General features: G+C 38.1%; 5 protein-coding genes and 1 pseudogene across 14 annotated transcripts; 2 read left to right on the top strand and 4 right to left on the bottom strand.

The window, feature by feature from the left end:
• Positions 1 to 11993: 11993 nt before the first annotated feature.
• GOLPH3L (golgi phosphoprotein 3 like) lies at positions 11994 to 61365 on the bottom strand. Of its 4 annotated transcripts, XM_055584401.1 has the most exons (6): positions 61028 to 61209; positions 60458 to 60594; positions 58786 to 58980; positions 33664 to 33795; positions 32194 to 32308; positions 11994 to 14417 (listed from the first exon to the last, which is right to left on the bottom strand). In XM_055584401.1, the coding sequence occupies exons 3-6, from the start codon at positions 58966 to 58968 to the stop codon at positions 13990 to 13992; spliced, it is 858 nt and encodes a 285-aa protein (XP_055440376.1). In that variant the 5' UTR covers positions 58969 to 58980; positions 60458 to 60594; positions 61028 to 61209; the 3' UTR covers positions 11994 to 13989. The 4 variants fall into 4 exon arrangements, with proteins under 4 accessions (XP_055440376.1, XP_055440377.1, XP_055440374.1 ...); XM_055584402.1 differs by lacking the exons at positions 60458 to 60594; positions 61028 to 61209 and adding an exon at positions 61231 to 61365; XM_055584399.1 differs by lacking the exon at positions 60458 to 60594.
• Positions 23087 to 23582, bottom strand: LOC129654776 (ubiquitin-40S ribosomal protein S27a-like; annotated as a pseudogene).
• On the top strand, positions 38861 to 52892 carry LOC129655812 (enhancer of rudimentary homolog). Its single transcript, XM_055586664.1, has 2 exons — positions 38861 to 38900; positions 52525 to 52892. Exons 1-2 carry the CDS (start codon positions 38861 to 38863, stop codon positions 52890 to 52892), a joined length of 408 nt encoding a protein of 135 aa, XP_055442639.1.
• Positions 61366 to 62051: 686 nt separating the features above from the next.
• HORMAD1 (HORMA domain containing 1) lies at positions 62052 to 82197 on the bottom strand. Of its 5 annotated transcripts, XM_055584391.1 has the most exons (16): positions 82043 to 82179; positions 80107 to 80164; positions 79548 to 79616; positions 79284 to 79428; positions 77612 to 77675; positions 77174 to 77210; positions 75369 to 75389; positions 75084 to 75110; positions 72224 to 72291; positions 71586 to 71737; positions 70167 to 70426; positions 68689 to 68755; positions 68527 to 68600; positions 67716 to 67799; positions 63853 to 63921; positions 62052 to 62717 (listed from the first exon to the last, which is right to left on the bottom strand). In XM_055584391.1, the coding sequence occupies exons 2-16, from the start codon at positions 80137 to 80139 to the stop codon at positions 62637 to 62639; spliced, it is 1251 nt and encodes a 416-aa protein (XP_055440366.1). In that variant the 5' UTR covers positions 80140 to 80164; positions 82043 to 82179; the 3' UTR covers positions 62052 to 62636. The 5 variants fall into 5 exon arrangements, with proteins under 5 accessions (XP_055440366.1, XP_055440369.1, XP_055440367.1 ...); XM_055584394.1 differs by lacking the exon at positions 63853 to 63921 and having other exon boundaries at positions 82043 to 82197; XM_055584392.1 differs by lacking the exon at positions 75369 to 75389 and having other exon boundaries at positions 82043 to 82197.
• CTSS (cathepsin S) lies at positions 80140 to 121779 on the bottom strand. Of its 3 annotated transcripts, XM_055584397.1 has the most exons (9): positions 121651 to 121779; positions 119822 to 119916; positions 118755 to 118881; positions 115538 to 115660; positions 114552 to 114701; positions 112594 to 112821; positions 111181 to 111346; positions 109804 to 109906; positions 96723 to 97581 (listed from the first exon to the last, which is right to left on the bottom strand). In XM_055584397.1, exons 3-9 carry the CDS (start codon positions 118878 to 118880, stop codon positions 97482 to 97484), a joined length of 996 nt encoding a protein of 331 aa, XP_055440372.1. In that variant the 5' UTR covers position 118881; positions 119822 to 119916; positions 121651 to 121779; the 3' UTR covers positions 96723 to 97481. The 3 variants fall into 3 exon arrangements, with proteins under 3 accessions (XP_055440373.1, XP_055440372.1, XP_055440371.1); XM_055584398.1 differs by lacking the exons at positions 96723 to 97581; positions 121651 to 121779 and adding an exon at positions 80140 to 80164 and having other exon boundaries at positions 119822 to 119974; XM_055584396.1 differs by lacking the exon at positions 121651 to 121779 and having other exon boundaries at positions 119822 to 119973.
• Positions 80911 to 81937, top strand: LOC129655811 (60S ribosomal protein L36-like). The gene is made up of 2 exons (XM_055586663.1): positions 80911 to 80971; positions 81525 to 81937. The coding sequence occupies exons 1-2, from the start codon at positions 80911 to 80913 to the stop codon at positions 81896 to 81898; spliced, it is 435 nt and encodes a 144-aa protein (XP_055442638.1). The 3' UTR covers positions 81899 to 81937.
• Positions 121780 to 124327: the final 2548 nt, after the last annotated feature.

The following is a 124327-nucleotide window of genomic DNA, read 5'->3' as shown; positions in this document are numbered from 1 at the left end:
ATCCTCAATATTAAAAGAGACTCATCTTCCTAGAGTGTTAGTTAAAAAACGTCATTTTTATATTAAAACAGTCTAATACACTGAAAATTTGATATTAAATTTTAATTTTCCAGGGAACCTATTGTGACAGATAGCTTTAGGGCTATCTGTTCATTTTTCTGTATAATTAGGTACATTTCTAGTGGGGAAATCTGAGAATCTTAGAATACACAGATTATTATACAAGGCAAAATCTGGTCATCTTGAAATTAAAGTGTTAATAAAGTGATAAAGGGATTCAAAGGAAAGTTCATATTCAGCAAATGGCAACCCACTCCAGTATTCTTGCCTGGAGAATCCCATGGACAGAGGAGCCTGGCAGGTTACATACAATTGGACAGGACTGAGCGACTAAGCACCCCTCCCCAAATCCGCCCCCCCCCCCTCCAAATCCGCCCCCCCCTCCCCCGCCATCCCCGCTGCTCCGCAAGAAAAGAAGACTTAATAATGGATGTGTGTATTTGAAATCAGCTTTAATTTTGCCAGGTAAAGGTGATGGAAGGGTATTCTAGCTGATGGGGTCAGTATGAAAGCTAGAAAAATAGAACTGAGTTGAGAACATGGACGACTTGAGTGTCAGGATAAGAAACTAGTGGATAATTTAGTTATCTAGGAGAGACATTTAAGGGTTTTAGGCCAGAGAGTGGCAGACCAGAATTGTTCTTAAAGAAGATTAGTCTAGTAGTAATGAATAAAAAGTCATTTAGAATTCCAAACAGAAAGATACTAGAGGGGGACAATCTAGCTGGGAGTCCTCTGCAATACTCTGGTTGGGAAGTAATAAGGATTTACTCTACAAACGAGGTAGTTTAGAATAGAAAACAGTGATTCTAATTGAGAAAGTCTGTGGCAATGGAATCTACTAGATTAGCAGCAAACTGAATATAGGGAATGGGCAGGCCATGTGCCTCAAGGTGACTATTTGTAGAAACAAATTCAAGGAAAGGAATCAATTTGGAAATGAAATTGGAAGTAGATAGAAAATAAGGTGTTCAATTTTGAAAACACTGACTTTTTCAAAGCCAGTGAGCCATTTGGTGGAGATATCCAGGCAATTAAGTCTTCAGTTCAGTTCAGTTCAGTCGCACAGTTGTGTCCGACTCTTTGTGACCCCATGAATCGCAGCACGCCAGTCCTCCCTGTCCATCACCAACTCCCAGAGTTCACTCAGACTCACGTCCATCGAGTCAGTGATGCCATCCAGCCATCTCATCCTCTGTCGTCCCCTTCTCCTCCTGCCCCCAATCCCTCCCAGCATCAGAGTCTTTTCCAATGAGTCAACTCTTCGCATGAGGTGGCCAAAGTACTGGAGTTTCAGCTTTAGCGTCATTCCCTCCAAAGAAATCCCAGGGCTGATCTCCTTCAGAATGGACTGGTTGGATCTCCTTGCAGTCCAAGGGACTCTCAAGAGTCTTCTCCAATACCACAGTTCAAAAGCATCAATTCTTTGGTGCTCAGCCTTCTTCACAGTCCAACTCTCACATCCATACATGACCACAGGAAAAACCATAGCCTTGACTAAACAGACCTTTGTTGGCAAAGTAATGTCTCTGCTTTTCAATGTGCTATCTAGGTTGGTCATAACTTTTCTTCCAAGGAGTAAGCGTCTTTTAATTTCATGGCTGCAATCAATATCTGCAGTGATTTTGGAGCCCAGAAAAATAAAGTCTGACACTGTTTCCACTGTTTCCCCATCTATTTCCCATGAAATGGTGGGACCGGATGCCATGATCTTCGTTTTCTGAATGTTGAGCTTTAAGCCAACTTTTTCACTCTCCTCTTTCACTTTCATCAAGAGGCTTTTGAGTTCCTCTTCACTTTCTGCCATAAGAGTGGTGTCATCTGCATATCTGAGGTTATTGATATTTCTCCCCGCAATCTTGATTCCAGCTTGTGCTTCTTCCAGTCCAGCATTTCTCATGATGTACTCTGCATATAAGTTAAATAAGCAGGGTGACAATATACAGCCTTGACGTACTCCTTTTCCTATTTGGAACCAGTCTGTTGTTCCATGTCCAGTTCTAACTGTTGTTTCCTGACCTGCATACAGATTTCTCAAGAGGCAGGTCAGGTGGTCTGGTATTCCCATCTCTTTCGGAATTTTCCACAGTTTATTGTGATCCACACAAAGGCTTTGGCATAGTCAATAAGGCAGAAATAGATGTTTTTCTGGAACTCTCTTGCTTTTTCCATGATCCAGCGGATGTTGGCAATTTGATCTCTGGTTCCTCTGCCTTTTCTAAAACCAGCTCGAACATCAGGAAATTCATGGTTCACGTAGTGCTGAAGCCTGGCTTGGAGAATTTTGAGCATTACTTTACTAGCATGTGAGATGAGTGCAATTGTGCGGTAGTTTGAACATTCTTTGGCATGGCCTTTCTTTGGGATTGGAATGAAAACTGACCTTTTCCAGTCCTGTGGCCACTGCTGAGTTTTCCAAATGTGCTGGCATATTGAGTGCAGCACTTTCACAGCATCATCTTTCAGGATTTGGAATAGCTCAACTGGAATTCCATCACCTCCACTAGCTTTGTTCGTAGTGATGCTTTCTAAGGCCCACTTGACTTCACATTCCAGGATGTCTGCCTCTAGGGGAGTGATCACACCATCGTGATTATCTGGGTTGTGAAGATCTTTTTTGTACAGTTCTTCTGTGTATTCTTGCCATCTCTTCTTAATATCTTCTACTTCTGTTAGGTCCATACCATTTCTGTCCTTTATCGAGCCCATCTTTGCATGAAATGTCCCCTTGGTATCTCTAATTTTCTTGAAAAGATCTCTAGTCTTTCCCATTCTGTTGTTTTCCTCTATTTCTTTGCATTGATCGCTGAGGAAGGCTTTCTTATCTCTTCTTGCTATTCTTTGGAACTCTGCATTCAGATGCTTATATCTTTCCTTTTCTCCTTTGCTTTTCGCTTCTCTTCTTTTCACAGCTATTTGTAAGACCTCCCCAGACAGCCATTTTGCTTTTTTGCATTTCTTTTCCATGGGGATGGTCTTGATCCCTGTCTCCTGTACAATGTCACGGACCTCATTCCATAGTTCATCAGACACTCTATCTATCAGATCTAGGCCCTTAAAGCTATTTCTCACTTCCACTGTATAATCATAAGGGATTTGATTTAGGTCATACCTGAATGGTCTAGTGGTTTTCCCTACTTTCTTCAATTTCAGTCTGAATTTGGCAATAAGGAGTTCATGGTCTGAGTCACAGTCAGCTCCTGGTCTTGTTTTTGTTGACTGTATAGAGCTTCTCCATCTTTGGCTGCAAAGAATATAATCAATCTGATTTCGGTGTTGACCATCTGGTGATGTCAATGTGTGGAGTCTTCTCTTGTGTTGTTGGAAGAGGGTGTTTGCTATGACCAGTGCATTTTCTTGGCAAACTCCATACCTGAAATTTTAGCATTATAACATATAGATCTGGAGTTTGGGATAAATGTAGAAGCCAAATATGAATAAAATTTGGACTTCTTCACATAAATATGGGTTTCCCAGGTGGTGCTAGTGGTAAAGAACCGACCTGCCAATGCAGGAGATGTAAGAGATGCAGGTTTGAGTCTTGGGTTGGGAAGATCCCCTGGAGAAGGGCATGGCAACGCACTTTAGTATTCTTGCCTGGAGAATCCCATGGACAGAGAAGCCTGGTGGGGTACAGTCCATGGGCTCACAAAGAATTGGTCATGACTGAAGCGACTTATCATACATGCACAAAAATATAAGTGAAGTTGTGGGATAAGATGGGATCATCGAAAAAAATAGAAAAGAGGCCCCAGAACAGAAACTGAGGAAAAGTTGGCAAGGGCCACAGATACAAATGATCAGAGTGGTAAGGAGGAGAACCAAGAGAATCCCTTGAACAGTATGAAAAGAGAGAAGGCACAGAGAAGTTAAAGTCGGAGGGGATGGAAGCTACCACATCCGACTCTTTGCGACTCTTTGTAGCGGACAGGCTTCTCTGCCCATGGGATTCTCCAGGCAAGAATACTAGAGTGGGTTGCCATGCCCTCCTCCAGGGGATCTCCCCCACCCAGGGATCAAACTCATGTCTCATTGGCAGGCAGGTTCTTTACCACTAGCACCACCTGGGAAGCCCAAGGGAACTTTATAAAAATACAGCCCTCAGCCGTCTTTCACCCCAATTGAATCAGCATCTCTGCACTTTAATCTCGAAGTCCGTATTTAAAAAAAAAAAGAAAAAACGACTTAAGGAGAGGCTGCAAATAAGGCTGATTTGGAACCCCTGTGGAATGGCAAGACATGAGGGAGGCTGTTCTGGTTGCTGGGGCCCCCGAAAGACTAGCAAGTCATGCTGAAGTGTTGAGGTTTCATGAACATAAAAATGGAATGTCTGATTTAAGCAGGGAAATGCTATTGTTAGATTTGGTATTCAGAAAGAGGTAACTGTGGAGATTGAACTGAAGTGGAGAGGAAGACTCGAGGGTTGTGGTAATCCAGGCAAGACTTGAGAGGCCTGATCAAAGGCAGGGCCATGTGAATGGAGAGGAGCTGTAGAGACAAATGATATTGGATGTGGGAAGTGAAGGTGAGGAGAGAACTAAGGATGAATTCCAAATTCCTGAGTAAAGGATAGTGCCATTTACAGAGAAGCAAATACAGGGAGAAGAGCACATTGGAGGGGGGAAGTGAGGAGAGAAGAGAACCCGAATTACTTGTTTATTCCTAGTCTTTTGGTCTTTTTTCTTATTTATGTCTGAATTTTTCAAGGGAAGATCTAACTCTTTTCAGAGTATGAGAGATGAGATATACTGGAATAACACTGTAAAATTTGTCAGTGCTTAAGCAAGATTGTATCGTAGAATGGCCATTAGAGAAAGTGAAACGACAGAAATATCTGGGTTTAATACATATGCCAACAGTATGCTCCAATGGACCAGACTCAGAATACCAGGGAATTAACTAAGCTCAATCCTTTCTTGGGTTGGCTGCCCAAGAAACCCAACTGTGATACTCTTCCCAGGCCTGCCTGCTCCTTTGCCCTGAGATGTTTGAGCAGAGATCTGAATAAGGTGGGGAGTAAGCTAAGCAGCTACCCCGGGGGAGAACTGGTCCAGGCACAGAGGGAACAAGCAGATGCAAAGCTCCCGAAGCAGGAATGTATTTATAGTGTATCTGAGAAACAGCAAGACGGTCAGGGTAGCTAGAGCTAGAGTAAAAGAGGAGATGTAGGCAAGGCAATGGCACCCCACTCCAGTACTCTTGCCTGGAGAATCCCATGGACGGAGGAGCCTGGTAGGCTGCAGTCCATGGGGTCCCAAAGAGTCGGACACGACTGAGAGACTTCACTTTCACTTTTCACCTTCATGCATTGGAGAAGGAAATGGCAACCCATTCCAGTGTTCTTGCCTGGAGAATCCCAGGGACGGGAGAGCCTGGTGGGCTGCCGTCTATGGGATTGCACAGAGTCGGACACGACTGAAGTGACTTAGCAGCAGCAGCAGCAGCAGGCAAGGAGCAGATTGCTTTTGGTGCTTTGGATTTTGTGTGATGGGCAGCCGTTAGATGGTGCTGAGCAGGGGCGGAACACACGTTGATACAAGTATTAAATGGATCACTCTGGCTGCTCTGTGGGGAACAGGAGTGGAGTGGAAGCGGCAGCAGGATACCAATTAGGCTTTTATAACAGTTGCAGAGGAAAGATGGCAGTGGTTTGGACTAGGAGGTAGTAACTACAGAGAAGGTTGAAAATAGCTGGACATGGAATTTTGAAGGTACAACCAACAGAATTTGCTGTTATGAGAATACAGGATAACTTCAAAGCTTTTGGCCTGAGCAACTAGGTGCATGATGGCACCATTTAGTAATATGGGGACATCCGAAAGTAGGAGGTTTAAGAGAAGGAATAGAGATTTTGTTTTGGACACATTATACTCTCTAAAGACATCAACTAAGATGTGATATTTCTTTTTTTTCTAAAAGAGTTTGGTTCTTTAAAAAATATCCACTTTTATTTATCTTTTGACACAGTGGTGAGGAAAACACAATTTTATTTTATTTTTTGGCCGCACTGTGCAGCATGCAGAACTTACCCAACCAGGGGTAGAACCCATGTTCCCTGCAGTGGAAGCACAGAGTCTTAACCACAGGAGCACCAGGGAAGTCCTAAAATGTGGTATTTCTATACAGTGGAATATTATTTGGCAATGAAAATAAATGAAGCACTGATACATACTACAACATGGGGGGGTGGGGAGTGTCTCGCTCAGTCGTGTCCGACTCTCATGCGACCCCACGGACTCTAGCCCTCCAGGCTCCTCTGTCCATGGGATTCTCCAGGCAAGAATACTGGAGTGGGTTGCCATTTCCTTCTCCAACTACAACATGGATGAACCTTAAAAACATTATGCAAAGTGAAAGCAGCAGTCATAAAAGACACATATTATGTGTTTCCACTTACTGGCAAATCTGTAGAGACTGAAAGTACATTAGTGTTTACCTAGGACTGGCGGAAATAGGGAATAACTGCTAATGGGTATGGGCAATGATGTGTTCTAAAGTTGTTGTGATAGCACAATGCTGTGAATATACTAAAAACCCATCAAACTACTCACTTTAAATGGGCATATTGTATGGTATGTACATTTTATCAAAAAAATGTTATGTAGTTATCAAAATATGTGGTTATCAAAACATTATGAAAATATTTTAGTAAAAATTTAACCTGCTAAAAATAAAAGGAAAATTAAGTGGTCAAGGGTGCTAATCTTTCTCTTTTAACCACAGGAAACCTGGCTATTCAGACTGTCTATGTCAACACACCATAACCAATGTAGGACAGTTTGCTAATTGCAGGTGAATAGCTCCCCCCGCCCCCCACAAATAGCTTCTTGATTGCTGGGTTCCTATAAGTCATTCTTGGTGTGTGTGTGAAGGATTGGATTATGTTTAACTTTCATGTACCCTGCCACCAGTTTTCCAAAGTATAGAAAATCTGATCTTTGAGAATCTGATACAAGCTGTGTTTCTCTCTCTCCAAAGTGCATGTATGCACAAGTGCATGCCTGCAAAAATATTGTACGTATTTTCAGGTATAGAGACCCTCTGAAGCCTGCAAAGAAGTCCAGTTTCTGTTAATTAAAACATTGTCACAAGAATTAACAGTGGCCTTCATTTATTCAATGCGGGAGACCCGGGTTCGATCCCTGGGTGGGGAAGATCCTCTGCAGAACAAAATGGCAACCCACTCCAGTACTCTTGCCTGGAAAATCCCATGAACGGAGGAGCCTGGTAGACTACAGTCCATGGGGTCGCAGAGAGTCGGACACGACTGAGCGACTTCACTTTTCATTTATTCAGATTTGCGTTCAACCCAATCATGTGCCCCAGATTTATGACTTGACAATATAAGAGCTCTGTAGTATGGCTGGTGGGAGCATAAATTAGTACAACCATACTTTGGAAAACTGTTGGCCCTATGTACTAAAGCTAAATGTAATTCAAACCCTATGGCCCAGCAATTCCACTCCTAGGTGATATATCCAGCTGAAGTGAATCCTCATATTCACCAAAACATGTGTTCATAGCAGCTCTATTTATAATCACTCCAGATCCCCTGAAGGAGGGCATGGCAACCTATTCCAGTATTTTTGCCTGGAGAATCTCCATGGACAGGGGAGCCTGGTGGGCTACAGTCCATGGGGTCACAAAGAGTCAGACATGACTAAGTGACTAAGCACAGCATAGAACAACCCAAAATATTCAAAGTAAAATAGATAACAGTCACAAAAAATACATACTGTATGATTTCATTTATATAATGTTCAAAGGCAAAACCAGTCTATTGTATTAAAAGGATCATGGTTACCTTTAGAGAGGGATATAGTGATTGGGAGAGGGTATGAAGGGGGCTTTTTGGGAGATGATAATGTTTTGTTTTTTGACTGGGGTGCTGGTTACATGAGAATGCTCACTATTGATTATTGAGTTGTATATTTTTATTTATCTTGATTTATGTACTTTTCTCTTGTTAATTTCATAAAACATTTAAAAAGGTATCTAATGTGAAGAGTAAGATGGAGTCTAGAAGCAAAAGGCTGAATTGTCATCTAATTTTTAACACAGGATCATGTTAAAATGAAAAGTATTTGTTCAGGCTTTTAAATATTCATAATGTTTAGAATATGATCAACTACTGTTACCTTCTCTAGTCTTCCCCTCTTTGATCATGAACATCTCTTCCTCCCTGCTCTCAAAGGGAAAGAAATTCAATCAATATAAATTAATTTATCTAAGAGTTTAGATAACTAAAATTTCTAGCCTCACCTAGCAGTTCAAAAAACCTGGGGTGACACAGCCGGGAGGGGAACTTTTAAAAAAAAATATTATTAAGGCTAACCCACAAGTATTTTGAGATATTATATTAATATCATGGCTTTAAATGTCCAGAAATCTTTGAGGAAGTACTCATCTCTTGATTGGAAGTGGGATCTCAACATCTCTGAAATGTGAGAAAAACGTTGGCTTTGAATTTCCCCCCATCAAATCAGGAGAATGATATACACCTACTGCTGCTGCTGATGCTAAGTCACTTCAGTCATGTCTGACTCTGTGCGACCCCATAGACGGCAGCCCACCGGGCTCCCGCGTCCCTGGGATTCTCCAGGCAAGAACACTGGAGTGGGTTGCCATTTCCTTCTCCAATGCAGGAAAGTGAAAAGTGAAAGTGAAGTTGCTCAGTCGTGTCCGACTTGTAGCGACCCCATGGACTGTGGCCCACCAGGCTCCTCCGTCCATGGGATTTTCCAGGCAAGAGTACTGGAGTGGGGTGCCATTGCCTTCTCCGATACATCTACTAGGCTTGATTATGTGGCAGATGTATGGGGATTTGGTCAAGAAGCCCTTCTCAAGGGGGAGAAGCCTCTTGATTCCTAGCTGAGTTTCTAAATTAAGTTTAGATAAAATACTCTTTTATACTTGGGGAAGTTCATGTAGGTTGAGAAAAACAAAGTGGTGGGCAGATTATTGAAATTCAGGGGAAAAAATCTACACAAAAGCATGTCTATTTGAAGAGTTCTTATGGAGTACTTGCTCCCCACCTTCCACGCTAGTGGAATCTACTTTTTTACAATCTGAAACGTAAAGAAAAACTAATGGCAGTGAATTGGGCTGCTACAAAAAGATTTCTGCCAGGAAGTGACCCTTGGTTTTCTGACTTGCATTCTGTGAGAATTTTATTGCTTTCTGGGAGGGATGGCTCCCTTTCTCACATCAGTAAGAAGTCATGTCTCTTTCCAAATTATATACACACCTGGAACTCACTGAGGATAAAAGGAAGACAGACCAAGGCCTTGAGAAGAACTGGGGATGCAAAACAAAGATTCATGCCCACATGTAATAGGTAATAGAAAAATATAAAAAAATCCATTCTACCTAATTTATTTCATCATTAAAGCAATGATTATTTTAAAATTAATATTTTTATTCTTTAAGGGAGTAAAACGTTTTTAGAAATTATATGAATATATATGTATTTTAGCTGTATGGAAAATGGGAGGAACAAATTTTAAAAAATCTTTCAATTAAAATTTTTCATAGTTTTGTTAAAATTTGATATCAGAAAACACTCATGCAAGAAGAGAGTAGAGTGAAATATTTGAAGTGTTGTAAAACAAAAACAAAAAATAAAACCACCCATGAATCTGGAATTCTATAACCAGTAAAATCCTTCTGAAGTGAAAGAAGAAGACTTTCTCAGACAAAAACTGGGGAATTTATGTCCAGCACACTTGACCTGTAAGAAGTGTTAAGCTATTAAGGGAGAAGAATGATGTATCAGAAATTTTTACATAAGAAATCATCAGAGAAGAAATAAATGAAGGTAAACAAAAATATTTTGCTAGTTTCAAAAACTTTTCTTTAGTCTACAATTTGAATATAATCTCTTAGAATGATATCTTTTGGAAATATATATGAGAAGCACACAATTCATGAAATTCTAGCATGTAACAAATTGTTTTGTACATTTTTAAAAAGTTCCTTTATTTTTGGCTGTGCAGGGTCTTTGCACAGGTTTTTCTCCAGTTGCGGTGCATGGGCTTCTCACTGCAGTGGCTTCTCTTGTTGCAGAGCATGGGTTCTAGGGTGTGTGGGCTTCCGCAGTTGCAGTTCCCAGGTTCGAGAGCATAGTTGTGGCCCATGGGCTTAGTTTCTCCTTGGCATGTGGGATCTTCTGGACCAGGAACTGAACCCATGTCTCCTGCATTGGCAGGTGGATCTTTACCACTGAGCCACCAGGGAAGCCCTATTTTGTACATTTTGTGTTTTGTTTTTTATATTTTGTTTTCCTAGCCCAGAATAGCCTCAGCTCTTCCTTCTCAACCTGAGAAGATTCAAGACTGAGTTTAAATGGAGGAAGGAGAGAGTAGTGGTTTAAAGCATGTGTTTGAATTCAACCTCTGCATGGTGTCCTTAGGCAAGCCTCATTACCTCTGAATTTTCTTTAAAAATAACCTTCTATGGTTTTTTAGAATTCTGAGGAATAAATGAGAAAATATATGAAGTGGTTAACATAGTACAAGTACTCAGTACATGAAAGCCACTAGAGTAAATAAATATAACTCCTGTAAGTTTTTCCTGATGTTCCCAGGAAGAATGCTACTCCTTTGTGCTTCTAAAAATTAAGTTTTTACTTCTACTTGAGCATTTTTCAGAGTGCCTCATTTGCCCACTTACACGTGAGTGGGTGGGAGCTGAGACTGTGTCCCTTGTAACACCTGTGCACTACAGCTAGTCAAGTCTGAGCTGCAATGAAAACCCAGCACAGCCAAACAAACTAAAAATAAAGTGTTCTCAAACTTTAACATGTAAGTTTTTAGAGACTATGTTTTAAATGCAGCTTCCTAAGCCCTCAACCCCAGTGACTGATTTACTAGGAACCCCTATTTTGGCAAAGTACTTACACCCACAAAAGTTACTTTGATGCACCATATTTTGATAAACATTGTTATACTTTGTTTTTATACTTTCTCTGAAATAAAAATAGCAAGGAAGTAGACAATTCTAGTAAATATATTTCATGTTGTCCCTTATGCTGTGTGCCAAGTTGCTTCAGTCATGTCTGATTCTTTGTGACCCTGTGGACTGCAGCCCGCCAGGCTTCTCTGTCCATAGCATTCTCTAGGCAAGAATACTAGATTGGATTGCCATGCCCTCCTGCAGGAGATCTTCCCAACTTAGGGATCGAACCTGAGTCTCTTATGTCTCCTGCATTGGCAGGTGGGTTCTTTAACCACTGGCACCACCTGGGAAGCCCCCCTTATGCTGTAGACATTACAAGGTCAATTATCTTTCTTTTCACATGTTGTAAACTCTGTTATAGTTAGGTTTGTTACCTACACTTGGAACTTAAGACTTTCAGCTCTTCAGTAACTTCAGGTGTCACTTGCAAGTAGTTATTAATAGACTAGAATATACTCATTCTCTTCCTGGTAATAATGATGTAATTGGGTAACTTATTTTGCTTGAGATGGAGACACTATTCTTCAGACTTTACATTAGCTGGTGTTCGGGTTAGATTTAATGTGTCCTGCCCTCCAGAATGTGTGTGTATATATATACGTAAAACTAATATTTGTGTATTCCTAATTTTCCACAAGGGAGTCCAGGTGGCTCAGTGGTAAAGAATCTGCCTGCCAATGCAGGAGACACAGGTTCAATCCCTGGATCAGGAAGATCTCCTGGAAGAAGAAATGGGAACCCACTCTAGTATCCTTGCCTGGGAAATTCCATGAACAGAGGAGCTTGTGGGCTACAGTCCATGAGCTCACAAAGAGTCAGACATGACTTAGCAACTGAGCATGCATACACAGTTTTCCACACAGAATGAAACAGAGGCTGGTATCCTAGGGTAAGTGGGGAGTGTTACTGGCCTTGTATGAAAAGTTATTTCAAGTTAAAATAACTTTAGTTGTAAAACTGCACAGAGACACCAGGGAGCCAATAATTGATCTTTATTACACAGAAATGCGAAGGCCATATGCATTAAATTGTGTTTTGCAGTGAACATTATGCAGATTCAAACTGAAGACATCCTCATCTTAATGAGATACAATATAAAAATAAACACTGACCAAGAGTTGCCAGAAGGAACTCAATTTCCACTCTCCCAATCAAGCTGAAACTCTCCACAAGAAAACCTGGTTTAAGTTCATGCCAAACTGTTCAAATGGAAAGAAAAACTAAGTCGGGTAGACACATCCATGGACTGGTTTTTATAGTTTTAGGGAGCCAGACTGAAGCTCTTCTCAGCTTCACATTTTTTAGGAATTTGTTTCATTTAAACTTTTTATCTTTAGTCACCTAAGTGATAACCTAAAGTGAAAAAAAGTTAAGTGAGTTGGGGAATTTTGTGGGGCTAGACAATTTTAGAGGAGGGAAAGTTACAATCATTCATTTAATTACTTCTGATCAGGAAAATTTGATATCAGGTCTGGGTCATCTGTATTAGCCCTTTGATAGACTGTTTCTCTGTAGTGGTCAAGAGGCAAGATCCATTCAAGTATCAGCATTAAATGCTTGACATTAACACAGTTTGGTGCCTGTCCTCTTTATATTCCCAAATGCTGGACTCATATAGGATGCTTTTAACATCAAATTGCCCTTCTGAATACGATTTTTCTCAATAAGCTTCTCTTTGCATTTACTACTGACTTAAAAAATGTTTTAAAGAATGAGTTAGACAAAGGATTGTGTTGAGACAAGACTAATGACTAGGAGGGCATCTGTGGATTAAATATAGATAAAACTACTTCCAGGACCTTTAAACATACACAGAATAGGTGGCACTAGAGGTAAAGAACCTGCCTGCCAATGCAGGAGACTAAGAGACGCGGGTTCCATTCCTGGGTCGGAAAGATCCCCTGGAGGAGGGCATGGCAACCCACTCCAGTATTCTTGCCTGGAGAATCCCATGGACAGAGGAACCTGGCAGGCTACAGCCCATAGGGTCACAAAGAATTGGACACGATTGAAGTGACTGAGCACGCACACCCATCAATTTATGTAGGAAGACAAAACAGGGAACAAGATCTAGAGTTTACATATATTGTCTGGACTCAGGATGGTGCTATTCAGCAATTGAAATTTACAACTCCCTAAATTCAATCAGAGTAGAGACATTTAAAGTAGCCTGGAGGAATCCAGATAGTCATGTGCTAAAGAGTGGAAATTCTGATGCCACTTTCCTTCTTTGCAAATTGTATTGGTGACTGCATAAAAGAGGTGGTTAAAAGATGCATTTTTTTTTAAATTTAGATTTCTGTTCTAATGAATGATGGAGTAGGACAATGCTGAGAGAGAGTAGAGAATATATTTATGGTTCTAGGACTGTGAGAACCAGGTAATCACATTTGGAATAGTCTCATTAATTTAGAAAAGGAAAGATGAGAAAATCAGTAGTGGAACATACATTTATATCTCAGAGACCATCTGCTCCAAAAATCAGTTTTATTTCCACTGCCCCTTATTCAAAGAGATGGTTACTTCAATAAGCTACATTACTTAGCAGAGCCTGAGAGAGAGGCTGAAAACATATATTTAAGACAGAAAACAAACTTTAAAAAATGAGATAAATGGTTTGCTCTACATCTCATTCACATTCTATGGCTAGAGAAATCCAAATCCCACTGAAACTTCCTGATAATCCAAAAGCACACTGGATGGAAGTGAGCCAAGAAATGAGAGAAAATGTTTACCGGGTGAGTGCTGGTTCACCCAATTTATTCACCTCTGGAGTGGAAGTATAGGGAGATATAAAGCCTGCTTATAAGAGACAAGGTCTATGGAGAAGCCCTGAAGTTGCTTTCCCCAAATAACAAATTTGATTCAAGAGGGAAAAAAAAATGATGGAAAACATCTCATCACACAAAACTCGGTGATGGTGTTTCTGATAGTCACTGGCCAGCAATGGAAAAGGAGAAACCCAACAGCTGGCTACGATTTATTGAAGGCTGCAAGCACAGCCCAGATCATCTCCGTGGCACTGTGCTTTGTCCCCTCTACCTCAGGGTCCAGTTCTACTAGGTCCTTGGCTCGATTCATTGCCATATCATACTTGTCATCTGTCAGAGAGGAGAAGACATTCTCGAGCACGTCGGAGGAGTGGGCTAGCACCAGCAGCGCTAGTGTTCGCTTGTCCATACGCTGAGGGTCATTCACCCACCGCTCTAGGACGCTATCTTGAAGTTTTTTCACTAGTCGTTGCTTCTCTGTTGTATTGGTCACTGGGTGAGTAGTCATGTCAAATAGGAGGAAATTCTGCTTCTCAGTGGTTAGAATACCCTTCTCTACTAGGTTCTTTGCAATTCTCTCTCTTACATTTCTCAGCTGGTACTGTAATTTGAAAGGGTTCCAGGTCTCACCTATGGGAAAAATAAATAGAATGCTTGAACAAGACTATAAACCAACTAGATTTCAGAAGACATCTATAGAATATTCTACCCTATAACAGTAGAATGCACATATTTCTCAAGTGCATATGAAACATTTTCCATGATACACCATATGTTAGGCCATAAAACAAGCTTTAATAAATTTAAAAGAATTGAAAACATACAAAGTATGCTATTCAGTCACAGTGGAATTTTAAATTGATAACAGAAAGACATTTGGGAAATTAAAAAGATATGTGGAAATTTAAAGACACACTCTGAAATAACCAATGAGTCAAAGAAGAAATCATAAGAAAAAATTAAAAAGTACTTTTGAGTTGAATGAACATATCAAAACTTATGGGATGCAGCTTAAAGCAGTGTAAAGAGGGAAATTTATGATCCAAATGCCATATTAGAAAAGTGAAAGTCACTCAGTCCTGTCCAACTCTTTGCAACCCCATGGACTGTAGCCTGCCAGGTTCCTTTGTCCATGGAATTCTCCAGGCAAGAATACTGGAGTGGGAAGCTATTCCCTTCTCTAGGGGATCTTCCCAACCCAAGTCTTCCGCAATGCAGGTAGATACTTTACCATCTGAACCACCAGGGAAGTCCTGTATTAGAAAAGGAGATGTCAAATCAATAACCTAAACTTCTAACTTTAAAAAACTAGAAAAAGAAGAAAATACTAAACCAAAGCAAGCAGGATACAGGAAACAATAGAGAGGAAATAGAGAAAATGAAAACAATAGAGAAAATTAATAAAATAAAACTCTGGTTCAGTGAAAAGATGAAAAAAACTGACAAACCCCGAGTGATCAAGGAAAAGAGAAGACTCAAAATTACTAAAATTAGGAATGAAAGAGGAGACATTACTACTAAACTTACAAAAATTAAAAGGGTTATAAGGAATACTATGGAAAACAGTATGACAACAATTTAGACACCCTAGAAGAATGGACAAATTCCTTGAAACACAATTACCTAAACTGACTCAACAAGAAAGAAGTAATTTCAATAGAATTATAATAATATCCTGGTGGCTCAGACAGTTAAGAATCTGCCTTCAATGCAGGAGACTGGGTTCTGTCTCTGGGTTGGGAAGATCCCCTGGGGAGAAGGGAATGGCACCCCCTCCCCCAAATGCCCCAGTATTCTTGCCTAGAGAATTCCATGGACAGAGGAGCTTGGTGGGCTACAGTCCAAGGGGTCGCAAAGAGTCAAACATGCCTGAGCAACTAATACACACACACAATAACAAGTAAAAGGCTTCCTAGGTGGTGCTAGTGGTAAAGAACCAACCTGCCAATGCAGATATAAGAGACGCAAATTTGATCCCTGGGTTGGGAAGATCCCCTGGAGGAGGGCGTGGTAACCCACTCTAGCATTCTCTCCTGGAGAATCCTATGGACAGAGCCTGGTGGGCTACAGTCCACTGGATTGCAAAGAATCGGACATGACTGGAGCAACTTAGCACACATAACAAGTAAACAGACTGAATAGTAACTTTAAAACTTCCCACAAAGAAAAGTGGGGTCCAGACGGCTTTTCTGGTAATTCTACCAAACATTAATGGAGAATTAATGCCAATTCTTCACAAACACTTTAAAAAAAAAAAAAAAGAAGAGGAGGCAGAGGAGGGAACACTTCCTTAGTCTAAACAGTAAGTATTCCTCTGATACTAAAATGAGACAAAACTTCACAAGAAAATATAGACCAGTATCTCTTATGTATATAGGTACAAAAATACTGAACAAAATATGTACAAACAAATCTAGCAATATAATAAAGACACAGGAAACTCTCTGACAGTCCAGTGTGCACTTTCACTGCCAAGGGCATAGGTTCAATCCCTGGTCAGGGAACTAATATCCTACAAGCAGCATGGCTCAGCTGAAGGAAAAAAACAAACAACCCCATCCCTAAACTACGTAATACAATAAAGGGGGACTTAAAACAGAAATGTAAGTTTGATTTAAAATACAAAAATCAATAAAATGAAAAGCAAAAACCAACTGATCATCTCCATAGACAAAAGCATTTGATAAAATCCAACACTCTTAACGTCATAAACACACTCCATAAGCTAGGAATAGACAGAAACTTTCTGAACTTGATAGAGGAATTTATGGAAACCTCACAGCTAGCATATTACTTAATAGGGAAAGACTGAATGTTGTCATCTTAGATCAAGGATAAGACAAGGAAGTCCATTCTCATCATTCCTATTCAGCACCATACTGAAAGTTCTAGGCAGGGTAATTAGGTAAGAAAAATAAAAGCCATCTGGATTAGATAAACTTTTTGTTTTCAACTGAAATTTTTATTTCAATTTTAATTACAGCAAAATTATAAGTAACAAAAGAAAAAAATTAGGTGAAATGCATCAAAATAAAAAACTTATACTTCAAAGGATACCATTAAGAAACTGAAAAAACAACCCATAGAATTGGAGAAAAATTTTGCAAATCATGTATCTGAAAAGATTTGTATTTAGAACATATTTTAAAAGTACAACTCAATAGTAGAAAGCAAACCCAATTTAAAAATGGGCAAAGGATTTGAACAGACAATTCTCCAAAGAAAATATACAAATGGCCAATAAACACATATAAAGATGCTCAACATCATTAGTCATTAGGGGAATGCAAATAAAAATCACAATGTGATACCACTATGTATCACTGCTGCTGCTAAGTCACTTTAGTCGTGTCTGACTCTGTGTAACCCCACAGACAGCAGCCCACCAGGCTTCCCCGTCCCTGGGATTCCCCAGGCAAGAACACTGGAGTGGGTTGCCATTTCCTTCTCCAATGCATGAAAGTGAAAAGTGAAAGTGAAGTTGCTCAGTCGTGTCCGACCCTAAGCGACCCCATGGACTACAGCCTACCAGGCTCCTCCGTCCATGGGATTTTCCAGGCAAGAGTACTGGAGTGGGGTGCCATTGCCTTCTCCGATGTATCACTAGGATAGCTAAAATAAAATTACAAAGACAGAGAATAGCAAGTGTTGATGAGGATGTGAAGGAACTGAAACTCTCACACACTGGTGGTAAGAATGTAAAACAGTCTGTATTGAAAAACAGTTCCTATTCCTGTCCTCAAGAAATTTACAATCTAGTATGGGGTGAAAGTGGGGACACAAAAATAGTATTTGAAGTAATCCCTAGTGACAAACTGGATATACTTGACCAGTTGAGTTCAGTTCAGTTGCTCAGTCGTGTCCGACTCTTTGCGACCCCATGGACTGCAGCACCCCAGGCTTCTCTATCCATCACCAACTCCCAGAGCTTACTCAAACTCATGTCCATCAAGTTGGTGATGCCATCCAACCATCTCATCCTCTGTTGTCCCCTTCCCACCTTCAATCTTTCCCAGCATCAGGGTCTTTTCAAATGAACCAGTTCTTCGCATCAGGTGGCCAAAGTATTGGAGTTTCAGCTTCAGCATCAGTCTTTCCAATGAATATTCAGGACGTATTTCCTTTACGATGGACTGGTTGGATCTCCTGGCAGTCCAAGGGACTCTCAAGAGTCTTCTCCAACACCACAGTTCAAAAGCATCAATTTTTCGGCACTCAACTTTCTTTATAGTCCAACTCTCACATCCATACATGACTACTGGAAAAACCATAGCTCTGATGAGATAAACCTTTTTTGGCAAAGTAATGTCTCTGCTTTTTAATATGCTGTCTAGGCTGGTCATAACTTTTCTTCCAAGGAGCAAGGGTCTTTTCATTTCATGGCTGCAGTCACCACCTGCAGTGATTTTAGAGCCCCCAAAAATAAAGTCTGTCACTATTTCCATTTGTTCCGCATCTATTTGCCATGAAGTAATGGGACCGGATGCCATGATCTTAGTTTTCTGAATGTTGAGCTTTAAGTCAACTTTTTGACTCCTCTTTCACTTTCATCAAGAGGCTCTTCAGTCCTTCGCTTTCTGCCACAAGGGTGGTGTCATCTGCATATCTGAGGTTACTGATATTTCTCCCGGCAATCTTGATTCCAGCTTGTGCCTCATCCAGCCCAGGATGTCTCATGATGTACTCTGCATATAAGTTAAATAAGTAGGGTGACAATATACAGCCTTGACGTAGTCCTTTCCTAGTTTGGAACCAGTCTGTTGTTGTATGTCCAGTTCTAACTGTTGCTTCTTGATCTGCATACAGATTTCTCAGGAAGCAGATGGGTCTGTTATTCCCATCTCTTTAAGAATTTTCCAGTTTGTTGTGATCCACACAGTCAAAGGCCTTGGCATAGTCAAAAAGCAGAAATAGATGTTTTTCTGGAATTCTCTTGCTTTTTCAATGATCCAATGGATGTTAGCAATTTGATCTTTGGTTCCTCTATCTTTTCCAAATCCAGCTTGAACATCTGGAACTTCACGGTTCATGTACTGTTGAAGCCTGGCTTGGAGAATTTTGAGCATTACTTTGCTAGAATGTGAAATGACTGCAACTGCGCAGGAGTTTGAACATTCTTTGGCACTGCCATTCTTTGGCATTGCCTTTCTTTGGAATTGGAATGAAAACTGACCTTTTCCAGTCCTGTGGCCACTGCTGAGTTTTCCAAAATTGAGCAAAGCACTTTAAAAGCATTGTCTTTTAGGATTTGAAATAGCTCAACCAGAATTCCGTCACCTTCACTAGCTTTGTTTGTAGTGATGCTTCCTAAGGCCCACTTGACTTCACATTCCAGGATGTCTGGCTCTAGGTGAGTGATCACACCATAGTCGTTATCTGGGTCATGAAGATCTTTTTTGTATAGTTCTTCTGTGTATTCTTGCCACCTCTTCTTAATATCTTCTGCTTCTGTTAGGTACATACCATTTCCGTCCTTTATTATGCTCATCTTTGCATGAAGTATTCCCTTGGTATCTCTGATTTTCTTGAAGAGATCTCTAGTCTTTCCCATTCTGTTGTTTTCCTCTATTTCTTTGCATTGATCACTGAGGAAGGCTTTCTTATCTCTCCTTGCTCTTCTTTGGAACTCTGCATTCAAATAGGTATATCTTTCCTTTTCTCCTTTGCCTTTCATGTCTTTTCAGCTATTTGTAAGGCCTCCTTGGACAACTATTGTGCCTTTTTGCATTTCTTTTTCTTGGGGATGGTCTTGATCACTGCCTCCTATACAATGTCACAAACCGTCCATAGTTCTTCAGGCACTCTATCAGATCTAATTCCTTGAATCTATTTGTCACTTCCACTGTATAATCGTAACAGATTTGATTTAGGTCATACCTGAATGGTTTAGTGGTTTTTCCTACTTTCTTCAATTTAAGTCTGAATTTGGCAATGAGGCATTCATGATTTGGGCCACAGTCAGCTCCCGGTCTTATTTTTGCTGGCTGTATAGAGTTTCTCCATCTTTGACTGCAAAGAATATAATCAATCTGATTTTGGTGTTGACCATCTGGTGATGTCTGTTTGTAGAGTCTTCTCTTGTTTTTTTGGAAGAAGGTGTTTGCTATGACCAGTGTGTTCTCTTGGCAAAACTCTGTTAGCCTCTGAACTGCTTTGTTTTGTACTTCAAGGCCAAACTTGCCTGACACTCCAGGTATCTCCTGACTGCCTACTTTTGCATTTCAGTTCCCTATAATGAAAAGGACATCTCTTTTGGGTGTTAGTTCTAGAAGGTCTTGTAGGTCTTCATAGAACCGTTCAGCTTCTTCAGCATTACTGGTTGGGGCATAGACTTGGATTATTGTGATATTGAATGGTTTGCCTTGGAAACAAACAGAGATCATTCTGTCATTTTTGAGATTGCATCCAAGTACTGCATTTCAGACTCTTTTGTTGACTTTGATGGCTACTCCATTTCTTCTAAGGGATTCTTGCCCACAGTAGTAGATATAATGGTCATCTGAGTTAAATTCACCCATTCCAGTCCATTTTAGTTCACTGATTCCTAAAATGTCGATGTTCACTCTTGCCATCTCCTGTTTGACCACTTCCAATTTGCCTTGATTCATGGACCTAACATTCCAGGTTCCTATGCAACATTGCTCTTTACAGCATAGGACTTTACTTTCATTACCAGTCACATCCACAACTGGGCGTTGTTTTTGCTTTGACTTCATCTCTTCATTCTTTCTGGAGTTATTTCTCCACTGATCTCCAGTAGCATACTGGGCACCTACTGACCTGGGGAGTTCATCTTTCAGTGTCCTATCTTTTTGCCTTATCATACTGTTCATGGGGTTCTCAAGGCAAGAATACTGAAGTGGTTTGCCATTCCCTTCTCCAGTGGACCATGTTTAGTCAGAACTCTCCACCATGACCCGTCCGTCTTGGATGGCCCTACATGGCATTGGCTCATAGTTTCATTGAGTTAGACAAGGCTGGGGTCCATGTGATTATAGCTGATAAGGTTCTTTAGAATGTTAATTATTGAGAGAGTGTATCTGGGATAATGGCAGCAAGTATTAGAAATTCATCTCTCCACCTAGACAATAATTATACTAGTAGCATCTATCTGAAACAATTATTTTTGGAACTCTTGAGTTTCCACGAACACTTGTTGGTTCCAGGGGAAGCTAGGCTGGCAAACTGTGGTCAATATCAATTTCAGTCAATTTCAGCCTTCAGTGCAGCAGTGACTACTTAGCCCCCAGTCCCATGAAAGCTAGCTGTGGGAACAGAAATCTGTAGTTCTGGTGTAGCCTGCTGGAATCAGGATGGGCAATAAGGACCCTGTCTTTGAAATCTCAGGACCAGTGTTCTGGTTATGGATTGTAGCTTCTGATGGCTGACATACAGCTAAAGGCTGCCACTGCTCCAATCCCCGCCAGTTGAAGCAGCTTCCAGGGGATTTAAAAAAGAAACTTTTTTTACATTCAGACACAACTGCATGTACACAGTATTTAAGAAAGCAACTGTGCTTGCTTAAGAAAACATGTAATCTCTGAAGTACAACCTTGGAAAAGACCTGAGATCTGAAGCTTTCACCTCAGTTGGATCTGCAACACAGAGAAACCATAATATAATCAACAAAATAACAACAAACAACTCAGCAAAACCTGGGGGATGGGGAAAGTCTGATTTCCAGAGTTACTGTATTATAAGATTTCAATATCCAGCTTTCAACAACAAAAAAATTACAAGGCACATAGAAAAAGGTATGTTCCACTAAAAGGGACAAGAGAAAAAGAACATTTGTACTTGAGGAAGCCCAGATGTCAAGTTTACTAGACAAATACTTGAAAACAGCTGTTTTAAAGATGTTTCTTTATGATGCTTTCTTTAGCAAATAGCTAAAGGAAGACATGGACAAAGACAGGAAAATGATGAAGAAAATTAGAATACCAATAAAGAGATAGAAATTACAAAAAGGAACCAAAAAGAAAATCTGGAGCTTCAATACAACAGCTAAAATGAAGAATATACTATATGGGTTCAAAAACAGATTTAAGCAGGCAGAAGAATTAGCAAATTTGAAGATAATACAATTGAAGTAATAAAGTTTAGGGAAAAACAACAAAAAAAGTGAATGAAGCCTAAGGAACCTCTGAGCCACCACCAAATGGACTAATATTTTCATTGTAGGAATCCCAGAGGAGAAGAGAGAGAAAGGGCAGAAAAATATTTGAAAAAATAATAGCTGAAAATGGTCTAAATTTCATGAAAGACATGAATCTACAAATCTAAGATACTTAATGAGCTCAATGTTGACTAAAACATCCAAGATAGATTATAATCTAACTATTGAAAGCCAAAGATAAACAATCTTTTAAACCCAATTTTAAATTGAAGTATAGTTAATTACAATGTTATGTTAGTTTTAGATGTGTGGTATTGAGTTACACACACATATATTTGGGCTTCCCTGGTGGCTCAGATGATAAAGAATACACCTGCAGTGCAGGAGACCTGGGTTCGATCCCAGGTTGGGAGGATCCCCTGGAGAAGGGATGGCTACCCAACTCCAGTATTCTTGCCTGGAGAATTCCATGGACAGAGCAGCCTGGCAGGCTACAGTCCATGGGGTTGCAAAGAGTCAGACAAGACTGAGTAATTTTCATACACACATGCACACACACAGACACACACACACACACATATATTTTAGATTCTTTTCCATTCTAGGTTATTATAATTTACTGACTATATAGTTCCCTGTGCTATATAGTAGGTCCCTATTGTCTACCTATTTTATATATGCTGTGCTTAGTCACTCAGTCATGTCCAACTCTTTGTGACCCCATGGACTGTAGCCTGCCAGGCTACTCCTCTCCATGGGCATTCTCCAGGCAAGAATACTGGAGTGGGTTGCCATGCCCTCCTCCAGGCGATCTTCCCAACCCAGGGATCAAACCCAGGTCTCCCATACTGTAGGCAGATTCTTTACTGTCTGAGCTATCAGGGAAACCCATGAATACTGGAGTGGGTAGCCTATCCCTCTCCTCCAGGAGATCTTCCTGACCCAGGAATGGAACCGGGGCCTCCTGCATTGCAGGTGGATTCTTTATCAGCTAACTGTTAGTCCCATCTCCTAATTTATCTACCCCCCTCACCGACTTCTGCTATCCACTGTGGTAACCATAAGTTTGTTTTTTATTTCTATGAGTGTATTTCTGTTTTATAAATAGTTCATTTATATAATTTTTAAAGATTCCACATATAAGTGATATCATATGGTATCTGTCTTTTGTTGTTGTTGTTAGCTCATATCTTTATTAACCAATATACAATTACTTGTCTTCTGGTTTGTTGAAATAATAGGTCAGACAACATTTGCCACAGTAATGTCTGTCGAAGTGACTGGCCATAAAAACTCCAGCACCACACTCCCGGGAGTGAGGGACACTCCCGGCAAAGGCGACTGATTTTGCCATTCTCATCTGCCTTATAGTATTTCAGTACAGCCTATTTAACCTTCTTTCTCTTATGCTTGTTCTTCTTGGAAGTGGTGTAAGACTTCTTCCTTTTCTTAGCGCCATGAAGTCTCCACACTAGATGAAGAGTGGACTCCTTTTGAATGTTGTAGTCAGACAAAGTATGTCCATCTTCTAGTTGCTTGCCAGTGAAGATCAGTCTTTGCTGGTCAGGAGGAATTCCTTCCTTATTCTGGATCTTGGCCTTTACATTTTCTATTGTATCCGAGGGCTCGACCTCGAGAGTGATGATCCTCCCTATCAGAGTCTTCACGAAAATCTGCATCTTGGCAGCGGTTCCACCGCAGATGGTGGATCCGAAAATGGTATTTGTCTTTTTCTGTCTGAGTTACTTCACTTAATATGATAATCTCTAGGTCCATCCATATTGATGCCAATGGCATTCTTTCATTCTTTTTCATTATCAAGTAATATTCATATATATATATATGGATATATATACACATATATATATATAATCTTTATCCATTCAGCTGTTGACAGACATTTAGGTTGCTTCCATGTCTTGACTATTGTAAATAGTGCTGCTATGAACACTGGGTTGCATGTATCTTTTTGAATTAGAATTTTCTCAGATACATATGCCTAGGAGTGTGATTGACAGATTGTACGTAACTCTATTTTTAGTTTTTTAAGGAAACTCTATACTGTTCTCCATATTGGCTGCACCAATTTACATTCCTACCAAATGTAGGAAGATTTTTTTTGTTCCACACCCTCTCCAGCATTAATTTAGTTTACAAAGATAAAGAATCTTAAAAGCAGGAAGAGAGAAGTGAGTTGTCATACACAAAGTATCTTCAATAAGATTATCACCATACTTCTCATCAGAAACTTTGGAGGCTAGAGGACAGTGGGTTGACATACTCAAAGGGCTCAAAGAAAAAAATCTGTCACCTAAGAATTCTATATCCAGAAAAAGTGTCCTTGAAAATGAAATTAAGACTTTCCCAGGTAAATAAGGAGAAGGTAATGGCACCCCACTCCAGTACTCTTGCCTGGAAAATCCCATGGACAGAGGAGCCTGGTGGGCTGCAGTCCATGGGGTTGCTAGGAGTCGGACATGACTGAGCAACTTCACTTTCACTTTTCATTTTCATGCATTGGAGAAGGAAATGGCAACCCACTCCAGTGTTCTTCAGGGATGGGGGAGCCTGGTGGGCTGCCATCTATGAGGTCGCACAGGGTCAGACACGACTGAAGTGACTTAGTAGCAGGTAAATAAAAATTGAGGAAGGTTGTCACCACTAGACTTGCCCTGTAAGAAATGATAAAAAGTACTGCAGGTTGAAATGAAGGGAAGTAACCTGAAGCAGTAATGAAGAAATAAAGACACCCGATAAAAGTTAAATACATGGACAACTATAAAAGTTAATTTTGGTTTGTAACTCTATTTTTTATTTTCTATATACTTTAAAAGACAGATGCATTAAAGAACAATTATTAACCTATGTTATTGGTCACACAATTTATAAAGGTATAATCTGTGACATCAAAACAGAGAGTGGAATGGAGCTGTATAGGAACAGAATTTTTGTGTTATTGAAGTTAAGTTGGTATTCAAATTAGGTTGTCATAACTTTAAGATATAAAATGTAATCCCCATGGTGCAACAAAGAAAATGTCTATAGAATATACACTAAAGAAAATGAGAAGGGAATCAAAATGTTTCACTATAAAAAAATCAACCAAACATAAAAGGAGATAGTAATGCAGGAAATGAAGGACAAAAATCTATAGGCCATATAGAAAACAAATAGCAAAATAGTAGAAGTGTCTCCTTATCAGTAATTATTTATTTATTCTTGATTGCACTGGGTCTTCGTTGCTGTGCACGAGCTTTCTCTAGCTGTGGCGAGCAGGGGCTTATGCTCTAGTTGTGGTGGGAGGACTTCTCCTGTTGCAGAGCACTGGCTCCAGGGTATGCAGGCTTCAGGAGTTGTGGCACATGGGCTTAGCTGCCCCATGGCATGTAGGATCTTCCCAGGCCAGGGATCGAACCAGTGTCCCTTGCATTGCAAGGCAGATTTTTTAACCACTAGACCACCAGGGAAGCCCCAGTAATTACTTTAAATGTAAACATATTAAACTGTTTAATCATAAGAAAAAATTGGCAGGATGGGTTAAAAAACAAGATTAACTATATGCTGTTTATGAGAGACTCACTTTAGATCAAAGGACACAGACAGGTTGAAAGTGAATGGATGGAAAAAGATATTCCACTCAAATAGTAACCAAAAAAGAGAAGGGATGTCTATACTAATTTTGGACAAAATACACTTTAAATCATATAAGACAGAAGAGACACAGAGACATTATATATTAATAAAAGGTTCAGTACCACAAGAAGATAAAACAATTATAAATATTTACACTCCTAATAACAGACTCAAAATACATGAAACCAAATGGACAGAACAGACAGAAGTAAACAGTTTTGTATCACCCTACTTGCAGAATACATGTTCTTCTCAGATTTATATGGCACATTCTCCAGGACACCATATGTTAGGCCATAAAATAAATCTCAATATATTTCAAAAGATAGATATCATACAAAGTATCTTCTCTGACCATAGTGGGATGAAATTAGACATCAATAAAAGAAGGAAAATGAAAATTTGCCTATATGTGTAAATTAAACAAGCTGCAAGGAGATTCAACCAGTTCATCCTAAAGGAGACCAGCCCTGGGTGTTGTTCACTGGAAGGACTGATGCTGAGGCTGAAACTCCAATACTTTGGCCACCTCATGCAAAGAGTTGACTCATTGGAAAAGAACCTGATGCTGGGAGGGATTGGAGGCAGGAGGAGATGGGGACGACAGAGGATGAGATGGCTGAATTTAAAAAGTCTAAAATCAATCTCCTAACTTTGTACTTTAATGGACTAGAAAAAGGAGAGCAAAATAAACCCTAAGTTAATAGAAGGAAGGAAACAGATTAGAGAAGAGAGATACAAAAAGAGAGATCAGAAAAACAACCAACAAAATTAAAGAAACTAAAAGTTGTTTCTTTGAAACGATCAAAATTCACAAACATTTAGCTAGACTTCCAAAGGAAAAAAGATAGAAACAACTAAAAATCATAAATGAGAGTGAAGGTGTTAACAATTGACCTTGCAGGGATTAAAAAAAGGATTATAAAATAACACTATGAATAATGTTAAACCAACAAATTAGACAACCTAGAAAAAATGGACAAACTCCTTGAAAAGTTCAAATTCTTTAAACTGACAAAGAAACAGAAAATTTCAGCAAATAAAAAGATGAAATCAGTAATCAAAAATCAAAACATCCCAACAAAGAAAAGTCCGGGGCCAGATGACTTCATCAGTGAATTCTACCTTACATTTAAACTAGAACTAACACCAGTCCTTCTCAAAGTCTTCCAAAAATCTAAAGAAGGAACACGTTAACTCATTCTGCAAGGCAAGATTATCCTCATACTAAAGCCAAATAAAAACATCACAAGAAAAGAAAGTTACAGACCAATACGTCTTATGAATGTAGATTCAAAATCCTTAGTAAAATATTAGCAAACTTAATCCAACAGCATGATAAAAGGATTATTCACTACGATCAAGTAAAATTTATCCCAGGAATGTAACAGAAACTCAAATAGACTAAGGATCTAAATAGATGTTTTTCAAAAGAAGGCATACAAATGGCCAAAAGACACATGAAAATGTGCTCAACGTCAGTAATCATCAAGGAATTCCAAATCAAAACTATAGTGAGATATCACTTCACACTTGTTAGGATGGTTATTATTAAAAAGATAAAAAATAACAAGTGTTCAGGGAATTCTGCTCAATGTTATGCGGCAGCCTGGATGGAAGGGGAGACTAGGGGAGAATAGATACATGTATATGTTTGGCTGAGTCCTGCTGGCCACCTGAAACTATTACATTATTAATCAGCTATACTCCAATATATAATAAAAAGTATTTAAAAAAGATAGGGACTTCCGAGGTGGTCCAGTAGCTAAGACTCCACCCTCCCAATGCAGGGGACCCAAGTTCGATTCCTGGTTGGGGAACTAGATGCCTCATGCCACAGTTAAGATCCTGCATGCTACAACTAAGACCCAGTGCAGCCAAATTAGTAAATAAATAAAAATAAATATCTAAATATTTTAAAAATTAAAAAAAAACACAAATGATGGCAAGGACATAGAGAAAAGTGAACCCTCATGCACTGTTGGTGAGAATGTAAATTGGTGCAGTCACTATAGAAAACAGTATAGAAGTTTCTCAAAAAATTAAAATGATAACTATCATATAATTTAGTAATTCTACTTCTGAGAATTTTTCCAAAGGAAATGAAAACACTAACTTGAAAAGATCCATGTACCCCACGTTCACTGCAGCATTATGTACAATAGCTGAGACATGGGAGCAATTGAAATATCAATTATGGATGAACAGGTAAGGAAAATGTGGTACACACACATGAACATACACATACACACACACACATATACATACATTGGAATACTAATCAGCCATAAAAAGAGGAAATCTTGCCATTCATAACAACATGGATGGGCCTTGAGGGCATTATGCTAAGTGAAATAAGTCAGACAGAGAAAGACAAATACTGTATGATCTCACTTGTATCTGGAATCTAAAACAAAACCAAAAAATTCCAAAATTTTAGATACACAGAACAGACTGGTAGTTGCTAAGGGTGGGAAGGGGAAGAATGTCACAATGTATGAAGATCAAAAGACACAAAATTTCAGTTATAAAATAAATAAATCCTGAGGATGTAATATATAGCATGGTAACTATAGTTACTAACATTGTATATTATATATTTGAAAGTTGCTAAGAAAACAGACTTTCAAATGGGCTTCCCAGGTGGCAGTAGTGGTAAAGAACCTGCCGCCAATGCAGGAGACATAAGCAATGCGGGTTTGATCCTTGGGTGGGGAGGATCCCCTGGAGCAGGGCATGGCAATCCACTCCAGTATTCTTGCCTGGAAAATCCCATTGACAGAGGAAACTGGTGGGCTACATACAGTCCATAGGGTCGCACAGAGTTGGACACAACTGAAGCGACAAAGCACTCAAAGCACTTAAGAAAACAGATCTTAAAAGTTCTCATCACAAGAAAAAAAAGCTATGTGTGATGATGGATGCTAACTACACTTATTGTGGTAATTATTTCACAATATACATAAATACTAAATCAACATGATGTACCCCTGAAACTAATATAACATTTATCCCAATTATATTTAAATAAAAATCAAACAATGTATCAATAATACATCATTTAATATAATTAAAAAAAAACCCCATATGACCATGTCACTTGATTCAGAAATGCAACTTAGAAACGAACAAAATTCTGTAAAGCAATTATCCTTCAATTAAAAAAAAAAAGAAAAGTAATGACAAAAACGAACACCCTTTCATTATAAAAACTTCTAGGAAACTAGGAATAAAAGAAAAATTCCTTAATATGATAAAGAGTATTCATGAAAGCCTTACAGTTAATATCATAATCAATGGTTAAAAGACTGAAAAATCCCCCAAAAGTCAAGGAACAAGAAAGGCAAGGAAGCCTGCTTTCACCACTGCTATCCAACAATTTAAGGAAGTTCTATCCAGAGCTAGTAGATAAGAAAGAAAAATGAAAGGCATGTAAGTTGGGAAGGAAAACCTAAAATCATCTCTGTCTGCAGATGACATGATCCTATACATAGAAAATCTCCCCACATACACAAAATGCAACTAGAGCTAATAGACTCGACTAAGTTGCTGGGTACAAGATGAAAACACAAAAATCAGTTGTTTCTGTATATCAGAAATGAATAATCTGAAAATGAAATTAGGAAAGCAATCCCATTTATAACATTGTGTAAGAAAATTAAATATTTAAGAATAAGTCTAACCAGGGAGGTGAAAGATTTGTACACTGAAAACTATAAAACTGATGAAAGAAAATTAAAGAAGACCTAAATAATGGAAAGACAGCCTAGGTCTATTTTAATGGACAGGAAGATTTAACACTGTTAAAATGGCAATAACCAGCCAAAAAGATCTACAGGTTTAACCCAATACCTATAAAATTCTAACAGCCTTTTCCACAGCAGTGGAAAAGCTGACCCTCAAATTCATATAGAATTGCACAAGACCCAGAACAGCCAAAACAACTTTGAAAAGGAAGGATAAAATTAGTGGATTCATACTTTTCCAACTTCAGAACTTACTACAAAGCTACAGTAAGTAAAACAGTATGGACATACATACAGGTTAATACAACAGAATAGAGAGTCCAGAAATAAACCTTTGCAGATATGGTCAGCTGATTTTCAACAAGACTTCCAAGGCCATTCAAGGGGGAAAGAATAGTATTTTTAACAAATGGTTCTGGGAAACCGCATATCCACATGCAAAAGAATTAAGTTGAACCTTTATATCATATTCGAAAATTAAGTAAAAATGGATCAAAGAACCAATTTAAGAACTAAAACTGTAAAACTCCTAGAAGAAAGCATTGGGAAAATCTTTATGACATTAGATTTGGCAAAGATTTCAGTGATATGACACCAAAAGTCAGGCAACAAGTAAACTGGACTTCATCAAAATTAACAACTTTTGTGCATCAAGAGTTACTCTTAATAAAGTGAATAGATAACTTATAGAATGAAAGAAAATATTTACAAATCATATATTTGATAAGGGATTACCATTGGGACTATAGAAAGAGCTTCTAAAACTCAACAACAACAACAGAAGCCAATTCAAATATGGGCAAAGGACCTGAATAGACATTTCTCCAAAGAAGATACACAAATCATCCATGAAAAGATGCTCAACATCATTAATCATTAGGGAAATGAAAATCAAAACCACAATGAGATACCGTTTGTATCTACTAGAATGGCTATAATTAAAAACAAAACAAGTGCTAATGAGGATGTAGAGAAACTGGAACCTTACCATGGCTGTAAGAATGTCAAAGTCTGCAGCCTCTGTAGAAAACAGTTTGGTGGTTTCTCAAACTATTGAACTATCACATGACCCAATAATTCTACTCCAAGATATACATCCAAAAGAATGGAAAGCAATGACTTTATCAGATATATGCACAACAAGGTTCACAGCAGCATTACCCACAATAGCCAACAGATGGAAACACCCAAGTGTTCATTAACAGATGAAATTAACAAAATGTGGTAGGTATATCACATACAACAGTATATTACTCAACCATAAAAATGAATGAGATTTTTGATGTAAGCTTAAGATGAATGAACCTTGAAAAAATGCTTAGCTTTCAAGTAAGTCAGGCATGGAAGGACAAATACTGTATGATTCCACCTATATGAGTTACTTAGATCAGGTAAATTCATAGAGACAGAAGGTCATTAAGAAATTGCCAGGGAATGAAGAGAGGGAGGAAGAGGGATATTGGGATGATGAGAAAGCTTTGAGTGTAAAGAGAAGTAATAGTTATATAACACTGTGTTTTTAATGTCACTGAATTGTACACTTATGATTAAGATAATAAATATGTGTATTTCACCATAATAAAGTTAACTATATACCCCTGAAATGAAAACATGTCCACGTAAAAACTTGTCTATGAATGTTCTCGTTAGTCAAAAAGAGGAAATAATTCAAATGTCCACCAACTGATAAATAAATAACTAAAGTAGTATAACCATCCAATGAAATATTATTTGGAAATAAAGAGTCAAATTAAAACTGGGGAAATTTGTGACTTCACTGGCTGTCCAATGGTTAAGACTCCGTGCTTCCACTGCAAGCAGCAAGGTTTGATCCCTGGTTGGGGAAATAAGATTCCACATGCCACGTGGTGCAGCCAAAAAGAACAAAAAAACAAAACAAAAAACCTAGGCAAATTCTAACAAGATTGGTGAATCATATCAATTTCAGTACCCTGATTATCATATACTAAAATTTTGAGAAATTTTACCAGTGGGGGATTCTAGACAAAGCATATAAAGGTATCTCTCTGTATTAATTCTTACAACTGCATGTCAATATATTGGGTTGGCCAAAATGTTCCTTCGAGTTTTTCTGTAAGATGTTATGGAAGAAACAGAACGAACTTTTTGACCAACTCAATACAAATGTCTCAATAAAAACTTCAATTTAAAAAAAACTGCTCCAGAAGATGACACTGGCTATGACCTCAAAGTGCCCTGTGGAAGATTCTCCTATAATTTTATGCCGTAGGCTTAGTTATTCACATTAAAGTTTTTGAACTTGCCTTTGAGGAAAAAAGGAATGAAGTGCTGATACATGCCACAACATGGATGAACCTTGAAAATATTATCCTTGGAAGTCAGTCACAAAAAACCATAAGTTGTATGGTTTCGTTTATATGAAATATCCAGAATAGGCAAATCTACAGAGATAGAACGTAGATTAGTGGTTGTCGGAGCTGGGCAGGAGGGCTGGGAAACGTGGGGAAAACTGCTAGTGAGCATAGGGTTTATTTTGGGGATGATGAAAATGTTCAAAACTTAGGTTGTGATGATGGTTGCACAACTGTGTGAATACACTAAAATCCATTTAATTGTATACTTTTACTGGGTCAACTGTATGATGACCCTGTATGTGAATTACACAACAACTGTATGTAAATTATACATCAACACAGATGTTAAAAAAATTTCTTGTGAGCTTATGAGGTATACAGAGGTAAGGTGAAGCTTTGGAAAACTTTATGTATTGATTAATCATGCCTTTTTGGTCCCTCATTAGTACAGTTTAACAGTGAAATATATATATCTTACTCAGCACCCTGAATTTCTATACTTCTTCTTCCAACCTTAAGAGTAGGGTAAAGATTATAAAATGTGGGATTTTTAAAATCATTCTGCATCATCTTACCGGTGAGTAGCTCTATCCATGTTTGGACAGTTTCTGTGGGTTCAGTTGCTTTGATGTGTTTGAGAGTTTCATCCAGTAAAACATCACCTGTTGGGCTGTCTGACTTTAGCAGTACCTTTCAGAAAAGAAGAAACAAGAGACTCTGGTTCATCTACTTCATTCAAATTAAAATCAGCGAATATGCTATACATATGAAGTGAAGTGAAGTGAAGTCACTCAGTCGTGTCCGACTCTTTGCGACCCCATGGACTGTAGCCATGGGATTTTCCAGGCGAGAATACTGGAGTGGGTTGCCATTTCCTTCTCCAGGGGATCTTCCCGACCCATGGACCGAACCCGGGTCTCTGGCATTGTAGGCAGACACTTTACCATCTGAGCTACTGGTTAAATGTCATAGGAAAAGCAAAGCAGCATAACATATTATCTCTGTTTCCTCAAGAAATTTAAAATCTGGTATGGATAGATAAAAATAACACTTGAACTGGGCCCCAGTGGCAAACGATATAAATGATAATGGAGAAAAAAGATTCAATAATAACTCTTTGAGCCTGGAAAACCAACTTGTGAAACAATTAGTAAAGATAGGAAACTCGGATAAGGTTGATGAAGCTTGGTTTTAACTGACATGGGATAGCCAAGTTGAAATGTCTGGATAATAGTTAACTATGTTCCTGGAGGTGGAAAAAGAAGACAGGTCTAGAAATTTGAAAATTAATATCATAAGGGTGATAGATGAAGCTGTAAAGGTAAATGATATCTCTAAAAGGATACAAAGTGATATAAATTGAGATATAGATACTAAGGAATGGAGAAGTAAAGGAAATAGGGTACCGCTAGAGAAGCAAGAGGATGTACTATAACAAAGGTCAAGAAGAGAGGAAATTTCAAATAGGAGGCAGTCAAAAGTGTCAAATACCACATACAGGTTAAAAGAGAAAAATAAATTGAAGACTGAAAATTAGCTGATGACACCTAAGAAGGTAGTTTCACTAGAGTGCTAAGTAGACAGTGAAGTTGTGAGTGGAAAAAACAAGTAATAAGAAAATGGAGAGAGTGGTATAACTCATGCTAGGGAGTACTTGCAAAATAATTGGAAGGAGGGAAACAGAATGGTTATCTGAGGCTGACCAGAGTTAAGACCGCATCTGACTCACATGTTTACCTCCTCATTATATAATACTCTGTTTCATAATATTACAGCTATAGATAAATACGGAAAAATAATCAACACCATCCTAGATCTGACTTTTCTGCATAAAAAGGGAAGACAAAACCATGAACTTCTTATAACTCTTTAGACCATGGATACTTAGATTTCTCTCTCTGCTGCAGGATAATTAAACCTGTTAGACAATGGAACAACTGAATAAGTGGTATTTTTATTGTCTCACGTCTCAAATCTTGCTATTCTTCCAAAATGGACTTGGTATCTGCCCTTTCATAAGAGGATATTCATGGAGGATGCTCTACCTTTCTGTCTAGTAGTCGCTTCTTACGCATGGTTGGGGGTTCTAGATAGATTCGACCTCGCATGGCCAGCTCTATCAGGATGCCGCCTCGCAGGCCAGATGATATGCAGTCATTCCAGAAAGATGTGTAACCCTAGGAAAGGGGAAAAGAGAAAAGAAAGAACGTTCTGAAAGGGATATGGACTTGCAGCAAGCACCCAAAGAATGTTCCATTTTGTTCTGTGATTCATTTCACATCACATTACATGAACTCAAGGAAAAATAGAGAATAAATGAAAAAAAGTCTCTTTAACTTCCTTAATCCACTCCCTCCCCCAAAAGTATGACTTTCTAACTTCAAACTCTTTGTGAATTCCTATGGTTGGGCTGTTAAGTTAATAACTGCTGCTGCTGCTGCTGCTAAGTCGCTTCAGTCGTGTCTGACTCTCTGCAACCCCATAGACGGCAGCCCACCAGGCTCCCCTGTCCCTGGGATTCTCAAGGCAAGAACACTGGAGTGGGTTGCCATTTCCTTCTCCAATGCATGAGAGTGAAAAATGAAAGTGAAGTTGCTCAGTCGTGTCCGACTCTTAGCGACCCCATGGACTGTAGCCCACCAGGCTCCTCCATCCATGGGATTTTCCAGGCAAGAGTACTGGAGTGGGGTGCCATTGCCTTCTCCAAAGTTAATAACTGGCATGCCAAATTTCAATTTTTGAGAAGAATTTTGGTTTCTTTGTTTCCATGACATTCTAAATTTCACAGTGGGATACAAATAAGTTAAGTAGAAAGATGTATACTGTTTGAGCTTTTTTACCTCCAAGGTATTAGTTGCAGGCTATTTTGATGGATGGTGTAGTAGAAACCCAGCTCTGCCATTGACTAATTAAGTGCCTTGGTATGTTACTTAACCTTTCTCAAGTGCAATGTCCTCATCTGTAAAACAAGGGCACTAACGTCTACATAAGTTTATTTTGAAGAATAAGTAAGATATATATTATCAATATAAGAAACCATTTAGTATAATACCTGGTATATTGTAGGCACTTACATGTTAGTTTCCCTTCCTGAGGAACTACAGGGAATACAAAGATATACAATTAATAGCCACTATCTTAAGGATCTGAAAATGTAGCTGGAAAGACCTGCAAACTTGAGGGAAGCTTTCTGTGACAATATAAAATTTAAATAAAGGCTCAACTGAAAACTGGAGTAGAAGAAACAGGTATAAATTACCATAGAAAGCCTGGTTTAGATGATACTTTTTCAAAGTATAAATTACTTTTGGGCTATAGTAGTCAGGAACTCTTATGGGACTTGAGCTGGGATTTGAAGAATAGGTTGGATTTAGCAGAGAGTGAGGGTTTTCCAGATGAAGGAAGTCATTCAAATTCTACCTATTCTTCACAAGGGCATTTTAAGCAAAAGCATTAAGGAAGGAGACCTCAAATATGTTTAGAGGTTTAACTCAAGGATTTAAAGAGAACTCATGAGATCAAGTTGGTCGGGCTAGGCTGTAGAAAGCCTTGAAGCTCTGAACTTTTTACTGAAAGGCAATATTGAATTCTGAAGGTTCTAAGCAAGGAGTTGTGATTAACACAAGGAAGACCTAACAGTTATGAACTGTGTAACACTTTTTAGCTATCTTTGGGTGTAGCTTTCCCTCTCACTGGAGAGAGGCTGGGTGTGATGTTGGCAGATTCTAGCATGGCTTTAAAGCATGAACAAGACTAAGTCACTATTCGTAACAGTAATGTCTAATATATACTGAACACCTAACTATGTTGTAGATTTGTGCTAAGCTTCTTTGCATGCATTATATGATTACATCTTCACAACAATCCTGTAAGGGAGGTTCTACTATTATCCACATGTTAAAGATGAGGAAACTAAGGCTTATGGAGGTTATGTAACAGGACAGAGGTCACAAAGCTAAGTGGCAAAGCCTTGAAAAACAGCTTTTAAAAATTCCAGGGACTTCCTGGTGGTCCAGTGGTTAAGACTGCATGCTTCCAAGGCAGGAGGTGTGGATTCAATCATTGGTAGGAAACTAAGATCCTGCATGCCAAATGGTGTGGCCCAAAAACATCCAGTTTTCCTCTTTATTAATTTAGAAGTTATACATTCACTTTTCTTTAGGAAGTTATCTTTGCAATTTTAACATGCATGATAATTTAAAATTAATATACTAATTTATTTTCAAAACAAATCAATATATTAATCTCTCCTAATTGGCCAATATTATATCTTTTACTTCACAAGTTAGACATCATTATTTTATTCAGGTAGCACTTGTTTAGATTTACTCAGATGCTTACCAAATTCTTTGCTCACCATTCCTTCTTGCATCTCAGATCTCCTTTCTGGTACCATTTTCCTTCTTCCTAAAGTAGAATTTCCTTAAGTAAAAGTCTGTTGAAGGCAAATTCTATTTTGTTGATCTGAAATGTCTTCATTTTACCATTATTTTAAAAATATTGTTTTTCTGGACATAAAATTCTAGATGGATAGTTTTCTTTTTATCATATTGAAGATGTTATGCCCTCCTCTTCTAGCTTCCATTGTTGCAGTGAGAAATCTATCATTCTTATTGCTTGTGGTAGGTGGCTTGTCTTTTTTCTTTGGTCCTTTACGATTTTCTCTTTTGGTGTTTTTCTGTTTGACTACAACATAAGTGTGTGTGAATTTATGTATCCTGTTTGGTATACACTTCCTGTATCTGTAGGCTCATTTATTACTTCTCAAAAAATGTCAACTCTTATTTCTAAGAATTTTGGCTTTCCTCTATTCCCTTAATTCTTTCAATTTTTCTTATTCTAACCTCCATGCCTTTTAACCTCTCCTATATATTTTCCATTTCCATTGCCTCTATATTGCTTTTTAAAGAGTTAGTTCATATCTGACTTCCAATTTATTCTCCAACTATACTTAATATGTTAAACTAACCCCAAGAAAGTGTTAGTCACTCAGTCATGTCCAACTCTTTGCAACCCCATGGACTATAGCCCTCCAGGCTCTTCTCTCCATGGAATTCTCCAGGCAAGAATATTGGAGTGGGTAGCTATTTCCTTCTCCAGGGGATCTTCCCGACCCAGGGATCGAACTTGGTCTCCTGCACTGCAGGCAGATTCTTTATCATCAGAGCCACTGCTTTACATCTCTTAAAGTTCCATTTATTTTTCACATTTACCTGGTCATTTGTGATCATTTCTTCTTTTGTGATTCCTTTTGTGTTCATTTTATGATTCTTTTATTTCTTTAAAAATATCATAGACATTTCACATTGTTTGATCATTTTAATATCTAAGGTCCTTGAATGAACCAGTGTTACTTCTGCTGATTCTTTCTCATGGGTGTATTTTTCTTTGTATGTTTGATGACATTTGATTAAGAGGCCCATATTTAATTTTTTGTAAATCTTTGAGATTTTGGAGGCCTAAACTGAGGATGTATTCCTTTACTTTTTTTTTTGACCACAATATGTGGCACATGGGATCTTCCCTGATAAGGGATCAGATCTATGTCCCCTGCATTGGGAGCTTGCAGTCTCAGCTACTGAATCACCAGTGAAGTAGGTGAGGATGTCTTCCTTTAGAGAAGATCTACATTTGCTTTTGCTGTGAGTAAGGCATGGTGGGACTAGGAGACTGCCAAGAATACAGTTTTGGCGGGGTGTGGGGGGAGCACACTATATGACTTGTGAGATCTTAGTTCCCTGACCAGGGATTAAACCTGGGTCCCTGGAAATGGAAATACCAAGTTCTAACCACTGGACTACCAGGGGATTCCTCCAACAATACATAAAAAAAAATAAGTCTTACCACTATACTGCAGAACTAGAGGTCTTCTAATTCCATTTTTCTCATAACCTTCAAGCTCAAATAAATTATATAACTCCCTTCCCCTCTGCTCCTCCCAGTCAAATCCAAAGTTCTTAGTGAAAGTAGTAGTGAAAGTGTTAGTCACTTAGTTTTGTCCAACTTTTTTTGGCTCCATGGACAGTAGCCCACCAAGCTCCTCTGTTCATGAAATCCTCCAGCAAGAATACTGGAGTGGGTTGCCATTCCCCCTTCCAGGGAATCTTCCCTACCCAGGGATTGAACCTGGGTCTCCCTTATTGCACTTGAACCAGGAGGCTGCTTAAACTTGTTTCTCTCTGGCTTATTTTCCCTAGAACACTATTCTCCAGCTTTCTGGAACAATTTTAAGTACTCTTAATGCACCTTTTTTGCCTACTGGCCTTTGCACACACAGTTCTGTCTAGAAGAAACAAAACTCCTCTTTACTTAGCTCTTCCTTGTTCTTAAGGATTGAGTACAAGGGTCACATCTTCCACATAACCTTCTCCAACATTATCTTTTCCTCCACTCTACCCTCTAGGTTAGGTTCCTCACCTGGGTGTGTGTGTGTGGGTCTACTTCTCCCCTATCATTTATTATTTCATATTGCAATCAACTGCTTGTCCTCAGTAGAATATAAATTTATTATATATTCTATATAAGGAGAGAATATATGACAGTATTTCTCAATAAATGTTTCTGGAAAGCACAAATTTATGATTTAACTTGGTAAAAGCTCAGCCTGGACTATAAGCATTCCTAGATTTATCCAAATTTCCTGGGGGTCTGATCTTAGACTCAAAGGTTGGATTAGTTCTCTTGACCGCCTGCCTCATGGCTACTTCAAGAGTAATCCTTATAACTCCTCTTTAAGGAGGGAGTAAGCCTACCCACCACCCCCTACTCCGGAGTAATACTTGGCTTTATAGAAGTTAGCTGTCTAGTTAAGGTTAAACTGTAACTTTACTTTAGAATACATAATTTACTTAGGTATAACTTTTAATCCTGTTGACTATGAATCTCAACAGGTGTACAAACATTTCAACCAGTAATATAGCAATTAAAGGAAAGTTTTCCTTGTTTTCATTTCTACCTGACCATATAACTTCTGTTTCAGTAACAGTGATGTCAGACTGTCAACAGAATTATAAATGAGAAGTACTGCAAATAAAGAAACAATGGCCAGGATGTACAAACTGTGTTTTTCAATATCACCCTTTCCCAACATAGTATCTCACACTATATAAAACTCTTCAAATCATTTTTTAACTTTTTATTGAATCATGTCATAATAGTAAAAAGTATAAGAATATATACATGAAGACTCTGAAGTCCATTTTCCTCTAAATTTATCTAGCTGTCTTGGTATCTTCTCAAGCCATGTATAATGAAGATTCCGTGTTAAAGGGTCAGCGCTTTAGTATGCAGGATGATCTAGCATGTGCATACTGAAGTTCACCATTCAATCATTACATTTAATTACCAAAGGCTATGTACGTGAGGGAAAAGAAAAAGAGAAAAATTTTAGAATCTACCGAGAAACCAAAATTGCACACTGCTTCATGATCGACAGAAAATAGTGGAGGACTGGCAGAATGAGATCTTTGAATAGTAGACTTTGTCTTGATTATAAATGTAATATATAATTGTCATAAAAAGAAGAGATATTTTAGAAATGTATAATTTGGAAAGAAGAAGTCTCATAATCTTATCACTTCCACGTAACAGTTTAGTGGATATTTTCTAGACTTCATATGTGTAATGTATTGTATTATACGTTTGCTAATATTACATACAGAAATATGATTATACTGAGTGGCAACTTTCCACTTAGGCATTATTTTGGATATCTTTCCACATCACTAAACACACAGCTACCTCAATCATTTTAGATACACTATAGTTTATCTATTCAAGTCCTTATTGATGTATGTTTGGGTTGCTTACAGTTTTTTGCCATTATAAAAAAATGCTGTAAAGAAATATTCATTTGTGTGCTTCTGTTGAATAAATTCTTAGAAGAAATTTTTGAGTCAAAGGTTATACATATTGAAACTTTTGATAATGCTATTTTATTCTTGTAAAAGTATGGGCAATAAGATTTCAATAAATTCTGAGAGTCAACACCTTTGCACTGAATTTCCACTTAGTCAAGTGTTCGTTATTCAAACCTCTTAAACACACACCTTAAAACAACTCTGAAGGTTAAAGATTTTAAAGTTGCCTGCTTGGGATAAAAAGAGGAAAGAAACCAAAGAAGCATAAAGCATCATTAAAAGGAGCTTTTAAAAATGTTAGAAAATCCTTACATTAAAGTTGAATGATAAACAGGCAAATATATAATTTCATATTCAAGATTATCACAGTTATGTAAAATACTGTCTACTTTAAAAAGTGGTTTTCTAATTTTTCCAAATTAAAAAAATATTTTATTAGGAAAAAAATCTCATAAAAAAATCTTTCTCTCCCCCCAATCTGAAGATTCAACATTAAAATTGCTTCACTTTCCATTACAGAAGGAATTTTGCTGTGTCTTCCTGAAGCCTTTCCTATATGCCCAATTCCAAAGCCCAATGTCTGCAAGATGATCTTCAGGATTATCAAAAATTATACAAGAAAAAGTTTTATAAGCAAAATGAGTTTTATTTCATTTTTTTCCCTCTAAAAATTACTTTAAGAAGAGTTAATCTACTACTTTCCTTTAAAGTACTCTACTAGGGACTTCCCTGGTGGTCCAGTGCTTAAGATTTCGCCTTCCAATACAGGGGGTGCAGGTTTAATCCCCAGTCAGGGAGCTAAGATCCCACATGCCTCATGGCCAAAATCCAAAAACAGAAAATAGAAGTGATATTGTAACAAATTCAATAAAGACTTAAAAAAAGTACTCTATTAAATGAATGGCTCCAAGATCTAATCTATTTTCCTCTTTTATAAATTAATGTGATTCACTCTAATCCCAATTAATATTTCTATGTCCACAGAGCCAAAAGAGACATTTTAGAAAAGAGATTAAGCATTACTAAAAGCTCACTTTGCTTAATCATAATGGGGAATAAGGAACTGTGACCTGGATGTTATTCTAATTTTTTAACATGATTTCAGCATGATTGGGAAGAATGGATTATAAACCTAGACAAATGGATAAAATTTCTCAATAAACTACATGAAGACTATATCCTTTTAGGATTATTCAGAACATTGGGTGGGAAGATGCAAAGCTGCTCATAATAATCAGTTTATTAGTTTTCTCAGGGTTGCCAATTGAGGTTTTGTGTGTGTGTGTGTGTGTGTGTGTATGAAAGCCAGGAATCCTAACCACTAGGCCACCCAGGGAACTCCTTTTTTTAAAAAAATAAAAGCCACTATTAAAAGTTCAGAAAATAAAAACATAACACAGTGGTTACGCTAGTGGTAAAGAATCCAGCTTCCAATGCAGGAGAAGCAAGAGGCATGGGTTTGATCCCTGATTTGGGAAGATTCTCTGGAGTAGAAAAGGCAGCACCCTTCAGTATTCTTGCCTGAGAAATCCCATGAACAGAGGAGTCTGGTGGGCTTCAGTCTATGGGGCCACAAAGAGTCAGACACAACTGAGCGACTAAGTACAGTCCCTTGTCAGTGGAAAAAGAAATCCAAAATAAAAGAAAACTGGTTATCTTTGAATATTCCTATCTTAGCTTTACACCTCATTCTGACCAGGAAAAATGTCCTTAATTTTTATTCTAAACAATTTAAAAATGATTGTAGCACCAGAAACAGTAACTAACTTATATGCCTTTCTTTTCCCATAATCTGTTACTGAGCAGTATACATATATTTTAGAAAATACGGAAAGAAAAAAGAATCATATAAAATAAAATAAAAATTGTTCATAAATTCTATCATCTTACTATTTGCATATATATATGTATGAAACCAGATTTTTCTTTATATATACACTACACATATCTCTTTTAATACCCACCAATTTTCCCATCTGCTTCTTCTCTCACCAGTTTTGGGGCTTTCCTCCATTGAACATTTGTGTAAATTATGGAACAGAATGTACACACTATAGAAAAGAAAGTGAAGTCACTCAGTTGTGTCCAACTCTTCGTGACCCTATGGACTGTTGCCTGCCAGGATCCTCTGTCCATGGGGATTCTCCAGACAAGAATCACACACTATAAATTTTCATAAAATACTGAGGCACAGAGGTAGAAGAAACTCTGAGAGAATTTCGTAACTTTTCATAACAAGGAATCAATAGAATATAGCCTAAAATGAGACCATGATTTAAGAAAACATGATCTCAACACCCTTTTTTAAAAACATTTTTGGGAAATTCGCTGTTGTTCCAGTGGTTAGGACTTGGCGTTCACTGCCAAGGGCCTGGATTTGATCCCTGGTTGGGGAACCTTTAAGATCCCACAAGCTGTGTGGCCAAAAATAAACAAACAAAAACTGCAATACTATCACACCTAAAAAACTAACAATTCCTAAATACTATAAACTATTCTGTAAGCCTCCAAATTTTATTAATTGTTTAACACATTTTTTAGGATAATTGGTTTGTTTGAATTAGGAGCCAAACAAAGTCTACACATAGTCTTACGTTTTCCACAAGCTCTTTTTTAACCTTATTTGGGTCTTTTAGTAAATGACATTTATGAAAAGTGACGAAGAAAAGCAATGTTCAGGTTAACCTCAATTTCCTCTTTATGTCAATTTCAAGTAACGTGACATCACATTTTTAAAAAATGGAGTAAATCATACTCAGTTCAGTTCAGTCGCTCAGTCGTGTCTGACTCTTTGCGACCCCATGAATCGCAGCACGCCAGGCCTCCCTGTCCATCACCATCTCCAGGAGTTCACTCAGACTCATGTCCATCAAGTCGGTGATGCCATCCAGCCATCTCATCCTCTGTCGTCCCCTTCTCCTCTTGCCCCCAATCCCTCCCAGCATCAGAGTCTTTTCCAATGAGTCAACTCTTCACATGAGGTGGCCAAAGTATTGGAGTTTCAGCTTTAGCATCATTCCCTCCAAAGAAATCCCAGGGCTGATCTCCTTTAGAATGGACTGGTTGGATCTCCTTGCAGTCCAAGGGACTCTCAAGAGTCTTCTCCAACACCACAGTTCAAAAGCATCAATTCTTCAGCGCTCAGCCTTCTTCACAGTCCAACTTTCACATCCATACTTGACCAATGGAAAAACCATAGCCTTGACTAGACAGACCTTTGTTGGCAAAGTAATGTCTCTGCTTTTGAATATGCTATCTAGGTTGGTCATAACTTTTCTTCCAAGGAGTAAGCATCTTTTAATTTCATGGCTGCAGTCACCATCTGCAGTGATTTTGGAGCCCCAAAATATAAAGTCTGACACTGTTTCCCCATCTATTTCCCATGAAGTGGTGGGACTGGATGCCACGATCTTTGTTTTCTGAATGTTGAGCTTTAAGCCAACTTTTTCACTCTCCGCTTTCACTTTCATCAAGAGGCTTTTTCGTTCCTCTTCACTTTCTGCCATAAGGGTGGTATCATCTGCATATCTGAGGTTATTGATATTTCTCCCGGCAATCTTGGCTCCAGTTTGTGCTTCTTCCAGCCCAGCATTTCTCATGATGTACTCTGCATATAAGTTAAATAAGTAGGGTGACAATATACAGCCTTGACGTACTCCTTTTCCTATTTGGAACCAGTCTGTTGTTCCATGTCCAGTTCTAACTGTTGCTTCCTGACCTGCATACAGGTTTCTCAAGAGGCAGGTCAGGTGGTCTAGTATTCCCATCTCTTTCAGAATTTTCCACACTTTATTGTGATCATACTACATGTGCTATTTTTAAAGTAAAATGTAATAAATACAATTTTACTGAAATTTAACACAAAGAGAAGGAATTACTGAACTTCAATCATTTTCTTATTTTCCTAACAGACTTATTTCTATGGTTAAGAAAACAGATTATTGAGAATTTGAGTTTTGTTGTTCAAATGTTTCAATTTTAGACAATATCTAATTGACTTCTTACTATAAAAGATAAAGTTAATATCTCTCCTATACTGTCTCCCATCTTTAACAACTTTTAAATTATAAATTTATATGGATACTATTCTTTTACTGATATATAACTTTACATTAGTTTCAGGTATACAACATAATGATGCTATGCTGCTGCTGCTAAGTCACTTCGGTGGCATCCGACTCTGTGCGACCCCATAGACAGCAGCCCACCAGGCTCCTCTGTCCATGGGATTTTCCAGGCAAGAGTACTGGAGTGGGGTGCCATTGCCTTCTCCGAATGATGCTATACACACACACACACACACACACACTGTGAAAGGATCCTGGCAATAAATCTTAACATCAAACATAGTTAATTACAATTTTTTTCTTGTGACGAGAACTTTTAAGATCTACTCTCTCAGCAACTTTAATATATACAATACACTATTATTAACTATAGTTATCATCGTGAAGATTATATCTCCAGGACTTTAACTGGAATTTTGTACCTTTCTGATTGCCCATAAGACCATTAGAAAATGAAGTAACTAAAGACATTGAGAGGTATGATAAATGCAAGGGAATTTAGAGAATCGCAAGGTCACTTTTTGATTTGTAATGGGCTTTGAAAGGAAATGCAGAATTTAACATGTTATGGGGATAATAACATGGCTCATGCCAGTCAGAATGGCTGTGATCCAAAAGTCTACAAGCAATAAATGCTGGAGAGGGTGTGGAGAAAAGGGAACCCTCTTACACTGTTGGTGGGGATGCCAACTAGTACAGCCACTATGGAGAACAGTGTGGAGATTCCTTAAAAAACTGGAAATAGAACTGCCTTATGATCCAGCAATCCCACTGCTGGGCATACACACTGAGGAAACCAGAAGGGAAAGAGACATGTGTACCCCAATGTTCATCGCAGCACTGTTTATAATAGCCAGGACATGGAAGCAACCTAGATGCCCATCAGCTGATGAATGGATAAGAAAGGATCACTAATTACAGTTAATTCCAGTTAATTTCAAATTTTAGTTTAGCATAGGCTACCCATCTCCCATCCCCTAATCCCATGGCAGGCAGCCATGCATGTGGCTTATATGCTCCTACTAGGAGCTAGGGTAGGCAATATGGACTCTGCCATCCAAATAATAGGGAACTGCATTCTGATCATGGAAGTGCAGACACAGAGACCATTGTTGTAACCTCCCTAGTTTGCTGCAAGCCCTTCACCTTCTGGCTGAAGTGACTGCCAGGTGATTTAAAGGGTTGATGTCTTTTTTTTTCTTCCTCTTCATTTTCTCTTGTCTCCTTTTTGGAGTCAGATACCAAAGACTAGGACATTCAAAAGCAACTACATACACAGGGGAAATTAGAAGATTATTGTAAATGACCAGGGAAAGGCACAGGCTCGGAAAAGACTTGAAAAGACCTTAATTTTACACCTTAGGCTAATTCTCAGCACAGAGATAGCCCACAGTAATTTAAAAAAAAAAAAAGAATTACACCATACACAAAAATCAACTAAAAATGAATTAAAGACTTAAGCATAACTCCTGAAAAACAGTAAAACTACAAGAAGAAAACACAGAGGGTAAGCTCTCTCTCCAGGTTTTTTGGACTTGATGCCAAAAGTACAAGCAACAAAAGCAAAAAAATAAAAAAGGGGACTACATCAAATTAAAAAGCTTCGGCACAGCAAAGGAAACCATAAATAAAATGAAAAAGCAACATATGGAATGGGAGAAAATGTTTACAAACCATATATCCAATAAGTGATTAACATCCACAGCATACAAGGAGCTCATATAACTCAATAGCAAAAAACCATATTGTGCAATTTAAAAATGGGCAAAGAACCTGAACAGACATTTTCCAAAGAAAATACACAAGTGGCCCACAGGCACATGAAAAGGTGCTCAACATCACTAATCATAAGGGAAATACAAATCAAAACTACAATGAGGGACCTTCCTGGTTGGTTCAGTGGCTGGGATGCCACGCTCCCAATGCAGGGGATCGGGGTTCGATCCCTAGTCAAGGAGCTAGATCCCACAAGCCACAACTAAGAGTTGGCATACAGAAACTAAGGATCACATGTGTTGCAACTAAGACCTGATGCAGCCAAATAATTAAAAAAAACCACAATGAGATAACAATTCATACCTGTTAGAATGGCTATTATTTAAAAGATGAGATAACAAATGCTAGCAAGAATGTGGGGAAAAGGGAATTTCTGTATACTGTTGGTGGGAATGTAAACTGGTATAGCAACTATGGAAAACAGTGTGGAGGTTTCTCAAGAAATTAGAAACAGGATTACCATATGATCCAGCAATTCCACCTCTGTGTATATATACAGAGGAAACAAAAACCACTATTGTATATATAGTTATATTCCACCTCTGTGTATATATTCAGAGGAAACAAAACCACTATTGCAAAAAGATATCTGTATTAAACTGCAGCATTTTTCACAATAGCCAAAGTATGGAAACAATCTAAGTGTCCATCAATGGGTAAATGGATCAAGGAAAAAAATACTCCTCAGTCTTAAAAAAAGACAGAAATCCAGTCACTTATGACAACATGAATGAATCTGGAGGGAATTATGCCCCAGAGATATTTCACCTGGAGGTGAAATAAGCCAGAGAGAGAGATAAACACCGCATGCTATCACTGACATGTAAAATTAAAAACAAACAAACTGAGCTCCTAGAAACACAGAGTAGAAAAGTGGTTGCCAGGGATTGGGAAGTAGGGGGAAACAGGGAGAGATTAGTAAAAGGGTGCAACCTTTCAGTTACATAATGAATAAGGTTCTGATGTATACCACGGTGACTATATTGATAACATTATATTGCTATCTACTTTTTCTTAAAGTACACCTGATTTACAATTTTGTGTTAGTTTCAGATATATAACAAAGTGATTTGGTTAGATAGATATAGATATTTCCTTTTTTCTGATTCTTTTCCATTATAGGTTATTACAAGATACTAAATATAGTTTCCTGTGCTATACAGTAAATTCTTATTTATTTTATATATGGTGATGTGTATCTGATGTCACAGTCATTCTGAAAGAGATGGGAATACCAGACCACCTGACCTGCCTCTTGAGAAATTTGTATGCAGGTCAGGAAGCAACAGTTAGAACTGGACATGGAACAACAGACTGGTTCCAAATAGGAAAAGGAGTACGTCAAGGCTGTATATTGTCACCCTGTTTATTTAACTTCTAGGCAGAGTACATCATGAGAAACGCTGGACTGGAAGAAACACAAGCTGGAATCAAGACTGCCGGGAGAAATATCAATAACCTCAGATATGCAGATGACACCACCCTTATAGCAGAAAGTGAAGAGGAACTAAAGAGCCTCTTGATGAAAGTGAAAGCGGAGAGTGAAAAAGTTGGCTTAAAGCTCAACATTCAGAAAACGAAGATCATGGCATCTGGTCCCATCACTTCATGGGAAACAGATGGGGTAACAGTGGAAACAGTGTCAGACTTTATTTTTCTGGGCTCCAAAATCACTGCAGATGGTGACTGCAGCCATGAAATTAAAAGATGCTTACTCCTTGGAAGGAAAGTTATGACCAACCTAGATAGCATATTGAAAAGCAGAGACATTACTTTGCCAACAAAGGTCCGTCTAGTCAAGGCTATGGTTTTTCCAGTGGTCATGTATGGATGTGAGAGTTGGACTGTGAAGAAGGCTGAGCGCCAAAGAATTGATGCTTTTGAACTGTGGTGTTGGAGAAGACTCTTGAGAGTCCCTTGGACTGCAAGGAGATCCAACCAGTCCATTCTGAAGGAGATCAGCCCTGGGATTTCTTTGGAAGGAATGATGCTAAAGCTGAAACTCCAATACTTTGGCCACCTCATGTGAAGAGTTGACTCATTGGAAAAGACTCTGATGCTGGGAGGGATTGGGGGCAAGAGGAGAAGGGGATGACAGAGGATGAGATGGCTGGATGGCATCACTGACTCGATGGACGTGAGTCTCGGTGAACTCCGGGAGTTGGTGTTGGACAGGGAGGCCTGGCGTGCTGCGATTCATGGGGTCGCAAAGAGTCGGACACGACTGAGCGACTGATCTGATCTGATCTGATGTCACTCTACTGTATAACCAAAATTTGCTAAGAGAATAAATGTTCTCTCGTACACACACACAAAGGTAAATATACATCAGGTGATGGGTGTGTTAATTAATGTGATGGGGTAACTTATTGCAATGTATACATATACAAAAATCATCATGTTGTATACTTTATTTCACAATTTTTTCAGTTATACCTAAATAAATCTGAAAAAACAAAACCCAGCAAATCTGATTTCCAGTTACCTATCATTACACTCAAATGTCCAATTTTCAGTCAAAAAATCATAAGACATACAAAGGAACAGTTCAGTATCACTCAAAGGAAAAAAAAAAAAAAAGAAACTGTTCCAGAAAGACCAGATGACAGACCTAGTAAACAATACTTTAAAACCAAAGATTCTCAAATAACTAAAAGAAGATGTGTAGAAAGTCAGGAAAATAATGTATTAAGAAAATGGAAATATCAGTAAAAAGACAGGAAAACCTAAAAATAAATCAAAAAGGAATTCTAGAACTAAAAGTATAATTACTGAAATAAAAATTTACTAGAGGGATTCAAAGGAAGATTTGAGCAGGCAGAAAGAATTAACACACCTGGAGATAGGACAAATGGAAATTATTGAGTCTGAAGAACAGAAAGAAAAAAGATTGAAGAATAATTAACATATCCCAGGGAATTGTGGGATATCAACAAAAGTGAACCAACATACACACTTTGGGTATACAAGAAGAAGAAAGCAAAAGGGGCAGAGAGATTATTTGAAGAAATAATGGTCTAAAATTTCCCAAGTTTGATAAAAAGGTATGCATATAAACATCCAGAAGCTCAATGAACTCCAAATAGAATGAACTCAAACATATGCACACTGAGGCACATTAAAATCAAATGGTTGAAAGTCAAAGACAAAGAGAGAATCTTGAATGCAACAGAAGAGAAGCCACTTGTCCCATACAAGAGAGCCTCAATAAGATTATCAACAGATTTCTCATCAGAAACTTCAGAGACCAGAAGGCAATGGGCTAATATACTCAAAATTCTATAAGGCGGGGGGGGGGGGGGAAACACCTGTCAACCAAGAATTCTCTATCCAGCAAAATTATCTTTCAGAAATGAAGGAGAAATTAAGAAATTTCCAGAGAAACAAAAGCTCAGGGAGTCCCTTACCACTAGGTCTGCCCTGTAAGAAATACTAAAGGGTACCCTACAGGTAGAAATGAAAGGACGCTGGACAGTAACTCAAAGCAGTATGAAGAAATAAAGATGTCAGTGAACACATGGACAATTACAAAAGCTAGTATTATAGTAAAAATGATCTGCAATTCCACTTTTTGTTTTCTACATGATTTAAGAGACTAATACACTTTAAAACATTAGTCTAAAAGTGAGTATTGGTGTAACTTTGGTTTGTTATTCTATATTCTGTTTTGTACATAATTTAAGAGACTAATGCAGCGTAATTAGTTTGAGGGCATAAAGTATATAAAGATGTACTTTTGTAACATCAATAACTAAAAGGGGTGGGGTGGAGCTGTACAGAAGCAGTTTCTGTGTGTTATTTAAGTTGGTATAAATTCAACTTAAAATGTTATAACATTAGCATGTTAAATGTAATCCCCATGGTAACAACAAAGAAAACAGTTACAGGATATACAGAAAAGGAAATGAGAATTGAAACATGTCAGTATATATATGCTCAATTTGAACATAATTGTTCCAGTTTAACTTTGACTCCCATAAAGAGAGGATAATATTTGCTGTGCAGGATCAAGAAAGAGAAAGTGCAAACTTTTTTGAAAACTCTATTGCTATACTAATAAAATATGAAGAGGGAGACAAAAGAGATGAAATGGCTCACATCAAGTTTATAGAAGCAGTGGTCAGAGCCAAAAGTCCAAATTTAAGTGGATGGCTTTTGTCTTAACGTCAATACCAGAAATGTTAAAACAGCATGCATTTGGGTACTGGGGAACATATACAGAGGAGGCTCTCAATGAAACAGCTTAAATTATATTTTCCTACTGTTAAAATAGGACTTTGGTCTCCCAGTTTATTACCTTTTGAACCAACAGTAAATAATCCTTTGGGATCACTTGACTAGATATTAAAAAAAAAAAAAAAAGAGCAAAACAAAAGTTCTTTTTTTTGGGTAACAGCCCATGTTAAAACCATAAAAGCTGACAAACGAGTCTTTCTGATACACTTGCCCTATTCACAATGGCAATACTAGTGACAAGAGATTTATTGTTCATTTTGTGCAATCAGGAAACTAAAAGACCAGGTTGTGACCTAAATTATAAATTACACTTTTAATCTTTTGATTGTAATAAAATGTTTTTGGACTGAGCAACTTTCAAAGAGTAGCAATTTTCTCTACCTATAGCCATTCATCCACAATTGTGTACTAACTTATTGCAGCTGATTTTGTTTTTAACTTACAGATTGTTCACTGAGATTTTTTTTTAACCAGCTTTAAAAAAATTGGCACTTCTAATCTCCCATTGCTAATAAATTATAATGAGTAAATTACAATTGATGAAGGATCATTAGTAAGTTTGAAAAGATAAGCATTAACATATTTTATATTTATAAGTGAAAGTTTTATTCATTTATCATTTTTTCATAGGTATGAATGGTGACATTGTTTGAAAGAACATAATTGGTAAAAGTACAAGAATATTGTTAGCAGCACTATTCATAATGGACTCCTGAGTGTCCATTTACTAGTAGAATGGCCATATATTCATATAATCAAATACTACACTGTAATGAACTGAATTAAATTATATTCAACAATATGGATGGATTTCGAACATACTGAGCAAAAGAATTCATGACAGTATAACCCCAAAACATAAAGTTTAAGAAACAAGCAAGACTGAAATATATTGTTTAGGGATTTATACACGTTAAAACTATAGGGAGGCAGGGCAGCATGTGATTAGGGAAGGGCACAAGATGATGCTTCTAGGATGCTGACAATGTTCTATTGCTGGTGGTTACATGAGTGTTTGTTTTGGGGGCCTGCCCTGGTGGTTCAGTGGCCAAGACACTATGCTCCTGATATAGGGAATGCAGGTTCAATCCCTGGTCAGGGAACTAGATCCCATGTCTCAACCAAGGGTTCACATGCCGCAACTAAAGACTCCACAGGTTGCAATTAAGACAGCCACATGAGTGTTTAAAACTACTTGTTAAATTTTACATATGTGTTTTAAACACTTTTTTGGATAGGTTGTATTTTATAATTTTTGAAAAGTTAAACAAGAAAACACACAACTGGATGTCCAGCTCTGGTACTTCTTTAAAACATCTAAGTTCATTTAAAGGAAATGGGATGCATTTAAATATCTGTGGTTATTCCAGTTATGGATCACTGAAATTATTACAAACATGCAACTGATGTTCTTTTTTCCTAGAAACTGTCTCTCTTCACTAACTCTTGCTCATCTTCAGAATTCAGATTAAGACTTACCACCTCCCATAAGTCTTCCCCAGTATCTTTTCTCTTTCCCTCTCCCACCTATTATTTTCCATACCTATCCAAGTTAGGTATCTTTCTTCTCTGTTCCCTCAGTGCTCAGAACATAGTATGCATATATCTCACTGTAGCGCAACAGTCTGCTGACTTTTCTGACCCCTCTCCTAACTTCTCCAGCCACTCTCAGGTCATAGACTATAAATAATCTCAAAATCTGGGACTATTGTTTTTGTTTTCTTCTAATATTCAGCATGTGACATATACGAGATATTCAATAGATTTTTGGTGACTAAACGAATGAATGAAAATATATTTCCAGGGGACTTTCTTGGTGGTTCAGTGGTTCAGTGCAAGGCAAGGGATACCAGTTTGACCCCTGACCAGGAAGATTCCACATGCCCCAGGGCAACTAAGCCTGTGCATCACAACTACTGAAGCCTGCGTGCCTAGAGGCCTTGTTCAGCAAGGAGAGAAGCCACCACAATAAGACTGCACACTGCAACTAGAGAGTAACCCCTTCCTCCCACCTTCAGCTCTCTGTAACCAGAGAAAGCCCGCGTGCAGCAACAAAGACATAGCACAACCAAGAAGAAATAAATAAAAATTTAAAAAAGAAAACACATTTTCATAATACCAGTGAACAATACTGTCAATTTTTACTCCAGTGAGATGAGAAATATGGTGAAAAGCTTCTTTGTTACACTGCATAGTTGTTGTTGTTCAGTCACTGAGTCACGTCTGACTCTGCAACACCATGGGCTGCAGCACGCCAGGTCTCCCTGTCCCTCACCATCTCCCGGAGTTTGCCCAAGTTCATGTCCACCGAATCAGTGATGCCATCCAACCATCTCATCCTGTCGCCCTCTTCTCCCTCTGCCTTCAGTACTTCCCAGCATCAGGATCTTTTCCAATGAGTCCACTCTTTGCATCAGGTAGCCAAATTATTGAAGCTTCAGCATCAGTTCTTCCAATGAGTATTCAGGGTTGATTTCCTTTAGGACCAACTGGTTTGAACTCCTTGCAGTCCAAGTGGCTCTCAAGAGTCTTCTCTGGCACCACAGTTTGAAAACATCAATTCTTTGGTGCTCTGCCTTCTTTATGGTTCAACTGTCACATCTATACATGACTACCGGAAAGACCATATAGCCTTTACTATATGGATCTTTGTGGGCAAGGTGATGTCTTTGCTTTATAATACACTGTCTAGATTTGTCATAGCTTTCCTTCCAAGAAGCAATTGTCTTCTAATTTCATGGCTGCTATCACCATTGCAGTTGATTTTAGAGTGCATATAAGTAATCAATAAATGGCATTAAGATAGAGTTTTGCAAGGAAGGGAAGAGGGTTAAAAAACACTATCCAAATTTAAAAGATTATCACCAAAAGTCAAAAGCATTAGTAGGTTTATGCTTCTTATAGGTGACTTAGTTATAAAGATTTTCATAAAGGAGAAATTTAAAATATACTAGCAATTTAATTAAAGCATTAGGTGTGGCAGCGGAGTTGGCATCGGCTACAGCGGGAGACTTTGGAGCAATATCTCACACCATCTTGCTGGTACAGCCTACCAAGAGGCCAGAAGGCAGAACTTACGCTGACTATGAATCTGTGAATGAGTGTATGGAAGGTGTTTGTAAAATGTATGAAGAACATCTGAAGAGAATGAATCCCAACAGCCCCTCTATCACATATGATATCAGTCAGTTGTTTGATTTTATTGATGACCTGGCAGGCCTCAGCTGCCTTGTTTACCGAGCTGATACCCAGATATACCAGCCTTATAACAAAGATTGGATTAAAGAGAAGATCTACATGCTCCTTCATCAACAGGCCCAACAGGCTGGGAAATAGTTGAGTTTGGAAGCATTAGGGGAATGGGAGTGGGCTTGGAACACAGGTGTGCAGTGTGCTGTACTAGAAATTTCGTATTATAGTTATCCTGTTTCCATTTTGGTATACCCTAGCCAGAATTGAATGTATTAGATAAAATGTGATGATCTTGTTCAATCTGAAAACCCCTTTCCCCCCCCTTTTTTTACTTAAACATTTTTATGATGATTTAGATGGAAGTTGGTTTTTGTCAGTTAACTTTGGTTCCAGTCCCTCAAACTGTTCATACCTGTTTTATAACATCCACTGTACTAATCCTCCTTCAAATTGGGGTGGAGAGTGGAGGCACAGTTTAGTTACGTCCTCAAGATAAAATCTTGGTGAAAAACAAATAAATGTTCTTTAGTTATATTAAAAAAAAAAAAATTAAAGCACTAGCTGTCCATGAGTCAATATTAGTATCTATAAAAAAACTTTTAACAAAGGCGATAATGACAAACAGGATCTTGATTTCAACAGGAAATAAACCTATTTTATTGTGGTCACGCTGGTACTCAAGTTTAATTTTCTCAGTTAAGCTGAGTGTTATTGAACCGAGGAAATATCTAATTTTAAATGTATTTGAAAGGTCAGACTCTTCAACATGTATTTAAATTTCCTGATTATTTCACAAGACAATGAAGCTTAATATTTTAAACCAGTCTATGGCAGCTACTCCTCAGAAGAATTTTGAGAAAGTATGACAGTAATATTTCACAAGCAACTTGACTATAAGACCTACTATAATTTCTTTCTAGGCCTACAATTCTTTTTTTTTTTTTTTTTTTTGAGTTTGGAATTAATTTTATTCTGTTTTCTGTATAACTTTAAGTACATAAAGGTTTATTTCCACAGGCCTCAGGAAATGGGTAGAAATCACAGGACAATCTCTCTTCCCACCAAAAAAAAGTTGCATATTTTGGTAAAGTGTCCTAGAGGAAAAACTGAAAGTTGCATTAGCAAGGCTGTGCAAGATTTTTACACAAGACCTAAAAACAGCCTGCAGTGGAGATTTTAGTCCTTTGTTCAGGTGCCCAGACAGAAGCCAAAAGTTGTGAGTATGACAGGGCCATGGAAGCAGTGAAGATGGACGACGGGCACCTAGAATGGAAGGAGAAAGGGAGCCAGATTTCTGGGAATGGTGCAGTTTTCTTTTTTTTTTTTCACTCTTTTAAAGTCATCTCTGTATGAAGGTGCTGGGCAGGGGCCCAAGAGAGAAAGGGTCCGAGACTCCTTTAGCTGGCCTGGGTGCAGGGCACCACCACAGCAGCTAACACAGGACAACCTATGGTCAGGTTTGGCCAGGTGCGGGATGGAATGCAGAAGAAAAGGAATGCTCGTAGGAAATCATTTTGCTAGGAATGCTAGATGGCCACGCTTCAGCCTTCGGTCCCATGCAACCCTTGCCGCACTTGTCAATAGTGATAATTAGTTTAAGTTAGAAGAACTAACTAACTAGGATCAGCTTCTGTTACCTTCACACTCGTTGTTAGAAAAAGGTTAACTTGTGTGAACATTCTGACCTGTTAATTCCTGGGACTGCTATAGTCTTCCCAAAAGACTATTTGTTGGTCAAATAACCCCAAAGGCTGAAAGCTAAAACACACCTGTCCTGGTCTGCAGTTGCTTAAGAATGGACGGTGTGGTTGAGCCGATATGAAAGAGCTGCACCTTCCTGCGGAAGATCAACTGACCTGCTATCCCACCCCAAATCTCAGCCTGAGGTACATTTCAGTGAAGGCAGGTACTGTGCTTCTCAAAGCAGAGAAGCAGTTTAAGAGCAGAAAGGTAGAGGAAATCTAAAAAAGAACCATCTTGATACAGATTTATCCCATGGTGTGAGGGAGAGGACAAGGAACCCAGTGGCACTTCACTTATCCAGCAATTTCTGTCACTGTGGTGACCAACTTCTACAATTCTTGAAATATTAGTCTCATTATGTTATTTTCTTACAGTTTTTTAAAATATAATCTAAAAAAGTTATAGCATTAGGTTCTACACAGAAAATTTAATGGAAATCTTCAGCAAAAGTTAACTTTGGGATGCAAAGGTTAACATTTAAGAATTTTTTTTTGACATATCACAAACAAATCATGTAAAAACATGAAATTACACATATACCAAAACATATACTCAAAACACATACCAAAGAAAATAGAGCAAAAATATTCTCCAACTGAACACAAAAATGAAATGGATGTTGCTGTTTTCATTAGGTTGATTCCCTTTTACTTAAAGGAAAGAGTGTACAAGTCTTGCCTGGCACTCAAAATCATTTCTACTCTGATCTGAATCTAATTTGTAGATTTTGAGAAAACAATGAGATTACTGTTTTCTAAGAATACCACCTGCTTTAGTCATGCTGTTTTGGGTTGTTGTTTTAGCAGCTAAGTTGTGTCTGACTCTTTCGCAACCCCACATACTGTAGCCCCACAGGCTCCTCTGTCCATAGAACTTTCCTGGCAAGAATACTGGAGTAGGTTGCCATTTCCTTCTCCAGGGGATCTTCCCGTCTCAGAGATTGAATCCATGTCTTCTGCATTGCAGGCAGATTCTTTACCACAGAGTCACCAGGGAAGTACATATTTAAGTCATACTGGTACTCAATTATCTCCCAAATTCATCAAGCTCAAGATACCATTGGTAACTCACCCAGAAATTGATGAGTTCCATTCTCTCCATTTATGTAAATCTATGGGCTTCCCCGCAGAGAAGGCAATAGCACCCCACTCCAGTACTCTTGCCTGGAAAATCCCATGGATGGAGGAGCCTGGTAGGCTGCCGTCTATGGGGTCGCACAGAGGAGGACACGACTGAAGCGACTTAGCAGCAGCAGCAGCAGCAGCATGGGCTTCCCGGATAGCTCAGTAGATAATCTGCCTGCAATGCAGGAGACATAGGAGTCTGGGTTTGATCCCTGGGTTGGGAAGATCCCCTAGAGAAGGAAATGGCACTATTTTTGCTTAAAAAATCCCATGGACAGAGGAACCTGGCAGGTTACAGTCCAATGGGTCTCCAAGAGTCAGACAACTAAGCGTACAAACATAACACCCATTCTTAAAGGTCCAGCTAGTTTCACTGCCTTTTGTTCTTCCCCAAATTATTCCAACCTATGATGATCCTTCCTCTCTCCAACTTCCTCTACACTTACTGTTCTAACATGGAAAAACTTGGTTTTTTAAAATTGTTGTTTACTTTAAAAATCTTTTGAATTGTGAAATATAATGCACACAGAACAGAGTACATAAAAGTGAAATGCTCAATGATTTATCCCTAGGTGAATATCTATGAATTTTTCTCCAAGTAGAGAAACAGAAAACTGTTAGAAAAGCCCCTTCATGCTCTTGTCTAATCACTAACACTCCCTCCTCCTCTACTTCTCACAAAAAGATAACCACTACCCTAACAAATATGGTAATCCCCTTTTCTGTATAATTTTACCACCTAAATATGCAACCCCAAGCACCATAGCTTAGTTTTTTGAAACTTACATACATATAATCATACAATATGTATTCTTTTGTGTCTGGCTTCCTTTACTGAACATTATATGAAAATCATACATGTTTTCATTTTCATTCTTTATATAAAATATATTTATACTCATTTAAGTAAATGAATGATTCGTTTTTATCCATTCTGTTGTTGTTGGAGCTTTGGATAACTTCATTTTTAAAAGGATATAGATCTTGTTTCCCCAGCTAGAATGCACGTTTCTTGAGGACAGGGACAATGTATTATTTTATATTTACCTTACTATCTGTATAATGCTATGCCATGCTTAATTGCTCAGCCGTGTCTGACTCTCTGCAACCCTGTGGACTGTAGCCCGCCAGGTTCCTCTGTCCATGGGATTTTCCAGGCAAAAATACTGGAGTGGGTTGCCATTTCCTGCTGTAGAGGATCTTCCCAACCCAGGGATCAAATCGCACCTCCTACACTGGCAGGCAGATTCTTTACCACTAGCACCACCTGGGGAGCCCTGTATAATGCTAAGCACATTAAATGTTGATTAAATAAATCAACAAGTGGTTTGAGAGAGAAGAAAATAAGTTGAGCTGGAAATCAATGTAATATTTTTAGAGCTAGTTATGCTACTGGCATTTTGGAACAGTTATTACAACTTTAATAAACCAGAAAGTTTGACTTCTCCTATTTTTGTATGCCTGAGGATTTATCATTTCTCATTCTTTTTGAGTCAACTGAAAGCTAAAAATTTATCAACTATCCCCCCAAATAAAATTAGAACAATTCAAAAGGTGGATATTATCTTCCCATCTTTGTACAGTGTTTTACCAGTATATCGAACACCTACTATGATCATCTCTCTAAACAATCTTCTTTATTTTTTTATCCTATTTCCTTAAGTTTATATTAACTATTATAAACTCAGAAACACAAGTTTCTGTGTCCAAAAGACAAGTCCAAAGTAAGTTTCACTACAGAACTGAAGCAAAAATTCTAGTATCTAGATTCAGCAGGAAATTAATCATTCCTATTCAAAACTAAACCAAACAAAACAGCTTTTTATATCTAATATGTTCTTCTTTTATAGTCAGTGAATGTTTCTGAGGCACTATGTAAACATCTCAAAATTTTTATACCACCTAATCTTCAGACCTACTCTGACTTTGTCTTAGAGAGTCAGTTTTGCTTTTTCATTTAACTTTTATAAAACTAGAGCCTCACCAACCTTCTCAGCAAACAGGAAAATATACTTCCAGGCAAGATTTTCTGGTATATTTGTGTCTTGGCCAAGTACATAGGGGCATGTCTCTAGTATTAGTTTTAACAATACACAGGCTATAATGTCTATAATGTCTTGTAATCTTGTTCAAGTTGGTAATTTGACATGACAAAAAACAGAAGAGGGAAAACAGTGATAGAGAAAAAAAATAAAATAGCATAATACAAAGTAAAACAAGGGTATTCTCAAGTTGAGGAGTCAGTGTAGTAAAGAAGAGATATTACTCGATGTATGTAGCCAACTCATTTCTAAGGACAATTATCAAAGCCACATTTAGTATTTTTTTAATATAAAGTAACATTTAAATTTGATGTTTTCAAAACTGAGGGCAATAATAAATATGCCTTTTTTGTATTTACCAAAGTCTTCTTGAAAAGGAAGTAGATTGTTTAAAATATTACTTACATATCTTTATAACCTCTTCATAAGGGAGGAAAGTGAAGGGAAAACACAATAAATAGTTAAATCACAAATGAAGGATAATGTATACTACTAGTAGAAAAGTGAAAAAAATATTTGATTATATCACAAGACTTGCTATCTCAAAACTAATCTCAATATAAAATAAATGTTCTATTAATAAGGGAAAAATTAGAAAAAAAGAGAAAGCTGCAATTTTAAAATATTTTCTAAAATAATCCTCATCAATTGTTGATCTTTAACTTCTAAAGATCCACAGAATGGAAGTTATTCTTGGTATTATAAGTATTATAAGAAACCTACCCACTATTTATTTTTGTAAGCAGCTAACCACACATGTTCCTTGTCTTTTCATTTAAAAGACTTTTCTCCCTAAAGCTCAAGAAGACTTCAATGTGTGTGGGTCCTCTTTCTTAGTTTAGTAAGAGGTCATTTCACCATCAATCTCACTTCGGAAACTACAAACACTTTACACTGTGTTGTATTTTAAAATTTTGGAGTAATTCTGTAATTACACTTCAAGTGATTATACTTCTGGATTTTACCTTCCAAGAATCAGCCATCCTCCCAGACTTCCCCAGGCCCCAGATGGCTGAAGCACAATTCTAAGGCCAGTCTAGCATTAATGAAAATATTTTATCAGATACTTCTTAAAAACATTCCAATACTTCAGTCTTTGAGACAACCAAGCAAACAGAACTACATTACCTCTTTATCTTTTAGTCCCAGGAGCAATACTTCTTCCATAAGGGTGAGGCGGATATCCTTAGAGTCTCCAATGTCCTCATTGTCTTGATTTCGGTCTTGAGTCACGTTTTCCTCACTTTCTACCTTCTTTTCAGAATTCTTCCCTACTTCAGTACGACGGGCCCGGTGAGTTAAGGTGGTCATTCTCACCTGTTTCTGGAGAGGGTGATGAAAAAATATATGTATGCTTGTGTAAATAAACATCTAGATATTAATGCATACATACCAAAAATGTAAGAAATATTAACAAACTTAAATGAGAAAGGAAGGAAGGAGTAACGACCAGAAAAAATTAGGTATATAACACAGTATCTTTTCCAAAGTATAACAAGTTGAACTGCACTGGAAGCACTGACAAGAAATCAAATCAGTAATTCTAAAGACCAGGAGAAATGATATTGTTTTTTAAGCCTGCTGATTTCTTGTGCATAACCTATAACCTAGGAGAGAATTTCCATTATTGTGATTCCTTTCACAAAATGGATTCTCCACAAGTTAAATAATAGGGAACAGCAAAAAAATGTGAGCATCTGGCTCCAAAGAGCATACAGTAATTTATATATAATTTCTAAAAATATTCAATGATGCATTATAAAACACAAAAATTAGTAAAAAAATAAATAAATAAATAAGAAAAACTAAATAGAAATACATGTTCTAATACTTCCTTCCCAAACTCAAATGACTCATTTCATGCAACCACTTTGGAGATCATCAGTCTAGAGAATAACACTCAGAATATCATGTATAGCATTTCCATATAGCTAAAAACTTTCATCTCTATTCCTAATCATCTTGCAAATACATAAACAGGTGACAACAAAAAGTACTGGCAAGAGAATGTTAAAGGTTAGCAAATTCTTTTTCAATTACAAAAAAAATCAGCCTTTTTATATCATGCACTACAGGTTATTTTTTTCCTTGCCTTTTCATACTGTTCATGGAGTTCATTTGGCCACCTGATGCGAAGAGCTGACTCACTGGAAAAGACCCTGATGGTGGGAAAGATTGAGGGCAAGAGGAGAAGGGGCCACAGAGAATGAGATGGTTGGATGGCATCACCGACTCAACAGACATGAGTTTGAGCAAACTCCGGGAGATGGTGAAGGGCAGGGAATTGTGGTGTGATGCAGTTCATGGGATCACAAAGAGCCCAAAGAGTTGGACACGACTGAGTGACTGACAACAGCCGTTTTAAAAATCTACAGTCAAGAAAAATTCCACTATTATGTGATAAAGTTTAAAGTTAGCATACTTTACATCAACCTAAATGCCAGTTCTTAAGGTAAAGTATAGTAAGTATTTTAAACCAGCAATTATTGAAAAGAATAGCTTTTTCAAGGTCAAAAGAGCACATTCAAGAGCCTTTGTGACTGGATCTCATTCTATCTTCTAGCAATATTTCCCATTACTCCAAAGGTACTGTTAAGGCATTTCACAAACAGGTCATGCCTTCCTTTGTAGAGGATGGAGTCTCTCCCCCTTCCCTTCCTCTCTAAATTCTACTCATTCTTTGAAGTCTTACTGAGGACCCACTGTAAAGCCTTCAGGGAATCTGCTTTTCCATTACCCCGTGTCCCATGGCTAGGTCTCTCTCTCAGCTGTACTTTCAAACAACTTTATTTATACTTACTTCCTTAAAAGTATTTGTTATAGTCTTTCTTTTGGTATGGCTGCCTCTAAACCGTAAACTTCTTGAGGGCAGGGATATTGTCTTCTTCGGTTTTTATATTCTCCATAGCAACTAGCACAAATGTCTTTACGTTGTAACTGCTCGACAAATATACACTGATTAAAATGAATACTCAGAAATGCATGAGAATATTTAAAACATAAATAGACTTACAAAAGATTCTTTGTTCAAGGCTGTATTTCAAATAATTCGCATAAGAATGAAGAGAGAGAACCGTGAAATAAATGCTTATGGGCACTAACCCTATCTGGCACTGTGAATAGGGCTTATTTTCTAATCCAATCCAAGAAACTTAGTATCTTCAGGGCAAAAAAAAAAAAAAAAAAAAAGGAGTGGGGATTTTCTTCGAAGAATTAATCATCTCTGGACATTTACTAGTTAAACAGCTTATTAAAAAACAAACAAAAAAACCGATGGCCCCAAAATTAAATATAAACCTCCTTCTCTCCATAAAGTAAAATATTTGGAGGGATTTTTTTGGACGTTAGATGTATTCCCCCCGTTGCTTACCTGACGTTACTCCTGGGTTACAGCCAAACGCAGGTTGCAGCTTGCGCTCTATTTTATGGGGACATTTGTCCCCACCCCCACCCCCTACCCCCGTCCTGCTAGGTGAAAAACTTCTCAGCCACGCAGAGAGAACAAACTTCCTGATGATTCGATGCAGAGAAGGAATAACACATCAGCTTCCTCAGGATCACTAGGCAACCTACCTTGGTGTTTCTTCATTGGACCAATCAGGAACCTCCAAGGTTGAGTTCAGCCAATTAGAGCTTGCGAGGGGAGGCTCTCCCCCCAGCTATTGTGTTGCGCTCCAGACAAACACGACCAAAAGGAGGCAGGTTTGGGTTTAACCTGACAGCTGGTCAATCCAATGAAAGAACCTTGGTAGCGAGAGGAAAGAGGGCTGCGATCCCCACCCCCATTAAACCGGCCAATCAAAGCGTTTAGTGAGCTATCACCAGCTTCCGATCTACAAAGCTTTTTGTTGGGCAATCTCAGTGTAGCAGGTGTGTTCTGTAGCAGTGTATACTGGGACAATTAGGTGAGATGAGTTGGGATCCAATAAAGCTAAGAATACATAAACATTTTAAAATTGGTTGTTTTCGACAATTAGCTATCCCTAACTTTCCTGTCCCAGAAAAACCTGATCTGGGTCAGTCTGTGGAGGTTTATTTGGTTTACATTAAACAGGATAGGCACATTTCTACCACAGCATTCATACTAACATTTTCCATTACTGTTTCTTACTGGCAAGTTCATGGATAATGTATATTTTTTTAGAATATGGCTGCTGAAAATGCAAGAGGCAAACAGACCAAGTTTTAAGCCTTCCTTTTCTAGAGCACAGGAAATACTAAAGTCTAGAACCAGGTCCCAGGTTTCTCACTGAAGGCACAATATCTTTCACATTACCACCCAAAAGTTCTAGGAAGTGTGCTCAACTCTTGAAAGAAATATCTACCAAAATGATTTCAAAATTAGTGCCTAAACATTTTCTATTTAAATAAAAATTAGAAGCCATAAAAGAGTCTAGACGCTGAACAATATTTTATTTATGCTGCCCCAAATGCTAGATTTTAAAATCATTTTGTCTTGTAAAAATTATTAAAAAAGGTAAAACACCAATTTTAAATTGTACATTATATATTATCATGTTAATACACTGTACCAAAGTACTGAAGGCATTTGTTTTAATAAGACTATTAACAAATACAGCCAGTTAAACTGTAGTTTTAACAGGTAAAAAGTGAATTTCTAGAAAAGTTTAATGCAAAAATAAACATTATTTACTTCAAAAAATGGCTTTTAGGGGGCCTTAAAAAATTAATGTGTTGAAAGGAAGTGTCTGCCAAAATGGGAGATACATTGAAAGGATAATTAATAGAATTATGACACTGGTACTTCTGTTTTTATACAAAAGTTCTCTTGAATTTGTCTCAGATAAGATTAAGGATCACAATATGATAGTCAGTTAAGGATTCATTTCAGTGTGCTGACTGCTTAAGACCATATATAAGTTTTCAGAGGTAGGACAAACACACCTTAAAATAGCAATATAGTGACCTTTAGTTTAAATGTTGTGAAGAACTCTGCAAACATGCAGGAAAAAAATGTTTTATATACGCTCCTTCGGTTCACTAAACTTTCTTCTTTTTGGCACTGACTCCTGACTAGAAGAATCAAAGGGATGAAGGACCTGTCAAGAGAAAACAATTACTAAGAATACTTCCCAGTTTAAATATCTTTAATTTTAGAGGTTTTTTTATGTCTGAGTTTCCTTCTTCCCTTTCTTCCTTCCTTCATCCATTCCTTCCTTTTCTTACTTTTAAAATTTTGTTATTTATATCTCCTGATGGCTGCTGAATACAGTCTTGCAAAGTATAAGGTTTTCATTAGGGATGTTGGAGTACTTAGAAGATTTGATATTATGTCCTCAAAATAGTAGAACTTCCCTGGTAGCTCAGTTGGTAAAAAATCTGTCCCCAGTGCAGGCAACTGCCTTCAATGCAAGAGATCTGGGTTTGATCCCTGGGTTGGGAAGATCCCCTGGAGAGGAAATGGCAACCCACTCCAGTATTCTTGCCTGAGAAACCCCACAGACAGAGGGACAGAGGAGCCTGGCAGGCTACAGTCCATGGGGTTGCAAAGGGTTGGAATGAGTTAGCAACTAAACCACCATCTCAAAACAGTAAAATATTTTGAGGGGAGTGAGAAGAGCTGGACACGACTGAGCGACTGAACTGAATAATACTCAAAATTCTGGTTGAAAACATATATTTATCTCAGAAATGACAAATACATTATCTGATTTGCTAAAATAAGGTTCCAAATATAATACAACTTGTTATAGAATTTAGGTCAGGAAAATTTTCTAAGGTACTAAGAGGAGATGCTATATTTTTAGAGAACATGTGGATTTAGTAACTTGTTTCTACTTCAGTTTTAATCTGTAGAAAGCTCAGATCAAATCTGTGGCCCAATTTTAATTCTACATAAATAAAATGGCCTGAGTATTCTTGTACTCTCATTTTTTTTTCTTATTATATTCATATTTTTCCTGATGTTGATTTTTATTTCATACATTTCTCCAACTATTTCAAATCATTCATGGAATAAGACAGTAAATGTTTATATGGGAAAATTAATAAAACAATGTACCACATTTTATTTTAAAATCACCCAATTTTTTAGAATCAAATATATTTAAACAAGATCTGAAAACTAGAGCTTTGAGGTATATCCGAAGATATCATATTTATCATTAATTTAATCTACAGCAATATTCTGATACTTGCCATTTCATTCAACCTATATATTACTATAAGACTTACTGTTTTCCCAGATTCAAGCTGAGTTCTCTTCCGATTTTCCTTAGATTTTACTTGTTGATTTCCATTAGCCTCCACAAAGATAGAATAATTACCAATTGGTTATTTCTCAAAGAACAATCAGCATGATTGTTCAGCCACAGGCAACTATATGCAGTTTTTTAAAAAAAACTTTACTGAGATATAATTCGGATACATAAAATTCATCCACTTAAAATATACAAACTTCAGTGATTTTAAGTATATTCACAGAGTTATGCAACCATCACCACCGTCAATTTTAGAGCACTTTCATCCTCTAAAAGGCTTCCCAAGTGGCATTAGTGGTAAAAAAAAATCTGCCTGATGATGCAGGAGACACAAAAGGCCTGAATTTGATCCCTTAGTTAGGAAGATCCCCTGGAGTAGGAAATGACAACCCACTTCAGTATTCTTACCTGGAAAACTTCATGAACAGAGGACCCTGGCGGACTACAGTTCATGAATCCCCAGAGTTGGACTGAGCACACAATATATCCTCTAAAAAGAAATCCTGTACTCTTACAGCTATCACTCCACTATTCCCTCATTCTTTCACCAGCATTAAGACTTTGTCTCTACAGAAATCCTTATTTTGGACTTTCACATAAATGGAACCATATAATACTTTTGCATGTGTGTGTGTATGATTGGTTTCTTTCACTGAGCATAATGTTTTCAGGGTTCATCCAAGTTGTAGTATGGACTGATACTTCATTCCTTTTTATGCCTGAATAATAATAGTCTACCATATGGATATACCACATTTGTTTATCCATTCATCTGTTAAGAACATGTAGGGTTTTCCCCCCCATCTTTTGGCTACTGTGAATAATGCTACATATACAGTTTTTAAAATTATTAGATGATGACAAGTTATTAGTTTTCATAGTATTATCCTCCAAAAGTACATATTTATTTTCTGATGCTTGAAATGTACTTTTCAATAACTTCCTTACTATATATATGAAATATCTTCACTTCCTGCCTGTTTCTAACCATAATTCAGTCACTATTGACAAAATGAGGAGTACTTCGGTGGAGTAAAGGATAGTAAAGGATACTTATTTTAAATAGAAGCTGCCTAGAGAGAACATTTTGCTGCTGGAGGTAGTAATTTTTGGAATTCTTTTATTTCTTGCTTGCCAGTTCTAACTTTCCATCAAGAATGTGGGGAAAAAAGGACACCTAAAAATGGCACTATCATCAGTGGTGTTCTGGTAAATGTTTAACAACCAGTTCTCTGGGAGAATTAAATCCTGAGTTAAGGCATGGCCAACAGACTGGAAAAGGTCAGTTTTCATTCCAATTCCAAAGAAGGGCAATGCCAAAGAATGTTCAAACTACTGTACAATGCTTCATTTCACATGCTAGCAAGGTAATGTTCAAAATCCTTCAAACTAGGCTTCAACAATACACAAACCAAGAACTTTCAGAGGCACAAGCTGGATTCAGAAAAGGCAGAGGAACCGGAGATCAAATTGCCAACATCCCCTGGATCATAGAAAAAGCAAGGGAATTTCAGAAAAACATCTACTTCTGCTTCATTGACTACACCAAAGCCTTTGACTGTGTGGATCACAACAAACTACGGAGAACTCTTCAAGAGAAGGGGGTACCAGACCACCTTGTGAGAAACCTGTATACAGGTCAAGAAGCAACAGTTAGAACTGGACATGAAACAATGCACTGCTTCAAAATTGGGAAAGGAGTATGTTAAGGCTATATATTGTTACCTGGCTTATTTAACTTATATGTAGAGTACATCATGTGAAATGTTGGGATGAATGAAGCACAAGTCGGAATCAAGATTGCTGGGAGAAATATCAACAACCTCAGATATGCACATGATACCACCCTAATGGCAGAAAGCAAAGAGGAACTAGAGGGCCTCTTGATGAAGATGAAAGAGGAGAGTGAAAAGGCTGACTTAAAAGTCAACATTCAAAAAACTAATATCACGGCATCCAGTCCCATCACTTCATGGCAAATAGATGGGAAAAAATGAAACAGTGACAGATTTTTTTTTCTTGGACTCCAAAATCACTGCAGATGGTGACGGCAGCCATGAAATCAAAAGACACTTGCTCCTAGGAAGAAAAGCTATGTCCAACCTAGACAGCATGATATCACTTTACCGACAAAGGTCTGTCTAGTTAAAGCTACGGTTTTTCCAGTAGTCGGGTATGGATGTGAGAGTTGGACCATAAAGAAGGCTGAGCACTGAAGACTTGATGCTTTCGAACTGTGGTGCTGGGGAAGATTCTTGGGAGTCCCTTGGACAGTAAGGAGATCAAACTAGTCAATCCTAAAGAAAATCAACCCTGAATATTCATTGGAAGGACTGATGCTGAAGCTGAAGCTCCAATACTTTGGCCACCTGAAATGAAGAGCCAACTCGTTGGAAAAGATCCCAATGCTGAGAAAGACTGAAGGCATGAGGAGAAGGCAATGACAGAGGATGAGATGGTTGGATGGCATCAACGACTCAATGGACTTGAGTTTAGCAAACTCTGGGAGATGGTGAAGGACAGGGAAGCCTGGCATGGCACAATCCATGGGGTTGCAAAGAGTCAGATACGACTGTGCTACTGAACAACAACAATGCTGTGAATACTTTCATTATGTCCAGTTTCAAGCTAGGTAGGAAAAACATGATGTCACTGAATGAGGAGGGGGAAAGAAATCCTCCAGCATACCAGTGTTAGAGTGTGCCATTTGTTTCCTAACTTTGGATATCTTTTTTTTTTTTTTTTTTGCTGAGCTGTACAGCATGTGGGATCTTAGTTACCTGACCAGGGACTGAACCTGTGCCCCTGCAGCAAAAGCATGGAGTAATAACCACCAGACTGCCAGGGAATTCCCTGATATAATAGCTCATATATTTTATAGAATGCTTTTTATTTACCTTTGAACTTTGGAGAATAACTTAAAAGACCTAAAATAAAATATAAACCTCATTTGCATACGTGCTAAGTTGCCTCAGTTGTGTCCTACTCTTTGTGACTCTATGGACCACAGTCCACCAGGCTCCCCTGTTCATGGGATCCTCTAGGCAAGAATACTGGAGTGGGTTGCCACTTCCCACTCCAGGGGATCTTCCCAACCCAAGGATGGAACGCGGGTTCTCTTGCGTCTCCTGCATTTGGCAAATGGGTTCTTTACCACTAGTGTCACCTGGGAAGCCCAAATCTCTATTTAGTACAACTCATATAAAAACCTAAAATAAAGCAGTGGTGTTTTTTCCTTAACATATGAGATTCCCTTTATGTAAGATATGTAAGCATATATATTTTTTAACTTATAATTATTTTTAATGTCTTATTAATAAGACAACCCACTCACAAGATAGAACATGGAAACGAACACTTTAGCATTCCTGGAAATTTCCTGGGAGTCTGGGAATAGAGGAGGTAGTGTCACTATCCTGAGGCAGTTTGGAGGATAGTGTCACTTCTGAAAGCTCCTCTGCATTTCCCTCTCCACTGCACCTTCAGTGAAATTTAACCATTCTTTCCTTTGTGTCTCTGTAGCCTATTCTGACTGTTATCATAGTGTTATATCACTGCTTGTTTACCTCAAATTACTAAACTTTAAGCTAAGAGCATATTATATTTCCAGTACCTGGTAAAGTGACACATATTAATAGTATGTGCTTACTAAATTACTCCAATAGATGAAGTTATATAACGACAATAAATGAAGTAATAAATGAAGTAATTTAATGACACATATTAATAGTATGTGCTTACTAAATTACTCCAATAAATGAATAAAAGCAAAATAAACTCAACTACGGGGAAAATTACAAGGTTAGAATGAAATCAAATCTAAAGAGATGCCGTTACCATTTTATTCTGAAAAATTTTTCCACTTCTTGTTTTGCTTTCAGACACATCAAGCTCAGATGTTTTACTGACTAACTGCTCAACCTAGAAAAGAAAATAATTACATGAAACCACTAAAACAAGAGAAGCTTTTCATAATAATGGGGGTCAAAAACTCAATCACATAAAATTTAGGGTCTTGCTATTTTGAGTTAATTAAAGTCAATAATTTTGTGTTGATTCTTACTGTCATAAAAAGTAAAGATACTGAAACTGACTCTGTACACTGTACATTGACCATTCACTGAATTGAGAAAGATCGAAATTATCACTAGATACCACTCTTTCAGAAGATAAGAACTTCAGTCCACACCAACTGGAGAAGGGCTGTGCAGAAGAAGGTAGGCAATCATCAGCCCCATTATTTTCAGGCTGATTTTTTCTAAATGTTATTTCAGGATTTTACTATATATAGAAAACAAAATTAAACATGTTCTGCTCCAAGGCAACAAAAATGTATTATATACTCCATTTGCAAATACAAAGGGTGGTTGAGTTAAATTAATAAGTGCTTAAGATTCTATTTACCTCTAAAATTCTGAGATTCTTTGAACAGTATTTAGGTTTATTACTAAACAAATCAAACAATAATACACTCAAAACTTTTCAACATATAATTAGCAAATTTTGTTAGTAAGCATTCTTAATAACTAATTTTCTTCTAAAATACCTAGAATATAAGAAAATCTGAGAGATAACCAGATAAGCATATAAGAACCTGTCTTTTGAAAAAATTCAAGTTAAAAATGAGATAGAACTGTGAAGTTTATACCTGAGAATGAGAAACTGAAAAATCTGGACTTCCTTTAGATTTCATTTCATCTTCCTCACAAATGAAACCTGCTTCTGTTAAAAAAAGAAATAAATAAAAGAGTTAAAATGGTATAAAATTGAATTGGAAGTGAATTAATTTACATTTTCATTAACTTCTCACCTCTACGTAGAGAATAGCCAGGGTTTTTTTCCTGCTCTTCCATTTTAGTTTCAGTGTCAAACTCATCCTACATAATTACATGAAGGAAAAAAATGGACACATTCCAAAAAGAAATTAAAGCAACTGGGTAGTATTTATTAACGAGCTTGTTTTACATGAAGGTTAAATATAACATAATACTACAACAACCTCATGCTTTCTACAAATAAACTGGTCTTGTACTTATTATAAGGCAGCTTATTTATCCAAAGTATAAAATCCTATTTTTCTTTACTTTTCAAGATTGCTTTAAGGTAGATAGTAAAAATATACAACTTTCTGAAAAATGTATGATGATTCTAAGAACCCCAGATCTTACTATTTGAGAGCATTGAATTAAGACATGGTGACACAATAAGCTACAACTTCCGTAGCTCTGAAATTCCTGTATAGATACTTGTATAAACTCTGAACCCTCTTCAGGGAGTTGGGAAAGGATAAGCACAGTTATGGTATGACAGAAATAGCAAAGGTTTGATGTCTACTTTATAATTATTATTCCCCTTGTGACATATGTCAAAGAGCTTTAAATATTTTAAAGAATGCTTCATAAATCCCAGCCATATTTGTTTATAAAGCAAGAGTGGCATTTAGGTTTTAGGAAGATGATTCCTTCTTGACTGAACTGGTTGAAAATTGAGTTTTCTATTTGTAAGGATTTGGCTACAGAGCCTAAAACAGAATAGTTAGTCCCCATCATAAGAACTGTGATCATAATTTAGAATAAAATAAGAGAAAACCACAAAGGTGAGAGTAAAGAACAAACATAATAATGATGAAAGATTTTCTGGGAATGAGGCTATAATTTTAAAAAAAGCTTTTTTAAATACTTCAATTCATCCATCCATTCAACCAATATTGAGAATACATTCTGTAACTCTAAATGCTAGGTACAAAAGAAATACAAAGCTGAATAAGACACTTTTCCTGACTTCCAGGAACTTCCAAGCTCTTTCAGGACACTGATTTTCAGGCCCTGAAGAAATTCAACCACAGGCTTACATGAGCACTTAATAGGGGTGTTGAAGAAAAGATTCCAGCATTAGTCTGGGGGACTGGAGTCATTCAGTGCTTTTCTTTTTTTGAACCCAGACCCGATAGTGAAAGTGCCAAGTCCTAACCACGGGACTACCAGGGGATTCCATGGTTTTCAAATTATGCTCCAGACAAAGGGGTTTTCTTAAGAGTCCATCAAGAGGGTAGATGAGATGGTGAATGGCTGGGTCTCCAGGACCATTCCCTACTTCATTCACAATAGTTGTGCTTTTAAATTTCTGAGAATAATATTCTTCTCACCCATGTGAAAAGTTTTAAAACCACAAGCCTAAACCTTCTTTATGGTACCTTTCAAACTTGAGTTTACGGTGATAATAAGTATTTATAGCTATTGAAGTACTCAGAATTGAATAAAACATTTATTACTCTTTAAGTATACTTACACTTATATAATGCTCCTGGTCATCTTCTAAATCATCTTTGTCCGTAAGAATTTTTTGAAGTGGTGTTTTTAATTGTTTTGGTGATAATATACCTGAACCAATATTTTCCATTCGTTCCCTCTCAGTGGTCACTTTTACTTTGAAGGTGTGAAAAGGTGTTGGGACTTCTCCCACATTTAAGTACATAGGCTCTCCTTCAAATATCACTCCTTCACAATCACCATCCTTAAAACCAGGAGGCTGGTAATCTGGGGGTGTAACTGCAGAAAAGTAAGTATAAACTATGCTGTTCATGAAATTGAATAAAATATATTAATTTTTATTATTATAGAATATACTGCATATTAAAGAAGTTTTAAATAGTATAGAAGGACATACAATAATAAGTAAAATGCAGTCTCCTACTATCTCCAAGTTCCTCTATTATTCCTTAAAGGTAAATTTTTTTCCTTACACTTGACTAGCTATGTGACTTGAGGAAACTATTCGTCATTCTTGATTCAGTTTCCTCATCTGTCAGGAGGGGAAAATACTAATACCGACCTCATAGGGTCACTGTGGTATTGAAGTCTATAAAATGATCAGAACAGAACTGACACAGAGGAAGTATTCAGTAAATGTTAGTTATTTTTGTTGATGCTTTGTGTTCTTCTAGAAGATACTATGCATGTTATATATATATATATATATTCTTAAAAAACAAATGAAGTCGTATTCTTCTGTACCTAGCTGCTTTTAACATCACTTTTAAATCTGCTTTAATATTTTTTGGATAACAATTTACCAGCACATTCTTTTAAATAGCTTGCACAGCATTCTATTATATAGATGCACTATAATTTATTTACTCAATCCTCCAATAAAGAACATTCAAGGTTAAATTTCCAGTTTGTTTCCAGTTTAACAAATGCAACAATGCATAAACATATAACCTTGATATTTGTCTACATATATTCCCAAGATACTTTTCTAGCTGCAGAATTTCAGGATTAAAAAGGATTTAATATTTTAAAGAGAATTTTAAATTTTTATATTGCCAAATAGTCCTCTTAAAATGTTATATGGCACATTAATGTTTACATTCCATCAAGAGTATACAAAAGTGCTTGCTTCCCCCCACATCCCTGCCAATAATGATTTTATAAGTTGGATGATCTGGAAAGTGAAAACTGGTATCTCATTGCTTCATTTCTTCAGTTATGAATGAAGCTGATCTTCAAATGGACATGTTTTTATCACTGGAGAAGTGTACGTTTTTTTCAAATACCAACATGAAATATAAATTTTATAATTAAAATATTATATATATATATATATAAAAATTTAGGTGCCTAAAACTATTTGGGATGGAAACCAAGTGTTTCATTAATAAGAAAATATACAGGTACCAACTAAAACAGGATGATCTGGAAATAGTACCTTCATCGTAGTAAAAAAGTTTCATGGTCAAACAAACATCATTAGGTAAAGGTCCCAGATTTTGCATTAGAATATAAATCTTGCGAATGAGAAGAATACTTGCTTTCTTGGTGTCAGCAGATGACATATTAGGTTCATTGCTTTGGTTTTTACTAGAAGAGAATCACACAGTTTCTTTTATGACATCCATGGCTTCTAATAACGTAACTTCACGTTTTACTACTTAAGATTCTTATTCCTATTAATGTATCAAATTGTTAAAAGTTACAATTTCATGTGTTTAATACATTATAAAAATTTAATATTATTAATATTATAATTATAAAATAATTTACATATATTCATACACATTTTATGTAAGATGTTTTTAAAGGAAACAAATGATGAATTTTATTGCATTTCTAATCATGTAAGCATACAATAGATTTCCTACTCTTTGGCTCTGTTTCACAATTAAAATGTATACAATTATCCATAGAATTCTGGCTTGCAGCCACTCCAAACATATTTTGTATCCTTGATAGTACATTAGGGATGTTAGAGAATTTCAGAATTATTTCTGAAGTTTAGTTATACAGTATTATTATGAATAAATGGTAATCTGCAATATGAAGAGAAAACTATAGAATAATAATTACCTTGTGAAATCCATGACTGGTCCATTACTGGTGTACTTGAATTTAAATTGATAACATTCTGAAATTGTCTAAAATAGAAAATATCATAGTTACAAATCTGATATATAATACTAGTGGCTATCACGATGGTGTGATCACTCACCTAGAGCCAGACATCCCGGAATGTGAAGTCAAGTGGGCCTTAGGAAGCATCACTTCGAACAAAGCTAGTGGAGGTGATGGAATTCCACTTGAGCTATTTCAAATCCTGGAAGATGATGCTGTGAAAGTGCTGCACTCAATATGCCAGCAAATTTGGAAAACTCAGCAAGTGGCCACAGGACTGGAAAAGGTCAGTTTTCATTCCAATCCCAAAGAAAGCTCAAACTACTGCACAACTGCACTCATCTCACACACTAGTAAAGTAATGCTCAAAATTCTCCAAGCCAGGCTTCAGCAATACGTGAACCATGAACTTCCAGATGCTCAAGCTGGTTTTAGAAAAGGCAGAGGAACCAGAGATCAAATTGCCAACATCTGCTGGATCATCAAAACAGCAAGAGAGTTCCAGAGAAACATCTATTTCTGCTTTATTGACTATGCTAAAGCCTTTGACTGTGTGGATCACAATAAACTGTGGAAAATTCTGAAAGAGATGGGAATACCAGACCACCTGACCTACCTCTTGAGAAACCTGTATGCAGGTCAGGAAGCAACAGAACTGGACATGGAACAACAGACTGGTTCCAAATAGGAAAAGGAGTACATTAAGGCTGTATATTGTCACCCTGCTTATTTAACTTATATGCAGAGTACATCATGAGAAATACTGGGCTGGAAGAAGCACAAGCTGGAATCAAGATTGCTGGGAGAAATATCAATAACTTCAGATACACAGATGACACCACCCTTATGGCAGAAAGTAAAGAAGAACTAAAGAGCTTCTTGATGAATGTGAAAGAAGAGAATGAAAAAGTTGGCTTAAAACTCAACATTCAGAAAACTAAGATCATGGCATCTGGTCCCATCACTTCATGGCAGATAGATGGGGAAACAGTGGAAACAGTGGCTGACTTTATTTTTTTGGGCTCCAAAACCACTGCAGATGGTGACTGCAGCCATGAAATTAAAAGACACTTACTCCTTGGAAGAAAAGTTATGACCAACCTAGACAGCATATTAAAAAGCAGAGACATTACTTTGTCAACAAAGGTCCATCTAGTCAAGGCTATGGTTTTTCCAATGGTCATGTATGGATGTGAGAGTTGGACTGTGAAGAAAGCTGAGCACCGATGAACTGATGCTTTTGAACTGTGGTGTTGGAGAAGACTCTTGAGAGTCCCTTGGACTGCAAGGAGATCCAACCAGACCATCCTAAAGGAGATCAGTCCTGGGTGTTCACTGGAAGGACTGATGTTGAAGCTGAAACTCCAATACTTTGGCCACCTGATGTGAAGAGCTGATTCATTTGAAAAGACCCTGATATTGGGAAAGATTGAGGGCAGGAGGAGAAGGGGATGACAGGATGAGATGGCTGGATGGCATCACCGACTCAATGGACATGGGTTTAGGTGGACTCTGGGAGTTGGTGATGGACAGGGAGGCCTGATGTGCTGCAGTTCATGGGGTCACAAAGAGTCAGACACAACTGAGTGACTGAACTGAACTGAACTGGTGGTTAAGTAGCTACATATAGATTTTTTTTATGTCTCACCATTTAATAATTCTTTCTGCATGATAATCCATATTCATCCATTGAAACTTTCCAATCCTAAATAGTCAATTCCAGGCCCTTGGATTTGCGACTTCAGTGCCACTAAGATACCTATTCCCCACTCACTGCAATTTATGTTTTACATACCAGAGGGAAGGAACTCCTTAATAGGCTGGTAAGGGAGGTAGCGCATCTTTTCCACTAACAGAATGGTTTAGCACAGGACTTAAATCCTTACTATATAGTAAGCAAAAGCATTACTACAAACAAAACTAGTGGAGGTGATGAAATCCCAGCTTAGCTATTTCAAATCCTAAAAGACGCTGCTGCTAAAGTACTGCACTCAATATGCCAGCAAATTTGGAAAACTCAGCAGTGGCCACAGGCCTGGAAAAGATTAGTTTTCATTCCAATTCCAAAGAAAGGCAAAGCCAAAGAATGTTCAAACTTCTATACAGTTGCACTTATTTTACACACTAGCAAGTAATGTTCAAAATCCTTCAAGCTAGGCTTCAACAGCACATGTACTGAGAACTTCCAGATGTACAAGCTGGATTTAGAAAAGGCAGAAAAGAACTTAGAAAAGGCTCCAGGTGCGTGGACTCTGAAGTTGTGCAGCACTGGCCTAGTAGTTCCAGGGCATATAGGATCCTCCTAACCCAGGGATCAAACCTGTGTCCCTTGGTAGGTGGATTCCTAACCCCTGGATCAGCAGGGAAGTACACCCTTTTGTTTCTCTGGTTTTCCCTTTCACTTCTTATAACCCTTTCTTTAATTGTCAGATGAACAGGTACATGTGATTGGATTAGGGTTTACAGTCAAAAATCAAGGATTAGTATCTTATTTTTCTAAAACTCAACTCCTTTTATAATTCTATAAAAAGAATACCATTAAAAATAAGAACGCTGTAAAAGATCAGAAGTCAGGATTTGTATCTTTGTGGCCTTGAATCAGTCACACAATCTCCCTTGTAGTTAAGGGTGTTAATCTGTTTAAGGGTAACAATACAAGCCTTGTCTTAACTCAGAAGTCTTTATGAAGTTCAAACGTGGAAATATATGTGAAATTGCATTGACAAAAGCACAATTAAAGCATTAGAAACTATTATACTTTTATGTTACTTATAGATATTAGAGGCATTATGTTTCTTTACTAACTTAAACATACCTGAGGGTCTTCTGGATTGGTGTACACCTATTTAAAAATAATTTACAACTGAGTTACATAAGTTACATATAAGGAGAACTAAACTGGATATTTAGATTAAAATATTAAATGAATTCAGTAAAACAAAATACAGAACAACCCACCCCCCAACAAATATTACTTTTTTCTAATGAACAGATCAGTGGTTTGTATGATATAATAAATAGATGGTTTCAGCATTATTTAATTAAGCAAGGCTGAATTTAACAGTCTTTTATAAGGAACATACAATTTAAAAATACTTACAGCTAGAACAACCATCCTCAGCTGAAATATAACAAAGAACAAAAATCTTATTTTTATTCTATATTTTTGCATGATGGATCATAAGAATTATTTGTCCTATTTCAACATTTATTCCTAATAAAAATAATCTCAGAAAAAACAAACTTCATTTGCTACAGGTAAAGCAGTATCTCAGATATCCTTCCCTATTCCCCCAAATATTTATTTCTAGTTACCTTACTGAAGGTCGAAATTTCTATCACTTATTAAGCAAATGAGGCATTACTGCCAGTTACAAGGAAAATACATATTGTGAAATAACTCATTAAATCTTACCCAATATGAGAACTGGTTTTGAGAAAAACAGTTCAGGGCCCTGCTAATTGAGTAAAGGAAAGAGGCTTTGGGGCCTAACAGAATAGAGAATCACAGGAAATCATTCACTCTAGTAATCCGCCAAAATCCGAGTCACCCTTAATTTGGATCTTTTCCTTATACTCCAGAACCAATCTATCAACAAATCCAATCAGTTCTGTCAGGTATACCTGGAATCTTTTCATTTTTTTCCTTTGTCATCCTGGTCTATGTGTGTGTGTGCTCAGTTGCTTCAGCCATGTCTGACTCTGGGCAACCCTATGGACTGTAGCCTGCCTGGCTCCTCGGTCCATGAGATTCTCCAGACAAGAATACCGGAGTGGGTTGCCACGCCCTCCTCCAGGGGATCTTCCTGACCCAAGGATCGAACCTGGGTCTCCTGTATTGCGGGTGGATTCTTGCCACTCTCTTGCTCTATTCATCACACTCCAATCAGTCTGGCCTTCTTTTTATTCCTTGAACTGGCCAAATTCCCCTCCAACTCTTTGCATTTGCTCCTCTGTCAGGAATATTCTCCCAATATCAATGTCTAACTGGTTTCTTCTAATTCAAGTCTCAGCTTAAGTATCACCTCCTCAAAGAAGCTCTTCATACTACCCAATCTAAAGTTACACCACCTCTCCATTTGCCACATTCTTTTTCTTAAAATGTTAATGGCATTTAACACAATTGGATGTTATCTAATCTCCTTGTTTGATTGGCTGTTTTCCCATTGTAGGAGAGGCCCTCTGTCTTGTTGACCATTTTAACTTACCAGCTCCTATCTAGAATATATGTGCCTAGCACAGAACAGGCACTCATTTAATGAATATTAAAAACATAATGTCTTAATAAAGAAGGTTGGAGACCATGGATAAAATTTTATCTTTTTCATAATATTTTAGAGTTAGATTTGCTTTGTTGATATAAATGTAAGCTCAGTAAGTATACATAAAGCCTTGTCACAGTTTAACCTAGACTACATGTAAGTTTATTTTTAAATTCTCATAAAGAATAATTTATTACATTATTAGTATAAATATGATTTTAGAAGGCATGTGAAACTAATGAAAGAATTATTTCAAATGATGTTTTAATTCATTAAGTTTTTATAAGTTAATATATGTTATTAATGCAAATGGGGCTTCCCAGGTGGTGCTAATGGTAAAGAACCCACTTGCCAGTACAGGTGACATGAGAGATACAGGTTCAGTCCTTGGATAGGGAAGATCTCCTGGAGAAGGGTATGGCAGATGAGTGCTAATAATCAAAACTGGCTTGTCAAAATCTGTTAAATAATAATTCTGTTAGCTTTAAATGAGTTGAATATTAATCTTTAAAATATACAAACTTTTAGCTTTGGGCTGGCCTATACCCAAGTTAGTTTAAATTAATCTTTTACTATATGGTAACTGCTTTACATTTGTAGACTATAAACTATGAAAAAAAAGAATAAAGAGATATTGACTTACATATTTTTTGTGTAAAGCATCATAGCATCCTAACATCCTAAAAAATAATTAAGGATTCATTTTTAGACTGAATTCACTTCCAGAAAATAGTTCTTTAAATGTCTCATTATCTCATTACTAATACACAATTATTATTAATAATGAAGCTCCCTTATTTCTAGCTTAAACAATAAAACAAAACAATGTGGTAGAAATATAAAATGTCAATAGGGGATGAAAATAGGAAGACAGAGGAACAAAAATAGGAAAATTAAGCCCGCTCACATGGAGCATGAAATAAAGAAAATTTTAATGCAAAAATCCAAAGATCTGCAGAAGTGGTATCCAGCATTAAAGGGGGAAATCACTAAAACTGGATTAAACACTTAAATGTATACAAGGTACCAAAAAAATATGATTTAGGAAAAATAATTTTCTTTCGTTATTTATTTTACTTACCACTTCACTAACTGTGTAGATCCTGGACAATTTTTATCTTCTCTCAGAATTTTGACACAAAGATCTAAATACAAAAATAAGGATATAGAGATATTTAAGATTAGTAAGCATCTAAAAACTTAAATGAAGATTATTTTCTTCAGTTGTGTATTACAGGTTTATTATTAATAGCAATGAACTTCCAAATGATTGATGTTAATAAAATTAAAGAAAGAAAGGTTGCATGGAAACCAATCATCTTTTTATCCTTATTATAAAATAGCGTCATAATTGCTTAGGATGCACGTTGGTGGATAGAAAAAATTTTCCATTTTAAAAGATACAGAACACTTAGATATAATGGCACCCCACTCCAGTACTCTTGCCTGGAAAATCCCATGGACGGAGGAGCCTGGTAGGCTGCAGTCCGTGGGGTCGCTGAGAGTCAGATACGACTGAGCGACTTCACTTTCACTTTTCACCTTCATGCATTGGAGAAGGAAATAGCAACCCACTCCAGTGTTCTTGCCTGGAGAATCCCAGGGACGGGGGAGCCTGGTGGGCTGCCGTCTATGGGGTCGCACAGAGTCGGACACGACTAAAGCGACTTAGCAGCAGCAGCAGCCATTGTTATCTAAGAGTCTTAGAAAATTTGTTCTGGCCCCTTATCCCAATTAAATACTTGCAAAAGGCCAAGAAGTTAAAAGGCTATCAGACAGAGCCCTGCAAGGAAACAATTAGTAAGATCAGTCAGTCTCAGGTTTCATATGTGAAAAACAGGAACAGTATCTAACTCATAGGCCTGTAATACGAACTAACAAGATATCACACATAATATGGTGCTTAACATATTGCCAACAAAGTTGGTGAACAATATAAGGTACACATTATGTGATAGATAGTAAATCATTATTACAGTATAAAATGGCTGTATTACTTTCACTTCTTTAAAATAACACAAGAACACACACTACCACTGTAGGAGACTATAAGTAGGATGTTTTTACCTATTTATTTCATCATTTTAAGAGTAATGTCAGGTGATATTATACTTGAGAGATTGAGGGGAAATTTTATGATTAAGTGCTTTCAAAGGTATTGAATATACTTAAAAAAACCACTTATATGTCCACACAAAAATTTGTAATTGTGGCATTATTTGAAAAGCCCAAAGTGGAAACAACCCAAATATTCATCAACTGGTAGTAGGTAAATAAAATGTGGTATATTCATATAATGGAATATTATTCAGCAAAAAAAAGGTAGTAATCCAAGCTACAAAATGAATGAAACTTAAACACATTATGTCAAATGAAAGAAGCCAATTACAAAGGACCACATATATTACATTATTTCATTTATTTATATGTCTAGAATAGGCAAATAAAGACATAAAAAACAGAAAGCAGATCGGTGGTTGCCTAGGACTGGAAATGGGGGAAATAGAGAGTGACTTAATGGGTATGGGGTTTCTTTTGAGGTGCTGAAATGCTTTAAAACTGATTGTGGTGAATATACCCAGAATCAATGAATTCTGCACTTTAAATCAATGAATTGTTAGATATGCAAATCATATCTCAATACAGCTGCTATTATAAAAACAAAACCTTTAAGTAAAAAACTACCATTTTAGAGCAAGCCAAACTAAAAAATAACATGTTTAAAGAAAGTTTTTAAATAAACATTACGTTACCATCTAGATATCTTGTTCCATAAGCACATTCCGGAAATATTCCTCTCAAATATGTGATGCAGGATACTGAAACTGCTAGGAGCCTCTTCACTAACACTAAAGACTGCTGCTCAGTTGATATCTTATTAGGAAATATCAGTGCACTCTAAAATTCAATGGAAATTAAAAACATTTTATTTAGCTTTACTAAAAATACAGTCTTCTTGAACTTAAAGTAGATCTAATTTTTTTGCATAAACATGGTACTTCTCCAAAATTCTTAACCATGGTGGTTAGAATCCCCAGAAAATCAGGATGGCTTCTACACTGTGAGGGTGTTTCCAGGGTGGCAGTCTAAAGGTAACAGGCAAAAACTGCTTAAATATCATTAGAAATCCCCTTGTAGGTTAACTGCATAACACATGGATAAATAGCACTGATTTTTCTATCTAATTTTTTCCTTCTTTTCTCTTTAGTTATTGACTGGGTTTAATACAGACAGGTAACTGTAATGCAAGATATGTGAAGAGATATATTTGTGGGGCATAAAAATTCATGTTCTAGGAGAGGACTAATATTAGTGATAATTTCATCAAGGCAACATAACAGCATTCATTGATACCTAATGCAAGCTGAATTTGAAGCGGCAATTTAATGCAATGCATCAAGCATCCAATAAAATTCTCCATTAATTCAAATTAGTTTAGCAAATATCTTCATTTCTTAAAACATGGAGTTTACTGGCATCATTAAACTCTCAAAGGTTCAACTTTCTCATACATAAAAATACTTGATAATTCAAGAAACAATAAAATTAGCTATATTAAAATACAAGAAATCATACCATGGAAGTTCTCTGTAATTGTGCAGTAGCCATCTTCTGATATTTTCTTTAATTCAACCTTGTGACAGAAATACAAGCTTTAACTCCAGATCTTATTTTTATCTCTAATCTGGTTCACTACATGTAAAGTCAAAAGAGTTTTATGGGAATAAATAATGGGACTCTTTTTTTTACTTATAATCTTTGAAAACAGGTTCATTTTGCTATAAAATTAAGTAAACTGTTAATTTCAAGCCGCTTGACTAGCAAGCCTGACACAAAAAAGGGTTATTAAGAAAGCTCTTTAAAAGTCTTTTTTTTTTTTTTAAGGGATTATTTAAAAAGCGCTTTAAAAGAGCGGTTTTTTTTTTTAAAGCACAGTCTACTATTTTCTGAGAGGGCAATGGCACCCTACTCCAGTACTCTTGCCTGGAAGGTCCCATGGATGGAGGAGCCTGGTGGGCTGCAGTCCATGGGGTCGCTAAGAGTCCGACACGACTGAGCGACTTCACTTTCACTTTTCACTTTCATGCACTGGAGAAGGAAATGGCAACCCACTCCAGTGTTCTTGCCTGGAGAATCCCAGGGACGGCGGAGCCTGGTGGGCTGCCGTCTATGGGGTCGCACAGAGTCGGACACAACTGAAGCGACTTAGCAGCAGCTACTATTTTCTTCACTTCGCAGTATTCAAACATTGATACCACTGCACAGGTAGGTAATGAAAAACTGCCCCTGCCATCCTTTAAAATAATCTTTTAATTTTTGTTTTAAATTTGTAGTTTCAAAATGACCAAATGACGTAACATTCCTTCCCTGAACTTGAGCATGGCTCTGGATATAACATATTGTCCTACCCTGTGGAACCACCATAAAACAGCAATAAAACGTATTTTAGATTTTTTGGACTGATTCAGATTTCTCATTTCTTTGATATAAGTTTTGAGGTGTTTTTTTTTTTTTGCCCCAATTTCATTTTTCTTAACCAAACAATTCATCTGGAAGAATTCACTTGTTGCTGCTGCTGCTAAGTCACGTCAGTCGTGTCCGACTCCGTGCGACCCCATAGACGGCAGCCCACCAGGCTCCGCCGTCCCTGGGATTCTCTAGGCAAGAACACTGGAGTGGGTTGCCATTTCCTTCTCCAGTGCATGAAAGTGAAAAGTGAAAGTGAAGTCGCTCAGTCATGTCCGACTCAGCGACCCCATGGACTGAAGCCTACCAGGCTCCTCCATCCATGGGACCTTCCAGGCAAGAGTACTGGAGTGGGCTGCCATTGCCTTCTCCGAGACGAATTCACAGAAGAGTCTATTTACCGTAACCATTTACATTTATCCTAATAAGGCCTGGACTGGATGCCAGAGTTCACCTAATCTCAAGAACCTCTGTGAAAAATAAGCAGGTATACATTTTCTCCCTCCCCTGAATGTTTCACCACTAAGATCTTAAGAAATTTAAAAGTAGCCTTCCGCCGCAGCAGCCATTGTGGAACAACAGCCATGGCTCTGGCTACCCCATGGCCGTGTGCCTCAACAAGGGTCACAAGGTGACCAAGAACGTGGGCAAGCCGAGGCACAGCCGCCGCCGCCGCCGTCTCACCAAACACACGAAGTTTGTGCGGGACATGATCCGGGAGGTGTGTGGCTTCGCCCCTTACAAGCGACGAGCCATGATGCTGCTCAAGGTCTCCAAGGACAAGCGGGCCCTCAAGTTCATCAAGAAAAGGGTGGGGACACATATCCGCGCGAAGAGGAAGAGAGAGGAGCTGAGCAACGTCTTGGCCGCCATGAGGAAAGCGGCAGCCAAGAAGGACTGAGCCCTTCTCCTCTGTTCACAATCACAATAAATCTTGCCCCCCCCAAAAAAAAGAAAGAAAGAAATTTAAAAGTAGATGGGAGGTAACGGAGAAGACATTATAAACCAAAAGAATGAAAACAAAAACGAAACAAATATGTATTACGTATCGTCTGAGAGTTCCGCCGACAGCAACCAGGAGACCTGAAAGAAACGGCACGCGCTCCGTCTGTCGCGCATGCGCCTTCCTTCAACGGTTGCCTGCGCAGCCGAGACAGTAGATTTTGACCCCAGATTCAGGTCACCTTTCCCGCCAAGAGCAGCGCAAGGCACGCTGGGAAACCCGAGAGTATGAAGGTTTCCTTCTCAGGCTTCGCAAAAGCCAAGTGCCCACAGGGAAGGTTCATTGTGTGTGCCAAGCCCTATCGATGTACATAACCGTCTTACAGTGAAGAAAGTGTTCTCAACAGCCATTTAATTAATCATGTTAATTTCTGATTGTTTTCACACTTTTGATTTTGTTACGGGATCTACCACATATTGCGTGCCTTCCCATCTTACAGTCTCCTGTGTCTTCAGGAAACAGTCGCTCTAGCAGTCTCCTATCTAGATATTTCTACTTTGCTGTGTCTGTGCTGTGGGGACAGTGATAGCTTGAGTGTAATTAATGTCTCATTTAGAAGCAAAATAATACTCAGAGCTGGTAGGTAGTTAAAGATTGTCTAGTAATACAAACTTAGTTTGCAGATTGTTATATATATCTTTCGCTAATAGTCGGACACGACTGAGCGACTTCACTTTCACTTTTCACTTTTATGCATTGGAGAAGGAAATGGCAACCCACTCCAGCGTTCTTGCCTGGAGAATCCCAGGGACGGGGGAGCCTGGTGGGCTGCCGTCTCTGGGGTCGCACAGAGTCAGACACGACTGAAGCGACTTAGCAGCATGTATCCAAGTAGTGTCAGTAGTGTAGACATATATTAGTAATTCATAGTTTTTGGTAGGTCTACCTGCCTTACCAGTTAGAAAATAGCCACCCTAGATATGAAAAGATTTTCTCACAGTCAATTCAGAGAGAAATGAAGACTAGAACTCTGTTTTCACTGTCAAAAATAGTGAAAATCCCCTGGTCTGATTATTTTGCTTTTTATTTCCCTTACACGTAATGTTTTGTAAACAATTAACAGAAGCCTCACTTAAATGAAGTTGGGCGATCAGAATGGAGAGTTCTCATGCCCTGAGAGACAGCAGAGGTCAATAGGAAGAAGGACTTCACTTCTTTCCTTACGTGGATTCAGCCAATGAAAAGTCATAGAATCTTTGTTTACCGTGGCCATCCCAACTTCTGGTTTTTCTCTGTAAAAGCATTCTCCTCCCTATGCTACTTAAGGACTTGCACATGGCTGGCCCTGGTTGCAAACCATTGGAATTGCAATTTTCTGCTGATCCCAAATCAACCCATCTTGGAAGGAATGGTGCTAAAGCTGAAACTCCAGTACTTTGGCCACGTCATGCAAAGAGTTGACTCATTGGAAAAGACTCTGATGCTGGGAGGGATTAGGGGAAGGAGGAGAAGGGGACGACAGAGGATGAGATGGCTGGATGGCATCACTGACTCGATGGATGTGAGTCTGAGTGAACTCCGGGAGTTGGTGATGGACAGGGAGGCCTGGCGTGCTGCGATTCATGGGGTCGCAAAGAGTCGGACACGACTGAGCAACTGATCTGATCTGATCTGATCTTGCTGGAAAAATATCTGGCAGTCTGTTTCAGGTCAACAGTTTACAAAGAGCTTTCACATTCATTACCTCATCTTTCTGTTACTTTATGTTGCTTCTTCCAAGAATTTTGTGAGGATAACACAAGTACTACTCTATTTTAGGGTAAAATTGGTTTCCTGAGATGAGCTCACAAGTAATTTCAGTGCTGGCAGATGGGCAGTCACTAGACCATCTAATGATGACATATTAACTATGACACAGTGCGTGCGTGCTAAATCGCTTCAGTTGTGTCTGACTTTGTGAGACCCTATGGACAGTAGCCTGACAGGCTCCTCTGTCCATGGGATTCTCCAAGCAAGAATACTGGAGTGGGTTGCTGTGCCTTCCTCCAGGGGATCTTCTCCACCCAGGGATTGAAACTGAGTCTCACATCTCCTGCATTGACAGGCAGGTTCTTTACCACTAGCACCACATGGAAAGCCCTATGATACAGTGCTTCATATTAAATTTATTTTTGAGTCATTAACAACTATACAAAAAAAAAACAAAAAAAATGTGAAAAAGTAAATAGCTCATCTGTGAATGATAGAATTATAACAATGCTGTAGGGGAGGAATAATTTCTCCTCTACCTTGTTAGAGTTTCTGGCTGGGCCTATGAATTAAACTGACAGAAGGCAGATTAACAGCAGAAAACATACAAGTTTTAATTATATGTTTTTTACAGGTACATGGGAGTCTTCACAAGAAAAGTGAGGACCCAAAAAAGCAGAGTTGAATGCTTATATATTGATTTGACAAGTAGTAAAATTGTGAAAATGTGACTAGGCAAAGGGGGGTTGCATTGGGATAGTTAAATGAGTAGAGAAGTGACTAGGAAGGTGAGGGTTATTTAAACAAAGTTTGTACAGATTTATTTCAGCATGTCCTTGATAAAGAATGTTTCTTTCCTTCTGGTAGAGAAAAGACATCTTTCCTATGGGAATTTGATCTCCTGCTTTTAAGAAAAAGAAGGAAGATCAGAATGTCCTTTGTGCAGTCACTGTTTTTCAAGTGCCTTTAACTCAAAATAGTCAATACACCAGAATGGCACATTTAGGTTTGGCACACTGAACTCCTTCAATGCAATATCTAACTACTGGTTTAACCAACTGTATCAGTGACTCTGTTCTGAGGATGAAAGTGGAGAAATGGCTGGTGTTGGTGCAAGAGATCTAAAATATCAACTGCCATAATAATAAGCATATAGATACCATTTAAAATTGATAAGTGAAAAATAGCAATACAAATCTATCAGAAGGTAAATACTAGAAAAAACTAAAATAATTATAACTGACGTAAAACTATTCAGTCAGTTCAGTTCAGTAACTCAGTTGTGTCTGACTCTTTGTGACCCCATGGGCTGCAGCACCCCAGGCTTCCTGTCCATCACCAACTCCTGGAACGTACTCAAACTAATGTCCATTGAGTTGGTGATGCCATCCAACCATCTCATCCTCTGTTGTCCCCTTCTCCTCCTGCCTTCAATCTTTCCCAGCATCAGGGTCTTTTCCAATGAGTCAGTTCTTTGCATCAGGTGGCCAAAGTATTGGAGTTTCAGCTTCAGCATCAGCCCTTCCAATGAATATTCAGGACTGATTTCCTTTAGGATTGACTGGTTTGATCTTGCAGTCCAAGCGACTTTCAAGAGTCTTCTCCAACACCACAGTTCAAAGGCATCAATTCAGCACTCAGCTTTCTTTATGGTCCAACTCTCACATCCATACGTGACTACTGGAAAAACTATAGCCTTGACTACCCGTCGGACTTTTGTTGGCAAAGTAATGTCTCTGCTTTTTAATATACTGTCTAGGTTGGTCATAGCTTTCCTTCCAAGGAGTAAGAATCTTTTAATTTCATGGATGCAGTCACCATCTGCACTGATTTTGGAGCCCAAGAAAATAAAGTCTCTCACTGTTTCCATTGTTTCCCCATCTATTTGCCATGTAGTGATGGGACTGGATGCCATAATCTTAGTTTTTTGAATGCTGAGTTTTAAGCCTATTTTTTCACTCTCCTCTTTCACTTTCATCAAAAGGCTCTTGATGAAACTATTGATAAAACTGAGCTTAAAGTGAGGCTCTTGATAAATCTATTACTGCTTTTTTTTTTCTTTTTTTTCTTTTTTTTTATTTTTAGACTTTACATAACTGTATTAGTTTTGCCAAATATCAAAATGAATCCACCACAGGTATACACGTGTTCCCCATTCTGAACCCTCCTCCCTCCTCCCTCCCCATTCCCTCCCTCTGGGTCGTCCCAGTGCACCAGCCCCAAGCATCCAGTATCGTGCATCGAACCTGGACTGGCAACTCATTTCATACATGATATTTTACATGTTTCAATGCCATTCTCCCAAATCTTCCTACCCTCTCCCTCTCCCACAGAGTCCATAAGACTGTTCTATACATCAGTGTCTCTTTTGCTGTCTCGTACACAGGGTTATTGTTACCGTCTTTCTAAATTCCATATATATGCGTTAGTATACTGTATTGGTGTTTTTCTTTCTGGCTTACTTCACTCTGTATAATAGGCTCCAGTTTCATCCACCTCATTAGAACTGATTCAAATGTATTCTTTTTAATGGCTGAGTAATACTCCATTGTGTATATGTACCACAGCTTTCTTATCCATTCATCTGCTGATGGACATCTAGGTTGCTTCCATGTCCTGGCTATTATAAACAGTGCTGCGATGAACATTGGGGTACTCGTGTCTCTTTCCCTTCTGGTTTCCTCAGTGTGTATGCCCAGCAGTGGAATTGCTGGATCATAAGGCAGGTCTATTTCCAGTTTTTTAAGGAATCTCCACACTGTTCTCCATAGTGGCTGTACTAGCTTGCATTCCCACCAACAGTGTAAGAGGGTTCCCTTTTCTCCACACCCTCTCCAGCATTTATTACTTGTCGACTTTTGGATCGCAGCCATTCTGACTGGTGTGAAATGGTACCTCATAGTGGTTTTGATTTGCATTTCTCTGATAATGAGTGATGTTGAGCATCTTTTCATGTGTTTGTTAGCCATCTGTATGTCTTCTTTGGAGAAATGTCTATTTAGTTCTTTGGCCCATTTTTTGATTGGGTCATTTATTTTTCTGGAGTTGAGCTGTAGGAGTTGCTTGTATATTCTCGAGATTAGTTGTCAGTTGCTTCATTTGCTATTATCTTCTCCCATTCTGAAGGCTGTCTTTTCACCTTGCTAATAGTTTCCTTTGATGTGCAGAAGCTTTTAAGGTTAATTAGGTCCCATTTGTAGTATATGTGCTGCCAAAGCGAGCACTCTATTACTGCTTTTTAAAATGTTAATTGAGACTAAGAAGTTCAGCTTTTACAGATACTCACCATAAAACAAACAATCTTCAACTATGCATAGTGTTAATCATAGTACCATTTTGCTTATGCCTCTGAATTGTTTAATAATAGCTGTTAGGTACTCCAGGATACACAGCATTTTTGCTGTCTCAGTTCAGTTCAGTTCAGTTCAGTCGCTCAGCCATGTCCGACTCTTTGCGACCCCATGAATCGCAGCACGCCAGGCCTCCCTGTCCATCACCAACTCCCGGAGTTCACTCAGACTCATGTCCATCGAGTCAGTGATGCCATCCAGCCATCTCATCCTCTGTCGTCCCCTTCTCCTCCTGCCCCCAATCCCTCCTAGCATCAGAGTCTTTTCCAATGAGTCAACTCTTTGAATGAGGTGGCCAAAGTACTGGAGTTTCAGCTTTAGCATCATTCCTTCCAAAGAAATCCCAGGGCTGATCTCCTTCAGAATGGACTGGTTGGATCTCCTTGCAGTCCAAGGGACTCTCAAGAGTCTTCTCCAACACCACACTTCAAAAGCATTAATTCTTTGGCGCTCAGCTTTCTTCACAGTCCAACTCTCACATCCATACATGACCACTGGAAAAACCATAGCCTTGACTAGATGGACCTTTATTGGCAAAGTAATGTCTCTGCTTTTCAATATGCTATCTAGGTTGGTCATAACTTTTCTTCCAAGGAGTAAGTGTCTCTTAATTTCATGGCTGCAGTCACCATCTGCAGTGATTTTGGAGCCCCAAAAAATAAAGTCCGACACTGTTTCCACTGTTTCCCCATCTATTTCTCATGAAGTGATGGGACCAGATTCCATGATCTTCGTTTTCTGAATGTTGAGTTTTAAGCCAACTTTTTGACTCTCCTCTTTCACCTTCATCAAGAGGCGTTTTAGTTCCTCTTCACTTTCTGCCATAAAGGTGGTGTCATCTGCGTATCTGAGGTTCTTGATATTTCTTCCGGCAATCTTGATTCCAGCTTGTGCTTCTTCCAGCCCAGCGTTTCTCATGATGTACTCTGCATATAAGTTAAATAAGCAGGGTGACAATATACAGCCTTGACATACTCCTTTTCCTATTTGGAACCAGTCTGTTGTTCCATGTCCAGTTCTAACTGTTGCTTCCTGACCTGCATACAGATTTCTCAAGAGGCAGGTCAGGTGGTCTGGTACTCCCATCTCTTTCAGAATTTTCCACAGTTTATTGTGATCCACACAGTCAAAGGCTTTGGCATAGTCAATAAGGCAGAAATAGATGTTTTTCTGGAACTCTCTTGCTTTTTCCATGATCCAGCGGATGTTGGCAATTTGATCTCTGGTTCCTCTGCCTTTTCTAAAACCAGCTTGAACATCTGGAAGTTCATGGTTCACGTATTGCTGAAGCCTGGCTTGGAGAATTTTGAGCATTACTTTACTAGCGTGTGAGATGAATGCAATTGTGTGGTAGTTTGAGCATTCTTTGGCATTGCCTTTCTTTGGGATTGGAATGAAAACTGACCTTTTCCAGTCCTGTGGCCACTGCTGAGTTTTCCAAATTTGCTGGCATCTTGAGTGGAGCACTTTCACAGCATCATCTTTCAGGATTTGAAATAGCTCAACTGGAATTCCATCACCTCCACTAGCTTTGTTTGTAGTGATGCTTTCTAAGGCCCACTTGACTTCACATTCCAGGATATCTGGCTCTAGGTGAGTGATCACACCATTGTGATTATCTGGGTTGTGAAGATCTTTTTTGTACAGTTCTTCTGTGTATTCTTGCTGTCTAGAAATTGATAAATTCTTAATTATATTACACAAGCACTGCCAACATACACATATCTATATTCTACTGATCAATTTTTACAATTTATTTGTTATTTGAAATTGTTAGGGAAGGAAAACTTTTCCTCTACCCTCTTAGTCTAATACTTGGGGTCTGAAAATTAAGCTGACAACAATCTGATTGGCAATAGAAAAAAAAAACAACCCACAGATTTAATTATATATATTTGTATGGGAATTCATAAAGAAATGTGACTCAAGGATGTGGTTAGAATGTGAAGTTCATATGCCATCTTAATAGGGGATAGAGAGAGACAGAGGGGAACTTATGGGAGAACAAATGACTTACAAGTAAATATAAATGAATCCTTAGGAGAATGGATGTGATATGTTAGTTTTATGACCATATCTACTTAGCTGACTTCTTATCCAGGTGCTGACTTATATTGACTTTTTCTCTTTGGACAAGTTTGTGTTCTGTCTCCTTGTTTAAGCTCTCCTATGGTACATAAGTACTTTTTTTGAAGTCTTTTTAGTACCTTTTACTCTATTTTTTTTTTTTTTTCCTTTTTGTGTCTTTTCTAGAAGCGAGGTGATTTTGCTGCTTAAAATAGATAGTGCTTGTTGCGTTAAGTGTTCCTAAACATGAGAAAGTTGTTATGTGCCTTAAAGAGGAAATACAAGTGGATTTGTCTAGGCATGAGTTATAGTGCTGCTAGCTGAAAATTCAATATTAATGAATCAACAAATTATATTAAATAAGATGTCTTTAAGCAGAATCATACATAGAAGAAGGTTATGTATCAATCAGTTGATTAAAATGCTGTGACCAGGGTCTTATAGGAAACTAACCCTGCTGCTGCTGCTGCTAAGTCGCTTCAGTCATGTCTGACTCTGTGCAACCCCATAGACGGCAGCCCACTAGGCTCCTCTGTCCCTGGGATTCTCCAGGCAAGAATACTGGAGTGGGTTGCCATTTCCTTCTCCAATGCATGAAAGTGAAAAGTGAAAGTGAAGTCACTCAGTTATGCCCGACTCTTCGTCACCCCATGGAATGCAGCCTACCAGACTCCTCCATCCATTGGATTTTCCAGGCAAGAGTACTGGAGTGGGTTGTCATTGCCTTCTCCAAAACTAACCCTGCATTTCCCTTAAAACAGTAGTTCAGTATTTGATAATTCCTTGTTCATGATATTATTTGCTGGTCACTACTAAAAAATAATGAGAATTGACTGTTATACACTTATAGGGTTCAGAACACATTACCCAAAATATGGCACTTTGATATATTGAATATTTTGAAGTGAAGTGAAGTTGCTCAGTCGTGTCCAATTCTTTGCGACCCCATGGACTGTAGCCCACCAGGCTCCTCCATCCATGGAATTTTCTAGGCAAGAGTACTGGAGTGGGTTGCCATTTCCTTCTCCAGGGGATCTTCCCAACCCAGGGATCGAACCCAGTTCTCCCACATTGTGGGCAGATGCTTTACTGTCGTCTCAGCCACCAGGGAGTATTTTAAGCTGAAGGAATTCAAAGAATGGCAAGTGTGGAATTCCTGTCCCTTTCCCCCTCAAACAATTCATAGAAACAGCAGGTGCTGGAAGGATTCTGTGTCGCCCCCTCCCCATTCTGAAGCAGATCATAAGACCCTCATGTGAGTGGTGCCCTCTCTATACCTGGAAGAAAGGAGCAGCCTTATCTTCAAGACAAGGGATGCTCCTGAATGTTTCTGAACTTCGCAGAACTTGCTGAGTTTCCCCCAGTTTACCACCCCTTAGCTCATTCTTTTTTGTCCTACCACATTTTTCCAGGACTTCCCACTCTTCATCAAACCTAGTATAAAAACACCCAAGTTTAACTGTTTCTTCCAGTCTTTAAATCCTTTTGAAGGCTCCCATGTCAAATAAACTTAAATTTGTATGCTTTTTCTTGTTTATCTGCCTTTTGTCAATCCAATTTACAGGGCTCTGGCTGGAGAAACTAGAAAGATAGTAGGGAAAATATTCCCCCATCCCACAATACTTGCTGATTTTTGAGACATGTGAATATATAGTGTGTGTTAGTCACTCTTTGTGACGGGCTTTTTGTGACCCTGTGGACTGTACCCACTAGGCTCTACCCTCTGTCCATGGGATTCTCCAGGCAAGAATACTGGAGTAGGTAGTTATGCCCTTCTTCAAGGAATCTTCCTGACCCAGGGATAGAACCTGGGTCTCCTGCATTACTGGCAGATTCTTTACCATCTGAGCCACCAGGGAAGCCCCATGTGAATGTATTAGCTCTGCTGCTGCTGCTGCTGCTAAGTTGCTTCAGTCGTGTCCAACTCTGTGTGACCCCATAGACAGCAGCCCACCAGGCTCCCCCATCCCTGGGATTCTCCAGGCAAGAACACTGGAGTGGGTTGCCATTTCCTTCTCCAATGCATGAAAGTGAAAAGTGAAAGTGAAGTCGCTCAGTCTTAGCAACTCTTAGCGACCCCATGAACTGCAGCCTACCAGGCTCCTCCGCCCATGGGATTTTCCAGGGAAGAGTACTGGAGTGGGGTGCCATTGCCTTCTCCGTGTATTAGCTCTACTGAACATTAAGTTTTGAATAGTGGATTCTTTAAATTTTTAACAAGAGTTCTAAAATAGTTTCTCAAAGTGTTGGAGTTCATTATTGTGAAGGAACTAGGGCATATTTTTACTTCTAACACTTACAATGTGCCAGTCATTCTTTTGTATTCATTCATCATTCATTCATTCTTTCTTTCAACAAACAGTGACTGACTACATCAAGGCAGGTACTATGCTAGGGTCTAGGTACAAAGTGTCATGATTTCTGCCCTCCTTGACCTTACAATCTAATGAAGGAGAGAGATGTTATATGAATAAACATATATCAGTTCAGTTCAGTTCAGTCGCTCAGTCATGTCCGACTCTGTGACGCCATGAATCACAGCACACCAGGCCTCCCTGTCTATCACCAACTCCCAGAGTTTACCCAAACTCATGTCCATTGAGTTGGTGACGCCATCCAGCCATCTCATCCTCTGTCGCCCCCTTCTCTTCCTGCTCCCAGTGCCTCCCAGCATCAGGGTCTTTTCCAATGAGTCAACTCTTCGAATGAGGTGGCCAAAGTACTGGAGTTTCAGCTCCAGCATCAATCCTTCCAAAGAAATCCCAGGGCTGATCTCCTTCAGAATGGACTGGTTGGATCTCCTTGCAGTCCAAGGGACTCTCAAGAGTCTTCTCCAACACCACAGTTCAAAAGCATCAATTCTTCGGCGCTCAGCTTCCTTCACAGTCCAACTCTCACATCCATACATGACCACTGGAAAAACCATAGCCTAATGTGTCTGCTTCTGAATATGCTCTCTAGGTTGGTCGTAACTTTCCTTCCAAGGAGTAAGCGTCTTTTGATTTCATGGCTGCAATCACCATCTGCAGTGATTTTGGAGCCCCCCAAAATAAAGTATGACACTGTTTCCACTGTTTCCCCATCTATTTCCCATGAAGTGATTGGACCAGATGCCATGATCTTCGTTTTCTGGATGTTGAGCTTTAAGCCAACTTTTTCACTCTCCACTTTCACTTTCATCAAGAGGCTTTTTAGTTCCTCTTCACTTTCTTCCATAAGGGTGGTGTCATCTGCGTATCTGAGGTTATTGATATTTCTCCCGGCAATCTTGATTCCAGCTTGTGCTTTTTCCAGCCCAGCATTTCTCATGATGCACTCTGCATATAAGTTAAATAAGCAGGGTGACAATATACAGCCTAGACATATTCCTTTTCCTATTTGGAACCAGTCTGTTGTTCCATATCCAGTTCTAACTGTTGCTTCCTGACCTGCCCTTATGATTATACAGTGGATGTGAGAAATAGATTTAAGGGACTAGATCTGATAGACAGAGTGCCTGATGAACTATGGACGGAGGTTCATGACATTGTACAGGAGACAGGGATCAAGACCATCCCCAAGAAAAAGAAATGCAAAAAAGCACAATGGCTGTCTGAGGAGGCCTTACAAATAGCTGTGAAAAGAAGAGAAGTGAAAACCAAAGCAGAAAAGGAAAGATAGAAGCATTGAATGCAGAGTTCCAAAGAATAGCAAGGAGAGATAAGAAAGCCTTCCTCAGCGATCAATGAAAGGAAATAGAGGAAAACAGCAGAATGGGAAAGACTAGAGGCACTGGTGAAGGAATTGGCAACCCACTCCAGTGTTCTTGCCTAGAGAATCCCAGGGATGGGGGAGCCTGGTGGGCTGCTGTCTATGGGGTGGCACAGAGTCGGACACGACTGAAGTGACTTAGCAGCAGAGATCTCTTCAAGAAAATTAGAGATAGCAAGGGAAAATTTCATGCAAAGATGGGCTCAATAAACGACAGAAATGGTAGGGACCTAACAGAAGCAGAAGATATTAAGAAGAGGTGGCAAGAATACACAGAAGAACTGTACAAAAAAGATCTTCACAACCCAGATAATCACAATGGTGTGATCTCTCCCCTAGAGCCAGACATCCTGGAATGTGAAGTCAAGTGGGCCTTAGAAAGCATCACTACGAACAAAGCTAGTGGAGGTGATGGAATTCCAGTTGAGCTATTTCAAATCCTGAAAGATGATGCTGTGAAAGTGCTCCACTCAAGATGCCAGCAAATTTGGAAAACTCAGCAGTGGCCACAGGACTGGAAAAGGTCCGTTTTCATTCCAATCCCAAAGAAAGGCAATGCCAAAGAATGCTCAAACTGCCGCACAATTCCACTCATCTCACATGCTAGTAAAGTAATGCTCAAAATTCTCCAAGCCAGGCTTCAGCAATACGTGAACCATGAACTTCCAGATGCTCAAGCTGGTTTTAGAAAAGGCAGAGGAACCAGAGATCAAATTGCCAACATCCGCTGGATCATGAAAAAAGCAAGAGAGTTCCAGAAAAACATCTATTTCTGCTTTATTGATTATGCCAAAGCCTTTGACTGTGTGGATCACAATAAACTGTGGAAAATTCTGAAAGAGATGGGAATATAAGACCACCTGACCTGCCTCTTGAGAAACATACATCAATATATACATAATTACAATTTGATGTAAGTGTTATGTCAGAAAAGCACTGAATTCAAGGAGAAAGTCAAGAGTAGAGAAGCTTAATTTAGATAGGAAGGAGGGTCATGGAAGATCTCTCTGAGGACATGTCTTTTGAGTTACAACCAGAAAAGGGGTATGGAGAAGTATTTTGGGCAGAGAAAATAATACTTGCAAAGGCCCTAAAGCAGAAAGTGCTTCAGAAACTGAAGGAAGGCCACTATGATAAAAGCATAGCAAATATATAAAACTGTCTCCAGATGAGAAAAGTAAGCCAGGATATGCAGAATTGAATAGTCCGTATTAAGAAATTTGTGCCTCCTTTCAGGTGTAATGGGAGATATAAATGATTACAATTGGAAACGATATTATCTAATTTGCATGTTCAAAGGCTCACTCTGGCTAGTAGGAGGATGAATTAAAGATTGGTAGTGGGGTGGGAGGCATCAGCAAAGATACATTGATTCATCTTGAATAATTGTATAGCTTAAGGGCTGCTTTTATATTTGTTTTTAAAGATAGACATGTAAGTTAGAGTGTAAACGTGTATATGAAGCATCAACAAGATTCTCATCTAGAGAAGAGTAAGAAAAGGATAATTCTGTTCAAAGAAATAATGTCTGTCTTTATATTTTTGTCATATTTTTACAAATAATTTTTATTTGTTGATTCTTGGCTGTGCTGAATCTTCGTTGCCATACGGGCTTTTCTCTAGTTGCATGAGTGGGGCTACTCTTCCTTGTGGTGTGCCAGCTTCTTATTGTGGTGGCTTCTCTTGTTGTCGAGCATGGCTCTCTGCAGGGATTCAGTGGTTGTAGCACATGGGCTCAGTAGTTCTGATTTCCGGGCTCTACAATGCAGCTCAGTAGTTATGGCACACAGGGTTTCTTGCTCTGTGGCATGTGGGATAGTCCTGGACCAGGGATCAAACTCATGTCTCTTGCATTGGCAGGTAGATTCTTTACCACTGAGCCACTGGGGAGCCCCTTTCTTATATTAACGGCATTATTCAGTGGATTCCTAGTTCTGGAATGTTTAAATCCTCTTGTTTCTTTACCTTTATTATCCATTTAAATCCTAGATGTGCTCTTTGTTCTCGATTTGTTTCTAATTTTTTCCTTTTTTCACAGTTACTAAATTTGTCCAGGGTTTTATCACCACAGGCTTCCTTCATAATTCAGTTGATAAAGAATCCACCTGCAACGCGGGAGACCCTGGTTTGATTCCTGGGTTGGGAAGATCCCCTGGAGAAGGGATAGGCTACCCACTACAGTCTTCTTGGGCTTTCCTTATGGTTTCCCTTGTGGCTCAGCTGGTAAAGGATCCACTTGCAATGTAGGAGACCTGGGTTTGATCCCTGGGTTGGGAAGATCCCCTGGAGAAGGGAAAGGCTGCCCAATGCAGTATTCTGGGATGGAGAATTCCAAGGACAATCCATAGACTCACAAACAGTTGGACATGACTGAGCAACTTTCACTTTCACTTTTATCACCACACGTGTATACTTACTAAGGTATTTTCTAGCTACTATCCTTTTTATTTTCTTCACATCACCCTATATACAGCTTCCAGAATATTTTTAATTTCTTTTTTGATTTAAACTTTCTTTTGTGTAAACTTTTTATTTTTTAAAAAAGGCTCTTTATTTCTGTAAGTTTAAAATTACTTATGGCTGAAAATTACCCTTTGTGTTAGACATACAATAAAGATTTTTGTTATATATTTCATTATTCTACTTACTAGTTCAGAGGTTCTTCACCTGGGATCCACAGATTCCTAAAAGATCTATCGATAGAATTCAGAAAATTTGTGGATTTTTATGGGGAAAAAAATGATACCTTTATTTTCAGTAATCTCTAACTGAAACATTTCCTTCAATTCTGAACATAGTCCATAAACCACAGTAATAATAATACTTGTAATTCTTTCACCAAAAGTAAACTCAGGTATTTCTATACCACATTACAGTTTTTTTCAGATACCTTCAAATATCATTTACATTTGTCATTATTTCAAAATTAAGGTAGTCATGGGCTCTTGTTATTTAATGCATTTTAAAAGAAGCATGTTTATTTCTATAGCACAAATTTATATTCAAAAATTTTAAGAACTATATTTTAATATAATCAGTATCCTTTGTAATCCTATGAATTTTATTTTAAGGATTTAAAAACATTTTTTTGAGAAGGTACCCATAGATTTAATCAAATGACAAAGATTAAGAACCTATGTTTTTGTTCCATTTACAGTGCTTGAAAAATTGTGGGCAAAATAAAAATTTAAAAATACTTAAAGAAAATATTTATTTATTTATTTGTCTGGGCAGGGTCTTACTTGTGGCATGTGGGATCTAGTTTTCCGACCAGAAATCGAACCCAGGGCCCCTACATTGGGAGCTCAGAGTCTTAGCCACTGGATTACCAGGGAAGTGCTATCAACTAAATACTTTTTAACTACAATGTTTTTCTATGGTTTTGATGATAGTCATATGTTCAGTTCAGTTCAGTTCTGTTCAGTCGCTCAGTCATGTCTGACTCTTTGCGACCCCGTGAATCGCAGCACGCCAGGCCTCCCTGTCCATCACCAACTCCCGGAGTTCACTTAGACTCACACCCATCGAGTCAGTGATGCCATCCAGCCATCTCATCCTCTGTCGTCCCCTTCTCCTCCTGCCCCCAATCCCTCCCAGCATCACAGTCTTTTCCAATGAGTCAACTCTTCGCATTAGGTGGTCAAAGTACTGGAGTTTCAGCTTTAGTTACTACCATGTTTTTTTATAGTAAGCAATTCTTGTTTTTTAAAGTGACAAGGGAACCAAAGATAGTGAAATTAGTTTAAGTTCAGTTTATGATATACTGATGACATCATCCCATCCATTTTTCATGTCATAGACATAAATTTAGACAATTTAAAGTTCCTGCTACCTCTTCAGGAACTGTCTCTTAATCTACAGCAGGTGTGAGGAATATCACTCTGAATTAGATAAAATATGAACAATGCATTATTTTAAAGAAATGCAGTTTGTTTATTTATTCAGGTTGACTTTTTGCCCCCAAAAGGTACTGGCCAAATTGCTAATAACTAGGTAAAAATAATTTGAATTAGTATATTTATTGTTGATCAATAAAATAATTCTTACAAAGTGCTTGAAAATAGATTGTCTCCTTAGCATTTGTCTTCTTTGACATCACTGATTTTAAAATATTTATTGAATCCTTTTATGTGCAAAGATACAATCTCAGGACATTAATAACCTAATAGTTTCTTCCATAAAGTTGCCATAGCACATCACCAGCATATTACAATTTATATTCTTATAACAGATTATAATAGTTACTTAAGAATAAAAGAGAATTGTATGTGGTAATGATACAGAGTTGAAAAGATATATATTTATTAAGCATCTATATGCCATCAAGTTTCAACAGCATATTAGGGAACTTAAAAGGACAAATAAGAGAGTGATAAACATGACAGATGGTCTCAGCTGACTAACTTTCATACAATTATATCTATTGTACATTATTAATTTACTTAGCAAACTTTTCCCCAAGATCTGCAAGGCTAAAAAAAGTAGATGAATCAAACTATATTTTCTGTTAGTACAGTAAATATATATTGATCATATCATACTTATTTCTACTGTTACAGCAGGTAAAATTAAATTGTGAGAAAGAGGTTCTTTTTTCTTGAATTGTTATAAAACAAAGAAGTCCTCTAGATTTCTGGGTAAGAAGGATAACTAGCAATCCCACAGTGATTTCCACTATTTCTTGCCATCCGTATATATCCTTGGTCACCAAAGTGGAGGCCCCAGCTTTAGAAAAAGAAGTAACACAAAATTACAAACGAATATAATCAAATCGCATTATCAATTTTCAATCTTAGATTGGTTTTCTCCTAAAGTGATTATATAAGAGAACCTATAAAGCAAAAGTAGAACAACATAATATATAATAATTTCCCCAGTGCTTTCAGGCAATTTTCAAAGGATGGTTTGATAGGTTTTAATGTAATATTGATGAACAGATTAATACCTAATTTAATACCTAGGAAAATAATATGTTTCATCACAAACCTATAAATCCTCCTGCTTCTGCAGAGAATGAGTTTTATTATATTTTCCAAGGCCCCAATCTTGAAGTATTTTTGTATAATAGGATCACAGGCGATGATTTCCTATCAAACTTCAATTTCTTCAGAGTGTCATGTAGAAATATTTTGAGAGATCACTAGGGAAAAGGCATAGGACAGGGGTTTTCTAAAAGAGCAGCTCTCAAACATGTTTTTGAAGTGGAGCTCGGACTTTTTCACAGTTAAAGCTGTAAAAAAAAATGGAATATGCTACCTTGGGAGGAGATGAGCTCCCTGGCACTGGAAATGTTCAATCAGAGGTTTACATAACTTGTTAGAAATGTTGCTAGAGGGTGAATTTCTGGGTCAGATAAGGGTTAGAGGAGATCAAAGGTTCATGACTTTAACATTTCACGGACTTTAAGAATTTCAAAAACTTTTGCAGATTGACATAAAGTTACCAGTTTTTAAATTAGCAAGTACTAGACATTAAAAAGAAAAACTCTTTATTATCACCATCATATTGTAAAAGACAGGAAATTTTAACACCAAAAACAAAACTTAAGGGGACATAATCTCTAATGTAAGGATAGTCCTTTGAATCAAATAAATTTAGATTTATGAAAGATTCACCAAAATACTTTTTTCTCCCTTTTTCATATACTAGTGAAAAAATGGACAAAATCCTTGCAAGAGAAATGACTTGTGAGGGTTCTTTATTATTCTGAGATTTTATAATTATATAATTATACAGATAATTATGAGGCAGGATTCGTACTCTGTATGAACTGTACTATAACTAGCATACAAATAAAAGCATAGAATACTGTGATTTTATTTAAAGAGCAGCAAGAAATTCAGTTGGAAGGAAAATTAAATGTCTTTAGGAAACCAGTGGGAAAAGAAGATAGAAGGTTGGTTTGGGGCCACGTTGTACAGATCATTGAACAGCAGACTGAGGAACTTGTTTAACTCCCTAGTCAAAGAGAAGTTGTTGCGAATTTTTGCTCAGGACTCAAAGGAAGGTTGTATTTTTGCCTGCAGTGGAGAAACTAAGACATGCTGGCTTATTGGAAAAAGACAAGTGGCATAATTTAAAGTAGGTGTTCTTCAATAGGCCTTAAATGTTCTATGTATCAGCCATTCACTGGACAACCTTCAGGTGTTATTTCTCTCTCGTACCATTTAACACAGCTGTCTACTCTCACCTCAGGCTTCCCTTGTGGCTCAGCTGGTACAGAATCCGCCTGCAATGCAGACCTGGGTTCGATTCCTGGGTTGGGAAGAACCCCTGGAGAAGGGAAAGGCTACCCACTCCAGTATTCTGGCCTGGAGAACTCCATGGACTGTATCGTCTATGGGGTCACAAAGAGTAGGACACAACTGTGATTTTCACTTTCACTAGTCTCACCTCACTTTCCTCTTGGCTTTCAAATACTACTGTATCCTGATGTTCTCTTCTCTCTCTGATCACTCTTTCTTAAACTCTCTTATGGGCTTTTTTTTTTTTTTTTGCCTCACCACAGGCTTCTCTGGTGGCTCGGTGGTAAAGAATCTGCCTGCCAAAGCAGAAGATGCAGGAGACAAAGGTTTGATCCCTGGGTCAGGAAGATCCTCTGGAGTAGGAAATGGCAACCCACTCCAGTATTCTTGCCTGTGAAATCCCATGGACAGAGGAGCCTGGAGGGCTACAGTCCAAATGGTCCCAAAGAGTTGGACATGTCTAAGCGACTGAGCACCCACATCATACACATGGCTTGGAGGATCTTAGTTCTCTGATCATGGATTCAACCAGGGCCCTGCAGTGAAAACACCAAGTCCTAACCACTGGACCTCCAGAGAACTAACTCACTGGGCTCCTTTTTTGATTCCTTTCATTTATTGCCATTCCCATTTAAAATTCTTGAATGACTCCCTAATACCTTGAGAATAAAATCCAAACTCCACCGTCACCTCTCATCAATGGATGCAGGGTTTTCAGTACCCAGTTTGATAAGCAACAGCCATAATAAACTAAGGCTAAGCTATTACTAGTATCAATAGCCACCACTTATTCAGCACTTACTCTGTGCTAAGTAGCTTAACATGTATTATCTCATTCAATCGCCATCCTGTGAGGTAGGTATTATCTTCTTTTTACTAAAGAAAAATACAGGCAGAGGTAAAGTGGCTTGCCCAAAGTCATGCAGGTGGTTAACTGCAAAGCAAGGGTTCAAATCTAGGCTTTTATGCCAAAGCCTACACGAACTTTTAAACTATCCTTTTTTCTACGTTCTTCCTGTGAGTGAGGTAGTATAGGGAATGAAATTCAAACCAGAACATCCAGGATCTTTTTACTGCCTAAAAAATAGGTAAAAATTTTAGATAAACTGAGTTTAGACTTAAGTTCTGGTAACGAAAGTTGAGTGGAGGCTCTTATGACTAGTAATATGAACTTAGTGAGATCGAGCAGTCCCAGACCCCATTCAATATCCAATTCAATTCAGTCCCAGTCCCAGAGAAGGTCAACTGGCCCAACTTTGTAGAACATCCCAGACCTCTTTTTGGCTGAGTATTGCTAACTCTGCTTTTAAAAATACAACTGATTAAAAACCTCAAGCTAGATAAATATTTGAGGACAAATTTTTGTCTTCAGAACTATGCAAGATCAGTTCCAAATGTTCATTCCAGTCTTTACCAAGTTGTTTACTTTTATTAACTCTATAGACCTTTCACTCAAACTGTTCAACTTTGGGAAAGTTTCTTAATTCTCTCAGTATCAGGAGCTTCCTATTCTGTGTTATGGGGATAAAATGCCTATCTCATAGTTACCTTAGAAATTAAATGAGAAAATGTATTTAAAGTGCTTGCACAGTGTCTGTAGTAAATGCTCGACAAGTAGAGATGGCTATTTTTGTTTTTATCCAAGTATAAGTCCATCTGATTGGACTCAAAGGGGAGTCCATCCCCTTTAAAAATATGTAGTGCTTTTCCTAGGGTGACTAACAGTTCCATTTTGCCTAGGATTGTCCTGGTTTTAAAAATAAGATCCTATGGACTTCCCTGGTGGTGCAGTGGATAAGAATCCACTGACCAATGCAGGGTCATGGGTTTGATCCCTAGTCTTGGAATATTCCACATGCTGCACAGCAACTAAGCCTGTGTGCTGCAATACTGAAGCTCAGGTGCCCTAGAGGCTGTGCTCCACACGAGAAGCCACCTCAGTGAGAACCCTGCACACCGCAAGCAAGAGTAGCCCCTGCTCACTGCAAGTAGAGAGAGCCCGTGTAAAGCAACGAAGACCCAGCACAGCCAAAAATAAAATAAATAAGTAATAATAAAGAAATAGCACTTAAAAAATAATAAAGTCTTGTGGCCTGGGAAACGTCTTAGTTGGTAACAAAACAGGGTGTTTGGTCCCTCTACTTTCTCCCTGCATACTATAGACACTAACTTATCAGAAATTCCTTCTAAAATACATGCTGATTTCCTTTCTAACAAATTACAGCTTTGAACTTTCTAGGCTGTGCCAGACACTACTCTAGGCATTAGGATTATGGAGGTAAACAAGGTAGACAAAGTCTTTTTAAAGCCTATATACATTCTACAGGGCAAACGTACAATAACCAAAGAAATATGTAATATAAGTACTATAAAGAACCTGGAGAAGGGAATGGCTACCTCCTCCAGTATTCTTGCCTAGAGAATTCCATCAACAGAGAAGCCTGGTGGGCTATAGTCCATAGGGTTCCAAAGAGTTAGACATGACTGAGCAACTAAAACTGTCACCTTCTTTCAGTATAAATAAAAATAAATGGTAAGGGGATGCAGGGTGTTGGGAGTCATGGCTATATTTTATTTTATTCTTTGGCTGTGCCATATAGCTTGCAGGACCTTAGTTCCCTGGCTAGGTATCAAACATCGACAAGCAGTGAAAGCACCGAGTCCTAACCACTGGGCTGCCGTGGAATTCCCCAGGGCTACATTTTAGATAATATAGTCAGAGGATGCTTATCTGAGGAAATATTTGAGCAAAGACCTAAGTAAAGTGAAGGTACAAGTGATGCAAAGACCTGGGGAAAGAGCTGGGAATAATCTTGGTATGTCTGAGAAACAGCAACAAGTCTAATGTACCCAAAGCTGAGTGAGAGAGGAGAAAGGAGTTGGAGAGGTGGTTGGAGAGGCAGGTTGAGACCAGAAAATGTCATGCTTTACTTATCATGGGTTTTATTCTGAGTGTAAAGGAAGCCATGAGAGGGGTTAGAGTAGAAGAGTAATAAAATTTGTTTTTTGATTTAAAAAAGATCATTCTGGCTACTATGTAGAGGATTGACTATAGGCAAAAGAGAGGGAAAGTGACTATCAGTTGGGAGATTATTGCAATAGACCAAGAGAGATGCACAGTGGCTTGAACTAGAGTGGTAACAGTAGAGGTACTGAGAAGTAATAACATTTGGGGTAATTTAGTGATGGTAGAAATGACAGGATTTGCTGACAGATTAGATGTAGGATATCATATGAAGAAAGAGAAGATGGCTCTAATGTTTTGGTCTGGAGTAAATGCTGTTGGCATTTACCAAGATGGAGGAAATTTGCCTGGAAAATCCCATGGATGGAGGAGCCTGGTGGGCTGCAGTCCATGGGGTCACAAAGAGTCGGACACGACTGAGCGACTTCACTTTCATCTTTCACTTTCATACATTGGAGAAGGAAATGGCAACCCACTCCAGTGTTCTTGCCTAGAGAATCCCAGGGACGGGGGAGCCTGGTGGGCTGCCGTCTATGGGGTCGCACAGAGTCGGACATGACTGAAGCGACTTAGCAGCAGCAGCAGCAGGGAGTCAAGAGTTCTATTTTGAACGTGTTAAATTAAAGAGGCCTAGAGACACACAGGTGGAGAGGTCAAATGGTAGACAGTTAGACATGGAGTCTAACACTCAAGTTATAAAGGTAAGAGTCCTCAGCACATACATGATGTTTAAAACCATGAGACTAAATGAGATCATCTAAGGAGTGAGCTGAGAGAGATGGGGAACTGAGGTCTAATGTTGCTTATTGATTTATAACTCAAGACAGGTATTTATTACACCACTTCACTGAAATCTCTCTTGCCCAGATTGCCACTCACCTCCATCTTGCCTCATTAAACAGTTTTCAAGTCTCATCTTACCTGCCCTCTTAATGTTTGATGTACAATTTCTTTCTCCATTCTGAAACACTTAATTTAACTTCCAGAGGACTGCATTCTTCTGGCTTTCCTCCTACTCTACTTCACAGTTTAAAGATCTATTGGGCACATAGTTAATACCTTTAATTTTTGCCTCAGGTCAAAGTTGTCTTATGCCCCTATAACTGTGGAGCCTCCATTTCTCATTGATCTGCATATTAAATAAAACTCCTCCCTCTTTTTTGCAAAGACAATCTTGGTCCATTTTGAGGGCAGTCTGACCAAATGTGTCCTTGTCAGGCTCCTAAATTTTTCTAAGTCCATAGCAGTTGTATCTCTAGTTCAGCTAGCTTTCTAAATTTATAGATCTGCCCATTATTGGCAACATAGACTATCCAAATAACTAAGGATCTTCTTAAGTAGTTTAACCTCAAAAATCTCCAGTGCCTAATATTTAGGGAGATGTCCCTGAAGAAATATGTAGTTCATCATTCTTCACTTATATGCTCTAGTTTTATTCCTGGATTCAGTCAAACCATCAGAGGGTTTATAATCAGGTATTTTGCATTATTTTGGCTCCCATAAAATAATTTTTACTCAAGTATGTTTTGGTATTAAGTCATTTATGTATATTGCTAGACATTATGAAAGCATTCTGTAAAACTCATAACTGCATTTACATTGGGATATTGCTGAGGGCATAGTTTTCTATATCAGATCATATTCTCTTAATAGAAATTTAAAGGAGGAATAATAAAAAATAATAACTATGATTTATTATACATAATCTGTGCCAGATACTATGTGATAAATGTTTTACATACATTATCTTGTTTAATCCTTATAGTAATCTTGAGACTATTATTCCCATTTTACAAATGGGAAAACTGAAATTTATTCAAGATATTAAATAAGATGTTAAATAACCTGCCTAAGGTCACACAGACAGTAAAGGAGCTAGGATTCTAAGTAAGATCTCCCTGACTTCAAAGTTAATGCTTTTATTTATTATGCTATGCTGCTGCTGCTACTGCTAAGTCGCTTCAGTCGTGTCCGACTCTGTGCGACCCCATAGATGGCAGCCTACCAGGCTCCCCCATCCCTGGGGTTCTCCAGGCAAGAACACTGGAGTGGGTTGCCATTTCCTTCTTCAATGCATGAAAGTGAAAAGTGAAAGTGAAGTCACTCAGTCGTGTCCAACTCTTAGCAACCCCATGGACTGTAGCCTTCCAGGCTCCTCCGTCCATGGGATTTTCCAGGCAACAGTATTGGAGTGGGGTGCCATTGCCTCCTCCGTTATTATGCTACACTGTATTATAAAAAGGAGCTAAATACTCATATCCAGAAAGGGAGAAAAATTCAGGGACATAGAACAGTGTTATATACATACCAAAAAGATTAAGTAGAAACAAAAGGAAAATAAAAAAAACCAAGAGGCCAATTAGAGAAAGACCGCACATTGTTTTACTGAAGGTTAACTTGGTATCATTGGAAGTCACATAGAATCTAACCTTTCAGGAGAGCATTAAGAACAAGTTTGATGATATTAAGAGGGCTTTGTTTGAGTAAACCTCTGTGGAGCCTGGAATTCATGATTATGTCCAATCTGTCTTTGTTGGGCCAGCAATTGTGGTTGTTCATAACTTTTTCCCTTCCTATCTCACATCTCTTTCTAACAGGCTGCAGTTCTCTCAACTCATTTACTTTCTCTCAGTTCTGGACTTTGGCACATTTACCTTCCTCTGTTCTGATTACCCTTCTTCATCTGGCTATTTCTTTCTCCTCCTTCAAGATTCAGTCAAATAATCTGGCTAAAAGGCCTTCCCAGACTCCCCAGGCTAGGCCAGGTACTGTTTTGTGCTTCCACTGCAATGGATGCATACCCCCATCTTAGCATTTATTACATTCTATTGGGATGGTCACCTGTATCTGCCTGTTTCCTTGACTCTACGTTTTAGACATGAGTATCTTGAAGGATTTTTTTTTTTAAATTTTTTAAAGTCACTCAGTCATGTCTGACTCTTTGCAACCCCATTGACTCTAGAGTCCATGGAATTTTCCAGGCCAGAATATTGGAGTGGATAGCCTTTCTCTTCTCCAGGGGACTCTTCCCAATCCAGGAATCGAACTGATGTCTCCTGCAATGCAGGGGGATTCTTTACCAACTGAACTATCAGGGAAGCCCCCCCTCCCAAAAAAAAAAATCTTGAAGGATGATAGAGAAAGGCTGTATTTTTCATTGTCTAACACTATACTTGCTGCATGGTAGGTGCTCAATATATGTTTGTTGAATCAATGTATGAAATGAAGATGTAAACAGGAGCAAGAGACTATTCTACCACTAAGGAGTTTATATTTTAGTGAATGGAGCATGATTTTTAGAAATAGCTATAACAGAAGCTACAATTTGCTAAATGCTATAATAGAATTCATAAAGCATTGCTAGAGTTTAGAAGTTAGAGAAACAATTCTGAGTTAATGAATTGGGTATGGAGAAGATAGCACTCAGGGTAGGTTTTGAAGAATAAATAAAATTTTAATAATTTTTTTTAATTTTAAAAATAATAAGTCGTTTGTTAAAGATGATTTCAAAAATACATAAAGGGAGACAAAGACAACCTTTTCATTTTTTGCTGTGCCACAAGGCATTTGGGATCCCAGTTTTTTTCTTGGCTGTGCATGGCATGTGGGATCTTAGTTCCCTGACCAGGGTTGAAACCAACATCCCCTGTAGGGGAAGCATGGAGTCTTGACTCACTGGACTGCCAGGGAAGTCCCCAAGACAACCATCATTAACATTTGGTATAATTCTTTCTGGTCCTTTAGTATAATATATATCAGAGAAATGAGCTATATATATATTTTTCTCTTTGAAAGACTTTTTTTCTTTATCTAGAGAAATGAGCTATAAACTTTATACTTATACTGAATATAAATATTGTATTTATATGTATTTTCCCACTTAAACACATATTCCAAGTATTTTATTCAGTTATTGATAATGATCTCAATAAATATAATTTCTAATACATGGGCTGATTATATCATAATTTATCTAATACTACCTATTTTTAGGTATTTCTGGCTGCATACTAGTTTTCATTATTAAAGAAAAAAATGCTACATTTACATACATACATACAAATCAGGTATGAAGTTTTCCCAAAATTCAGGATTATTTTCTTCATATACATTCCAAGAAATGGAAATAATTGGATGAAGAATACGAACAGTTAGAAAGTTCTTGATTCATATTATCAAATTGCTTTCAAGAAGGATTGTAAAAATTTTACAATCCTTCCACCAGAATATAGGAGGGTGCCCATTTGACCACAGACAGTGGGGTTTCTATAGATAGCAATGGGCTTTAAGGGCATTTCAGAAAGATGAAATGGCATAGGTAACAAATTAGAAATAGCTAAGTGTCTCTACATTTAGGGAATGATGAGAAAGTGGTTCACTGTGGCCAAAGTGTGAGTATAGGTACATGAAAATATAGTGGAAGAAACGTCTAGAAGGCTATGTTTGAAGGCACTTAGTAGAGACCCTTGAATGGCCAGAAGTTTAGACTTTACTTTGATGAAAATGGTAGACTATTTAGAATTTTGACCATAGGTTTAGATGATACATATTTTAAGAAGATATTTCCACAGCTGAGTGAGAATTGAATCTGAATTAGATAATGTCATTAGCAAAGGAAAAGAGAAAACCCATATAAAGTGTGATCAGAGGCTTGAAGGACAGGGCTGTGTGGGTTTAGGGAGAGAAGGAAAAGCACAAGATGATACCAAGGCTTTGATAATCTGAAAATGGTAATGTATTACTAAAAATAGAGAATAATTTTCCTTCAAGCTTATTCTAAAATCTAGACATATTATATCATGATGTATTGTATTTTGTTGTTCTAATTCTTGAGTGGACTGTGAGCCCCTACAGCCTATCCTTACAGAATAGGATAACTTCTTACTAATTTTTGTATTTCCATGGCCTAGATACTGTCTATCTCATTGTAAGATGCCTAGTAAATGCTTATTAAATTAGCAAGTGCTGAGAAGAGCTTTTGAATTAAAACTCTAAAAGATGTATGATCTTTGAAAAGAAACTTCAGTAGAGAAGAGAATTTAGCATACCTACTGTAGGGAGTAAATAAGATATATAGAAGCTAAAGTATTGCTCCATTTTAAAAAGCTATCACTGGTTTGGACCCAAGCTGATTAGTGCTGTGAATAGGTTTTAAATGAACCAAGACATTAATCACTTCAACTGTTTCCCAAAGGGCCATCCAAAGACTACCATCTTCTTTGTGAGCCACAAGGTGGAAAAGGTAGAACAGTACCTTTTTGTTTATTTATGATTTATAGACTATGTATTTTCCATAAAGATCTCAGGGCTGCTAGGGGTAGAATTATTTAATTTAAATGCAGAGTACATCATGCAAAATGCTGGGCTGGATGAAGCACAAGTTGGAATCATGATTGCCAGGAGAAATATCAATAACCTCAGATATGCAGATGACACCATCCTTATGGCAGATAGTGAAGAGGAACTAAAGAGCCTCTTGATGAAAGGGAAAGAGGAGAGTGAAAAATCTGGCTTAAAGCTCAACATTCAAAAAACTAAGATAATGGCATCTGGTCCCATTACTTCATGGCAAATAGATGGGGAAACAATGGAAACAGTGTCAGACTTTATTTTGGGGGGCTCCAAAATCAGTGCAGATGGTGATTGCAGCCATGAAATTAAAAGACACTTGCTCCTTGAAAGAAAAACGATGACAAACTTAGACAGCATATTAAAAAGCAGAGATATTACTTTGCCAACAAAGGTCTGTCTAGTCAAAGCCATGGTTTTTCCAGTAGTCATGTATGGATGTGAAAGTTGGACCATAAAGAAAGCTGAGCGCTAAAGAATTTACGCTTTTAAACTGTGGTGTTGGAGAAGACTGCTAATGCATGTATTGAGGGGCTGTTGGGTGCCACATACTGTGCTAAGGATTCAAGGACACAACATAATCTCTGCCCCAGAGGCATATACAGAATACTTGGGTGATAGTTAGGTGAATGAACAATTTAAATATATTGTGTAAAATACTCTAGAATGCAAAGGACATTTTATTTGCATAGGAAAAAAAAAAGACATTTTGCCCAGCCCAAGGATTTAGGGAAAACTTTCCGGTATAGATAATGACTAAGCTGGTTTTGAAGGAAAAGAAGGAATAAACCAAGTGAGGAAAAGGGATGTTCCAGGCAGAGGGACCAAAACAAGCAAGATATGAAGACATTGAAGATAAAATGATATGGATAGGAACTGTAACTGTGTATGCTTCAATAACCGAGAATGAAAAGTGTGAGACAAAGTGCCAGGAACTGAGTCTGACAGACAGGTAGGGACCAAACATAGGTGACTTGTCTTTTCTACTCAGGAACACTCATCTCACACTGACTGGTTCTAGGAGATAAAATTCTAAACTTATAGTCTAGACAAACCAGATTGAAAGTAGTATAAAGGACAGATTTAAGAGTAAAGGAGACCTGGGTATAAATCCTGAAAAAGCAAAAACACTAATTCAAAAAGATACATGCACACCAATATTCATAGCAGCATATTTTCAGTTGCCAAGACATGGAAACCACCTAAATGCCCATCAACAGATGATTCCCATGTGGTGCTAGTAGTAAATAACCTGTCTTGCCAATGCAGGAGACCAAAGAGATGTGGGTTTGATCCATGGGTTGGAAAGATCCCTTGGAGAAGGAAATGGTAACCCACTCCAGTTTTCTTGCCTGGAGAATTCCATGGACAGAGAAGCTGGGCAGGCTACAGTCCATAGGGTCTCAAGGAGTGGGACACGACTGAAGCAACTCAGCAATCAAGAATATATGTGTCCGACTCTTTGCGACCCCATGGACTGTAGCCTACCAGGCTCCTCCATCCATGGGATTTTCCAGGCAATAGTACTGGAGTGGATTGCCATTTCCTTTTCCAGGGGATCTTCCTGACCCAGGGATCAAACCTAGGTCTCCCGCATTGTAGACAGACGCTTTACCGTCTGAGCCACCAGGGAAGTCCATTTAATGGAATACTACTTAACCACAAAAAAGAATGAAATTTTATCATTTGCAGCAACATGGGTAGACTTGGAGGACATTATGCTGAATGAAATGAGTTAGACAGAGAAAAATAAATACTATATGATATCACTTATATGTGTAATCTAAAAAAATACAATAAACAAATGAGTATAACATAAAAGAAGAAGATTCACAGATACTGAGAACAAAGCAGTGGTTTCCTGTGGGGGTGCGGGGGAGTGGGTGGTACTAACTAGTGGGTGTAAGACAGACTCAAGGATGTATTACCCCAACTGGGGAAGGTAGCTGATAGTTTGTAAAAACTATAAATGGAAAGTAACTTCTAAAAATTATACAAAATAATTTTTAATTAAAAAAAAAAGTTTTTTAAATAAAGGAGACCAGCTAGAAAGCTACAGGGATAGTCCAGGCAAGAGATGTCTGAACTAGAGCAATAAATAGAAGTGGAGAGGGAGCAGGATCAAGAACAGACATGACATAAAACTAATCTGACTTATTGCTTGATTAGTTCTGGAGGATCTAAGACAAATTCATAGTATCTAACGGGGTAACTATGTTGTGTTGTGTTGCCTTTGAGTGAGATGGGAAGTTCTGAGAAGGAACCAAATGGTGGGGAGGGCACTGGGTTCCCTGGACATATGAAATTTGGAGAAATTAAGATACAGAGAAGCGCCTGTGTCCAGATACCAATTTTCATTAAATATACATGAAAGTATGAGCACATTACCTGTTTTTCACAAGCCAGTAGTCCTTCCCGTCAAGGTTGCCATAGCCAACCACGAGTACACCATGGTTCACATTCTGAGTACAGGAGGGGTCATAGTAGACACCTGAGAACAACACACGGTAAGGAAAAAGAGCAAGTGGTGTGTGCCACTATCTGATTAGCCTGTTTGGACGTATGTGAGGGACACATACTCTCATGTAAACTACTTAGGCTGCATGATTCTTTGCCATCCATGTCATACTTGTCACAACTGGGTTTTTCTATTGTTTGCTTTTTGGTTTCACAAAGTTTGGCATCAAGTTAATCACAGTTCCCTCAGAAAGCTCCTTTGATGAACTGCCACCTTTTCCACTTAAAAAAAAATTATCTATTTGGCTGTGCTGTGTCCCAGTTGTAGCCCATGGGATCTTTTGTTGGGGTGCGCAGACTCTCTAATTGTGGTGCACGGGCATAGTTGCTTCACAGCATGTGTGATCTTAATTCCCCCACCAGGTCTCAAACCCATGTCTTCTGCATGGCAAGGAAGATTCTTAACCACTGGACCACTGGGGAAGATCCCTAATTTTTTTTAAATTTATATTGTTGTATTTCTTTGTATATATTCCTAAATTGTTATGCATCTTCATCCTTTGCTGAATGAAATGATCTTTAAGGTGAGGCTTTAAAACAAGATGATAACCTTCTAGTCTGTTTAGCATGATGTTCTGTGCTTAGTGGGCGGCCTCCAGGTACTCTGCTGCGCTGCACCTACACCCCACTGTGGACCCGGAGGCTAGGCGCTCAGGCTCTGGACTCAGGCAGCACGGTTTCTCATCCCAGCTGACCACCTGCAGACTGTATGACTTTAGGTAGGTTAACCTAAGACATGTTTTTTTTCATCTGTAAAATAGGGTTATTATAAAGATTAAGGGGCTTCCCAAGTGGTACTAGTGGTAAAGAATCTGCCTGCCAATGCAGGAGACGCAAGAGATATAAGTTTGATCCCTGGGTCAGGAAGATCCCCTGTTGGAGGAAATGGCACCTTACTCCAGCATTCTGGCCTGGAAAATTCCAAGGACAGAGGAGTCTGGCAGGCTATAGTTCATGGGATCGCAGAGTTGGACACGACTGAGCAACAAGCACACATGGAGATTAAATGAGATAGTGTGTAGAAAGAATTTAGCATCGAACCTGGCATGCAGTCTTAGTAAATTTTTTCAAGTCTTACTTCACTAATGAGAACTGGGTGTAAAAATACATGTATGAAGTGAAATGAGATGGAGGATTCCATTTAACCTAATCTAAGCTTTCAGAGGCAGAGTGATGGGGAAGGAGGACATTCTTTCCTCCAATGAGAGGGCAGTACAAAGCATGAGGGTAATGTGTCTAGGTTTTTACCAGTTTTGTAGAGGAAGAAAGAAGAATGGCTCGCGTCTATACCAACAGACACAGGTCCTTTATTGGCCACGGCTTCTTTTAAGGCCTCTTCGCTGCCGAAGGGAAGTTCAATATACCTTGAACATGTGGCAGCTCGATTTTTTACATCATACTGGCACCTTCCATCCTGTGGGGAAAGGATAAGTCAGAAAAAGAAGTGGACTTCAACTTCCTTTATAAATTGACAGTATCCTAAGTCTGGATTGCAAATATGTTTTCTTTTCTCATTCATCCTTTCAAGTATCTAAGGCTCTTTCTTATTTTTAAAAAAAGAAATATTAAATCTTCCAAATCCTAATAGCTCTACGTTTCACCACTAACAGAGGAAATATAGAACTCTTCTATTGCTTTAAATTGTGAACATCTTCATGTGTACAAAAGTTGCCAGGGTAAAGTCTCTCAGACTCTAGGTGGATTGTTAGGGAAACACTACATTAAGACTAGACTAGAGCTTTAAAATCTTTTTGATGGTATAATGCCTGCAAGATGATCTGAAGATTAAATATTGGTTTGATTGTTCAGTTGCTAAGTCGTGGCTGACTCTTTTGTGACCCCATGGACTATAGGTAGCCAGGCTCTTCTGTCCACGGGATTTCCCAGGCAAGAATACTGGAGTGGGTTGCCTTTCCCTCCTCCAGGGGATCTTCCTGAACCCATGTCTCCTGCATTGACAGGCAGATTCTTTACCTCTAAGCCACAAGGGAAGCCCAAATATTGGTTTAAAAATACCATATCTCAAGTGAGAAAGGGGAAGTTGCAAATTCATGTTTGTTGTGTATATAACTAGGTTTTAAAAAATGCCTTATAGGAAAAAGAACTTGAAAGAAATAAACCAAAATAATAGTGGTTAAGGCAGGAGGGTTTGAGTGATATTTTTATCTTTTTTAAATTTTCTGTCCTATCATTTAACAAAACGTGTGGTGAGACTTGGAGGAGGAGGAGAGCATTATTTAACTCTTTAGTAAGGTAGAAGAATTGTGTGGTTGATGATCTGAGAATAAGGTTGAGCACAGGAGTTTGCAAGACAAAAAAGTTTAAATACCAGGCAGATATACAAAGAATTTTAAGGAAGGTTTGCTGAAAATTCATTTTTAAGCATGAACTCCACCTGCTTGTTTTAAATTATTGTGCCACTGATAAATTAAGAAGGCTGCTGCATAAGAAAGAGAACTCTTAAGAATTTAAGAATTCTTGATTGAGTTTTGTTCTCCTTCTCTCTCTCTGTTTCACACACACACACACACACACACACCACGCAGCACTGCTTCTCAAGCACTTGGCTTGGTGATAAGTTTAGTACAGTGAGTTGGAGGGATAACATAAGGTTATCCCTCCTTATAAGGGGCAGTACAAAAAGTTAACTTGCAGGCACACCATGGCTTTGTAGGGATAGGAAGCTTCTGAATCGATGCCATTGTTGTCAATGATATATTGGAAAGCCTCTGTCATGAAGCCTCCATTGCAGCCTTTATTCCTATATTTTGCAGTTGAGCAATCCACCAGGTTCTGTGCACTCAGAGACACCAGCTTTCCTGTTTTCAGCTTCACTTGTGCTTCCAGGGCTCCCACAGCACTGAAAGCCCAGCAAGAACCACAAGCACCCTACAACAGAGACAAAATCACAAGGGCAATCATAGTTAGCAAGGATGGCTTCCATAATGCAAACTGGGCAACTCCCAACATGTCAGCACTTGCATCAGTTCAGGAAGAGCTCCCCCTCTACCATTTCCCCTCCCCTTAGACCATGGCAATGATTGTTCTCCGAACAAGTCTTAACTTTAATGAATATTTATGAATGGCTGACCTCATGGCATAGTTGCCATATTCAAATATGTTAAGAAACAGTATTTACTGAGAATGTACCAAATACCAGCTGTTTTCACCCCATAATAGGGGAGATAGATGCCAACAGGAAAGGGATTTTTGAGAGGAACTAGGATGATTCCTTGACCTAAAACACCCTTCCTCCTGCCAAATGTTGCCTGAAAGATAAGACTAGCATTTTTTGGACATTTTTAGCTTTAGAATTTTTTGATCATAAGTTATTTTACTGGGAAGCATAAATAGAAAAACACAAAGCTGCTTTAGTTTAAAAAGGTGCAGAGGGGTCCAAGCCACATCATAACTGCACTCCCTCCTCCTCTCATTTCACTTGGCTGCCTATTGGAAGGAAGCAAGTTCAGTCTGCTTTTGGTTAAAGTAAAATCACCCATTGAAATGCAAGCACTCAGAGAAGGAGCTCATTAAATTATTAATATTTATAGTGAACACTTAGATGGGTAGTTATAGGGTCTTCTCAAACTTTAACAGAATTCCACTGAGAAACTCAAAACTAGTTGAAAGACAAATATCTAGATGGAAAAGAATTACGAGATTAGCAGTATCATTCGTTTCTTAATTTTTATATTTTTCTTTGGTCACAGGCTTGGGGCAGCTTCGAAGGACATTGATTCTTCTCCCTTATCCTGACCTCCAAGGTGATATATATGTTTTATCCTTGCGTGCTAAGTTGCTTCAGTCATGTCTGACTCTTTGCAACCCTATGGACTGGAGCCTGCAAGGCTCCTCTGTCCATGGGATTCTCCAGGCAAGAATACTGAAGTAGATTGCCATGCTCATCTCCAGGGGATCTTTACAACCTAGGGATTGAACCGTGTCTCTTGTGTCTCCTGCAATGGCAGGCAGGTTCTTTACCACTAGCACCACCACCTAAGAAGCCTTTTATCCTTAGTTATCCCTAATTAATTTAGGATTTTTGTAGCTTTTTTTTTTACAAGAAAATTAAAGGAAATATAAAAATATAGGAACACATTTATAAAGCCCCTATTTCTTAGCAATGTAAGCCTTAGTCAAGAACTAACTTGATGGGTACAACTTACAGGTCACATTTAGCTTTAGTTATTTCCTCTCTATCAATCCTGAAATTCCTAAGTGAGATGGAGGAATAAACTTTTTGATTGAAATTTTCTCACACATATGATACTATTTCTCAAATAACTGACTGGTGGAGGGTCCAGTGCAGTTGATGGATAGTATGAACACTAAAAGTCTTTCTTAAAGACCTATTTGCTAAATTTACAGTTTTTTGCTTAGTCAAATATGATGCTAACTGTTGGTATTCTCAGCACTATGGGAAATAAGAAAAGTATGATATGTGGTCCAGGCCCTTCAGAAGGTCACAGTGTAGATGGGAAGATAAGAATAGCAAACATATTTAGAAAGTAACCTAAAAGGGACTATAAGATTCACTGCTAAATGATACAGCTAGACTAAGTATTTAAGGAAGAGAGACCTCTACCTGAGGTACAGAGGCCTAAGATGATAATACTCACCTGGTATTTCACTTCAGTAACACACCCCTTCTCTCTCCAGTCCATAGAATCAGGCAATTTCTGATTAGGGTCTGACTTGTAAGTGACATTTCTTGGCCATTGGCTGGGAACTCTCAAGGAACTCATCAAAGATATCACTTCTTCACTGGTCTACAGAGATATACACATATGTCCTTTCACTTATATCCTTATGGTCAATATCTTGAAAATTACAACTGTGAATATATTTAACAACTGAGAAAAACCAGTGGAGTTGTGACTAACATAGATAACTATCTGGTAGGTGAATTATCCAGGTCTCTTTAGTCCTACACTTTGCCGTTAGCATCCCAGTCAGACATTGGGAAGGAGAAGAAGAAAAGATAAAAAACTAAAAGTTACAGAGAGGCATATTTTTCTTTCAAAGCAAGGCAGAATTTTATAAGAAGGGTTCTCTAAAAAGTGGACTAAACTGATTTTGCTTATGAGAAAGAACTGTAAAAGATTCCTGCATTTAATCCACTTAGGGTGTTCCCTTCCAAAGGGTACTATTATTCTTAATTTTGGCCACAGTGAAAATTTTTTGTAAGATAGAGCAGAATCTAATAACTAATGAAAGGTTACTTTATATTAATACCCACACTCCCCCATTAAGAAAGCAGGTGGACCATATTACATTATCAGTTTAGATTTACATAAGTATGGTAACGTATTCTAAAATGTTGTGAGTAGTCTTTAGGCAATATTTTCTAAAATTAATAAAAGTAAAATTAACTGTGGTCTGTGAGTTTAAAATATTCCCCTAAAGAGGGATTTATTAAGGAAAGTGGTCACAGTGTAAATCAATAAGGAATCTGCAAATTCTTATGTCCCTAAATTCTATTTTCTAATTTTATGTTCATATACATATAAAACACTCCTTTGTTGTTTACCTTCAAATTGCCTTTGGGGAGACAGAAATCCAGTCTACCCAAAGATGAATGTAGGATTATTTATAATTTACCTACCATGTCTCCTAGGTGGTTCATGCCTAGCTCATATGAATGCATTCCCATTGAATGCTCCAGATTGTGAAGCGTAACAGTTTTTAGATTCTTTTCCCAGATGAGACGCCGTGCTACTTCCTCATTCTAAAATAAAAAGAAACATCATTATACTGAATCCTGCACAAATGTGTTCAATAATGAAAATATACATATTATGAAGCATTCCATTAAATGTGGATCTGTCTGGGAGCATGCAAATAAATGGATATGAATAAATAAGCGTAACTGGGAAAAACTGCACACCAATCTTAACTCTTCCTCTTAATTGTTCTCTTGGTGATTAATATCATTTTAGATATGTACAATGAACTTCCTCAATATGCTAGAAAGGTTTTTTTTTAGAAATTGCAATTTGTTGGAAGTATATTCTTTGTAAGTGGTAAACTCACTTAATCATTATAGGCCTTTTAAAACATCTTTTTAAAAAAAAATATGTATATAATTATTTATTTATTTAGCTGCACTCTGTCTTAGGTCTTAGAAAAAATCCTGCAGGATCTTTGTTAGAGCATGCGGGAACTTTAGTTGTGGCATGTGGGATGTGGCATGTGGCATGTGGGATCCCTGAGCAGGGACTGAACCGGAGCCCCCTGCATTGGGAGCAGGGAGTCTTAGCCACCGGACTACCAGGGAAGTCCCTACCCTCACTCTTGAAAAATAGTTTAGTCTGATTATAAATTTATAGCTGTTTTTCTTCAGTTATTTGAAGGTATTTCTGAATTGCCTTCTAGTATCTATTATTGTAGATTAGAGGTCTGTTGTCAGTCTAATTGTTGTAATGTTTCTAACTTCAGTAACTTATATGATTTTCTTTTTCTCTTTGATATTTTGCAGCTTCACTACATGTTTGTGGGTATGGGTTTCTTTATTTTCCTCTGTGTAGTATTTTTGACTGGAAAGCACTTTCGACTAGAGGATTCAGGAACATTCTTTTTTCCATATCTGGAAAATTCTCAACCAGTATCCCTTCAAATATTGCTTCTGCATCATCATTCCATCAGATGTATTTGGAGCCTCAAACTTTCTTTCATCTCTTTTACCTGCATTTTCATAGTTTTTCCATTTTATTTTTGTGTGCTGCCTTCTTGGTGAATGCCTCAGTACTATCTTCCAGATCTGATTCTATCCAGCTCTTTCCAGTTTGGAGTTCATCGCTTTTGTTGAGTTCTTATTTTAATGACTCTATTTTTTCATTTCTGAGGTTTCTAATTGGATTTCTAATGCATTTCACAATTTCTTTTTCATTCATGTAGATGTCATTCCATTATTCATACTTTAAAGAATACCTTTGGTCCTATTATCTTAATTTTATCCAGCATAAATTCATATTCAGGCTACTGATTTTCTTGGCCTCCAGGAGCTTAATTTACATAGAATGCAATATACATGGTGCCTCTTAGAATTGCTGACCCTCACCTCCACCCATAAGGCCACAGTTTACAACAAGCCACAGCCCAGTGAGCAGTCAGCAACAACTCTTTTCTGTCTAATTTCATTGAGTGTTAGAACCCAGGCCTAAGTGCTGGTTCTAGGTAGTAAGTAAGTCTAGGTAGTAAGTCTAAGCAGTCCCTCTGCCTTCAAGCAAGACTTTACTGTTATCCTAGTAAAAGACATATACAGATATACTTCCAAACCACTAGAGTGAAAAATAAAATAAAGACAAATCTAATGAAGTATAGGAAAGGAAAAAAAAAGAGGAGAACTGTGAGATAGATTTTAATAGTGGGGTACTAATCAAAAGTCTCTTGCACTCCTCCTAATGGACTAGAATCATTAAAAAGTAAGATAACATTCATTTAACCAGATAGTGGTGCTAACTGCACATCTAACTTTGGTTAACATGGAAATTAGAGGCCTGCAATTTTCACCCTCACCCATAAAGGGGAATGGGTGAGGGTGAAATTCATCACTACTAAGAAAACAACTCAGGGCATTTTTATATAAAAATCACATCAAATAAATAAATTTATATATAATCTTTGCTTACAAATTCATATATTATAGTTTTAGATGGAGAACGAAACGGCAACCCACTCCAGTATTCTTGCCTGGAGAATCCCATGGACAGAGGACCCTGGCAGGTCGCAAGAGTCAGATATGACTTAGTGACTAGAACATCATAGTTTTAGGACTTAGTTATTTGAAGCACCAGGGTTAAGTATTAAACTCAATCAAGAAGTATGTTTAGAAATAAAAACAAAAGTACAAAGTGGGAAGTGAGAGTCAAGAAAAAACATCTGCCAGTGCTTCTCTGTGCCAGGGACTGAGGACAGGTCTTTTTGTTCCTCAAACGTGCACTCTTTCCCTCTTGGCCTGGTACCTTCCCATGTGAGGCCTTCCCTGACCATACTGTCACATGTGGAAGATAATCACTCCCAACCCCTCACAGCCTTCACCGAAGACCCTCCTCCAACCCCCTAGGTCTTGCTTTATTTTGTTCCACTGTTTGCATCATATTGTTGTTCAGTGGCTAAGTCATGTCCAGCTCTGTGCGATCCCACGTACGGCAGCACGCCAGGCTTCCCTGTCCTTCACTATCTCCCTGAGTTTGCTCAAACGCATCTCCATTATATATATGCTTATTTATTTGCTTCTTTCCTATCTCTCCTTTCAGAATATAAGTGCCCTAAAAACAGGAAATTTTTGTTTCTTGATGAAATTCTAGGGCCAAGAAGAGAATCTGGTAAGAAAATGAGTGTGTAACATTTACTGAAGACACTGCTTGTCAAAATATGTAGGGGGGGGGGTACTTCCCTGGTGGTCCAGTGGTGAAGATTCCATGCTCCCAGCGCAGGGTCAGGGTGCAGAGTTCGATCCCTAGTTAGAGAACTAGATCACATATGCCGCAACTAAGTTCGAATTCCACAAGTAAGGCCTGGTGATAGTCATTCAGTTGTGTCCGACTCTTTGTGACCCCATTAACTGTAGCCTGCCAGGCTCCTATACTTCCGTGGAATTTTCCAGGCAAGAATACTGGAATGAGTTGCCATTCCCTTCTCCAAGGGAATCTTCCTAACCCAGGGATTGAACCCAGGTCTTCTGCTTTGTAGGTGCATTCTTTACCATCTGAGCCACCTGGGAAGCCCCAAAGTCTGGTGCAGTCAAACAAATATTTTTTTTAAAAGAACATGTAGGGTACTTGAGTAAAAGCAAATTGCTCAAACGGCAGTCAATCTACCTTTTCTTTGTATTGTTTCCCATAGGTTTTCTTCCAGAGATCCCAGTGATGATCCAGAGTGGGGTCTCTGTGCACTTGTGCCATTGCAGAGGAGCACAGCAGGAGTGCCCACACCAGCCAGTTCATTCTGTTAAAGGAAAGATGACACAGGAAGACTCAATATTAGCTGCACCTAATGTGACCATACTTTTTTCTCAACAAGAAGCAATGCAGAGCCTGTCAAAGAGACAGAATGTTACAAATCAGAATCATGCAGGAAACTTTTTGGATTATATACTGACAGGGAGTAACTGCAGATCTTTGTCTGAAATGCCACTTCCAATTCTAAATACCATTTTGATTTTCAAAAAATTTCCTGATATCTGGTAAACCAAATTTACATCCGAATTTGGGAGGATGTGGAGATGAGAGAAGCAGGGACTTTACAGGATTTGACAACAAATCTAATCCACGGGAAATCCTCTTTTCTCTGTTCCAAAATATTAATAATATTTAAGAAGAAGGCAAACCTTTGAAAAATCAGTTTATCCTGATAATTATTTAATACACAAGCTCTTCTTAACTGGTCTATTCAAATATCCACAACCTTCAGAGGTAGTTAAAAGACAACTCCTATGTACTACTTTCACATCCTTGGATCATTTTACCTTTTTATCCCTAAAAATCAAAATATCTGCTTCAAAAGAAGCGTTAACTACTTTTGAAAACATCACTTCTATATTTAATACAAAGCAACTGTTGAGTGACTAACTACCTCAAACTGGATTCTACTTTCTTTTCCACTTCTTTTTAATTCAAAACAGCTGTATTTTTAACCATATAAATCTTCAAATTATAGTCCAAAGAAAGCTATGTGTTAGCCTCAGGATTTAGATATTCAAGCCGACATTAAGCTTTTCAAAAATGGATTCTTTTTAGTCAAAAAAATAAGAGGCAAATTGAGCAACAATGATTGTTTAGTTTACTTCCTGAAAGAAACGATGTAAAACCTGGCAGGCAGAGCAAGCTAAAAACACCAGTGAAAGGTTTAAGGACCAAGTAGGAGAAAAAGGACAGACCGTACATACGTGATAGAACAAGCAGGTCCTCCCAGACTAAGAATGTTGACGGTGGGCTCTCTCCAAAGTTTTCAAAGGCAGCAGTGAGACTTCAGCTAAAGTGACTTTAAAAAGAAATTGGAACTTGTCACATGAGGCGTCCACAATGAGGAAGTGAACTTTCATTTCAGTTTCATTTAAAATCTAAGTAAGTGTGCCACCTCCAGCTCTCTCACTATGGTTTTGGAGACAAAGTGGGTACAGTAAATCAACAAAAAAGAGCCCCCAGCAAAAGGGATCAATAGAACAAACTCAGCAAAATAACATGAGTACAAGTTTACTCTTTAAACTCTCATCATTTTGATTATTCAATTTATCTAAAAACAGCAACTTTCAGATGGAAAATTTTAGTTATGAAGAGATTAGGAGTAAGTTCCTGAATTCCGGGTTTCCTCCATGATTTCCTAGGAAAAACTGCTTTATTGTTTTTAACACAACTCATCCATGATCTACTGTTGTCTAACTCGCACCCAGATGAGAATTCCCGTTTACCCATGGGTCAGTTTCTGAGTTCACTAATGCGTTCTCTTTCCTATTGCCCCTTCAATAACACAGGGTTTTAATTAAAATAGCTTTGAATATGTTTTGATGTCTAACAGGGTAGATCACTCTTATGTTTATTCTTCCTTATCGAAGTTGTCTTAATGTTTTGTGCCTGTTAACTTTTCCACATGAGTTTTAAAAATCAGTTTATCAAGCTTTCTGAAAACTTGTCAGTTTATTTAAATTGATATTTATATTGAATTAGTATATATATCATAAGTGAGTGAGTGAGTGAATGAGTTGCTCAGTCTTGTCCGACTCTTTGTGACCCCAAGGATGGGGGCCCACCAGGCTCCTCTGTCCGTGGGATTTTCCAGGCAAGAATACTGCAGTGGGTTGCCATTCCCTTCTCCAGGGGATCTTCCCCACCCAGGTATCAAACCTGGTCTCCCACATTGCAAGTAGACTCGTTACCATCTGAGCCACTAGAGAAGACATATGTATCATAAATATGTTCAATACACATATTATAAATTTGTGGAGACTCAAGATCATTACAATGTTGAATATTCTTATCTGTAGTAGACATTTTCATGCTTATGGTCATTTAGCTTTTTTTTATTAAAAAGTTTTATTGGAGTATAATTGCTTCACAATGTTGTTAGTTTCTGCTGTACAGCAAAATCAGCTATATGCACGTAGCTTTTGTTTAAAAAAAACACTTCTACTGTGGATAATTAGACATAAATAAACATAGAGATATGGTAAAGTGAGCCCCATGAAACCATTATCCTGCTTTAACAATTATCAATATGTGGCCAATCTTGCTTTATTTACCTTCCCACTTACCCAGATTATTTTGAACCAAATACTAGACATCAGATTATTTCACATGTAAATATATCAATGTGTATCTCTAAAAGATAAAGACTCTGAAATAAATAAAATTCCAATACCATTATTACATCTAATGTTCTCAAACATGTCAGTATTTATATTTCCCTATCTTAAACATTAAAAAAAAGTTTGCTCTGAGTTCCAAATACAGTCTGAACATTGGAAACCTTTGAGTCATTTTTGTATCATTATGAATTCATGGGTTTAACCATATTTTATGTGCTTCAATTCAATGCAGCTTTACAGTTAATGTTTCTCGTATTGTCCCATCTTCGGTCAGTGGAAACATTCAAAATGGCTTCTGAGTCCTGAGTCCCTATATTTGGCATGACATTAGTGCTCTTTAATGGACTCTTTTCTAATATGACAGACCATGGCAGGTTTATGTTGAACACTCCCAGCCCAGAGAGCTTTCTTACCCCTTTCATCTTGGAGGACACAGCTCACCATGTGTTCACTGACAGCCATATATGAACCAGGAAGGGAGCCTCACCAGACAGTGAATCTGCCAGCGTCTTGATCTTGGACTTTCCAGCCTCCAGAACTGTGAGGAAATAAATTTCGCTTGTTTATAAGCTTCCCAAGCGGCTCAGCGGTAAAGAATCTGCCTGCCAATGCTGGAGATGCAGGAGACATGGGTTCATTTCCTGGGTCAGGAAGATCCCCTGGAGGAGGGCATGGCAACCCACTCCAGTATTCTTGTCTGGAAAATCCCATGGACAGAGCCTGGTGAGCTACAATCCCATGGGGTGGCAAAAAGTTGGACATGACGGAGCGCACATACACACATTTATAAGCCACTCAGTTTATGGTATTTTATTAAAGCAGTCAGACTAAGGCAGCTCTTCTCATACATAAATCTTACATTCAAAGCAGCTAGCTTTCTTCATGCTTCAAGGACTTTTATACTTATTATCCTCTTCACTTTTTCCACACTTTATTATTATAACAGTCCTAGCTAACATTTGTTGGATGCACCAATTATATGCCAGTGAATGTTCTCTGTGCATGTGTGCGTGCTAAGTCACTTCAGTCGTGTCCAACTCTTTGCAACCCCATGGATCTTAGCCCACCAGGCTCCTCTGTCCATGGGATTCTCCAGGAAAGAAAACTGGAGTGGGTTGCCACTTCTTCTCCAATGTGCTATAGTCTTTGTATATTATTATTTAATCTTCTCACTGCTGTGAGGTAGGATGATTATTATCCTCATTTATAGCTCAGTTGGAAAAGAATCTGCCTGCAGTGCAGGAGACCCTGGTTTGATTCCTGGGTCGGGAAGGTCCCCTGGAGAAGGGATAGGCTACCCACTCCAGTATTCTTGGGCTTTCCTTGTGGCTCAGCTGGTAAAGAATCCACCTGCAATGTGGGAGACCTGGGTTGGAAAGATCCCCTGGAGAAGGGAAAGGTGACCCACTGTAGTACTCTGGCCTGGAGAATTCCATAAACTGTATAGTCCATGGAGTCACAAAGAGTTGGACATGACTGAGTGACTTTCACTTCACTGTCACTCAACAGAGGGGAAATTCAAGTTCTGAGAGGCTGTATATTTTGCCTTTCAAAACCTGGTATTGCTGACCTGGGATTGAAGTTTAAAGTAGTACTTCAACAAATCATTTTGCTTCCCACTGTCTGGAATTTCCTTCCCCATCACTGCCTCTTGAAATCTTGTTTCTCTTTCATGGCCCATCTCTCTCCAAAAAAAAACCTTTCTTTATCCCTAGCTTAATGTCTCTTTTTGAGCCTCTACAGTACTTGGAGGCTCTGTTGTGGCAAACTCATAGATTCTGAGACCAGAAAAATCATTCATCATTCTCTTAATTCTCTATCTAATCTCACAATTATTTGTGTATTGGCCATACAAATATACCAGTTGGGCCATACACATGTACCAGTTGGTCCCTTAAGTACAGAAATTAGGTGTACCTTACTCATTTTTGTATCCTCCATAGTATAGAATGCAATGATACAGTAGGAACTCAATAAATATGTACTGACATGATTTAAATTATTTCAACAGCCTTCAACCCAATCTACCTTGCAATTTCATCCTGTACATCACTACCAAGTTGTTCTCTTAAGACACATTTTTTAAAAGTTTATTTATTATTTCTTTTTTGGCTGTGTTGGGTCTTTGTTGCTGCATGCAGTCTTTCTCTGGTTGTGGCAAGAGGGGGCTATTCTCTAGATGTGATGCTTAGGCTTCTTATGGCAGTGGCCTCTCTTGTTGCAGAGCATGGGCTCTAGGGCAAGCAGTCTTCAGAAGCCATGGTGCACAGGTTTAATTGCCCTGCAGCATGTGGGGTCTTCATGGATCAGGGATTGGAATCTGTGTCTCCTGTATTGGCAGACAGATTCTTCACCACTGGACCACCAGGGAAGTCCTAAAATGCATTTTTATCACACCTTTTTTACAAATGCTTTCTGTAGCCTGCTGCATTGTCTAACAATCTGATCCATTCTTAAGCATTTTACTCAACTTAAGAGTAGATTTTTAGAAATGTTCACCCTCTGCTGTAGTCAAGTTGCTCTTGTGAGCCCCCACATTACACAGTCATTTGTGTCTTCCTGAAATGGCTCTCTCCACCCCTTGGCCTCTCTACCTTGCAAGTTCTACTTCCCAAATATTGCCTTTCCCAGTCTTCTCTGGCTACTTCACCATCTTCCATTTCTATATACTTTTTAAATTTAATTTTTATTGTATATTAGAGACAAGTTGATTTACAATGTTGTTTTAGTTTCAGATGTACAGCAAAATGATTCAGTTATACATATATTCTATATACTTTTAAGAAACAAATTGTTCCATGCAATTCTGAACTTATTCTCTATTTCCATCACATAAGATCGTGATGCTGCCTTGGGAATACAGAATCCTGTCTTATTTTGTATTGTTTTGTTTAATACATGTTTAAGCAAAAACTAATAAATATTTATTGGATTAATTTTCTAATTATTATCTTCTACATGTTTTATTTTCACTTCTGATACATCACCCATTTGGCCGTGTCTTCTGAGGCTTTTTAGCCAGCCTCAGGTTTGTCTGCTTCTTTTGCTCCCCTCCTGGTATATAAAAGTCTATAAACAAACATACTATTT

This window comes from Bubalus kerabau, chromosome 6, assembly GCF_029407905.1.
Source record: "Bubalus kerabau isolate K-KA32 ecotype Philippines breed swamp buffalo chromosome 6, PCC_UOA_SB_1v2, whole genome shotgun sequence".
In the NCBI taxonomy this organism is placed as follows: domain Eukaryota; kingdom Metazoa; phylum Chordata; class Mammalia; order Artiodactyla; family Bovidae; genus Bubalus; species Bubalus kerabau.
The sequence above is the reverse complement of the archived record's forward strand: the minus strand, read 5'-3'. Positions and strand labels throughout refer to the sequence as shown.

Coding starts and splice junctions, on each gene's coding strand:
- HORMAD1 (XM_055584391.1), bottom strand. CDS start 80,139: ATGGCTACTGCACAATTACAGAGAACTTCCATG. Junction 75,390..77,173: donor ATGCTTTACACAAAAAATAT/GTAAGTCAATAT, acceptor GTTATATTTCAG/CTGAGGATGGTTGTTCTAGC. Junction 67,800..68,526: donor TTTCAGTTTCTCATTCTCAG/GTATAAACTTCA, acceptor TTTCTTTTCTAG/GTTGAGCAGTTAGTCAGTAA.
- LOC129655811 (XM_055586663.1), top strand. CDS start 80,911: ATGGCTCTGGATATAACATATTGTCCTACCCTGTGGAACCACCATAAA. Junction 80,972..81,524: donor CCATAAAACAGCAATAAAAC/GTATTTTAGATT, acceptor TTCACCACTAAG/ATCTTAAGAAATTTAAAAGT.
- GOLPH3L (XM_055584402.1), bottom strand. CDS start 58,968: ATGACCACCTTAACTCACCGGGCCCGTCGTACTGAAGTAGGGAAGAAT. Junction 32,309..33,663: donor AGCGACTACTAGACAGAAAG/GTAGAGCATCCT, acceptor CTTTTCTGAAAG/GTACTGCTAAAGTCAGACAG. Junction 14,418..32,193: donor ATGGATAGAGCTACTCACCG/GTAAGATGATGC, acceptor TTTTTCCCATAG/GTGAGACCTGGAACCCTTTC.
- CTSS (XM_055584397.1), bottom strand. CDS start 118,880: ATGAACTGGCTGGTGTGGGCACTCCTGCTGTGCTCCTCTGCAATGGCA. Junction 114,702..115,537: donor TGAACCACCTAGGAGACATG/GTAGGTAAATTA, acceptor ATATCTCTGTAG/ACCAGTGAAGAAGTGATATC. Junction 112,822..114,551: donor TTACTGAAGTGAAATACCAG/GTGAGTATTATC, acceptor TCTCTGTTGTAG/GGTGCTTGTGGTTCTTGCTG.
- LOC129655812 (XM_055586664.1), top strand. CDS start 38,861: ATGTATAATGAAGATTCCGTGTTAAAGGGTCAGCGCTTTA. Junction 38,901..52,524: donor GTTAAAGGGTCAGCGCTTTA/GTATGCAGGATG, acceptor ATTTAATTAAAG/CATTAGGTGTGGCAGCGGAG.